Source organism: Oncorhynchus keta, chromosome 18 (assembly GCF_023373465.1).
Source record: "Oncorhynchus keta strain PuntledgeMale-10-30-2019 chromosome 18, Oket_V2, whole genome shotgun sequence".
In the NCBI taxonomy this organism is placed as follows: Eukaryota; Metazoa; Chordata; class Actinopteri; order Salmoniformes; family Salmonidae; genus Oncorhynchus; species Oncorhynchus keta.
In genome coordinates, this window is record NC_068438.1 from 19,350,427 (window position 1) to 19,494,605 (window position 144,179).

Below are 144,179 nucleotides of genomic sequence, written 5' to 3' on the forward strand. Positions count from 1 at the left end.
TTAGGGGGTTGCCAGCCAGTTTATATGGAAGGTTACAGGTTCTCTCCACTTAAAGCAGGGCCTATGGTTACACACTTGGCAACGTAAGGTTAGAGAGAGGAAAAAGGGAAACAAGAAACTTCTGGGGGAAATTGTGATCCACATCCATGTTTTGCTGTAAAGGGTGGGGCCTTGAGGAATTCGCTCTGCAATTCTCTCCTTTAAATCAAATTAAAGCAAATTACAGTGAGTTACTGTAACTAAATAATGAAAAGATATGAGTAAGGTTAAATTCATTATGTATTTAGTCTACCCTACTACTAAATGCTAAAAGTTAAGAAGAGTAACATCAGATCTATGAATAGGTATTTTAACACGTTTTTACAGTACAGGAATGATCTTGATATTTTACATATTTTTTAATTTTTGAAAAATATGACCGAATCTTATTCTGGCCCCTTTGGCCCCATTCTTCTTCACAAGTAGGCTAATTGATGGGCACGCCCGTAGACTATATAGGGCACGAATGCACGCAATAGAAGTGTCCATAATCCAATCCATTTAACGTTTAGCCTATATGAGATGGCCTTTGAAATAACTCATAAATCTAATATTCAATTCACTGCTGTATTGAATTAAGTATTATGGTAATTATTGCACCGCCTACAGACCAGCGGACAACATATAGTCCAAATGGAACTGCAAGTCAACTATTTGATTACATAATTTGTAACATTCAATTTGCTTCATTTGTAACAGTTAAGGCAATATTCTCAGTAGGCATACAATCATCCAGGTTCATTTGACGCTCTATTTTGTCTCTTAATTGCAACCTATCTAGATTACTTTATTATATTCAGTTAAGGTTATTCCACACTCATAAAGACATTTAAACGTGTTTAAATTAATATTGACGCACTTACTTGTTTCTGTAGGTAAGATTAACTTATTTCCTCGGTGGGACTCAAAATGGCAGTAGACTAGTTATAAGTATCGCCATTGATCATAAAGGGAAAAAAAATCAAAATATATATTTTTTAATCGATTATCGTGCGAGAATAGCTCTATAATCACCAACTAGGCCTACTCCCCCACAGGTCCGTTGATTAGCCTTTCATATGTAGAATGCGATACGACTGTAAAGTTGCTTCGTCCATTTCAAAACATTATACAGCGAATTAACCTACACGATTATTAAATACTTGTTACAATCATCCAAATAATAGCAGAATAGACTCCATCGGTAATGTTTAGAATAATGCACATTATCCTTGTCGAGGTGGCACTGTTGGTCGTATAATCGAATGCTTCCTTTTTCAAATGCGCCATTATTGTTGAAAATCGATCAGCTAGGCTACTTCTCACTGTAAATATGTCAAGCTTTATTATAATAAGCATTTAGTTCAGAGGAAAGCCTTGAAGAAGAAAAAAAACGTTTTGAAGACAGCCACACCTTAACTCTCTCAATCAAATCTGACAGTTCTAGTAATGGACGAAACGCATCTATTATAGCTCTAGTTTAAAATACACGTACAACTATTCAGCTTCCACACTTGTATCTATTAGGACGCGCTACATTGTAACTTAATCCGTAAAAACGAAGATACCGCCCCAGTTTCACTTCCCAGTTTCCTAGCGATTCCCCAAACAGCAAGTTGCTCTATCGCCGCGTCTCGGTTCTTTCTAGCCCAACTCCCTTCAAACCGGCTTCTCACTGCGATCAGCTGGCGGCGCAGTGACGCCAATAGAAACAGCTGGCCAATCAAACTCCAACGTCAAAGAACACTGACGACTCCCACCGCTTATGCACCCTGATTGACAGGTGCTCTCACAAATTATGAGGGGGATGACTATGGGCAAGGAGGCGTGAACAAGAAATGCCTACCAATAAGAGTGGCATAGAGGAGAGGCGTTTTACCAATAGTTAGGGTTGTGGGAAGTAGTTGAGTACTGTGAACTTTTCTAGTTAAAACAGGTTTCATTCAAAATCTAGAGCAGGACTCAGGACTGTGTGTGTTGCAAGGAGGTTACAGCATCTCTAGTAGTATACTATATAAGGTGGTTTCCTTTCCTCTTCTCTCATTTAGACATAATTGCACAGGAGAAGAGGAGAGGAGAGGAGAAAGGAGAGAGGAGGAGAGGAGGAGAAGAGAGAGGTGGAGAGGAGATGAGAATGGAGAGAGGAGGAGGAGAGGAGGAGGAGAAGAAGAAGGTGGAGAGGGGATGAGAAAGGAGAGAAGAGGAGGAAGAGAGAGGTGGAGAGGAGATGAGAAAGGAGAGAGGAGGAGAAGAGAGAGGTGGAGAGGAGATGAGAAAGGAGAGAGGAGGAGGAGTGAGGTGGAGAGGAGATGAGAAAGGAGAGAGGAGGAGGAGAGGAGGAGAAGAAAGAGGTGGAGAGGAGATGAGAAATGAGAGGGGAGGAGAAGAAAGAGGTGAATAGGAGATAAGAAAGGAGAGAGGAGGAGAAGAGAGAGGTGGAGAGGAGATGAGGAGGAGAGTGAGGTGGAGAGGAGAGAAGAGGATTGAGATGTTGTTCTGATATTGCATTATTACATTATTTAATTATTAGATTATTACATTGTAATAACACAAAACTGTGGTAATGTTCTCAAAGTGTCAAGGGAAGAATTATCTCTGTTGTCGACTCCACCCCTGAGTAATGACTGTGTGCGTCGCATATACTGTAGCACCCTATTCCCTACATAGTGCATTAGGCCTACTTTTGTGCACTCTACAGAGAACAGAGTTCCATTTGGGACATAGACTCTGTCTATATCACAGATGTTTCTCCAATATGAGTAAAATAGCTGCATCCTCTAAAGGGTGTCTGCTAAGTACATTTGCTGTATTATGTAACAAAGAAAGGCATTCCTTTGCCATAGCTGTCTTACGTCACCCTTAAATAGACATCCCTGTTTGTCATTGTATGTCTTCATACCTATATCATCTATGCGGAGGCCGATAAGTAATCAATATCTGTACTTCTACTCCTTATTGTGCTATTCCACTCAGGAAGAAAAACGGGAAAACGTCACCCCAATAAACCCAGGCACCCCAATTAACCCAGTCACCCCAATAAACCCAGTCACCCCAATTAACCCAGTCACCCCAATTAACCCAGTCACCCCAATAAAATCTCTTTGCATATACAGTGTTTTTCAACATACGCTCCTGAGGTTGTGAGAGTAGTACGAGGCAGTGGGGCTCCATTACCAAGCAGGCCATTGCCCATCTTGTAAAGGGAAACCTTAATTAATGGCTTGCTGAAATCACAGAAATTTCACTTTTGGATGAGAGCACTTGCTTCTCAAAGGGAAAAACAGTGGAATTCTACATTTCAAACTTTCCATTCCCTCAGCATTCACTTGTCAATTATAGCATGCAGCAACCCAAAAGTAAAAATTTAAAAACGGATTAAAAAATATCTGATTATTATATCGTAGAAATGTCCCTTTTTCAGAACCCTGTCTTTCAAAGATAATTCTTAAAATCCAAATAACACCACAGTTCTACATTGTAATGGGTTTAAACACTGTTTCCCGTGCTTCAATTAACCATAAACAATTAATGAACATGCACCCTTGGAACGGTCATTAAGACACTAACAGCTTACAGACGGTGGGCAATTAAGGTCACAGTTATGAAAACTTAGGACACTAAAGAGGCCGTTCTACTGACTCTGAAAAACACCAAAAGAAAGATGCCCAGGTTCCCTGCTCATCTGCGTGAACGTGCCTTAAGCATGCTGCAAGGAGGCATGAGGACTGCAGATGTGGCCAGGGCAATAAATTGTAATATCCGTACTGTCAGACGCCTAAGACAGTGTTGCTTAGGATCGGTACATCCGAAAATCACACCTGTGGGACAGATACAGGATGGCAACAACAACTACTTGAGTTACACCAGGAACGCACAATCCCTCCATCAGTGCTCAGACTGTCCGCAATAGGCTGAGAGAGGCTGGACTGAGGGTTGTAGGCCTGTTGTAAGGCAGGTCCTCACCAGACATCACCAGACAACAACGTCGCCTATGGGCACAAACCCACCATCGCTGGACTAGACAGGACTGGCAAAAAATTCTCTTCACTGATGAGTCTTGGTTTTCGTCTCACCACGGGTGATGGTCGGATTCGCCTTTATCGTTGAAGGAATGAGTGTTACACTGAGGCCTGTACTCTGGAGTGGGATCGATTTGGAGGTGGAGGGTCCGTCATGGTCTGGGGCGGTGTGTCACAGCATCATCGGACTGAGCTTGTTGTCATTGCAGGCAATCTCAATGCTGTGCGTTACAGGGAAGACATCCTCCTCCCTCATGTGGTACCCTTCCTGCAGGCTCATCCTGACATGACCCTCCAGCATGACAATGCCACCAGTCATACTGCTTGTTCTGTGCGGGATTTCATGCAAGACAGGAATGTCAGTGTTCTGCCATGGCCAGTGAAAAGCCCAGATCTCAATCCCATTGAGCACGTCTGGGACCTGTTGGATCGGAGGGTGAGGGCTAGGTCCTTTCCCCCCGGAAATGTCTGGGAACTTGCAGTTGCCTTGGTGGAAGAGTGAGGTAACATCTCACAGAGCAAGAACTGGAAAATCTGGTGCAGTACATGAGGAGGAGATGCACTGCAGTACTTATTGAAGCTGATGGCCACTGACTGTCACTTTTGATTTTGACCCCCCCTTTGTTCAGGGACACATTATTCCATTTCTGTTAGTCACATGTCTTTGGAACTTGTTCAGTTTATGTCTCAGTTGTTGATTCTTGTTATGTTCATACAAATATTTAAATGTTAAGTTTGCTGAAAATAAATGCAGTTGACAATGAGAGGACGTTTCTTTTTTTGCTGAGTTTACATAAAAAAATATAGAATATGGTTTGCTCATTACATCAGCTAGAAGGCAGATTTTGATACTAATCGTCTCTGGCTGATGATACATAATTGAAGATATCTAACATCTCCTCAAACCTTAGCATGCATGGGGAGAGGCAGAACGTGAGTGTATTTTCTACCTCGTGTATTTTTTATGAAGATTTCTCTGAGAGAGTGAGAGAGCAAAAGAGAGAGAGAGAGAATGTGTGTGTATACTTGTGCGAGTGTGAGCATGAGGCTTGAGGTTGTATATGTGTGTTTGTGTGCCTACATGCGTGTATACATCCATGTGTGTGCACGCCTGCTTGCATGTGTAAGAGTGTGTGTGTTTGTGTCTTGGGGGCTGGAATAAGGCAGTAGTTTAAACAGCCTTATATCACCCCTTTCAGGTTCGCTGCAGAGTTTCCTTGCAGTCAGATGATAGGCACTGGCCTGTCAACCCCTTTCTTGTTGCACATATCAAAAAGGCAGTAATATGAGAAGCAAGGCATCTGTCTCAGCACAGTGACACAGCTTTAATTCCTTAGCCTCAGTTAGGTGGATGGTTTGCAAAGCAGGACAGGAATGAGCTGTGTGTGTGTGTGTGTGTGTGTGTGTGTGTGTGTGTGTGTGTGTGTGTGTGTGTGTGTGTGTGTGTGTGTGTGTGTGTGTGTGTGTGTGTGTGTGTGTGTGTGTGTGTGTGTGTGTGTGTGTGTGTGTGTGTGTGTGTGTGTGTGTGTGTGCGTTTTATGTGTGTGTAAAGCAGGGCAGGAATGCGCCACAGGCACCATTCCTCCCAGCAGTGGTTGGTCCCTGTGGGGCTTAGACTAAAGAGTGATCTGGGGAGGGTGCTTCCTGACACACACACACACACACACACACACACACACACACACACACACACACACACACACACACACACACACACACACACACACACACACACACACACACACACACACACACACACACACACACACACACACACACACACACACAGAAACATCCAGTGAGCTGCCTGGGAAAGAGCCTGCTGTGGAATCTTCTCATTACAGGCTCTGGTCAAAAGAAGGGCATTATGTAGGGAATAGGGTGCCATTTTGGAAACAGACATGGTCAGAACAGGGTGTCCCATTTCCAAATCTCTCCGCATCTCACACTCCTACACTCATATTTTTGTGGTGCAGTGGATTGCACCAACTGCTACCCATAGAGAGCTGTAGTCTAGGAATAATATCCTGGCCTAGAAGCTCACATCTAACTTCAATAACTTATGATCTTCCAGATCGCCATTGAAATTCATGGGCCTTACATTAAATGCACTAATTGTAAGTCGCTCTGGATGAGAGCGTCTGCTAAATGGCTAAAATGTTTAGTTTTAAGATAGCTAGGTGAGACAACAACACATCACAGCCTTGTAGTTTAGGAATACCCTGGAAGCTAAACTAAGCTAAGTTAACCACTGGCTTGAATAACTTGGGATCCTGTGGATCAGCATTGAGATTCATGGACCTGGTTGATTTCTCTCTTCAGAGATGCTCCTCTCCTGTGTGTTGTTACTTCAGGCATGCTAACTATGTGCTGCGACACCGGCTCCATGATTGGAGACAGGAGGCACGAGGCAGGAACAACAGAGTTAGTTTAGAAACTGCAGGTGCTGAATAGAAGAAGACTGGAAGAAAACTGTGAGGATATTGTTAACTTCTTTGCCCTAAAACAATTATGCTATGTGAGTGTGATGATTGTTCCACACCATGTCTCCAAAACGCAGTAAATATGTTGCTTTGTTGGACCACAATGCTGTTTTGTGTAACTGGACATCTAATGAAGAAGTATGACTATGTATGTCCATCTTATTGACAAGTCATCTCTTTCTCTCCATCTCTGTCTCCCAGACACTGTTGCCTGCCCCGTCACCTTCCATTAGGATTCTAGTAGTGATTCCATTGAACTGCCTCCAACTTGGCTGAGTTTCTTCCTTATACAGTCATTGGCTGAGTCACCATACTGAATAAAGCATGACATGGTCCTGGTCTTCTCTTATGAGAGTTTTATATCATAGTCAGTGGGGGATTCCTGCTGTGTTATGCTGTATGACATGAATCATATTCAGTGGGATGGAAACGTTGCATTAGAGCTTCCTATGTGGCTGTATGTGTCCTTAATAAGCTCTCAAAGCTCAGCTCAGGAACATAGCAGCCTTTAACTCTGACTGCACCAGCTTAATATAGTACATCCAGGCTGTAGATACTGTACTTGGAGCTGCTACCTCTCTCTCTCTCTCTCTCTCTCTCTCTCTCTCTCTCTCTCTCTCTCTCTCTCTCTCTCTCTCTCTCTCTGTGTCTCTCTCTGTCTCTCTCTCTCTCTCTCTCTCTCTCTCTCTCTCTCTCTCTCTCTCTCTCTCTCTCTCTCTCTCTCTCTCAACATTTATCCCCTCGTTAAATATATTCCAGGAATCAATCAGCACCTCTGCTAGGCAAGCAACAGCTTATAGTTGTAGTACATCCAGGCTGTAGATACTGTACTTGGAGCTGCTACTCTCTCTCTCTCTCTCTCTCTCTCTCCTCTCTCTCTCTCTCTCTCTCTCTCTCTCTCTCTCTCTCTCTCTCTCTCTCTCTCTCTTCTCTGTCTCTCAACATTTATCCCCCTCGTTAAATATATTCCAGGAATCAATCAGCACCTCTGCTAGGCAAGCAACAGCTTATAGTTGTAGTACATCCAGGCTGTAGATACTGTACTTGGAGCTGCTACTTCTCTCTCTCACTCTCTCTCTCCATCTCTCTCTCTCTCTCTCTCTCTCTCTCTCTCTCTCTCTCTCTCTCTTTCTCTCTCTCTCTCTCTCTCTCTCTCTCTCTCTCTCTGCTAGGCTCTCTCTCTCTCTCTCTCTCTCTCTCTCTCTCTCTCTCTCTCTCTCTCTCTCTCTCTCCGTCTCTCTCTCTCTCTCTCTCTCTCTCTCCCCCTCTCTCTCTCTCTCTCTCTCTCTCTCTCTCTCTCCCTCTCTCTCTCTCTCTCAACATTTATCCCCCTCGTTAAATATATTCCAGGAATCAATCAGCACCTCTGCTAGGCAAGCAACAGCTTGGATCCCTTTCAACCACAGATACAATGTCTCATTCCTCTTTCCTCACCCCATGGAGTCCACACTGATCTAGGAAACAGAGCAATAGGAGGGAAAAGGAGGGCAACTTTCCTCTATGGATGAGTGAGAGCAAGGTCATGGGGTGGCAGAGATTAGAGGAAATAAGGTAATAGTGGTAGCATGTTATGATGAAGACATGATCCATCCATACACAGTATTAGAGAACAGCAGGGAGTGGTTGGTCTTGTTGGTTGGTCTTTTTATGGTGTACAGTAGAATGTGCATCTGCATTTACATGTACTATGTATCCTTAAATAGGACTATTACAGGCTCGTGTCTAGGTTATGTAGTTAACAGAGGACAATGACAGAGTCATACCAAGGTTATGTACTGTAGTTACCAGATGCCTATTATTGGGTCGTATCTAGCTTATGTAGTTACCAGAGAACTATTACAGCGTCGTACCAAGATTAACTGGTTACCAGATGACTATTACAGGGTTGTATGTAGGTTATGTATTTACCAGGTGACTATCACAGGGACGTATCTAGGTTACGTAGTTATCAGGTGACTATTACAGGGTTGTACCTAGGTAATGTAGTTATCAGGTGACAATTACAGGATTGTAGCTAGGTAATGTAGTTATCAGGTGACTATTACAGGGTTGTAGCTAGGTAATGTAGTTATCAGATGACTATTACAAGGTCATAGCTAGGTAATGTAGTTACCAGGTCCCTATTATAGGGTTGTATCTAGGTATTGTAGTTACCAGGTCCCTATTACAGGGGTCGTATCTAGGTAACGTAGTTACCAGGTACCTATTACAGGGTTGTATCTAGGTAATGTGGTTACCAGGTGACTATCACAAGGACGTATCTAGGTTACGTAGTTACCAGGTGACTATTACAGTGTCGGATCTAGGTTAAGTAGTTATCAGGTGACTATTACAGGGAATAGGTGGTAGGTACACTTCCAGGGCGTCAGAGGCTAGTCATGAGGGAGGCATTACTCTGAGTCACATTGCACAATTTGCTGAGGGCTCAGTGCTTTTCCGTCTTTTCTTTCTGGGCTTCCACAAGATTTACTGATTTGTTGATACAACATGACAATGAGAGTGAGTGCATCCCTCTTATCTCTCTCTCTCTAGATCTCTCTATTAGCACTTGTCTTCCATATCTCTCTCCATCTCACTATATTTCTCTTTCTGTAGCCCCTCCTCACTCTCTCTTTCTCTCTAGCCCCTATCTCACTCATTCTCTTTCTCTCGAAATAGGGCTTTTTTCTTGTCTTCCTCATCTGCGGACAGTGTTGTGACCCCACCCCTGTGGCCCAGTGGCCCTGACACAGTCTTAGTCAGTTAGTCAGCCAGTCCGTTAGTCAGTCAGAGTCAGCCAGCCAGTCAGCCAATTAGTTAGTGACAGTCGGTCAGCCAGTCAACAAGCCAGCCAGCCAGTCAGTCAGTCAGTCAGTCAGCCAGCCAGCTGTCCAGCCTTTCAGTCCATCAGTTAGATATTCAGTCACTCAGTCAGTCACTAAGTAATATAGGGGGGAGTGGTTCAATCATTTCGCTACTGTCCCTTTAATAAGAGCTGCCTCTGGAAAAAAAGTAACTGATTAGTGGTGCTGGCAGCCAACCACGCGGACCGCTGTGTGGAGACCAGAGCCAATGAGGAGCCCCGCTGGGCGGAGGTTACAAAATCAGCCTGAACCCAATGACTCAGCAGTCGGGTGCGTGCAAGATGACACTTAACAGAGATTTAAAGGGCCAGTGCACGGCATGTCGGCCGGTTGAAGGAAGCTGAAAAATGCACTTTCAAAATCAGGCCAGCTGTTCTGTTGCCTCCCTCCTCCCTCCCTCCTCCTCTCCCTGCCCACGCTACACTGTGTTCGTGGCCCGGGTTCAAAGTGCTATAACTAGGCAGCAGGGGTGTTTTAGGAAAGCAGTGAGGACAATGCTGTATTCTTCAGACGTTAGTGGTTCTCAGTAGGAGACCACGCCTGTGTTTCCCCCTAAGGGATGCATCGACTCAGCACTGCTTTACAGTTCACTGACTACGCATCGCCCGCATCAATTTTTTTTGTGCAGTACTTTTGATCAGGGCCCATAGAGCTCTAGTTCACTATTTAATTTAGGGAGTATGGTGCCATTTGGGATGTAACATTGTCACACAAGTTTGTTGAACTATTCCTCCTACCAACAACCCGTCTATGGAAAAGGACATAACTGCCATAACCGCCACAATGGCACTCCAATCCACTCAGGGATAATTGGCTAAAACAGTCCCATGCAGCACATACCATTCTCTGACTGAAACACAACCAGTAAACAACTTAAATTAAATTCCATGTTACTCCACTCCACTCCAGAGTCCCTGGCTGGGACATGTGACTGACTAGTCTTAACTTTGTGTCCTCTGACGATGCGTCCCAAATAGCGCCCTATTCCCTTTATAGTGCACTATCTAGTCAAAAGTAGTCCACAGTGTAGTGAAAAGGGTGACATGATGTTAACCATGACTGACTCTAAGATGACCTCTGACCTCTGACCTCTGACCTCTGATACGTTGTTTAAGTCACACAGACAGATGTATAAAATCCATAGCTTTGTCCTGGGCGCATAGGACATTGGGCATAGGGCTTTGTGAACATTGCTTGGATTGTTTTGCCAGCTACTTGCTATGAGGGGGAACTGCTAACATAATTATAACAGCACAAAGTAGATAGACTGTCCTGGGTCGCTCAAATGTGCATTCAACACTGGGTCTGCTCCAATCTCCCTCCCAATATGTCTCTCGCGCCAAACGGCTGACTTCCGCACGTGAGACTAGATCTGGTACAGATGGCGCTAAAGCAAAAAGCTAATTGTAATTAACTTGTAAATAAATAATCATAACAGTCATGGAAGCCTGGGACCTGATCAACCAGACATCTACATCTAGCAAGATTCGAAGGAAAGCGGGATACACTCGCTAGGACCTTCTCATTGAGGATCTGGTAGGACAAAAAAAGCATGATGGTGGCTTATTTTTTTCCCACATGTTGTTCATCAGGTTCTGCTGTAGGTGACAGGGCGACATGCTGTGTGAACTAAAACAGAGCATGATGAAATGAATGAACCAGCTACCGTAATTTTGAGCAAAAATAGTTTGATAGATATTTGGGTCAAATGAACCAGTTATCTACCTATGATAAGCAGCTAGCTAGCTATAGGTTGCTAGCTTATTAACTCCCATGCCAATTTCAAGTCTTTATGTCACGTCTACTCCCGCTCTCCCACTCTGGTGCTAGAGATCGCTGTTTTACTAACCACTGGTACTGGCAACCAATCATTACTCACACTTGGCAACCATCATTACGGACACCTGCACCCCATCATCATGCACACCTGGATTTCATCACCACCTTGATTACTTCCCCTTTATCTCACACTTCTGTACCCTCACTCATCAGGAAGTATTGGTTTTCATGTCCAGACGCTCCTCTTGTTTTGTATCGCTCCATGTTCGTTATTATTAAACTCAACAACTGCATTTGCTTCCTGACTCCTTGCGTCTCCATTACACTTTCAAAACTAATATCCGACTAACTCGGAATTATTAAGTTACTTCAAAATTAAAGTTAGCTAGCTATCCCCAGTTAGAGAATGTGTTTACGCCTATTGCATCTGCATGCTTCTTGTGTTCTCCCTGGAGCACTCATTCGTTCTTGAGCTGGCTGCTCATTCTAAATAGTATAATTGAATAGGTTGAAAACAGTTGCAGCATGTGCAGCAGTGGTCATTCAGGTTTTGACATGCAAAAGTGAAATAGGTGTATTTATTCAGTTGTTCAAATGCACAGATCGCTTTATATACTGTATCTTCAAAAAACAATACCCTTAGTTTGAAAACTTGCCACCCTATTTCTGTCATAATGCTTTGCTGACAACTCCAACAACCTTGCGCACCAGGTATTCAGCCAATCAGCAGCCACCACTGACAAACACGCACGCACGCACGCACGCACGCACGCACGCACACACACACACACACACACACACACACACACACACACACACACACACACACACACACACACACACACACACACACACACACACACTTGCATAGTACGGATTCCTCCCTCTGATCCCTCTCCCCAGCTGTACTGTTAGATGGTGTGAGGTGAAGTCAACAGTGTTCCATGGGATATACTGTACAAGTGGTGTCCAGGGCATTGTTCTGGTCAGGTCAGGACAGGGCTGCAACAGTCAGCACAGCACGCCACAGTGGCAAGGCACAGGGTATATATATACTGTAGCCAGCCCAACTGTACGGCGTGTGCTGCTGACGAGATCTCTTGGGTCGTGAATCATCGCTAAGACATGCCAGACAGCCTCTTAAACATAAACAACTTGGATTCTCAGGATTCTAAGAATACATAAAGAATTGTAAGAATATAAATACCAGTAGTACAGTATAATGAACTATAGTATAGCTGCAAAGCAATTGAACATTACTGCGGGGAAATTCCCCTCTAGATTCCAAAAATATTCTAGAATGTTCTTTAACTGATGTGACTCATGTTTTGACAATCATGTTTTTTTTTTTAGATACGCTACTTCCATGTACTGTTCCGTACGTGTGAAACGTGTCAGTGGATCTGGATAAATGACTGCACTCCTCATGCATGCACACACACATGCACGCACACACACACACACGCACACACACATGCACGCACGCACACACGCATGCACGCACGCACGCACGCACACACACACACACACACACACACACACACACACACACACACACACACACACACACACACACACACACACACACACACACACACACACACACACACACACACACACACACACACACACACACACATTACATACATATGCACACGCACACTCGCACACACACACACGCATGCACAATCATTTGGTCTTGCTTGACTTATCCTTGCCTGAAGGGTAAAGGAGAGCAAAGGGTGTTTTTCTGTCAACTAATCACACTGCTGCAAAACATGTCAGACAAGGATATTTTAGTGCTATGAGCAAATGAGCTCTAAAAAAATGTAGGCCGTCTTGTCTCACATTCATGCTTGGAGGGTTAGGGTGAATAACCATTTGCATTACTTGATGTAGCCCATTGTTTTAATGACATAACTATAAATATCCCTAATAGGTACCAGTACTGGATAAGGTAGGGTTCCAGTTCATTGAAATCTGTGGACCCTGTGCATTCTACATGAACTGTAGCCTACTAGCTTTGCTCTGTCACACAGTCCTCTGCTTTGAGGTTAACTGTTGACATAAGTTGTATTACAGTATAACTTGAACTTCGGTTCCTGCCACTTTAAGAGATCTCATCTTCACCACTTTTCCTGGAGGAGCCATCAGTCATTTCCGTATCAATCTTCAATCTATATTATCTGTGATCCCTCTTTCGTTCATTCGTTCTTTTTGCTCTCTTTCTGTCTGGTCGGTGGTTTTATAAGCGGCACATCAAAGGTATGATGATGTCAACTACACCTGTTCATATACATGTAGTGTAACTACAGAGGATAAGAGGATAAGCAGTCCATTTACTGTTGGAATGGAACTTCTATCTCGAGAGAAGACATTGAATGGAGTCAGTTCTATATTGGTAAAACAGTAACTTCAATTATTTATAGCTAGGGCATTCATCAATGCCTTCCTCTGCACTGCTGAGCCTGACACAGATTGAAGCTTTCTCTGTAGCCCACATTTGGACACCATTTGGAGCATTTAAAGACCCACTCCAGTAACACTGAAAATATTTCCTAGAGAAACTTTAACCACTTAAGCCTAATCTCCAGGAATCTAGGAATAAGTAAGAAACCATTGGACTCTTTTACCCTGCCGTGTCCCCAGTACAATGTCCGCCGGTCATAGATTTACTATTACCTTGTATTACCACATCTGCCCTACTTCACATTTCACCCCTCAACACTCTGCATAGAGACAGGGGACTCTGACCCTGTGCAGTGTGAATGCTACGCCTGCCAGTCAGAGAAAAGTTTTAGAGTATTTATCTGCGTTGCCACACAGAGGCAAGGCCAAGGCCAACTTACAGATATGATTAGCCTTGTACATGTAAAGGGTACACACTATCCTTGGACACTCTGATCTGATCCGTTCTCTCTCTCTCTCTCTCTCTCTCTCTCTCTCTCTCTCTCTCTCTCTCTCTCTCTCTCTCTCTCTCTGTCTCTGCATTTCAAAATACCCTTATTTGTCTGCTTGTGGCTTGAACCAACAAGCCATCAATCAACTGATTAAAATACACTATTTTGCAATGAAAGTCTATAGTAGCCTCAAAAGCACCCTCTAGGTTAGCAGCATTGTGTAGCCGGAGGACAAATATTTTCCATCCTCCTCTGGGTACATTGACTTAAATATAAAACATAGGTGGGTCTTGATTCTCACCCCCTTCCATAGCCTTACACAGTAATTATGACATCCGGAGTATGTCCTCCAACCTATCAGAGCTCTTGCAGTGTGAACTGACATGTTGTCATCTAATCAAAGGATCATAAAATGAATCTAGTACTGAAAACAGAAGCAACAGATAGCTAGCACTGCAGTGAATAAAGTGTGGTGAGTAGTTTACTCAAAGAGAGAGAGTGTCACAAACCTTGCTGAAGATGGTGCCTCTTCCTGTTAGGACGGTGCTCGGCGGTCGTCGTCGCCGGCCTATTAGCTGCCATCGATTCCCTTTCCGTTTGTTTTGGGTTATTGGGTAATTCGGTACACCTGTTTTGTATTCCCTATGGCTCTACAGACTGCAGAGGCTCTATTTACCCACGTCTTCCGGCACTATGGGGTTCCAGAGGATATCGTCTCCGATCAGGGTCCCCAGTTCACGTCTCGGGTTTGGAAGGCATTTATGGAGCGTCTGGGGATCTCGGTCAGCCTTACCTCTGGTTATCACCCCGAAAGTAATGGGCAGGTGGAGAGAGTAAACCAGGAAGTGGGCAGGTTTCTGAGGTCGTATTGCCAGGACCGGCCAGGAGAATGGGCGAGGTACGTCCCGTGGGCAGAGTTAGCCCAGAACTCTCTTCGGCATTCGTCCACGAATATGTCGCCATTCGAATGCGTACTGGGCTACCAGCCGGTCCTGGCTCCGTGGCATCAGAGTCAGACCGAGGCTCCTGCGGTGGAGGAGTGGGTACAGCGCTCTAGAGAGACCTGGCGGGCAGTCCAGGATTCTCTCAGGCAGGCCAGTGAACGGCAGAAGAGAGACGCTGACCGCCACCGCAGCGAGGCCCCGGTGTTCGCACCAGGGGACAGGGTCTGGCTCGACCCGAAACCTGCCCCTCCGCCTGCCCTGCCGGAAGCTGGGGCCGCAGTGTGTGGGGCCATTTAAAGTCCTGAGGAGGATAAACGAGGTGTGTTATAGATTGCAACTTCCCTCTTATTATCGTATTAACCCCTCGTTTCATGTGTCTCTCCTCAGGCCGGTGGTAGCTGGTCCCCTACAAGACAGTGAGGTACCGGAGGTCCCTCCACCCCCTCTGGACATCGAGGGGTCCCCGGCGTACACAGTACGAGCTATTCTGGACTCGAGACGCCGGGTGAGGGGCCTGCAGTACCTCGTGGACTGGGAGGGGTACGGTCCGGAGGAGAGGTGCTGGGTACCGGGGAGGGACATTTTAGATCCTTCCCTCTTGAGGGATTTCCATCGCCTCCACCTGGATCGCCCTGCGCCTCGTCCTCCGGGTCGTCCTCGAGGTCAGGGGGGGGTACTGTCACGAACCTTGCCGAAGATGGTGCCTCTTCCTGTTCGGGCGGTGCTCGGCGGTCGTCGTCGCCGGCCTATTAGCTGCCATCGATTCCCTTTCCGTTTGTTTTGGGTTATTGGGTAATTCGGTACACCTGTTTTGTATTAGGGTTTGTTTGTAGGGTATTTGAGGGCACTAGGCCCACTGGGTATTTGTGCGGCTTGTTTGTGTTACTCTGTGTTTGATGGTGTGAGTTATTCGTATATTTATTCTCCGGACTATTTTGTCCTGTTGTTTGGACTGGCAACTTATATACGCCCTGTGTGTTGGCGTGACTGTTTTGTTGCGCTGGGGAATAAATTTGAAAGAAAGACTGAACCCTGCTCTCTGCGCCTGATTCCACCCACCACTCCTAGTTGATCGTAACAGAGAGACAATAGTTGAACTGTTTTGAACAAACAGTGGAGCAAGAGAGAGCTAGCTACATTTATTTATATTTTCTTCTTACTAGTCTTAGTTAACCGTTCACTTACTTAGCTAATGCAGCTCATTTAGGCTACTCAAGAACTTGACTCAAACAGAGAGGAATGCAATTTATGTTAGCGAGCTGGCTAAGGCTATCTATCCAACACTGCAACTCTTCCAAGTCAAGGAAAACTTTCGTTTTTTAAAATGTATTGCCACGGGTGCCCGCCAATGTAAATGCTAAACTGCCCGCCGATGTAAATGCTAAACTGCTTGCTGTACACTGTACAGCGTGGTTGTACACATGGATTGGATTATGGGTTTATTAACACGTTAGTTCTAGTTTGTTGACTAGCTATAACTTGAATATGGTGACAACGATGTAGGCTGTGTAGCGGTATACGGTTATGGTACGATGGATTAGCTTGGAGAGGATTTTGCGGCTGGTCACAGACAGCTGTTTTGTTGTGCACTGAAGTCCACAAGCGAAGAGAAAAGGTGAGAGGAGGAGAGTGCTAGATAGAGTAGATGGGAAAATGAATTCTACAACAAGCAAAGTAATGATGCTGTATGCGGCTGCTATGAAAGTGAACTGTGATCAGGGGTGTATTCATTCCGCCGATTCTGTTGCAAAATTGTTTCTTAAACAGATGCAAACGGAACGAAAGAGGGAGGGACCTACCTGCATTTTCCCAGTAGGAACTCTCTGTTTGGACTAATGATTACACCCCAGATCAGCTAGACACAGGCAAAAGTGTGCAAGGCGGTATTGAATGTGTCACTGTGCACTTATAAACGTTATAAACTTTCATTTGTAGGTTGTAGCAACCTCATGATGGGTATAGGGCAAATTAGAGTGTCATGTAGCAGCCTAAACCTATCGATGTTACATTGAACTGGATGAATGGAACATGAATGGCAGTCATTCAATATGATGTAATAGAAATAAGGCCATTCCTCCCTAATCTTAAACTGCATTGACCGCCACTGATGTGGATGGAGCAACAGAATTGCAGGGTTGCTGAAAACGATGACATCCCACATTGGAGACTTTGGGAGTAGACGTGTCACTGACCTGAATAAGCCCTATCTATACTGACAGCTTACTCTCAGGCACTCAGAGTCGCACAATGTCAACTCAGCATTACTAGCGAGTCAGCCCTGTATTTCCAATCCATTAAGTTCACTGGTAAACTGTTCACCATTCAGTATAATCATTGATTTTATCCTCTTAAAAATCTGCCTACTATAGCAACCAGCGCGAATATTGATTTACCTTCATTTAAGTAAGCGAACAACCTTAAAGTAGATATATTTCCCACAACAATGATGTAGCCCGTCGTAGCTGCTTTCTAAATGCACCCATTAGCACAGCACTCCTCAAGCACAGGGCAGGCTGCTTTAGATTTTGAACACTGAGTCATGGTGACACTTTGTGACACCTCCGAGGCAGTCAAATCACTGAACCACCCTCCACCCTCCCTCCCTCCGTCCATCAGTCCCTGTGGGTTTTTTCCCCGTGCAGTACACTCTCTCTGATGGATCAATAACCACTTATATAACAGGCCTCGTGGTGCCGGTTTAGGCTGGAGATGGGATTCCAGCTGACTGGGAAATCTGATGCAGCTTTGGATGTGGATGATGACCCACATTCTCTCCTCTCTTCCTCCTCCTCTGCCCTCACCCATCCCCCCCTATGCCCTCCCCCAGCCACCACCACCCTCAACCCCCAGGCAAGCAGGGAGCTAGAGAGCGAGAGCGAGAGAGAAACAGAGATAAAGAGAGATATGCAGGCAGCTTCAAGCAGAGTGGTTCAGGGCAGTACTGTGACAAGCCACGTCATGAAGGCAGGCAGGGGATATATAGATTATTTTGTCAGTGGCTCATGGCATAACTGTTGGGACGTTCATGGAAAGAGCCCGGCCAGGGTGTCACCAGCCAGGCAGGGCCCTAGCTGCCACCTTGCCAAACACACACTTAGCATTAGTGGAAAGGGCATATGATAGGAAGCCACTGAGAAGCATTGAATCTATCCTTCTCTCAGGGTCTCTGAATTATGAATGGATATATAACTTTATTGAAAAATGAGTCAGCTATGTAGCTGTACAGTACTACTGAGATGTGAGATGACCTTGATTATGATGTCACCAAGCCAAGTAGCTAGTGTTTCTACTTTGTTGTGCCTTCAGTTTATACGCCTTTGTTTTGCCCCGCCCTGTGGAAAGGACATTTACAAAACATAAAGACAATTCTCTGTGTCCACTAACTCTCAGGGCTCAAAACTTGCCAATGCAGCCCAGACAAATGTCAGTTTCACAGCAGATAATAAAATGATTTTCTTGCATTACTGCTGTATTCCATAAACGTTTGTGTGTGTGGGGAATAAAGCACGGGACCATACTGTGTGTAGACCTTTTTGTCTTTTAGATAAACATAAACCAACCATCTACTCATAGTCAATACATGACGGTCACAGCATCAATGAGGGCTCAGGGTTTCCCCTGTACAGTGACAGTCCCCTGAGGTAAAGCCTATCTTGGGAGAATGCCACCTCGGCCCGTCGGACCTACATTTACTATAAACTGATTAGGACCAGCATGTGTCCTGTTAGTGAGCCACTAGTACTATTTTAGCAGCACCACCCCATTAAAGGCTTAAAGAAGCCTTCATGAACTCTTTATAAAGCCTATAGATGTTTCTGAAATCGTTCATAAAGCACTCTGCTCTTTCAGTGGCACCCCATTGAAATACATTGTGAAGAAAAGTCATCTTTAATCAAGGTCCTGCGGAAACTGAAGCATGAACCCAGCAGACTTTATAGACAACCCTTTTGTTTTTAAGAGTGTTGTTTTTAAGAGTGAGTCCACAGCCAAGATCATACCGAACATGGAACGTAACTAACCACCTCAGAGACCAGACAAGTACTCATTGGGTAATAATCATGACTCAACCTGAGAGGAACCCTGACTTGTGTTCAGAGGTGAGACGAATCCTGACTTGTGTCCTGTCCGGGTTCAGAGGTGAGAGGAGATAGGGAATAAAAGAGAGGGAATGGTTCTGTCATGACTACAACACAAAGCATATATATTTTGAAGGAGATATTTTGGTCAATACCTTTTCAAAGATGGAATGTTGCCAAGAGCCAAACCCCATCTTCAGACCATTTGCTTGCCTCTGATACAGACGGTGGGCATGGGCCTGTGTTGGATAGCGTTTATAGCATAGAGAGGAACTGTATATGACACAGTTCAACTGTGAGACTGTGGGGCTGGGCTTGTTGCTGCGTCAGTTAGCCGCCCACTAGCGTCTAGCATAGCGGAACTGTATGACTCATCAGCATCTTGTTTCCAACTGCTATAAATAAACAATCATTCATTCCTGGAACATACTGACGATAGGAACCCCTCATCCTATGTCTCACTGGGACCTCATTCCACTCTATGGATTTCTAGGTACACCGCAATGCCTTTCTAAAGCCAACAGGTGTGTTTGAAAAGTCCCTCTACTGCACCCTTGAATTTGTATGTTTTGTTTCATATGCCCTCTATGCTTCTCCTCAACGCTTTTCAGCCGCCGCACAGCTTGTCTGAAGGTCTATCTGGTCTCTTTATCAATCTCCCCCTGATGCCCACATCTGGCATCAACAGGCTGGAGGGAAGAAGCAGACAGGAGGGAGAGAAGGAATGAGAAAGAGGGGGAGAGAAGGAGAGGAGTATGGCACGCAGGAGGGGACTGGGAAGAGGGGGGAAATTGGATGTTGATGAGACAGAACGTATCCTAGGTTGGGGAGATAAGAGACACACACATACACACACATACACAGCGACTCACATACCTCCCCCTTGTGCACCCAATCCAGACTGTTCTGCCCTGCCCTGCCCTCTGCATTATTTTGGGGAAGATGAGCGGAAATGTGAAGGCCTGTGGAGGTTGCACAGGGACAAAGAAGAAAGGCAGATGTCTGTCTGGATTCAAGGCATATTTATATGTATCTTTCTCTCCTTCTTTCTCTCTCATCCTCTCTTCCTCTCCCATCTTCTCTCTATATTGCTCCCCCCGCCTTTTCATTTTCTCTGTGTCTGTCTATCTCCCCCTCTCTCTCTGCCCTCCCCTCCCCCCTCCAGCTTCCAACTGAGACTGAACACAGATCCAGGACAGCTCAGGACAGTTTAGGACAAGCAGGGAGACAAGGAGACAGGCGGGGAGGCAGGGAGACAGGGAGACAGGCGGGGAGGCAGGGAGACAAGGAGACAGGCGTGGAGGCAGGGCTGCAAGGTGCCAAGGGCACTGCACTATCCTCTGGAGGAGAATGAGGATCCCACTGATACAGTATGACAGCCTGACTTGGCAAAACTGTCTGGGGTTGGGTGCATTTGAGAGTGTGTGTGTGTGTGTGTGTGTGTGTGTGTGTGTGTGTGTGTGTGTGTGTGTGTGTGTGTGTGTGTGTGTGTGTGTGTGTGTGTGTGTGTGTGTGTGTGTGTGTGTGTGTGTGTGTGTGTGTGTGTGTGTGTGTGTGTGTGTGTGTGTGTGCAGTTTTGGTTTTACTATCTAGTCCTCAAAACGTGCCTGTCCCCACAAGGAAATTTATTTTATAGGTTAAGTTTAAGATTAGGGGTTAGGGTTTAGGATTAGGGGTTAGGGTTAAGGTTAGGGTTTGGTTAAGAGTTAGGGTTAGGGTTAGGGAAAATGGGATTTGTTTTGTCTGTGAGAGAGAAAGAGAGAGAGAGATTGTGCATATGAGGCGTGTTTATAAAATAATGTTTGTGTCTGTGTGTGGAGATCAATTGAGAAACTAGCAGATCATGTGCTGCTTTTCTCTTATGCAATACCGTGAAACGCCCAAACAAACAGGCCGACTAGAACAAGGCACAATCCGTACAACACAGACACTATCCTTCTGACGTCTTTGAGGCCAGGGCATGTGTGTTTGTGGGTGTGTGTGTGTGTGTGTGTGTGTGTGTGTGTGTGTGTGTGTGTGTGTGTGTGTGTGTGTGTGTGTGTGTGTGTGTGTGTGTGTGTGTGTGTGTGTGTGTGTGTGTGTGTGTGTGTGTGTGTGTGTGTGTGTGTGTGTGTGTGTGTTTGTGTGCTCGTGTGAGAAAGCGTGTGTGTGCATGCCTGCCTGCATGTGTCTTCTTGACACAGCCCAATTCGTCATAGCATTCCTGGGAAGAGGGTGTTTCCACCCAAACACACGTTTGGTCCCAACCCTGTGTTCCTAGGGGCCGACCCATGCACGTCTGAAGTCTCCACAATCAGCAGGCAAGTGCTCACAGATCACACTGCCTGGGTTACAGAATGCAAGGGAGTTCCACAATAAGAGAGACAGGGGGCGGGGGTGGAGTGAAAAAGAGAGATAAAGAGAGACAGAGAAAGAGAGGAAAAGGGAGAGGGAGAGAGAGAGAGAGGGGTGAGGGTAGTGTGTGTGTGTGTGTGTGAGAGAGAGAGAAAGAGAGAGAGACAGAGAAAAGAGAGGGAGAAAGAGGTAAAGGGAGAGGGAGAGAGCGGGTAGAGGGAGAGAGAAAAAGAGAGAGGGAGAAAGAGGGAGAGGGAGAGAGAGAGAGAGAGAGAGAGAAAATAACTATGTGGACACCTGCTAGTCGAACATCTCATTCCAAAATCATTAATATGGTGTTGGTCAACCCTTTACTGCTATAACAGCCTCCACTCTTCTGTGAAGGCTTTCCAATAGATGTTGGAACATTCCTGCCTTGAATTGCTTCCATTCAGCTACACAAGTTTTAGTGAGGTCGGGCACTGATGTTGGGTGATTAGGCTTGGCTTGCAGTCGGCATTCCAATTCATCCCAAAGTTGTTTGATGGGGTTGTGTCAGGGCTCTGTGCAGGACAGTCAAGTTCTTCCACACCGATATCGAAAAAACATTTCTGTATGTACCTCACTTTTTGCACGAGGGCATTGTCATGCTGAAGCAGGAAAGGGCCTTCCCCAAACTGTTGCCACAAAGTTGGAAGCACAGAATCGTCTAGAATGTCATTATATGCAATAGCGTTAAGATTTCTAAGTTTCTAACTAAGGGACCTAGACCGAACCATGAAATCCGCCATAGACCATTATTCTTCCTCCACCAAACCTTACAGTTGGCACTATGTATTCGGGCAGGTAGCGTTCTCCTGGCATCTGACAAACTGATATTTGAGGATGCCAAATATATAAAAACAAAGACTCATGTAGGCTACCCGCGCACGTTCATCGTCTCACAAATTAATTCCAGCAGCCAAACAGTGCTCTGTACACCATTTGATTAATGGAAAAAAACATGACATTAGGCAATTGTCATTATGCTTACACTTGACGCCTGAATTGATGTGTCTACTGCTGTCCGGGTGCAGTCTCAGCCAGCCCTCTCTGCCTTGGAAAAAAAAGTCAGTGTTCTCATTAAACCACGCAGCATTTTGGAGTGTATATAACAGCCATTTTCAAGTCCATTCGGGGCATTTTTCATGTGGCTGACATGCACTCATGATAAATAATGGTGTAAAAGCCTACAGTCTTCTTGACATTTTGTTTTAATTATTGTAAGAGTCTCATGTTTTACTAGTACTGCGTACCCCCACTATTTATTTTGCTGGGATGCCGGACCGGACCGGCTGACTTTCACCCCTGGCACTAAGAAACACCGTTATGTGCAAGCTGGGTACCTAGCTGTCACATAGCATTAGTTCTCTCCTGTCGTGTCTGGCTACCCTCCCTTAGCTTCAGGCACAGGCGTTAACACACAAGTCCTTAATCCTGAACCTTAGTTACACAGGAAACACATGATACTACAAGGACAACCACAGATCCACAGAGCCTACAAACAGGAATTCATGTAGTAGCTAGCATAGCATACTAGCTAGAATAACAACGCTTTTCCTTGCAGATATCCTCACACGACACCCAATATGCACCTTAGCCATAGGCCTTTAACCCTTTACACTTGTGAGAATTGGCCTATATGGATAGGGCTAAATTGAAAGGTTTCTTACAGAATAATTATGGAAAGCATATGCGTAACCATGGTAGCAATTGAAAGGGAACAGTTTGGAGATGATGTGGAAATGATTAGACTAAAGGTGAGGACAACAGTTCACCTGACACAAGACTGAATCCAAACATTACACTGTTGATTTTTAGGTGCATTTTACATTTACAGTGCTTTTCCATGCATTTGTTGATAACTTGGATACATTCAGCGACATGATAAGAATATTATTGGAACATTTGGGGTAGATTAACCATAAGACAAAAAAAATAACAAGTGTTTGAGTGAGAGGTCAAACTGGGGTCTCCAAGTGGTCACACACCTCTCCAATTGTGCACAATCCAAACATTAGACAGTATAATGTTTGGAGTGTGCACAATTCCTAAGTAATTTCAATGCACTTTTATGACCTAAATACGTTTTTTAAGCTCCCCTAGCTGTGCCGTTGAGGAACTAGAGCAGAACACTTGTAGCTATTTGTTTGGAACACAGCCCTGCATCCCCACCATCACACAATTACTGTTGTTGTTTGCACAATCCAAAAACGGTCCATTATAAATTGCAATCTGGGTCAGGTGGGCATAATTAGAACGCTTGTTCTATTGCCGACATGACGAGCTAAGTTATAAGATATGATCTTACAGTGTTAGACTTTCACAAGGCAATTCAGAGAAGCAGATTCGTAATTCAGGTGCGAATGGTATGAGTGTATTCAGATGTGTGGTCTGTGGAATATTTTCTTCCAAAAACAACAAATACAGGCTCATTCTGTTCAGGACAACCCAGGATATAACGCCATGTCTAACTGTACATCCAACATAGTGATCATAAACTTTGACGCTGTATATGACATGAGTTGTATGATATGGAAATGTGAAGTGCACATTTGTGTTCGGCTTGCTTGTATGACATCAAAGCAGTGTTTGTTATTAACGTCTCATTAACGTCGCACGGGGCAGTTCAGAAACGTCTGTCAGTCAAAACCCAGAGACTTTAAAAAAAAACATACAGTGCTGTGAAGCAGAGACACTGAGCTCTGACGTCATGTACAGTACATCATGTTATATCATCATGTACAGCCACTGCGTTCTAATTTAGGCACTTATCAGTGTCCAAATCTGCAATTTTCAACCCATATACGAGTGTGAAGGGCTACCACAAAGGATCTGATGTGCTAGCTAGCTATAGAGAATCGCAAAGCCTTTCCAAGCAGATATCACCACACCCATCATGAACCACACAGAACCAAGCCATTTACGATAGACCTACAGGGTTTGATGTACAAGCCAGCTAGCTAGCTAGCTATAGAGAACAGTGATGTATTTTCCTAGCAAATACCATCAAACCCAGTATGAACCATGGAGGCTATACATCCAGGATTTAATGTGCAAGCTGGCTATAAATAATAATAGTGAGCCCTTCTTTAAGTCTTCCCCACACCACACCCAATATGACTATGTCATATGTCTGCAGAGGAATGTGCTGAAGGCTAGTAGGCTACCAGAAATACATCACCATCACCAACTCACACATCACCATCACCAACTCACACATCACCATCTCACACATCACCATCTCACACATCACCATCACCAACTCACACATCACCATCACCATCTCACACATCACCATCACCAACTCACACATCACCATCACCAACTCACACATCACCATCACCACTGAGGGTGAGGAGAGGATGGGAGAGTGGGGGGTGAGGGGGGAGGAGATGATGGGGTGGGGGAAGGGTGGAAGGGTGAGGGTGGAGGAGAAGAGGAAGAGAGAAGAGGAGTAGGAGAGAGGAGTGAGGGTGGAGAAGAGGAAGAGAGAAGAGAGAAGAGGAGTAGGAGAGAGGAGGAGTGAGGGGTGAGGAGAAGAGGAAGAGAGAAGAGGAGTAGGAGAGAGGAGGAGTGAGGGGTGAGGGTGGAGGAGAAGAGGAAGAGAGAAGAGGAGTAGGAGAGAGGAGGAGTGAGGGGTGAGGGTGGAGGAGAAGAGGAAGAGAGAAGAGGAGTAGGAGAGAGGAGGAGTGAGGGGTGAGGGTGGAGGAGAAGAGGAAGAGAGAAGAGGAGTAGGAGAGAGGAGGAGTGAGGGAGAGGGGTGAGGGTGGAGGAGAAGAGGAAGAGAGAAGAGGAGTAGGAGAGAGGAGGAGTGAGGGATGAGGGTGGAGGAGAAGAGGAAGAGAGAAGAGGAGTAGGAGAGAGGAGGAGGATGAGGGTGAGGGGTAGGAGAGAGGAGGAGGGGGATGAGGGAGAAGAGAAGAGAGGAAGAGAGAAGAGGAGGGTGAGGGTGGAGGAGAGGAGAGGAGGAGTAGGAGAGAGGAGGAGGGATGAGGGTGGAGGAGAAGAGGAAGAGAGAAGAAGAGAGGAGGAGAGGGGAGAGGAGAGAGGAGGATTGAGGGATGGGGTGAGGGTGGAGGAGAAGAGGGATGAGGGTGGAGAGAAGAGGAAGAAGAGGAGTAGGAGAGAGGAGGAGTGAGGGAGGGGTGAGGGAGAAGGAGGAGGAGGAGAGGGATGAAGAGAGAAGAGGAGTAGGAGAGAGGAGGAGTGAGGGGTGAGGGTGGAGGAGAAGAGGAAGAGAGAAGAGGAGTAGGAGAGAGGAGGAGTGAGGGGTGAGGGTGGAGGAGAAGAGGAAGAGAGAAGAGGAGTAGGAGAGAGGAGGTGCAACAGGATTGAAAAGCTCCAGATGAGCAGATGTTTTTACTGATGATCTGACTTTTGTGAGATTTTTGTGTTTATTGATGTTTTTCAGAGAGCACTGCCAAAGCTGGCAGTCATAGACTCTTAGAAGTTTATGCAGCTGCACTTATTGGCATGTAAGGGCAACATATTGGATTAGAGAAGAGACTCGGAATCCAAGCTACTTCGGATAGGCCAAGCTGTTCTTCATCACTGCAAATGAGAACAGTAAGAGAGTGACCCAAAGTGATTGGTGTCAAATTCACTGGTCCATGTGAAATAGCACACATTATACACATTATTAATCTGACTTGAGCGTGGACATAGGCTGAATACTGGATATAACTACAAGTCCACAATGTCCCCTCTGCATACATATTGTATATTGGATTAATAATAAGTACAGTACAGTATAGGCACTCATGACTTTATTGATTTGATTTAATATACATAATTATGTGCATTTCTGTCACAAAATAAATGTATCACTTCCCTGATTAGATTTTCTTGTGACTGTGCAGATATCTTTTAAAACCAGGGCTATATCTGGCCTCAATGTGCTGTGCTCCAGTTTCCCAGCCAAATGCAGCAGAGATATAGCTGCGTCATTGTGTCTGTTAGGCAGTCTCTCAGAGAGACAGAAAGAGAGAGAGACAGAAAGACAGAGACACAGAGAGTGTGAGAGAGAGAGACAGAGAGTGAGAGACAGACAGAGAGAGAGAAATGTATACTGTATTAATGTTGCTGTTGTTTTCTGTTTGTTATTCAGACTCGGTTTTTGAATTATATCAGTTAGTCTTGAATTATTCCAATAATGTATTTTTTTGTTTTATTATTATATTTCATTGAGTGCATTATAAGATGTGTAAAAAGTGACTGGCAGCATTTTGTAACATTCCTTAAAATGGTATCATGTGAAAATCAAGATAGATTCATGTGAAGCTGTGGTGATCTATGTATCCATGAATCACAACATAGCTTATATTCAAAGCCTTATTAGTGGCTATCTAGCCTTTTTATGGGCTCCCGAGTGGCGCAGCGGTCTAAGGCACTGCATCTCAGTGCTAGAGGCGTCACTCCAGACCCTGGTTTAATTCCAAGCTGATTTGGAGTCCCATAGGGCGGCACACAATTGGCCCAGCATCGCCCAGTTAGGGTTTGGCTGGGGTAGGCCGTCAAATTAGCATTTGTTGTTAAGTGAATTTTCTAGTTAAATAAAGGTAAAAAAAACTATAGATATATTCTCCAGAGTATTTAGTTTTTCAAAACTTGTGGAATGTCACTTGCACCCAATAGCCAAAAGATGGCGCTCCTCACCTTAGTGAAATATTACAGTGTGTCAACACAGCACTAGCCTCCTCTTAGTCATCAAACAAATCCATTATAATATCCTCTGTATTCTACAGGTTCTCTCACTGATCTATGAATATATCTTGATCATATCAAGGGACACGGTCATTAGAAGCTATGAACGCTAATGCAATATCAATCAATGCAAATTCAATTGGACAGACACGGACATTGGGGCTGGAATTCAATAAGCAACGTGTAAAAGGCCAATTCAATGTTAACAACTTCATTGGGCCAAGAGACTGAGAGGCCTGGTGGTTATTGTTTCTGTCGCCCCTATGTCTGTCTGCTCTAGTTCACATTTCACTAAATGAAAATGAACAACAAAAGAATGAGCCTTCCAGGCAGGCTGCTTCGGCTCATTGTCATTTGTAGAACCAGAAAGACTGTTGTAACAAATAACAGTGGCTATGTTCCGTGCTGAAGTTGTCTGGGCCCTGGGATCATATGTAATAGCTGTATTTACATGGTAGTTACAGTGTCATTACAATGTAGGTGTAAATTGCTACATTAAAACCATAAGGCCTGTTTGCATACTGTGATGCAGAAGTTTTCAAAAGTGGAGCGATCGTAGACTACACCTATGGCCCTGGTACAATAAAGTAGGATTACAGACACAGCTTTAGTAATCCTGGAGTCGTGGCACCAAGGATGGGTAGTGTGTTTTGTAAAGGGTCAGGGCCTGGAGTTGTGGCACCAAGGATGGGTAGTGTGTTTTGTAAAGGGTCAGGGCCTGGAGTTGTGGCACCAAGGATGGGTAGTGTGTTTTGTAAAGGGTCAGGGCCTGGAGTTGTGGCACCAAGGATGGGTAGTGTGTTTTGTAAAGGGTCAGGGCCTGGAGTTGTGGCACCAAGGATGGGTAGTGTATTTTGTAAAGGGTCAGGGCCTGGAGTTGTGGCACCAAGGATGGGTAGTGTATTTTGTAAAGGGTCAGGGCCTGGAGTCGTGGCACCAGGAGGATGGGTCAGGGCCTGGAGTCGTGGCACCAAGGATGGGTAGTGTGTTTTGTAAAGTAGTGTGTTTTGTAAAGGGCCTGATGGCACCAAGGATGGGTAGTGTATTTTGTAAAGGGTCAGGGCCTGGAGTCGTGGCACCAAGGATGGGTAGTGTATTTTGTAAAGGGTCAGGGCCTGGAGTCGTGGCACCAAGGATGGGTAGTGTGTTTTGTAAAGGGTCAGGGCCTGATGCTAACTGTAGAGTTGCCTCTGTGGTCCAGCAGTAGCAGCTGTCTGTGTGGATGAGGATCTGTAGGGACACACCGTGGAGAGATATCTAATCAGATCACACGGTCACACACAGACACACACACGTATGCACACACAAATACACACCACAAACATACAGACAGACAGACAGATAGACAGACACACACACACACACACACACACACACACACACACACACACACACACACACACACACACACACACACACACACACACACACACACACACACACACACACACACACACACACACACACACACACACACACACACACACACACACACACACACACACACAGACAGTGGTATCGCTCTGGGCATAGAGCTGTTTTAGGAGACGTCTAAATGGAAAACTCTCCATGTGTTTGATGAATCCTCAGAGAAACAGAACTCTACTGTACATAGTCACAAAGTTCTAAGTATGACACATACAGTATTGTACATAAAGTTCCACATACAGTAACTGAAGACTGTTAAATTGATACAATGTTACACAACATTACTGTAATTATGTCTGGACAGAAGATAACATGTGACCAACATGAAATCCTTCCATGATACAGTCCCTCTTTTTCTTTTATCACATCGTTCCTTCACAATGATTCAGATCATTTAACACATTTAACACACGTTTAACATTGTTTAGAAAACTACAGGAAAATCATCATGTCACTAACAGCGCCAATTCAAAGTTGCAGATTGCAGCTACATTCAATGTACCCTAGACAGAGTTTGAATTACACCATGTGTGAAAAGCCACAAACCCAACTGGTTCCACCCAGTTCAGCAAAACATCACCATATCATTACACATAGTTTCCCCATGAATCTGATGGTCTCATCAGAGAAATACTGGCAGTCCAGTGTCCAGTGTCCAGACGGGCATTTTTGGACAGTCATTGGGCAGAGGCACACGCACACCCACACACACACAGGCTTTTCTGGTTACACGTAGTGTGTTTTGGAGTGTTCATCCTTAAATTCTGAGTGTGTTTGTGTGTGTGCCTGCCTGCCTGCCTGCCTGCCTGCCTGCCTGCCTGCCTGCCTGCCTGCCTGCGCGTGTGTGTGTCAATTAAACCATGTTCCGTCAATTACCCAGGTGACTGCTGCACACAGATTAATATTCAGCCGTTAAATGCAAAGCTTTCTTGTGCTGCAGATATAATCCTTTATCACCCATAATATACATCCCTTATCATCCATAATATAAATCCCTTATCATCCATAATATAAATCCCTTATCATCCATAATATCAATCCCTTATCATCCATAATATAAATCGCTTATCATCCATAATATAAATCCCTTATCATCCATAATATAAATCCCTTATCATCCATAATATACATCCCTTATCATCCATAATATCAATCCCTTATCATCCATAATATAAATCCCTTATCATCCATAATATACATCCCTTATCATCCATAATATACATCCCTTATCATCCATAATATAAATCCCTTATCATCCATAATATAAATCCCTTATCATCCATAATATACATCCCTTATCATCCATAATATAAATCCCTTATCATCCATAATATAAATCCCTTATCATCCATAATATAAATCCCTTATCATCCATAATATAAATCCCTTATCATCCATAATATAAATCCCTTATCATCCATAATATAAATCGCTTATCATCCATAATATAAATCCCTTATCATCCATAATATAAATCCCTTATCATCCATAATATAAATCCCTTATCCTCTTCAACCTATGGGGGCGCTATGTCATTTTTGGATGAAAAAACGTGCCAGTTTTAAGCGCAATATTTTGTCATGAAAAGATGCTCGACTATGCATATAATTGGCAGCTTTGGAAAGAAAACACTCTGACGTTTTCAAAACTGCAAAGCTATTATCTGTGAGTGCCACAGAACTCATGCTACAGGCGAAACCAAGATGAAACCTCAATCAGGAAATGAGCAGAATTTTTGAGGCTCTGTTTCCCATCGTCTCCTTATATGGCTGTGAATGTGTGATGAATGAACCTAAGCTCTCTGCCGTTCGTCCAAGATGTCTGCAGCATTGTGACGTATTTGTAGGCATATCATTGGAAGATTGGCCATAAGAGACTACATTTGCCAGGGGTCTGCCCGGTGTCCTTTGTCTAAATTGTTGCGTAATCTTCAGCTGCATGCATTTTGCCATGCGATTCAGAGGGGAAAGTACACTTCCACGAACCATATATCATCGAAGAGATATGTGAAAAACACCTTGAGGATTGGTTCTAAACAACGTTTGCCATGTTTCAGTCGATATTATGGAGTTAATTTGGAAAAAAGTTTGGCGTTTTGATAACTGAATTTTCAGGTTTTTTTGGTAGCCAAACATGACGCACCAAACGGACCGATTTCTCCTGCACAAAAAATCTTTCATGAAAAACTGAACATTTGCTATCTAACTGAGAGTCTCCTCATTGAAAACATCCGAAGTTCTTCAAAGGTAAATTATTTATTTGAATGTTTTTGCTGGTTTTTATGAAAATGTTGTCTGCTGATGCTAACGCTAAATGCTACGCTAGCTACGCTAGTTATCAGTACTGTTACACAAATGCTAGTTTTGCTATGCTTGAGAAGCATATTTTTGAAAATCTGAGATGACAGTGTTGTTAACAAAAGGTTAAACTTGAGAGCTAGCATATTCATTTCATTTAATTTGCGATTTTTATGAATAGTTAACGTTGCGTTATGGTAATGAGCTTGAGGCTGTATTCACGATCCCGGATCCGGGATGGCTAGTATCAAGAGGTTATCACCCATAATATAAATCCCTTATCATCCATAATATAAATCCCTTATCATCCATAATATAAATCCCTTATCATCCATAATATCAATCCCTTATCATCCATAATATAAATCCCTTATGATCCATAATATCCAATATCATCACCTCAGCTCATCGTGTATAAGACCTCTGCCAGTTGTAGATAGTGTGTATATTATGTGAGCATGCAGGCATTCTCCTACAGCTACTGACACTACGATGTCTGAAGACTTTGCCCTGGCTGCTACCCCCCAGGCCCCTCCGTCTGGCAGCCTGCTTAGCCCTCTCCTCTGCCGCAATGAAGTCCGTGGTGGCTCTAAAGAACTCCAGCAGGGCCCGGTGGCTCCAGCTAGTCCCAGGTGTCCCTCCAAAGGTCCCTCCCCCAGAGAAAGCACTCCCTTCCTGGGTGTTAAAGCCACAGTGTCCCCCCCTGGTGGTCAGCAGCAGGAAGAAGTGGGGGTTGCTCTCGAAGAGTTCCAGGGGTAGGGTAGACTGGGGGTCTCCTCTGATAGGGTCATCCTGAGCACAGACACTCAGAACGGGGATGGCGACTTCGTCTACGTCCCGGAGGGGTTCATTGCGTTCCCAGTAGGCCTCCCAGGCTCCACCACTGCTGCTGCTGGTGCCCCCTGCTAGGGCCGGGGCTCCTTTAGGGCCTGGCTGCTGGCAGAACAACACCTCCTCCAGGCCACGCATGGAACAGCTGGAGAAAAGGGCATCGGTGTGCACTGTCTCACCCAGCACTGTCCTGTACCTAGATATACCCAGACAAGGACACACACACACGCACGCACGCACGCACGCACGCACGCACGCACGCACGCACGCACGCACGCACGCACACACACACACACACACACACACACACACACACACACACACACACACACACACACACACACACACACACACACACAAAACAAAGTACAATCAGTAAATCAATCTAGAAGAGCTGCATGGCTCTATAACATCCTTGTTCGCATTGATTATGAAACCACAAGTTGGGTCCCGATTGCCCTGCTAGATCAATAGCAGCGGTTGCCATGGTAACGGTATTGTATTTTAATCAAATCCTGTAATATCAGGGTATGTGACATTATTCCCTTTCTTCTCCTCTTCTCAATCAGGTTTCGCTCTTTCTCTCTCCACCCTCTGCTCTCCCTCCATCCCTCCCTACCCTCTCCCTACCCTGTTTGTCCCTCCCTCCCTCCCTCCCCTCCCTCCCTCCCTCCCTCCCTCCCTCCCTCCCTCCCTCCCTCCCTCCCTCCCTCCCTCCCTCCCTCCCTCCTCCCTCCCTCCCTCCCTCCCTCTCCCTCTCCCTTCATCTCTCTCTCTTCTCCCTCCCTCCCTTCTTGCTCCATCCCTCTCCCCCTCTCCATCCCCCCTCTCTCCATTCCCTCCCTCCATCTCCCCTCCATTCCTCTCCTCCCTCCCTCTCCATCTCTCTCCGTTCCTCTCCATCCCTCTCCTCTCCCTCTCCATCCCTCTCCTCCCCTCTCCATTCCTCTCCATCCCTCTCCTCTCCCTCTCCATCCCTCTCCTCCCCTCTCCTCTCCCCTCCATTCCTCTCCTCCACTCTCCATCCCTCTCCATCCCTCTCGCCATCCCTCTCCATCCCTCTCCTCTCCCTCTCCATTCCTCTCCTCCCCTCCACTCTCCATCCCTCTCCTCTCCCTCTCCATTCCTCTCCTCTCCCTCTCCATCCCTCTCCTCTCCCTCGCCATTCCTCTCCTCTCCTTCTCCATCCCTCTCCTCTCCATCCCTCTCCTCTCCCTCTCCATCCCTCTCCATCCCTCTCCTCTTCTTCTCCCCTCCCTCTCCTCTCCCTCTCCATCCCTTTCCTCTCCCTCTCCTCTCCCTCTCCTCTACCCTCCATTCCTCTCCTCCACTCTCCATTCCTCTCCTCTCCCTCTCCATCCCTCTCCTCTTCTTCTCCTCTCTCTCTCCTCCCCTCTCCTCCCCTCTCCATCCCTCTCCTCTCCATCCCTCTCCTCTCCCACTCCATCTCTCCCCTCTCCCTCTCCATCCCCCTCCATTCCTCTCCCCCCTCCCTTTCCTCCTCCTCCCTCTCCTCTCCCTCTCCATCCCTCTCCTCTCCCTCTCCATTCCTCTCCTCCCCTCTCCTCTCCCTCTCTTCTCCCTCTCCATCCCTCTCCTCTTCTTCTCCCCTCTCTCTCCTCTCCCTCTCCATCCCTTTCCTCTCCCTTTCCTCTCCCTCTCCTCTCCCTCTCCTCTCCCTCCCCCATTCCTCTCCTCCCCTCTCCATCCCTCTCCTCTCCCTCTCCATCCCTCTTCTCTCCCTCTCCATTCCTCTCCTCTCCCTCTCCATTCCTCTCCATCCCTCTCCTCTCCCTCCATCCCTCTCATCCCCTCTCCATCCCTCTCCTCTCCCTGCCATCCCTCTCCTCTCCCTCTCCATCCCCCTCCATTCCTCTCCTCCCCTCTCCATCCCTCTCCTCTCCCTCTCCATCCCTCTCCTCTCCCTCTCCATTCCTCTCCTCCCCTCTCCTCTCCCTCTCCATTCCTCTCCTCCCTCTCCCATCCCCCTCTCCATTCCCTCTCCTCTCCTTCCTCCTCTCCCTCTCCATCCCTCTCTCCTCTCCCTCTCCATCCCTCCTTCTCTCCCTCCCGTCCCTCTCCTCTTCTCTCCTCTCTCTCCCCTCCCTCTCCCTCTCCATCACTTTCCTCCTCCCCTCCTCTCCCTCTCCATCCCTCTCTCCCTCTCTCCATTCCTCCTCCTCCCCTCTCCACTTTCCCTCTCCATCCCTCTCCTCTCCTCCCATCCTCCTCTCTCCATCCCTCTCCTCTCCCCTCTCCTCTCCCTCCATCCCTCCTCCCTCTCCATTCCTCTTCCTTCTCCCCTCTCTCTCCTCTCCCTCTCCATCCTTTCCTCCTCCTCCTCTCCTCTCCCTCTCCCTCTACCCTCCATTCCTCTCCTCCACTCTCCTCTCCCTCTCCATCCCTCTTCTCTGCCTCTCTATTCCTCTCCTCCCCTCTCCTCCCCTCTCCATCCCTCTCCTCTCCATCCCTCTCCTCTCCCTCTCCATCCCTCTCCTCTCCCTCTCTCCATCCCCTCCATTCCCTCTCCCTCCCCTCTCCATCCCTCTCCTCTCCCTCTCCATCCCCCTCCATTCCTCTCCATCCCTCTCCATCCCTCTCCATCCCTCTCCTCTCCCCTCCATCCCCTCTCCTCTCCCTCCATCCCTCTCCCTCTCCCCTCTCCATCCCTCTCTCCCCTCTCCCTCTCCATCCTCCCCTCCATTCCCCTCTCCTCCTCTCTATCCCTCTCCTCTCCCTCTCCATCCCTCTCCATCCCTCTCCTCTCCCTCTCCATCCCTCTCCTCTCCCTCTCCATCCCTCTCCTTTCCCTCTCCTCTCCCTCTCCTCTCCCTCTCTCTCCCTCTCCATCTCTCTCCATCCATCTCCTCCCCCTCTCCATACCTCTCCATTCCTCTCCATCCCTCTCCTCTCCCTCCATCCCTCTCCTCCCCTCTCCATCCCTCTCCTCCCCTCTCCATCCCTCTCCTCTCCCTCTCCATCCCTCCATCCCTCACCTGTTGAGGCATATCTTCTGGTAAGTCACCAGAGCCCAGTGTAGGGGCCAGATGGGTCCTTTCTCAAACCAGCTCTGGCAGCGGAACACTGGCGAGAGGCAGGCGGCGGCCGTCACGTAGCTGGATGAACCACACTCTCCCAGATAGGAGAGGAGGAGGCCGGACCCCGTGCTCTCGCTCACCGCGTACAGCCGGCTCACGGGCTGCCTGTAGCGCATGTAGCGCACGGCCTCGCGTAGGTCCCCTGGGTCGCCAAACTGCTGCAGCTTGACGGTGCTGAGGGGGGTGGCGTTGTGGCTGCGCCGGTTAAACACCACAGGGAGGTAGCCGTGGGACAACGCCACCTCACAGAGCTGAAGGACAGGAAACAGAACATCATGTAATTCATGACAATGTAGACCTTTATTGAATTGAAGTGACATAGCGGTGAGGTCCAATCAATCATTGGTTCACCTCACTACAGGATGAACTGTGACATCATCAAATGGGGACACAGTGGTCAGTGTGAGCTCACATAGTGTTTGGTCAATGTAAAAGCACTATTTAAATCCATGAATCCATTAATGCATGACTGACTATGAACTGTGAGGTCAGAATATGATAGGTCTTTGGAAAAGCCCTACATAAATCTAATCCAACATTGAATGTTTCAACTGACCATGAACTGTATCAACACCAACACAGGCTGCATCTGAAATGGCCTCCTATTCCCTATCGAAAGTAATGCACTTTATAGGGAATATGGTGCCATTTCCAACACACCCACAGAGTATGAATGAACAGCTTCACAGAGCTATAAGAAGACAATGATTAGAGAGACTAGCGAGACCAAGAGGAGGTGTAACAGATCACTGCACATTTACAGAGCTGAGAAACCTGCAAGAGCACTTAAACCTGGATATCATCCTTTCACTCTTCTTAAACCTGGATATCATCCTTTCTCTCTTCTTAAACCTGGATATCATCCTTTCTCTCTTCTTAAACCTGGATATCATCCTTTCTCTCTTCTTAAACCTGGATATCATCCTTTCTCTCTTCTTAATCCTGGATATCATCCTTTCTCTCTTCTTAAACCTGGATATCATCCTTTCTCTCTTCTTAAACCTGGATATCATCCTTTCTTCTTAAACCTGTAATCATCTCTTAAAGGGAATATGGTGCCATTTCTTCTTAAACCTGGATATCATCCTTTCTCTCTTCTTAAACCTGGATATCATCCTTTCTCTCTTCTTAAACCTGGATATCATCCTTTCTCTTCTTAAACCTGGATATCATCCTTTCTCTCTTCTTAAACCTGGATATCATCCTTTCTCTCTTAAACCTGGATATCATCATTTCTCTTCTTAAACCTGGATATCATCCTTTCTCTCTTCTTAAACCTGATATCATCCTTTCTCTCTTCTTAAACCTGGATATCATCCTTTCTCTCTTCTTAAACCTGGATATCATCCTTTCTCTCTTCTTAAACCTGGATATCATCCTTTCTCTCTTCTTAAACCTGGATATCATCCTTTCTCTCTTCTTAAACCTGGATATCATCCTTTCTCTCTTCTTAAACCTGGATATCATCCTTTCTCTCTTCTTAAACCTGGATATCATCCTTTCTCTCTTCTTAAACCTGGATATCATCCTTTCTCTCTTCTTAAACCTGGATATCATCCTTTCTCTCTTCTTAAACCTGGATATCATCCTTTCTCTCTTCTTAAACCTGGATATCATCCTTTCTCTCTTCTTAAACCTGGATATCATCCTTTCTCTCTTCTTAAACCTGGATATCATCATTTTCTCTTCTTAAACCTGGATATCATCCTTTCTCTCTTCTTAAACCTGGATATCATCCTTTCTCTCTTCTTAAACCTGGATATCATCCTTTCTCTTCTTAAACCTGGATATCATCCTTTCTCTCTTCTTAAACCTGGATATCATCCTTTCTTCTTCTTAAACCTGGATATCATCCTTTCTCTCTTCTTAAACCTGGATATCATCCTTTTCTCTTCTTAAACCTGGATATCATCCTTTCTCTCTTCTTAAACCTGGATATCATCCTTTCTCTCTTCTTAAACCTGGATATCATCCTTTCTCTCTTCTTAAACCTGGATATCATCCTTTCTCTCTTCTTAAACCTGGATATCATCCTTTCTCTCTTCTTAAACCTGGATATCATCCTTTCTCTCTTCTTAAACCTGGATATCATCCTTTCTCTCTTCCTGGATATCATCCTTTCTCTTCTTAAACCTGGATATCATCCTTTCTCTCTTCTTAAACCTTGATATCATCCTTTCTCTCTTCTTAAACCTGGATATCATCCTTCTCTCTTCTTAAACCTGGATATCATCCTTTCTCTCTTCTTAAACCTGGATATCATCCTTTCTCTCTTCTTAAACCTGGATATCATCCTTTCTCTCTTCTTAAACCTGGATATCATCCTTTCTCTCTTCTTAAACCTGGATATCATCCTTTCTCTCTTCTTAAACCTGGATATCATCCTTTCTCTCTTCTTAAACCTGGATATCATCCTTTCTCTCTTCTTAAACCTGGATATCATAAACCTGGATATCATCCTCTCTCTTCTTAAACCTGGATATCACCCTTTCTCTCTTCTTAAACCTGGATATCATCCTTTCTCTCTTCTTAAACCTGGATATCATCCTTTCTCTCTTCTTAAACCTGGATATCATCCTTTCTCTCTTCTTAAACCTGGATATCACCCTTTCTCTCTTCTTAAACCTGGATATCATCCATTCTCTGCTTTTCTTTCTTTCTCTCTCTCAACTTCTCTCTGCCTCCCTCTCTCTGTCTCTCTCAACTTCCCTCCCTCCCTCCCTCCCTCCCTCCCTCCCTCCCTCCCCTCCCTCCCTCCCTCCCTCCCTCCCTCCCTCCCTCCCTCCCTCCTCCCTCCCTCCCTCCCTCCCTCCCCTCCTCTCAACTTCTCTCCTCCCTCTCTCTCTCTCTCTCTCTCTCTCTCTCTCTCTCTCTCTCTCTCTCTCTCTCTCTCTCTCTCTGTCTCTCTCTCTCTCTCTCTCAACTTCTCTCCCTCTCTCTCTCTCTCTGTTTCTATCTCAACTTCTCTCCCTCTCTCTGTTTCTATCTCTCAATTCAATTCAATTCAATTCAAGGGCTTTATTGGCATGGGAAACATGTGTTAACATTGCCAAAGCAAGTGAGGTAGATAATATATAAAGTGAATATATAAAGTGAAATAATCTCCCTCTCTCTCTCTCAACTTCTCTCCCTCTCTCTGTTTCTATCTCAACTTCTCACCCTCTCTCTGTTTCTATCTCTCTCTCTCTCAATTCAATTCAATTCCATTCAAAGGGCTTTATTGGCATGGGAAACATATGTTAACATTGCCAAAGCAAGTGAAGTAGATAATATACAAAAGTGAAATAAACAATAAAAATGAACAGTAAATATTACACTCACAGAAGTTCTCTCTCTCTCTCTCTCTCTCTCTCTCTCTCTCTCTCTCTCAACCTCTCTCCTTTCTCTCAACCTCTCTCTTTCTATCTCTCTCTCAACCTCTCTCCTTTCTCTCAACCTCTCTCCCACTCTCTATTTCTATCTCTCTCTCTGTTTCTCTCGCTCTCTCAACCTTTCTCCCTCCGTGTTTCTATCCCTCTCTCTGTTTTTCTCTCTCTCTATTTCTATCTCTCTCGCTGTCTCTCTCTGTCTCTCTCTTTCTCAACCTCTCTCCCTCTCTCCTATCTCTCTCTCTCTCTCTCTCAAACTCTCTCCCTCTGAATCAATTCATCCTACTACTATAGTGGATCACAGCAGTATTAATGTGGCTACACTATTTCATTGAAGTACAGCTGTTTTCCAACATAAGGATGATGAGGTATAAAGCAGGTTAACTTTGCTTCAGTCCTCCATTTGTTTTCCCTCTCGACGATGCTGCCAGTGTCGAGCGAATGAGGAATTCTTGTCACAGAGACTCGAGAAACCCGGAAGCATGCACACGCCCACACACACACAAATTCATGCCTGTACAGTTGCAGACACACACCTACACACCTACAGTACATCCTGCCACACACACATGAGTCTGCAACACATAACACATTTACACACTGCCACATTCTTCAGATTAATTATGTCAAACTCTCACAAACTCCCGCAAATATTCAAAGTCCAACATTCAGCCTGAAAACAGCTCTGTGAACAAGACCAAAGGGATTTGTTTCTGACTCGACCAACCGCAGAAATGACATCATCACTATCATAACACAACTGTTAAATGCAGAGGCAAAGTCATCATACTGGAAGGGTATCACAGTCAAGTCATCATACTGGAGGGGTATCACAGTCAAGTCATCATACTGGAGGGGTATCACAGTCAAGTCATCATACTGGAAGTGTATCACAGTCAAGTCATCATACTGGAGGGGTATCACAGTCAAGTCATCATACTGGAGGGGTATCACAGTCAAGTCATCATACTGGAGGGGTATCACAGTCAAGTTCATCATACTGGAGGGATATCACAGTCAAGTCATCATACTGGCAGGCATCAAAGTCAAGTCATCATACTGGAGGGGTATCACAGTCAAGTCATCATACTGGAGGGGTATCACAGTCAAGTCATCATACTGGAGGGGTATCACAGTCAAGTCATCATACTGAAGGGGTATCAGAGTCAAGTCATCATACTGGAGGGGTATCACAGTCAAGTCATCATACTGGAGGTATCACAGTCAAGTCATCATACTGGAGGGTATCACAGTCAAGTCATCATACTGGAAGGGTATCACAGTCAAGTCATCATACTGGAGGGTATCACAGTCAAGTCATCATACTGGAGGGTATCACAGTCAAGTCATCATACTGGAGGGGTATCACAGTCAAGTCATCATACTGGAGGGGTATCACAGTCAAGTCATACATAGTCAAGTCATCATACTGGGGGCATCACAGTCAAGTCATCATACTGGAGGGGTATCACAGTCAAGTCATCATAATGGAGGGGTATCACAGTCAGGTCATCATACTGGAGGGGGTATCACAGTCACATCATACTGGAGGGTATCACAGTCAAGTCATCATACTGGAAGGGTATCACAGTCAAGTCATCATACTGGAGGGGTATCACAGTCAAGTCATCATACTGGAGGGGTATCACAGTCAAGTCATCATACTGGAGGGGTATCACAGTCAAGTTCATCATACTGGAGGGATATCACAGTCAAGTCATCATACTGGCAGGCATCACAGTCAAGTCATCATACTGGAGGGGTATCACAGTCAAGTCATCATACTGGAGGGGTATCACAGTCAAGTCATCATACTGGAGGGGTATCACAGTCAAGTCATCATACTGGAGGGTATCACAGTCAAGTCATCATACTGAGGGGTATCACAGTCAAGTCATCATACTGGAGGGGTATCACAGTCAAGTCATCATACTGGAGGGGTATCACAGTCAAGTCATCATACTGGAGGGGTATCACAGTCAAGTCATCATACTGGAGGGTATCACAGTCACTGGAGGGTATCATCATACTGGAGGGTATCACAGTCAAGTCATCATACTGGAAGGGTATCACAGTCAAGTCATCATACTGGAGGGGTATCACAGTCAAGTCATCATACTGGAGGGGTATCACAGTCAAGTCATCATACTGGAGGGGTATCACAGTACTGGAGGGGTATTCATCATACTGGAGGGATATCACAGTCAAGTCATCATACTGGCAGGCATCACAGTCAAGTCATCATACTAGAGGGGCATCACAGTCAAGTCATCATACTGGAGGGGTATCACAGTCAAGTCATCATACTGGAGGGGTATCACAGTCAAGTCATCATACTGGAGGGGTATCACAGTCAAGTCATCATACTGGAAGGGTATCACAGTCAAGTCATCATACTGGAGGGGTATCACAGTCAAGTCATCATACTGGAAGGGTATCACAGTCAAGTCATCATACTGGAGGGGTATCACAGTCAAGTCATCATACTGGAGGGGTATCACAGTCAAGTCATCATACTGGAGGGGTATCACAGTCAAGTTCATCATACTGGAGGGATATCACAGTCAAGTTCATCATACTGGAGGGGTATCACAGTCAAGTCATCATACTGGTCAAGGTATCACAGTCAAGTCATCATACTGGAGGGGTATCACAGTCAAGTCATCATACTGGAGGGGTATCACAGTCAAGTCATCATACTGGAGGGGTATCACAGTCAAGTCATCATACTGGAGGGGTATCACAGTCAAGTCATCATACTGGAGGGGTATCATACTGGAGGTCAAGTCATCATACTGGAGGGTATCACAGTCAAGTCATCATACTGGAGGGTATCACAGTCAAGTCATCATACTGGAGGGGTATCACAGTCAAGTCATCATACTGGAGGGGTATCACAGTCACATCATACTGGAGGGTATCACAGTCAAGTCATCATACTGGAGGGTATCACAGTCAAGTCATCATACTGGAAGGGTATCACAGTCAAGTCATCATACTGGAGGGGTATCACAGTCAAGTCATCATACTGGAGGGGTATCACAGTCAAGTCATCATACTGGAGGGGTATCACAGTCAAGTTCATCATACTGGAGGGATATCACAGTCAAGTCATCATACTGGCAGGCATCAAAGTCAAGTCATCATACTGGAGGGGTATCACAGTCAAGTCATCATACTGGAGGGGTATCACAGTCAAGTCATCATACTGGAGGGGTATCACAGTCAAGTCATCATACTGGAGGGGTATCACAGTCAAGTCATCATACTGAAGGGGTATCAGAGTCAAGTCATCATACTGGAGGGGTATCACAGTCAAGTCATCATACTGGAGGGGTATCACAGTCAGGTCATCATACTGGAGGGGGTATCACAGTCAGGTCATCATACTGGAGGGTATCACAGTCAAGTCATCATACTGGAGGGTATCACAGTCAAGTCATCATACTGGAAGGGTATCACAGTCAAGTCATCATACTGGAGGGGTATCACAGTCAAGTCATCATACTGGAGGGGTATCACAGTCAAGTCATCATACTGGAGGGGTATCACAGTCAAGTTCATCATACTGGAGGGATATCACAGTCAAGTCATCATACTGGCAGGCATCACAGTCAAGTCATCATACTAGAGGGGCATCACAGTCAAGTCATCATACTGGAGGGGTATCACAGTCAAGTCATCATACTGGAGTCAAGTCATCATACTGGGGTATCACAGTCAAGTCATCATACTGGAGGGGTATCACAGTCAAGTCATCATACTGGAGGGTATCACAGTCAAGTCATCATACTGGAGGGGTATCACAGTCAAGTCATCATACTGTATCACAGTCAAGGGTATCACAGTCAAGTCATCATACTGGAGGGGTATCACAGTCAAGTCATCATACTGGAGGGGTATCACAGTCAAGTCATCATACTGGAGGGGTATCACAGTCAAGTCATCATACTGGAGGGATATCACAGTCAAGTCATCATACTGGCAGGCATCAAAGTCAAGTCATCATACTGGAGGGGTATCACAGTCAAGTCATCATACTGGAGGGGTATCACAGTCAAGTCATCATACTGGAGGGGTATCACAGTCAAGTCATCATACTGGAGGGGTATCACAGTCAAGTCATCATACTGAAGGGGTATCACAGTCAAGTCATCATACTGGAGGGGTATCACAGTCAAGTCATCATACTGGAGGGGTATCATAGTCAAGTCATCATACTGGAGGGGTATCACAGTCAAGTCATCATACTGGAGGGGTATCACAGTCAGGTCATCATACTGGAGGGGGTATCACAGTCACATCATACTGGAGGGTATCACAGTCAAGTCATCATACTGGAGGGTATCACAGTCAAGTCATCATACTGGAGGGGTATCACAGTCAAGTCATCATACTGGAGGGGTATCACAGTCAAGTCATCATACTGGAGGGGTATCACAGTCAAGTTCATCATACTGGAGGGATATCACAGTCAAGTCATCATACTGGCAGGCATCACAGTCAAGTCATCATACTAGAGGCGTATCACAGTCAAGTCATCATACTGGAGGGGTATCACAGTCAAGTCATCATACTGGAGAGGTATCACAGTCAAGTCATCATACTGGAGGGGTATCATAGTCAAGTCATCATACTGGAGGGGTATCACAGTCAAGTTCATCATACTGGAGGGGTATCACAGTCAGGTCATCATACTGGAGGGGGTATCACCAGTCACATCATACTGGAGGGTATCACAGTCAAGTTCATCATACTGGAGGGATATCACAGTCAAGTCATCATACTGGCAGGCATCACAGTCAAGTCATCATACTAGAGGCGTATCACAGTCAAGTCATCATACTGGAGGGGTATCACAGTCAAGTCATCATACTGGAGAGGTATCACAGTCAAGTCATCATACTTGAGGGGTATCACAGTCAAGTCATCATACTGGAGGGGTATCACAGTCAAGTCATCATACTGGAGGGGTATCACAGTCAGGTCATCATACTGGAGGTGGTATCACAGTCACATCATACTGGAGGGGTATCACAGTCAAGTCATCATACTGGAGGGTATCACAGTCATCAAGGTATCACAGTCAAGTCATCATACTGGAGGGTATCACAGTCAAGTCATCATACTGGAGGGGTATCACAGTCAAGTCATCATACTGGAGGGGTATCACAGTCAAGTTCATCATACTGGAGGGATGGAGGGTCAAGTCATCATACTGGCAGGCAGTCAAAGTCATCATACTGGAGGGTATCACAGTCAAGTCATCATACTGGAGGGGTATCACAGTCAAGTCATCATACTGGAGGGGTATCACAGTCAAGTCATCATACTGGAGGGTATCACAGTCAAGTCATCATACTGGAGGGGTATCACAGTCAAGTCATCATACTGGAGGGGTATCACAGTCAAGTCATCATACTGGAGGGTATCACAGTCAAGTCATCATACTGGAGGGGTATCACAGTCATCATACTGGAGGGTATCACAGTCAAGTCATCATACTGGAGGGTATCACAGTCAAGTCATCATACTGGAAGGGTATCACAGTCAAGTCATCATACTGGAGGGGTATCACAGTCAAGTCATCATACTGGAGGGGTATCACAGTCAAGTCATCATACTGGAGGGGTATCACAGTCAAGTTCATCATACTGGAGGGATATCACAGTCAAGTCATCATACTGGCAGGCATCACAGTCAAGTCATCATACTAGAGGGGCATCACAGTCAAGTCATCATACTGGAGGGGTATCACAGTCAAGTCATCATACTGGAGGGGTATCACAGTCAAGTCATCATACTGGAGGGGTATCACAGTCAAGTCATCATACTGGGGGGTATCACAGTCAAGTCATCATACTGGAGGGTATCACAGTCAAGTCATCATACTGGAGGGGTATCACAGTCAAGTCATCATACTGGAGGGGTATCACAGTCAAGTCATCATACTGGAGGGGTATCACAGTCAAGTCATCATACTGGCAGGCATCACAGTCAAGTCATCATACTGGAGGGGGGTATCACAGTCAAGTCATCATACTGGAGGGGTATCACAGTCAAGTCATCATACTGGAGGGTATCACAGTCAAGTATCACAGTCAGTCATCATACTGGATGGTATCACAGTCAAGTCATCATACTGGAGGGTATCACAGTCAAGTCATCATACTGGAGGGGTATCACAGTCAAGTCATCATACTGGAGGGTATCACAGTCAAGTCATCATACTGGAGGGGTATCACAGTCAAGTCATCATACTGGAGGGATATCACAGTCAAGTCATCATACTGGAGGGGTATCACAGTCAAGTCATCATACTGGAGGGTATCACAGTCAAGTCATCATACTGGAGGTATCACAGGTATCACAGTCAAGTCATCATACAGGTCATCACTGGAGGTATCACAGTCAAGTCATCATACTGGAGGGGTATCACAGTCAAGTCATCATACTGGAGGGTATCACAGTCAAGTCATCATACTGGAGGGGTATCACAGTCAAGTCATCATACTGAAGGGGTATCACAGTCAAGTAATCATACTGGAGGGGTATCACAGTCAAGTCATCATACTGGAGGGATATCACAGTCAAGTCATCATACTGGAGGGATATCACAATCAAGTCATCATACTGGAGGGGTATCACAGTCACATCATACTGGAGGGGTATCACAGTCACATCATACTGGAGGGTTTCACAGTCACATCATACTGGAGGGGTATCACAGTCACATCATACTGGAGGGTTTCACAGTCAGGTCATCATACTGGAGGGGGTATCACAGTCACATCATACTGGAGGGGGTATCACAGTCACAGCATAATGGAGGGTATCACAGTCAAGTCATTATACTGGAGGGGTATCAAAGTCAAGTCATCATACTGGAGGGGTATCACAGTCAAGTCATCATACTGGAGGGGTATCACAGTCAAGTCATCATACTGGAGGGTATCACAGTCAAGTCATCATACTGGAGGGGTATCACAGTCAAGTCATCATACTGGAGGGGTATCACAGTCAAGTCATCATACTGGAGGGGTATCACAGTCAAGTCATCATACTGGAGGGGTATCACAGTCAAGTCATCATACTGGAGGGGTATCACAGTCAAGTCATCATACTGGAGGGGTATCACAGTCAAGTCATCATACTGGAGGGGTATCACAGTCAAGTCATCATACTGGCAGGTATCACAGTCAAGTCATCATACTGGAGGGGTATCACAGTCAAGTCATCATACTGGAGGGTATCACAGTCTAGTCATCATACTGGAGGGGTATCACAGTCAAGTCATCATACTGGAGGGGTTTCACAGTCAAGTCATCATACTGGAGGGGTATCAGTCAGTCATCATACTGGAGGGTATCACAGTCAAGTCATCATACTGGAGGGGTATCACAGTCAAGTCATCATACTGGAGGGGTATCACAGTCAGTCATACTGGAGGGTTCGTCATCACTGGAGGTATCACAGTCAAGTCATCATACTGGAGGGGTATCACAGTCAGGTCATCATACTGGAGGGTATCACAGTCAAGTCATCACACTGGAAGGGTATCATAGTCAAGTCATCATGCTGGAGGGGTATCACAGTCAAGTCATCATACTGGAGGGGTATCACAGTCAAGTCATCATGCTGGAGGGGTATCACAGTCAAGTCATCATTACTGGAGGGTATCACAGTCACATCATACTGGAGGGGTATCGGAGTCAAGTTATCATACTGGAGGGGTATCACAGTCAAGTCATCATACTGGAGGGGTATCACAGTCAAGTCATCATGCTGGAGGGGGATCACAGTCAAGTCATCATACTGGAGGGGTATCACAGTCAAGTCATCATACTGGAAGGGTATCACAGTCAAGTTCATCATACTATAGCAGTATCACAGTCAATTCATCATACTGGAGGTGTATCGCAGTCAGGTCATCATACTGGAGGGGTATCATAGTCAAGTCATCATGCTGGAGAGGTATCACAGTCAAGTCATCATACTGGAGGGGTATCACAGTCAAGTTCATCATACTGGAGGGTATCACAGTCACATCATACTGGAGGGGTATCACAGTCACATCATACTGGAGGGGTATCACAGTCACATCATACTGGAGGGGTGTCACAGTCAAGTTCATCATACTGTAGCGGTATCACAGTCAATTCATCATACTGGAGGTGTATCGCAGTCAGGTCATCATGCTGGAGGGGTATCACAGTCAAGTCATCATACTGGAGGGGTATCATAGTCAAGTCATCATGCTGGAGAGGTATCACAGTCAAGTCATCATACTGGAGGGGTATCACAGTCAAGTCATCATACTGGAGGGGTATCACAGTCAAGTTCATCATACTGGAGGGTATCACAGTCACATCATACTGGAGGGGTATCACAGTCACATCATACTGGAGGGGTATCACAGTCACATCATACTGGAGGGGTATCACAGTCACATCATACTGGAGGGGTATCACTGTCAAGTTCATCATCAGCATTCCTATTTTGATGAAATGCTTATAGCAACTTACTCATCAGTGCAACAATGCGTGAGCTAATACAGAACTAGGGCTTCTGCCATGTTGAAAGACTGGGTTCATTTTGAACAACGCACAGAATGTGTGTTTTATGAACCAGGCATTTGTCTAGCTCCGAATTACCATAGTTTAGTCTTACTCACTGGCTTGACTAATTAATAAATGTGTAGTAAACAGTATGGTGTCCTGTGTCTGGACACCAGGCTGTAAAATCCACACTCAGACGTGAGCTCACCTTTGGCTCTACGTCTGACCTTAAAGAGAGCATACAGGAGTCATGGGACCCGTTTCACTCCACAATGTTGTTCGCTCCCTTCTCTCGGTCCCTTCCTAATCTCCTTCACAGATTTGACAGGACTGGATAGGCGGAAGCAATAGGGTGAAAACTATTTGAAGCTCAATGCTTATACAAACCCAGGAGTGTCACATCTGCATTGGGGAGTTCATGGGAGTGGAAAACTGTATTGGAATTAAATGAAGCCCTAGTCAGAAGGAACTCTGAAAGATCTCAGACTAGCTGGGCCGTTTGGGAGGGAGAGGGCTTTAAAACCTATAACTGTCCTGTAACAAATCAACCACGCACAACTTACATACTTTTCATACTGTATAGCCAGGCCAGCAAGACTATGGAGGTGTCCCAAATGACACCATATTCCCTATATAGTGCACTACATATGGAATAGGGTGCCATTTGGGACACATGTTGTAACATCATCCTTTCGTCCACATCTCTATTCTCCCTGTCACTTATTATCCTCTCTCTGCCTCTTCTTATCCTCTCTCTCTCTTCCTCTCCCTGTCTGTTCTTATCCTCTCTCTCCCTTCCTCTCCCTGTCTGTTCTTATCCTCTCTCTCTCTCTCTCTCTCTCTCTCTCTCTCTCTCTCTCTCCTCTCTCTCTCTCTCTCTTTCTCTCCCCTCTCTTCCTCCCTCTCTCCTCTCCTCTCTCTCTATCTCTCTCTCTCCTCTACCTGTCTCTTCTTATCCTCTCTCTCTCTCTCTCCTCTCTCCTTGTCTCTCTCTTATCCTCCCCTCTCTCTCTGTCGCTTCCTCTCCCTGTCTCTTCTTATCCTCTCTCTCTCTTCCTCTCCCTGTCTCTTCTTATCCTCCCTCTCTCTCTCCCGCTCTCCTCTCCCTGTCTCTTCTTATCCTCTCTCTCTCTCTCCCTCTTCCTCTCACTGTCTCTCCTCTTATCCTCCCTCTCTCTCTCTCTTCCTCTCCCTGTCTCTTCTTATCCTCTCTCTCTCTCTTCCTCTCCCCGTCTCTTCTTATCCTCCCTCTCTCTCCCGCTCTCCCCTCCCTGTCTCTTCATATCCCCTCTCTCTCTCTTCCTCTACCTGTCTCTTCTTATCCTCTCTCCTCCCGCTCTCCTCTCTCTCTCTCTCTCTCTCTCTCTTCTCCCTGTCTCTTCTCTCCTCTCTCTCTCTCTTCCTCTCCCTCTCTCTCTTCTCTCTCCCTCCCTCTCCTCTTCTCTCTTATCCCTCTCTCTCTCTCTCTCCTCCTCTCCCTGTCTCTCTCCTCTCTATCTCTTCTCTCCTGTCTCTCTCTTCCTCTCCCTGTCTCTTCTTATCCCCTCTCTCTTCCTCTCCTGTCTCTTCTTATCCTCCCTCTCTCTCCCGCTCTCCTCTCCCTGTCTCTTCTTATCCCTCTCTCTCTCTCTCTCTCTTCTCTCTCTCCTCTCTCTCTCTCTCTCTCTCTCTCTCTCTCTCTCTCTCTCTCTCTTCTCTCTCTCTCTCTCTCTTCCTCTCCCTGTCTCTTCTTATCCTCTCTCTCTCTCTTCCTCTCACTGTCTCTTCTTATTCTCTCTCTCTTCCTCTCCCTGTCTCTTCTTATCCTCTCTCTCTCTTCCTCTCCCTGTCTCTTCTTATCCCCCCTCTCTCTCCCGCTCTCCTCTCCCTGTCTCTTCTTATCCTCTCTCTCTCTCTTCCTCTCCCTGTCTCTTCTTATCCTCTCTCTCCCTGTCTCTTCTTATCCTCCCTCTGTCTCCCGCTCTCCTCTCTCTATCTCTTCTTAACCTCCCTCTGTCTCCCGCTCGCCTCTCCCTGTCTCTACTTATCCCTCTCTCTCTCTTCCTCTCCCTGTCTCTTCTTATCCTCTCTCTCTCTCTTCCTCTCACTGTCTCTTCTTATCCTCTCTCTCTCTCTTCCTCTCCCTGTCTCTTCTTATCCTCTCTCTCTCTCTTCCTCTCACTGTCTCTTCTTATCCTCTCTCTCTCTCTCTCTTCCTCTCCCTGTCTCTTCTTATCCTCTCTCCCTCTTCCTGTCTCTTCTTATCCTCCCTCTCTCTCCCGCTCTCCTGTCACTGTCTCTTCTTATATTCTCTCTCTCTCTCCTGCTCTCCTCTCCCTGTCTCTTCTTATTCTCTCTCTCTCTCTCTCTTCCTCTCACTCCATCTCTTCATATCCTGCCTCTGTCTCCCGCTCGCCTCTCCCTGTCTCTTCTTATCCCCTCTCTCTCTCTTCCTCTCCCTGTCTCTTCTTATCCTCCCTCTCTCCCGCTCTCCTCTCCCTGTCTCTTCTTATCCTGCCTCTCTCTCTCCTCTCCTCTCTCTCTCTCTTCCTCTCCCTGTCTCTTCTTATCCTCTCTCTCTCTCTCTCTTCTCTCTCCCTCTCTCTCTCCTCTCCCTGTCTCTTCTTATCCTCTCTCTCTCTTCCTCTCCATGTCTCTTCTTATCCTCTCTCTCTCTCTTCCTCTCCCTGTCTCTTCTTATCCTCCTCTCTCTCTCTTCCTCTCCCTGTCTCTTCTTATCCATCCCTCTCTCTCCCTCTCCTCTCCCTGTCTCTTCTTATCCTCTCTCTCTCTCTCCTCTCCCAGTCTCTTCTCTCCTCCTCCCTGTCTCTTCTTATCCCTCTCTCTTCCTCTCCCTGTCTCTCTTATCCTCCCTCTCTCTCTCTTCCTCTCCCTGTCTCTTCTTATCCTCTCTCTCTCTCTCTCTCCCTGTCTCTTCTCTTATCCTCTCTCTCTTCCTCTCTCTGTCTCTCTTATCCTCTCTCTCTCTCTTCCTCTCCCTGTCTCTTCTTATCCTCCCTCTCTCTCTCTCTTCCTCTCACTGTCTCTTCTTATCCTCTCTCTCTTCCTCTCCCTGTCTCTTCTTATCCTCCCTCTCTCTCCCCTCTCCCTGTCTCTTCTTACCTCCCTCTCTCTCCCGCTCTCCCTCTCCCTGTCTCTTCTTATCCTCTCTCTCTCTCTCTCTTCCTCTCTCTCCTCTCTCATCCTCTCTCTCCCTCCTCCTGTCTCTTCTTATCCCCTCTCTCTCTCTTCCTCTCCCTGTCTCTTCTTATCCTCCCTCCTCCCACTCTCCCTCTCCCTGTCTCTTCTTATCCTCTCTCTCTCTCTTCCTCTCTCCTGTCTCTCTTATCTCTCTCTCCTCTTCCTGTCTCTTCTTATTCTCTCTCTCTCTCTCTCCCTGTCTCTTCTTATCTCTCTCTCTCTCTTCCTCTCCTGTCTCTTCTTATCTCTCCCTGTCTCTTCCTCTCCCTGTCTCTTCTTATCCTCTCTCCTTCCTTCCTGTCTCTTCTTATCCTCCCTCTCTCTCCCGCTCTCCTCTCCCTGTCTCTTCTTATTCTCTATCTAATATCTTCCTCTCCCTATATCTCTTATCTTATCCATGTCTCTTTTATCTCCCTCTGTCTCCCGCCTCTCCCTGTCTCTTCTTATCCCCCTCTGTCTCCCCTCCGCCTCCCTGTCTCTTCTTATCCTCTCTCTCTTCCTCTCCCTGTCTCTTCTTATCCTCTCTCTTCTTCCCTCTCTCCTGTCTCTTCTTATCCTCCTCTGTCTCCCGCCTCGCCTCTGTCCTCTTCTCTGTCCCCTGTCTCTCTTGTCTTCCTCTCTGTCTCTCTATCCTCTCCTGTCTCTCCTCTCACTTATCCTCTCTCTCTCCTTCCTCTCCCTGTCTCTTCTTATCCTCTCTCTCTCTCTTCCTCTCACTGTCTCTTCTTATCCTCTCTCTCTCTCTTCCTCTCCCTGTCTCTTCTTATCCTCTCCTCCCTCTTCCTGTCTCTTCTTATCCTCCCTCTCTCTCCTCTCCTGTCACTGTCTCTTCTTACATTCTCTCTCTCTCCTGCTCTCCTCTCCCTGTCTCTTCTTATTCTCTCTCTCTCTCTTCTCTTCCTCTCACTCCATCTCTTCTTAACCTCCCTCTGTCTCCCGCTCGCCTCTCCCTGTCTCTACTTATCCCCTCTCTCTCTCTCTTCCTCTCCCTGTCTCTTCTTATCCTCCCTCTCTCTCCCACTCTCCCCTCCCTGTCTCTTCTTATCCTCTCTCTCTCTCTTCCTCTCACTGTCTCTTCTTATCCCCTCTCTCTCTTCCTCTCCCTGTCTCTTCTTATCCCTCTCTCTCTCTCTTCCTCTCCCTGTCTCTTCTTATCCTCTCTCTCTCTTCCTCTCCCTGTCTCTTCTTATCCTCTCTCTCTCTTCCTCTCCCTGTCTCTTCTTATCCCCTCTCTCCCTCTTCCTCTCCCTGTCTCTTCTTATCCTCTCTCTCTCCTCTCCCTCTCTTCCTCTCCCTGTCTCTTCTTATCCTCTCTGTCTCTCTTCCTCTCCTGTCTCCTCCCTTCTTATCCTCCCTCTCTCTTATCCCTCTCTCCTTCCTCTCCTATCTCTTCTTATCCTCCCTCTCTCTCCGCTTCCTCTCCCTGTCTCTCTTATCCTCTCCCTCTTTCTCTCTCTTATCCTCTCTCTCTCTCTCTCTCTCTCTCACTCTCTCCTCTCTCTCTCTCTCTCCTGCTCCAACTCCCTGTCTCTTCTTATCCTCTCTCTCTCTCTTCCTCTCACTGCCTCTTCTTATCCCTCTCCTCTCTCCTCTCCCTGTCTCTTCTTATCCTCCTCTCTTCCTCTCCCTGTCTCTTCCTATCCTGTCTCTTCTTCCCGCTCCTCTCTCTCTCTCTTATCCTCTCTCTCTCTCTCTTCCTCTCCCTGTCTCTTCTTATCCTCTCTCTCCATGTCTCTTCTCCTCCCTCTCTCCCCGCTCTCCTCTCTCTGTCTCTTCACCTCCCTCTGTCTCCCCTCGCCCTCCCTGTCTCTTCTTATCCCCTCTCTCTCTCTTCCTCTCCCTGTCTCTTCTTATCCTCTCTCTCTCTCTTCCTCTCCTGTCTCTTCTTATCCCTCTCTCTCTCTCTTCCTCTCCCTGTCTCTTCTTATCCTCCCTCTCTCTCTCTCTTCCTCCCTGTCTCTTCTTATCCTCTCTCTCTCTCTTCCTCTCCCTGTCTCTTCTTATCCTCTCTCCCTCTTCCTGTCTCTTCTTATCCCTCCCTCTCTCCCCCTCTCCTGTCACTGTCTCTTCTTACATTCTCTCTCTCTCTCCTGCTCTCCTCTCCCTGTCTCTTCTTATTCCTCTCTCTCTCTCTTCCTCTCTCACTCCATCTCTTCATATCCTGCCTCTGTCTCCCCCGCCTCTCCCTGTCTCTTCTTATCCCCTCTCTCTCTCTTCCTCTCCCTGTCTCTTCTTATCCTCCCTCTCCCACTCTCCTCTCCCTGTCTCTTCTTATCCTCTCTCTCTCTCTCTTCCTCTCTCTCTCATCTCTTCTCTCTCTCTCTCCCGCTCTCCTCTCACTGTCTCTTCTTATCCTCTCTCTCTTCCTCTCCCTGTCTCTTATCCCCTCTCTCTTCCTCTCCTGTCTCTTCTTATCCTCCCTCTCTCTCCCGCTCTCCTCTCCTGTCTCTTCTTCTCTCTCTCTCTCTCTCTTCCCTCCTGTCTCTTCTTATCCTCTCTCTCCATGTCTCTTCTTATCCTCCCTCTGTCTCCCGCTCTCCTCTCTCTGTCTCTTCTTAACCTCCCTCTGTCTCCCGCTCGCCTCTCCCTGTCTCTTCTTATCCCCTCTCTCTCTCTTCCTCTCCCTGTCTCTTCTTATCCTCTCTCTCTCTCTTCCTCTCACTGTCTCTTCTTATCCTCTCTCTCTCTCTCTTCCTCTCCCTGTCTCTTCTTATCCTCTCTCTCTTCCTCTCCCTGTCTCTTCTTATCCTCTCTCTCTCTCTCTTCCTCTCCCTGTCTCTTCTTATCCTCTCTCCCTCTTCCTGTCTCTTCTTATCCTCCCTCTCTCTCCCGCTCTCCTGTCACTGTCTCTTCTTATATTCTCTCTCTCTCTCCTGCTCTCCTCTCCCTGTCTCTTCTTATTCTCTCTCTCTCTCTCTCTCTCTTCCTCTCACTCCATCTCTTCATATCCTGCCTCTGTCTCCCGCTCGCCTCTCCCTGTCTCTTCTTATCCCCTCTCTCTCTCTTCCTCTCCCTGTCTCTTCTTATCCTCCCTCTCTCTCCCGCTCTCCTCTCCCTGTCTCTTCTTATCCTCTCTCTCTCTCTCTCTCTCTCTCTCTCTCTCTCTCTCTCTCTCTCTCTCTCCCGCTCTCCTCTCCCTGTCTCTTCTTATCCCCTCTCTCTCTCTTCCTCTCCATGTCTCTTCTCATCCTCTCTCTCTCTCGTCCTCCCCCTGGCTCTTCTTATCCTCTCTCTCTCTCTTCCTCTCCCTGTCTCTTCTTATCATCCCTCTCTCTCCCGCTCTCCTCTCCCTGTCTCTTCTTATCCTCTCTCTCTCTCTCTCCTCTCCCTGTCTCTTCTTATCCTCTCTCTCCCTGTCTCTTCTTATCCTCCCTCTGTCTCCCGCTCTCCTCTTTCTGTCTCTTCTTAACCTCCCTCTGTCTCCCGCTCGCCTCTCCCTGTCTCTTCTTATCCCCTCTCTCTCTCTTCCTCTCCCTGTCTCTTCTTATCCTCCCTCTCTCTCCCGCTCTCCTCTCCCTGTCTCTTCTTATCCTCTCTCTCTCTTCCTCTCACTGTCTCTTCTTATCCTCTCTCTCTCTCTCTTCCTCTCCCTGTCTCTTCTTATCCTCCCTCTCTCTCCCGCTCTCCTCTCCCTGTCTCTTCTTATCCTCTCTCACTCTTCCTCTCCCTGTCTCTTCTTATCCTCTCTCTCTCTCTTCCTCTCACTGTCTCTTCTTATCCCCTCTCTCTCTTCCTCTCCCTGTCTCTTCTTATCCTCTCTCACTCTTCCTCTCCCTGTCTCTTCTTATCCTCTCTCTCCCACTCTCCTCTCCCTGTCTCTTCTTATCCTCCCTCTCTCTCCCGCTCTCCTCTCCCTGTCTCTTCTTATCCCCTCTCTCTCTCTTCCTCTCCATGTCTCTTCTCATCCTCTCTCTCTCTCGTCCTCCCCCTGGCTCTTCTTATCCTCTCTCTCTCTCAACTTCTCTCTCTCTCTCTCTGTCGCTCTCTCTCTCTTCCTCTCCCTGTCTCTTCTTATCCTCTCTCTCTCTCAACTTCTCTCCCTCTCAACTTCTCACCCTCTCTCTCGCTCTCTCTCTCCTGCTCTCAACTCACTGTCTCTTCTTAACCTCTCTCTCTCTCGCTGACCCATTAAGACAAAATAAAAAAATATTCAAACAGAATTGGCCCTTTACTCACTCTCTCTTTCTTCCTTTCATCCGATCACCCTCTCTCACTCTGATGCTCTCTGGGTCTCTCAGGAAAAAGGAAAGTCACATCTGACATAAGTCGCTTTCAGTTAAATCTTTCTTCCCATATCCTAATCTATCTCCCACCTATCCCACGCTCTCTTTCTTTCCCCATCTCCCTAGGCTACAGACATAAAAATCATTCACTTTAACTTTTATTTTGAATTCCTTTTCTTCTTGGCCATGTTCTGTTATAATCTCCACCCGGCACAGCCAGAAGAGGACTGGCCACCCCTCATAGCCTGGTTCCTCTCTCGGTTTCTTCCTAGGTTCTGGCCTTTCGAGGGAGTTTTTCCTAGCCACCGTGCTTCTACACCTGCATTGCTTGCTGTTTGGGGTTTTAGGCTGGGATATCAGCTGATTTAAGAAGGGCTTTGTAAATACATTTGATTTGATTTTATTCAGTTCTCCATCTCCCAGAAAATAGTAAAGTCACATTTGACACATCTGACAGAATTGATCTTTCTCCAAATCTCCCTCTCGCATCTCTCATTCTCCCTATTTCTCCCTCTCCCCCTTCCATCTCTTCCTCTCTCATCTCCCTAGGCTACAATCATTCACTTAAACCTTAAACCTAATTCCCTTTTTTCTGATGATTGCTGACAGGCTGTTTATAGTAAATCAGCGCCTATGAATGCTCCCATTGTTGACAGACTAGGCTAGTAGGGGGTGCTGGCGGTCAAGGTATTGACTTATTGTTGACAGACTAGGCTAGTAGAGGGTGCTGGGAGTCAAGGTAGTGACTTATTGTTGACAGACTAGGCTAGTTGGGGGTACTGGCAGTCAAGGTAGTGACTTATTGTTGACAGACTAGGCTAGTAGGGGGTGCTGGCAGTCAAGGTAGTGACTTATTGTTGACAGACTAGGCTAGTAGGGGGTGCTGGCAGTCAAGGTAGCGACTTATTGTTGACAGACTAGGATAGTAGGGGGTGCTGGCAGTCAAGGTAGTGACTTATTGTTGACAGACTAGGCTAGTAGGGGTGCTGGCAGTCAAGGTAGTGACTTATTGTTGACAGACTAGGCTAGTAGGGGTGCTGGAGTCAAGGTAGTGACTTATTGTTGACAGACTAGGCTAGTAGGGGTGCTGGGAGTCAAGGTAGGGACTTATTGTTGACAGACTAGGATAGTAGGGGTGCTGGCAGTCAAGGTAGTGACTTATTGTTGACAGACTAGGCTAGTAGGGGTGCTGGCAGTCAAGGTAGTGACTTATTGTTGACAGACTAGGCTAGGTAGGGGGTGCTGGCAGTCAAGGTAGTGACTTATTGTTGACAGACTAGGCTAGTAGGGGTGCTGGGAGTCAAGGTAGTGACTTATTGTTGACAGACTAGGCTAGTAGGGGTGCTGGCAGTCAAGGTAGTGACTTATTGTTGACAGACTAGTGACTTATTGGCTAGTAGGGGGTGCTGGCAGTCAAGGTAGTGACTTATTGTTGACAGACTAGGCTAGTAGGGGTGCTGGCAGTCAAGGTAGCGACTTATTGTTGACAGACTAGGATAGTAGGGGGTGCTGGCAGTCAAGGTAGTGACTTATTGTTGACAGACTAGGCTAGTAGGGGGTGCTGGGAGTCAAGGTAGTGACTTATTGTTGACAGACTAGGCTAGTAGGGGGTGCTGGCAGTCATGGTAGTGACTTATTGTTGACAGACTAGGTTAGTAGGGGTGCTGGGAGTCAAGGTAGTGACTTATTGTTGACAGACTAGGATAGTAGGGGGTGCTGGCAGTCATGGTAGGGACTTATTGTTGACAGACTAGGTTAGTAGAGGGTGCTGGGAGTCAAGGTAGGGACTTATTGTTGACAGACTAGGCTAGTAGGGGGTGCTGGCAGTCAAGGTAGTGACTTATTGTTGACAGACTGGGCTAGTAGAGGGTGCTGGGAGTCAAGGTAGTGACTTATTGTTGACAGACTAGGATAGTAGGGGTGCTGGCTAGTAGGGGTGTAGTGACTTATTGTTGACAGACTAGGCTAGTAGGGGTGCTGGCAGTCAAGGTAGTGACTTATTGTTGACAGACTAGGCTAGTAGGGGGTGCTGGCAGTCAAGGTAGTGACTTATTGTTGACAGACTAGGCTAGTAGGGGGTGCTGGAGTCAAGGTAGTGACTTATTGTTGACAGACTAGGCTAGTAGGGGGTGCTGGCAGTCAAGGTAGTGACTTATTGTTGACAGACTAGGCTAGTAGGGGTGACAGCTAGGCAGTGCTGGCAGTCAAGGTAGTGACTTATTGTTGACAGACTAGGCTAGTAGGGGGTGCTGGCAGTCAAGGTAGTGACTTATTGTTGACAGACTAGGCTAGTAGGGGTGCTGGCAGTCAAGGTAGTGACTTATTGTTGACAGACTAGGCTAGTAGAGGGTGCTGGGAGTCAAGGTAGGGACTTATTGTTGACAGACTAGGCTAGTAGGGGTGCTGGCAGTCAAGGTAGTGACTTATTGTTGACTAGACTAGGATAGTAGGGGGTGCTGGCAGTCAAGGTAGTGACTTATTGTTGACAGACTAGGCTAGTAGGGGTGCTGGCAGTCAAGGTAGGGACTTATTGTTGACAGACTAGGCTAGTAGAGGGTGCTGGCAGTCAAGGTAGTGACTTATTGTTGACAGACTAGACTAGTAGGGGTGCTGGGAGTCAAGGTAGTGACTTATTGTTGACAGACTAGATAGTAGGGGGTGCTGGCAGTCAAGGTAGCGACTTATTGTTGACAGACTAGGATAGTAGGGGGTGCTGGCAGTCAAGGTAGGGACTTATTGTTGACAGACTAGGCTAGTAGGGGTGCTGGCAGTCAAGGTAGTGACTTATTGTTGACAGACTAGGCTAGTAGGGGTGCTGGGAGTCAAGGTAGTGACTTATTGTTGACAGACAAGATAGTAGGGGGTGCTGGCAGTCAAGGTAGTGACTTATTGTTGACAGACTAGGATAGTAGGGGGTGCTGGCAGTCAAGGTAGTGACTTATTGTTGACAGACTAGGCTAGTAGGGGTGCTGGCAGTCAAGGTAGTGACTTATAGTTGACAGACTGGGCTAGTAGGGGGTGCTGGCAGTCAAGGTAGTGACTTATTGTTGACAGACTAGGCTAGTAGGGGGTGCTGGGAGTCAAGGTAGTGACTTATTGTTGACAGACTAGGTTAGTAGTAGGGTGCTGCTGGAGTCAAGGTAGGGACTTATTGTTGACAGACTAGGCTAGTAGAGGGTGCTGGCAGTCAAGGTAGGGACTTATTGTTGACAGACTAGGCTAGTAGGGGGTGCTGGCAGTCAAGGTAGTGACTTATTGTTGACAGACTAGGCTAGTAGGGGGTGCTGGCAGTCAAGGTAGTGACTTATTGTTGACAGACTAGGCTAGTAGGGGTGCTGGCAGTCAAGGTAGTGACTTATTGTTGACAGACTAGGCTAGTAGGGGTGCTGGCAGTCAAGGTAGTGACTTATTGTTGACAGACTATTGTTGGACTAGTAGGGGTGCTGGGAGTCAAGGTAGTGACTTATTGTTGACAGACTAGGCTAGTAGGGGGGTGCTGGCAGTCAAGGTAGTGACTTATTGTTGACAGACTAGGCTAGTAGGGGTGCTGGCAGTCAAGGTAGTGACTTATTGTTGACAGACTAGGCTAGTAGGGGTGCTGGCAGTCAAGGTAGTGACTTATTGTTGACAGACTAGGCTAGTAGGGGGTGCTGGCAGTCAAGGTAGGGACTTATTGTTGACAGACTAGGCTAGTAGGGGGTGCTGGCAGTCAAGGTAGTGACTTATTGTTGACAGACTAGGCTAGTAGGGGTGCTGGCAGTCAAGGTGCTGTTGACAGACTAGGATAGTAGGGGGTGCTGGCAGTCAAGGTAGTGACTTATTGTTGACAGACTAGGCTAGTAGGGGTGCTGGGAGTCAAGGTAGTGACTTATTGTTGACAGACTAGGCTAGTAGGGGTGCTGGCAGTCAATGGTAGTAGTGACTTATTGTTGACAGACTAGGCTAGTAGGGGGTGCTGGCAGTCAAGGTAGTGACTTATTGTTGACAGACTAGGCTAGTAGGGGTGCTGGCAGTCAAGGTAGTGACTTATTGTTGACAGACTAGGCTAGTAGGGGGTGCTGGCAGTCAAGGTAGTGACTTATTGTTGACAGACTAGGCTAGTAGGGGGTGCTGGCAGTCAAGGTAGTGACTTATTGTTGACAGACTAGGCTAGTAGGGGGTGCTGGGAGTCACGGTATTGACTTATTGTTGACAGACTAGGCTAGTAGGGGGTGCTGGGAGTCACGGTATTGACTTATTGTTGACAGACTAGGCTAGTAGGGGGTGCTGGGAGTCACGGTATTGACTTATTGTTGACAGACTAGGCTAGTAGGGGGTGCTGGGAGTCACGGTATTGACTTATTGTTGACAGACTAGGCTAGTAGGGGGTGCTGGCAGTCAAGGTAGTGACTTATTGTTGACAGACTAGGCTAGTAGGGGGTGCTGGCAGTCAAGGTAGGGACTTATTGTTGACAGACTAGGCTAGTAGGGGTGCTGGCAGTCAAGGTAGTGACTTATTGTTGACAGACTAGGCTAGTAGGGGTGCTGGAGTCAAGGTAGTGACTTATTGTTGACAGACTAGGCTAGTAGAGGGTGCTGGGAGTCAAGGTAGTGACTTATTGTTGACAGACTAGGCTAGTAGGGGTGCTGGCAGTCAAGGTAGTGACTTATTGTTGACAGACTAGGTTAGTAGGGGGTGCTGGGAGTCAAGGTAGTGACTTATTGTTGACAGACTAGGCTAGTAGGGGGTGCTGGCAGTCAAGGTAGTGACTTATTGTTGACAGACTAGGCTAGTAGGGGGTGCTGGGAGTCAAGGTAGTGACTTATTGTTGACAGACTAGGTTAGTAGGGGGTGCTGGGAGTCAAGGTAGGGACTTATTGTTGACAGACTAGGCTAGTAGGGGGTGCTGGCAGTCAAGGTAGTGACTTATTGTTGACAGACTAGGCTAGTAGGGGGTGCTGGCAGTCAAGGTAGTGAATTATTGTTGACAGACTAGGATAGTAGGGGGTGCTGGGAGTCAAGGTAGTGACTTATTGTTGACAGACTAGGTTAGTAGAGGGTGCTGGCAGTCAAGGTAGTGACTTATTGTTGACAGACTAGATAGTAGGGGATGCTGGCAGTCAAGGTAGCGACTTATTGTTGACAGACTAGGATAGTAGGGGGTGCTGGCAGTCAAGGTAGTGACTTATTGTTGACAGACTAGGCTAGTAGGGGGTGCTGGCAGTCATGGTAGGGTCTTATTGTTGACAGATACTAGGAGGGGGTGCTGGCAGTCAAGGTAGTGACTTATTGTTGACAGACTAGGCTAGTAGGGGTGCTGGCAGTCAAGGTAGGGACTTATTGTTGACAGACTAGGCTAGTAGGGGTGCTGGCAGTCATGGTAGGGTCTTATTGTTGACATACTAGGATAGTAGGGGGTGCTGGCAGTCAAGGTAGTGACTTATTGTTGACAGACTAGGATAGTAGGGGTGCTGGCAGTCAAGGTAGTGACTTATTGTTGACAGACTAGGCTAGTAGGGGGTGCTGGCAGTCATGGTAGGGTCTTATTGTTGACAGACTAGGCTAGTAGGGGGTGCTGGCAGTCAAGGTAGGGACTTATTGTTGACAGACTAGGCTAGTAGGGGTGCTGGCAGTCAAGGTAGTGACTTATTGTTGACAGACTAGGCTAGTCAAGAGTCAAGGTGACTTATTGTTGACAGACTAGGCTAGTAGGGGGTGCTGGCAGTCAAGGTAGTGACTTATTGTTGACAGACTAGGCTAGTAGGGGGTGCTGGCAGTCAAGGTAGTGACTTATTGTTGACAGACTAGGCTAGTAGGGGTGCTGGCAGTCAAGGTAGTGACTTATTGTTGACAGAGACTAGGCTAGTAGGGGTGCTGGCAGTCAAGGTAGGGACTTATTGTTGACAGACTAGGCTAGTAGGGGGTGCTGGGAGTCAAGGTAGTGACTTATTGTTGACAGACTAGGCTAGTAGGGGTGCTGGCAGTCAAGGTAGTGACTTATTGTTGACAGACTAGGCTAGTAGGGGTGCTGGCAGTCAAGGTAGGACTTATTGTTGACAGACTAGGCTAGTAGAGGGTGCTGGCAGTCAAGGTAGTGACTTATTGTTGACAGACTAGGCTAGTAGGGGGTGCTGGGAGTCAAGGTAGTGACTTATTGTTGACAGACTAGATTGCTGGCAGTCAAGGTAGTGACTTATTTGTTGACAGACTAGGACTTAGTAGGGGTGCTGGCAGTCAAGGTAGGACTTATTGTTGACAGACTAGGCTAGTAGGGGTGCTGGCAGTCAAGGTAGTGACTTATTGTTGACAGACTAGGCTAGTAGGGGGTGCTGGGAGTCAAGGTAGTGACTTATTGTTGACAGACTAGGATAGTAGGGGTGCTGGCAGTCAAGGTAGGACTTATTGTTGACAGACTAGGCTAGTAGGGGGGTGCTGGCAGTCAAGGTAGTGACTTATTGTTGACAGACTAGGCTAGTAGGGGGTGCTGGCAGTCAAGGTAGTGACTTATTGTTGACAGACTAGGCTAGTAGGGGTGCTGGCAGTCAAGGTAGTGACTTATTGTTGACAGACTAGGCTAGTAGGGGTGCTGGCAGTCAAGGTAGTGACTTATTGTTGACAGACTAGGCTAGTAGGGGGTGCTGGGAGTCAAGGTAGTGACTTATTGTTGACAGACTAGGCTAGTAGGGGTGCTGGCAGTCAAGGTAGTGACTTATTGTTGACTAGGCTAGTAGGGGGTGCTGGCAGTCAAGGTAGTGACTTATTGTTGACAGACTAGGCTAGTAGGGGTGCTGGCAGTCAAGGTAGTGACTTATTGTTGACAGACTAGGCTAGTAGGGGGTGCTGGCAGTCAAGGTAGTGACTTATTGTTGACAGACTAGGCTAGTAGGGGGTGCTGGCAGTCAAGGTAGTGACTTATTGTTGACAGACTAGGCTAGTAGGGGTGCTGGCAGTCAAGGTAGGACTTATTGTTGACAGACTAGGATAGTAGGGGGTGCTGGCAGTCAAGGTAGTGACTTATTGTTGACAGACTAGGCTAGTAGGGGGTGCTGGCAGTCAAGGTAGTGACTTATTGTTGACAGACTAGGCTAGTAGTCAAGGTAGTGACTTATTGTTGACAGACTAGGCTAGTAGGGGGTGCTGGGAGTCAAGGTAGTGACTTATTGTTGACAGACTAGGCTAGTAGGGGTGCTGGCAGTCAAGGTAGTGACTTATTGTTGACAGACTAGGCTAGTAGGGGTGCTGGCAGTCAAGGTAGTGACTTATTGTTGACAGACTAGGCTAGTAGGGGTGCTGGCAGTCAAGGTAGTGACTTATTGTTGACAGACTAGGCTAGTAGGGGGTGCTGGCAGTCAAGGTAGTGACTTATTGTTGACAGACTAGGCTAGTAGGGGTGCTGGCAGTCAAGGTAGTGACTTATTGTTGACAGACTAGGCTAGTCAAGGTAGGACTTATTGTTGACAGACTAGGGAGTCAAGGTAGTGACTTATTGTTGACAGACTAGGCTAGTTGGGGGTGCTGGCAGTCAAGGTAGTGACTTATTGTTGACAGACTAGGCTAGTAGGGGGTGCTGGCAGTCAAGGTAGTGACTTATTGTTGACAGACTAGGCTAGTAGGGGGTGCTGGCAGTCAAGGTAGTGACTTATTGTTGACAGACTAGGCTAGTAGGGGGTGCTGGCAGTCAAGGTAGTGACTTATTGTTGACAGACTAGGCTAGTAGGGGTGCTGGCAGTCAAGGTAGTGACTTATTGTTGACAGACTAGGCTAGTAGGGGTGCTGGGAGTCAAGGTAGTGACTTATTGTTGACAGACTAGGCTAGTAGGGGTGCTGGCAGTCAAGGTAGTGACTTATTGTTGACAGACTAGGCTAGTAGGGGGTGCTGGCAGTCAAGGTAGTGACTTATTGTTGACAGACTAGGCTAGTAGGGGTGCTGGCAGTCAAGGTAGTGACTTATTGTTGACAGACTAGGCTAGTAGGGGTGCTGGCAGTCAAGGTAGTGACTTATTGTTGACAGACTAGGCTAGTAGGGGGGTGCTGGCAGTCAAGGTAGTGACTTATTGTTGACAGACTAGGCTAGTAGGGGTGCTGGGACTTAGTCAAGGGGGTGCTGGGTAGGTGACTTATTGTTGACAGACTAGGCTAGTAGGGGTGCTGGCAGTCAAGGTAGTGACTTATTGTTGACAGACTAGGCTAGTAGGGGTGCTGGCAGTCAAGGTAGTGACTTATTGTTGACAGACTAGGCTAGTAGGGGGTGCTGGCAGTCAAGGTAGTGACTTATTGTTGACAGACTAGGCTAGTAGGGGTGCTGGGAGTCAAGGTAGTGACTTATTGTTGACAGACTAGGACTAGGTAGTAGGGGTGCTGGCAGTCAAGGTAGTGACTTATTGTTGACAGACTAGGCTAGTAGGGGTGCTGGCAGTCAAGGTAGTGACTTATTGTTGACAGACTAGGCTAGTAGGGGGTGCTGGGAGTCAAGGTAGTGACTTATTGTTGACAGACTAGGCTAGTAGGGGTGCTGGCAGTCAAGGTAGTGACTTATTGTTGACAGACTAGGCTAGTAGGGGGTGCTGGCAGTCAAGCTAGTAGGGGTGCTGGGCAGTCAACTTGACTTATTGTTGACAGACTAGGCTAGTAGGGGGTGCTGGCAGTCAAGGTAGTGACTTATTGTTGACAGACTAGGCTAGTAGGGGTGCTGGCAGTCAAGTAGTAGGGACTTATTGTTGACAGACTAGGCTAGTAGTAGAGGGTGCTGGCAGTCAAGGTAGTGACTTATTGTTGACAGACTAGGATAGTAGGGGGTGCTGGCAGTCAAGGTAGTGACTTATTGTTGACAGACTAGGATAGTAGGGGGTGCTGGCAGTCAAGGTAGTGACTTATTGTTGACAGACTAGGCTAGTAGGGGGTGCTGGGAGTCAAGGTAGGGACTTATTGTTGACAGACTAGGCTAGTAGGGGGTGCTGGCAGTCAAGGTAGTGACTTATTGTTGACAGACTAGGCTAGTAGGGGGTGCTGGCAGTCAAGGTAGTGACTTATTGTTGACAGACTAGGATAGTAGGGGGTGCTGGGAGTCAAGGTAGTGACTTATTGTTGACAGACTAGGTTAGTAGAGGGTGCTGGCAGTCAAGGTAGTGACTTATTGTTGACAGACTAGGCTAGTAGGGGGTGCTGGGAGTCAAGGTAGTGACTTATTGTTGACAGACTAGGCTAGTAGGGGTGCTGGCAGTCAAGGTAGTGACTTATTGTTGACAGACTAGGCTAGTAGGGGTGCTGGCAGTCAAGGTAGTGACTTATTGTTGACAGACTAGGTTAGTAGGGTGCTGGCAGTCAAGGTAGTGGTAGTTGACAGACTTATAGTGTTGACAGTCACTAGGACTTATTGTTGTAGTAGGGGGTGCTGGCAGTCAAGGTAGGACTTATTGTTGACAGACTAGGCTAGTAGGGGGTGCTGGCAGTCAAGGTAGTGACTTATTTATGACTTGTAGACTAGGCTGTAGGGGTGCTGGCAGTCATGGTAGTGACTTATTGTTGACAGACTAGGCTAGTAGGGGGTGCTGGCAGTCAAGGTAGTGACTTATTGTTGACAGACTAGGCTAGTAGGGGTGGGAGTCTAGGACTTAGTCAAGGTAGTAGGGGACTTATTGTTGACAGACTAGGCTAGTAGGGGTGCTGGCAGTCAAGGTAGTGACTTATTGTTGACAGACTAGGTTAGTAGAGGGTGCTGGCAGTCAAGGTAGTGACTTATTGTTGACAGACTAGGCTAGTAGGGGGTGCTGGCAGTCAAGGTAGTGACTTATTGTTGACAGACTAGGCTAGTAGGGGGTGCTGGCAGTCAAGGTAGTGACTTATTGTTGACAGACTAGGCTAGTAGGGGGTGCTGGCAGTCAAGGTAGGGACTTATTGTTGACAGACTAGGATAGTAGGGGGTGCTGGCAGTCAAGGTAGGGACTTATTGTTGACAGACTAGGATAGTAGGGGGTGCTGGCAGTCAAGGTAGGGACTTATTGTTGACAGACTAGGCTAGTAGGGGGTGCTGGCAGTCAAGGTAGTGACTTATTGTTGACAGACTAGGCTAGTAGGGGGTGCTGGCAGTCACGGTAGTGACTTATTGTTGACAGACAGGCTAGTAGGGGGTAGGCAGTCTTGACTTATTGTTGACAGACTAGGCTAGTAGGGGTGCTGGCAGTCAAGGTAGTGACTTATTGTTGACAGACTAGGCTAGTAGGGGGTGCTGGCAGTCAAGGTAGTGACTTATTGTTGACAGACTAGGCTAGTAGGGGGTGCTAGTAGGGGTGCTGGCAGTCAAGGTAGTGACTTATTGTTGACAGACTAGGCTAGTAGGGGGTGCTGGCAGTCAAGGTAGTGACTTATTGTTGACAGACTAGGCTAGTAGGGGGTGCTGGGAGTCAAGGTATTGACTTATTGTTGACAGACTAGGCTAGTAGGGGGTGCTGGGAGTCACGGTATTGACTTATTGTTGACAGACTAGGCTAGTAGGGGGTGCTGGGAGTCACGGTATTGACTTATTGTTGACAGACTAGGCTAGTAGGGGGTGCTGGCAGTCAAGGTAGTGACTTATTGTTGACAGACTAGGCTAGTAGGGGGTGCTGGCAGTCAAGGTAGTGACTTATTGTTGACAGACTAGGCTAGTAGGGGGTGCTGGCAGTCATAGTAGTGACTTATTGTTGACAGACTAGGCTAGTAGGGGTGCTAGTTGACTTATTGTTGACAGACTAGGCTAGTAGGGGTGCTGGGAGTCAAGGTAGTGACTTATTGTTGACAGACTAGGCTAGTAGGGGTGCTGGCAGTCAAGGTAGTGACTTATTGTTGACAGACTAGGCTAGTAGGGGGTGCTGGCAGTCAAGGTAGTGACTTATTGTTGACAGACTAGGCTAGTAGGGGTGCTGGCAGTCAAGGTAGTGACTTATTGTTGACAGACTAGGCTAGTAGGGGTGCTGGGAGTCAAGGTAGTGACTTATTGTTGACAGACTAGGCTAGTAGGGGGTGCTGGGAGTCAAGGTAGTGACTTATTGTTGACAGACTAGGCTAGTAGGGGTGCTGGCAGTCAAGGTAGTGACTTATTGTTGACAGACTAGGCTAGTAGGGGGTGCTGGCAGTCAAGGTAGTGACTTATTGTTGACAGACTAGGACTAGTAGGGGGTGCTGGCAGTCAAGGTAGTGACTTATTGTTGACAGACTAGGTGCTAGGAGTGCTGGGAGTCAAGGTAGACAGACTAGGTTAGTAGGGGTGCTGGGACTTATTGTTGACAGACTAGGATAGTAGGGGTGCTGGCAGTCAAGGTAGTGACTTATTGTTGACAGACTAGGATAGTAGGGGGTGCTGGCAGTCAAGGTAGTGACTTATTGTTGACAGACTAGGCTAGTAGGGGTGCTGGCAGTCATGGTAGGGTCTTATTGTTGACATACTAGGCTAGTAGGGGTGCTGGCAGTCAAGGTAGTGACTTATTGTTGACAGACTAGGCTAGTAGGGGTGCTGGCAGTCATGGTAGGGTCTTATTGTTGACATACTAGGCTAGTAGGGGGTGCTGGCAGTCAAGGTAGTGACTTATTGTTGACAGACTAGGATAGTAGGGGTGCTGGCAGTCAAGGTAGTGACTTATTGTTGACAGACTAGGCTAGTAGGGGTGCTGGCAGTCATGGTAGGGTCTTATTGTTGACATACTAGGGCTAGTAGGGGTGCTGGCAGTCAAGGTAGGGACTTATTGTTGACAGACTAGGCTAGTAGAGGGGTGCTGGCAGTCAAGGTAGTGACTTATTGTTGACAGACTAGGCTAGTAGGGGGTGGGGTGCTGGGAGTCAAGGCTAGTGACTTATTGTGACAGACTAGGGTAGTAGGGGGTGCTGGCAGTCAAGGTTGATTGTTGACAGACTAGGCTAGTAGGGGTGCTGGCAGTCAAGGTAGTGACTTATTGTTGACAGACTAGGCTAGTAGGGGTGCTGGCAGTCAAGGTAGTGACTTATTGTTGACAGACTAGGCTAGTAGGGGGTGCTGGCAGTCAAGGTAGGACTTATTGTTGACAGACTAGGCTAGTAGGGGGTGCTGCGAGTCAAGGTAGTGACTTATTGTTGACAGACTAGGCTAGTAGGGGTGCTGGCAGTCAAGGTAGGGACTTATTGTTGACAGACTAGGCTAGTAGGGGTGCTGGCAGTCAAGGTAGGGACTTATTGTTGACAGACTAGGCTAGTAGGGGGTGCTGGCAGTCAAGGTAGTGACTTATTGTTGACAGACTAGACTAGTAGGGGTGCTGGGAGTCAAGGTAGTGACTTATTGTTGACAGACTAGGATAGTAGGGGGTGCTGGCAGTCAAGGTAGCTGACTTATTGTTGACAGACTAGGATAGTAGGGGTGCTGGCAGTCAAGGTAGGGACTTATTGTTGACAGACTAGGCTAGTAGAGGGTGCTGGCAGTCAAGGTAGTGACTTATTGTTGACAGACTAGGCTAGTAGGGGGTGCTGGGAGTCAAGGTAGTGACTTATTGTTGACAGACTAGATAGTAGGGGTGCTGGCAGTCAAGGTAGTGACTTATTGTTGACAGACTAGGATAGTAGGGGGTGCTGGCAGTCAAGGTAGTGACTTATTGTTGACAGACTAGGCTAGTAGGGGTGCTGGCAGTCAAGGTAGTGACTTATTGTTGACAGACTAGGCTAGTAGGGGTGCTGGCAGTCAAGGTAGTGACTTATTGTTGACAGACTAGGATAGTAGGGGGTGCTGGCAGTCAAGGTAGTGACTTATTGTTGACAGACTAGGCTAGTAGGGGGTGCTGGCAGTCAAGGTAGTGACTTATTGTTGACAGACTAGGCTAGTAGGGGTGCTGGGAGTCAAGGTAGGACTTATTGTTGACAGACTAGGCTAGTAGGGGGTGCTGGCAGTCAAGGTAGTGACTTATTGTTGACAGACTAGGCTAGTAGGGGGTGCTGGCAGTCAAGGTAGTGACTTATTGTTGACAGACTAGGCTAGTAGGGGTGCTGGGAGTCAAGGTAGTGACTTATTGTTGACAGACTAGGCTAGTAGGGGTGCTGGCAGTCAAGGTAGTGACTTATTGTTGACAGACTAGGCTAGTAGGGGTGCTGGGTAGTCAACTAGGTAGTGACTTATTGTTGACAGACTAGGCTAGTAGGGGGTGACAGACTAGGCTAGTAGGGGGTGACAGCTGGCAGTCAAGCAGTAGGTGACTTATTGTTGACAGACTAGGCTAGTAGGGGTGCTGGCAGTCAAGGTAGTGACTTATTGTTGACAGACTAGGCTAGTAGGGGTGCTGGCAGTCAAGGTAGTGACTTATTGTTGACAGACTAGGCTAGTAGGGGGTGCTGGGAGTCAAGGTAGTGACTTATTGTTGACAGACTAGGATAGTAGGGGTGCTGGCAGTCAAGGTAGTGACTTATTGTTGACAGACTAGGCTAGTAGGGGTGCTGGCAGTCAAGGTAGGGACTTATTGTTGACAGACTAGGCTAGTAGGGGTGCTGGCAGTCAAGGTAGTGACTTATTGTTGACAGACTAGGCTAGTAGGGGTGCTGGCAGTCAAGGTAGTGACTTATTGTTGACAGACTAGGCTAGTAGGGGTGCTGGCAGTCAAGGTAGTGACTTATTGTTGACAGACTAGGCTAGTAGGGGGTGCTGGCAGTCAAGGTAGTGACTTATTGTTGACAGACTAGGCTAGTAGGGGGTGCTGGCAGTCAAGGTAGTGACTTATTGTTGACAGACTAGGCTAGTAGGGGTGCTGGCAGTCAAGGTAGTGACTTATTGTTGACAGACTAGGCTAGTAGGGGTGCTGGCAGTCAAGGTAGTGACTTATTGTTGACAGACTAGGACTAGTAGGGGTGCTGGCAGTCAAGGTAGGGACTTATTGTTGACAGACTAGGCTAGTAGGGGGTGCTGGGAGTCAAGGTAGTGACTTATTGTTGACAGACTAGGCTAGTAGGGGGTGCTGGCAGTCAAGGTAGTGACTTATTGTTGACAGACTAGGCTAGTAGGGGTGCTGGCAGTCAAGGTAGTGACTTATTGTTGACAGACTAGGCTAGTAGGGGGTGCTGGCAGTCAAGGTAGTGACTTATTGTTGACAGACTAGGCTAGTAGGGGTGCTGGCAGTCAAGGTAGTGACTTATTGTTGACAGACTAGGCTAGTAGGGGGTGCTGGCAGTCATTGGTAGTGACTTATTGTTGACAGACTAGGCTAGTAGGGGTGCTGGCAGTCAAGGTAGTGACTTATTGTTGACAGACTAGGCTAGTAGGGGGTGCTGGGAGTCAAGGTAGTGACTTATTGTTGACAGACTAGGCTAGTAGGGGTGCTGGGAGTCAAGGTATTGACTTATTGTTGACAGACTAGGCTAGTAGGGGGTGCTGGCAGTCATTGACTTATTGTTGACTTATTGCTGACAGTCAAGGTAGTGACTTATTGTTGACAGACTAGGCTAGTAGGGGGTGCTGGCAGTCAAGGTAGTGACTTATTGTTGACAGACTAGGCTAGTAGGGGTGCTGGGAGTCACGGTAGTGACTTATTGTTGACAGACTAGGCTAGTAGGGGTGCTGGCAGTCAAGGTAGTGACTTATTGTTGACAGACTAGGCTAGTAGGGGGTGCTGGCAGTCAAGGTAGTGACTTATTGTTGACAGACTAGGCTAGTAGGGGGTGCTGGGAGACAGACACGGTGACTTATTGTTGACAGACAGACTAGGCTGGCAGTAGGGGGTGCTGGGAGTCTGGCAGGTAGTGACTTATTGTTGACAGACTAGGCTAGTAGGGGGTGCTGGGAGTCAAGGTATTGACTTATTGTTGACAGACTAGGCTAGTAGGGGGTGCTGGGAGTCAAGGTAGTGACTTATTGTTGACAGACTAGGCTAGTAGGGGGTGCTGGCAGTCAAGGTATTGACTTATTGTTGACAGACTAGGCTAGTAGGGGTGCTGGGAGTCATGGTATTGACTTATTGTTGACAGACTAGGCTAGTAGGGGGTGCTGGGAGTCAAGGTAGTGACTTATTGTTGACAGACTAGGCTAGTAGGGGTGCTGGCAGTATGGTAGTGACTTATTGTTGACAGACTAGGCTAGTAGGGGTGCTGGCAGTCAAGGTAGTGACTTATTGTTGACAGACTAGGCTAGTAGGGGTGCTGGCAGTCAAGGTAGTGACTTATTGTTGACAGACTAGGCTAGTAGGGGTGCTGGCAGTCAAGGTAGTGACTTATTGTTGACAGACTAGGCTAGTAGGCTAGGGTGCTGGCAGTCAAGGTAGTGACTTATTGTTGACAGACTAGGCTAGTAGGGGGTGCTGGCAGTCAAGGTAGTGACTTATTGTTGACAGACTAGGGGTGCTAGTAGGGGGTGCTGGGAGTCAAGGTAGTGACTTATTGTTGACAGACTAGGCTAGTAGGGGTGCTGGCAGTCAAGGTAGTGACTTATTGTTGACAGACTAGGCTAGTAGGGGTGCTGGCAGTCAAGGTAGTGACTTATTGTTGACAGACTAGGCTAGGTAGTGACTTATTGTTGACAGACTAGGCTAGTAGGGGTGCTGGCAGTCAAGGTAGTGACTTATTGTTGACAGACTAGGCTAGTAGGGGTGCTGGGCAGTCAAGGTAGTGACTTATTGTTGACAGACTAGGCTAGTAGGGGTGCTGGCAGTCAAGGTAGTGACTTATTGTTGACAGACTAGGATAGTAGGGGTGCTGGCAGTCAAGGTAGTGACTTATTGTTGACAGACTAGGCTAGTAGGGGTGCTGGCAGTCAAGGTAGTGACTTATTGTTGACAGACTAGGCTAGTTGCTTGAGTCAAGGTAGACTTATTGTTGACAGACTAGATAGGGGGTGCTGGCAGTCAAGGTAGTGACTTATTGTTGACAGACTATAGTGTGCTGACAGACTAGGACTAGTAGGGGGTGCTGGCAGTCAAGGTAGTGACTTATTGTTGACAGACTAGGCTAGTGACAGACTAGATAGTAGGTGTGCTGGCAGTCAAGGTAGGGGTGTGACTTATTGTTGACAGACTAGGCTAGTAGGGGTGCTGGCAGTCAAGGTAGGGACTTATTGTTGACAGACTAGGCTAGTAGGGGGTGCTGGCAGTCAAGGTAGTGACTTATTGTTGACAGACTAGGCTAGTAGGGGTGCTGGCAGTCAAGGTAGTGACTTATTGTTGACAGACTAGGCTAGTAGGGGGTGCTGGCAGTCAAGGTAGTGACTTATTGTTGACAGACTAGGCTAGTAGGGGTGCTGGGAGTCAAGGTAGTGACTTATTGTTGACAGACTAGGCTAGTAGGGGTGCTAGTAGTAGTGACTTATTGTTGACAGACTAGGCTAGTAGGGGTGCTGGCAGTCAAGGTAGGACTTATTGTTGACAGACTAGGCTAGTAGGGGTGCTGGCAGTCAAGGTAGTGACTTATTGTTGACAGACTAGGCTAGTAGGGGTGCTGGCAGTCAAGGTAGTGACTTATTGTTGACAGACTAGGCTAGTAGGGGGTGCTGGCAGTCAAGGTAGTGACTTATTGTTGACAGACTAGGCTAGTAGGGGTGCTGGGAGTCAAGGTAGTGACTTATTGTTGACAGACTAGGCTAGTAGGGGTGCTGGCAGTCAAGGTATTGACTTATTGTTGACAGACTAGGCTAGTAGGGGTGCTGGCAGTCAAGGTAGTGACTTATTGTTGACAGTAGGCTAGTAGGGGGGGGTAGTCAAGAGTCAAGGTGACTTATTGTTGACAGACTAGGCTAGTAGGGGGTGCTGGCAGTCAAGGTAGGGACTTATTGTTGACAGACTAGGATAGTAGGGGTGCTGGGAGTCAAGGTAGTGACTTATTGTTGACAGACTAGGCTAGTAGGGGGTGCTGGCAGTCAAGGTTGACTTATTGTTGACAGACTAGGCTAGTAGGGGTGCTGGCAGTCAAGGTAGTGACTTATTGTTGACAGACTAGGCTAGTAGGGGGTGCTGGGAGTCAAGGTAGTGACTTATTGTTGACAGACTAGGCTAGTAGGGGGTGCTGGCAGTCAAGGTAGTGACTTATTGTTGACAGACTAGGCTAGTAGTAGGGTGACAGACTAGGCTAGTAGAGGGTGCTGGGCAGTCAAGGTAGTGACTTATTGTTGACAGACTAGGCTAGTAGGGGGTGCTGGGAGTCAAGGTAGTGACTTATTGTTGACAGACTAGGCTAGTAGGGGTGCTGGGAGTCAAGGTAGTGACTTATTGTTGACAGACTAGGCTAGTAGGGGGTGCTGGGAGTCAAGGTATTGACTTATTGTTGACAGACTAGGCTAGTAGGGGTGCTGGCAGTCAAGGTAGTGACTTATTGTTGACAGACTAGGCTAGTAGGGGGTGCTGGCAGTCAAGGTAGTGACTTATTGTTGACAGACTAGGCTAGTAGGGGGTGCTGGCAGTCAAGGTAGTGACTTATTGTTGACAGACTAGGCTAGTAGGGGGTCTGGCTGGAGTCAAGGTAGTGACTTATTGTTGACAGACTAGGCTAGTAGGGGGTGCTAGTCAAGGTAGTGACTTATTGTTGACAGACTAGGCTAGTAAGGGTGCTAGTCAAGGAGTGACTTATTGTTGACAGACTAGGCTAGTAGGGGTGCTGGCAGTCAAGGTAGTGACTTATTGTTGACAGACTAGGCTAGTAGGGGGTGCTGGCAGTCAAGGTAGTGACTTATTGTTGACAGACTAGGCTAGTAGGGGTGCTGGCAGTCAAGGTAGTGACTTATTGTTGACAGACTAGGCTAGTAGGGGGTGCTGGGAGTCAAGGTAGTGACTTATTGTTGACAGACTAGGCTAGTAGGGGGTGCTGGGAGTCAAGGTAGTGACTTATTGTTGACAGACTAGGCTAGTAGGGGGTGCTGGGAGTCAAGGTAGTGACTTATTGTTGACAGACTAGGCTAGTAGGAGGGTGCTGGCAGTCAAGGTAGTGACTTATTGTTGACAGACTAGGTGCTAGTAGGGTGACTTATTGTTGACAGACTAGGCTAGTAGAGGGTGTAGCAGTCAAGGTAGTGACTTATTGTTGACAGACTAGGCTAGTAGGGGTGCTGGCAGTCAAGGTAGTGACTTATTGTTGACAGACTAGGCTAGTAGGGGGTGCTGGCAGTCAAGGTAGTGACTTATTGTTGACAGACTAGGCTAGTAGGGGTGCTGGCAGTCAAGGTATTGACTTATTGTTGACAGACTAGAGGGTGCAGTAGTATTGACTTATTGTTGACAGACTAGGCTAGTAGGGGGTGCTGGGAGTCAAGGTATTGACTTATTGTTGACAGACTAGGCTAGTAGGGGGTGCTGGCAGTCAAGGTATTGACTTATTGTTGACAGACTAGGCTAGTAGGGGGCTGGGCAGTCTGGCAGTCAAGGGGACTTATTGTTGACAGACTAGGCTAGTAGAGGGTGCTGGCAGTCAAGGTAGTGACTTATTGTTGACAGACTAGGCTAGTAGGGGTGCTGGGAGTCAAGGTAGTGACTTATTGTTGACAGACTAGGATAGTAGGGGGTGCTGGCAGTCAAGGTAGGGACTTATTGTTGACAGACTAGGATAGTAGGGGGTGCTGGCAGTCAAGGTAGTGACTTATTGTTGACAGACTAGGCTAGTAGGGGGTGCTGGCAGTCAAGGTAGTGACTTATTGTTGACAGACTAGGCTAGTAGGGGGTGCTGGCAGTCAAGGTAGTGACTTATTGTTGACAGACTAGGCTAGTAGGGGGTGCTGGGAGTCAAGGTAGTGACTTATTGTTGACAGACTTGGGGGTGCTGGCAGTCAAGGTAGGGACTTATTGTTGACAGACTAGGCTAGTAGGGGTGCTGGGAGTCAAGGTAGTGACTTATTGTTGACAGACTAGGCTAGTAGGGGGTGCTGGCAGTCAAGGTAGTGACTTATTGTTGACAGACTGGGCTAGTAGGGGGTGCTGGCAGTCAAGGTAGTGAATTATTGTTGACAGACTAGGATAGTAGGGGGTGCTGGGAGTCAAGGTAGTGACTTATTGTTGACAGACTAGGTTAGTAGAGGGTGCTGGCAGTCAAGGTAGTGACTTATTGTTGACAGACTAGGCTAGTAGGGGGTGCTGGGAGTCAAGGTAGTGACTTATTGTTGACAGACTAGGCTAGTAGGGGGTGCTGGCAGTCAAGGTAGTGACTTATTGTTGACAGACTAGGCTAGTAGGGGGTGCTGGCAGTCAAGGTAGGGACTTATTGTTGACAGACTAGGCTATTGCTGAGTCAAGGTAGTGACTTATTGTTGACAGACTAGGCTAGTAGGGGGTGCTGGCAGTCAAGGTAGTGACTTATTGTTGACAGACTAGGCTAGTAGGGGGTGCTGGAGTCAAGGTAGTGACTTATTGTTGACAGACTAGGATAGTAGGGGGTGCTGGCAGTCAAGGTAGGACTTATTGTTGACAGACTAGGATAATAGGGGTGCTGGCAGTCAAGGTAGTGACTTATTGTTGACAGACTAGGCTAGTAGGGGTGCTGGCAGTCAAGGTAGGGACTTATTGTTGACAGACTAGGCTAGTAGGGGGTGCTGGCAGTCAAGGTAGTGACTTATTGTTGACAGACTAGGCTAGTAGGGGGTGCTGGCAGTCAAGGTAGTGACTTATTGTTGACAGACTAGGCTAGTAGGGGGTGCTGGCAGTCAAGGTAGTGACTTATTGTTGACAGACTAGGTAGTATTGTTGACAGACTAGGCTAGTAGGGGGTGACAGTCAGGTAGTGACTTATTGTTGACAGACTAGGCTAGTAGGGGGTGCTGGGAGTCACGGTAGTGACTTATTGTTGACAGACTAGGCTAGTAGGGGGTGCTGGGAGTCACGGTATTGACTTATTGTTGACAGACTAGGCTAGTAGGGGGTGCTGGGAGCCACGGTATTGACTTATTGTTGACAGACTAGGCTAGTAGGGGGTGCTGGGAGTCACGGTATTGACTTATTGTTGACAGACTAGGCTAGTAGGGGGTGCTGGCAGTCAAGGTAGTGACTTATTGTTGACAGACTAGGCTAGTAGGGGGTGCTGGCAGTCAAGGTAGTGACTTATTGTTGACAGACTAGGCTAGTAGGGGGTGCTGGCAGTCAAGGTAGTGACTTATTGTTGACAGACTAGGCTAGTAGGGGGTGCTGGGAGTCACGGTAGTGACTTATTGTTGACAGACTAGGCTAGTAGGGGGTGCTGGGAGTCTAGTGCATTGTGACAGACTAGGCTAGTAGGGGTGCTGGGAGTCAAGGTAGTGACTTATTGTTGACAGACTAGGCTAGTAGGGGGTGCTGGGAGTCAAGGTAGTGACTTATTGTTGACAGACTAGGCTAGTAGGGGGTGCTGGGAGTCAAGGTAGTGACTTATTGTTGACAGACTAGGCTAGTAGGGGGTGCTGGGAGTCAAGGTAGTGACTTATTGTTGACAGACTAGGCTAGTAGGGGGTGCTGGCAGTCAAGGTAGTGACTTATTGTTGACAGACTAGGCTAGTAGGGGTGCTGGCAGTCAAGGTAGGACTTATTGTTGACAGACTAGGCTAGTAGGGGTGCTGGCAGTCAAGGTGACTTATTGTTGACAGACTAGGCTAGTAGGGGGTGCTGGCAGTCAAGGTAGTGACTTATTGTTGACAGACTAGGCTAGTAGGGGGTGCTGGCAGTCAAGGTAGTGACTTATTGTTGACAGACTAGGCTAGTAGGGGTGCTGGCAGTCAAGGTAGTGACTTATTGTTGACAGACTAGGCTAGTAGGGGGTGCTGGCAGTCAAGGTAGTGACTTATTGTTGACAGACTAGGCTAGTAGGGGTGCTGGCAGTCAAGGTAGTGACTTATTGTTGACAGACTAGGCTAGTAGGGGGTGCTGGCAGTCAAGGTAGTGACTTATTGTTGACAGACTAGGCTAGTAGGGGTGCTGGGAGTCAAGGTAGTGACTATTGTTGACAGACTAGGCTAGTAGGGGTGCTGGCAGTCAAGGTAGTGACTTATTGTTGACAGACTAGTAGGGGGTGCTGGGAGTCAAGGTATTGACTTAGGGGGTGCTGGGAGTCAAGGTAGTGACTTATTGTTGACAGACTAGGCTAGTAGGGGGTGCTGGCAGTCAAGGTAGTGACTTATTGTTGACAGACTAGGCTAGTAGGGGGTGCTGGCAGTCAAGGTAGTGACTTATTGTTGACAGACTAGGCTAGTAGGGGGTGCTGGCAGTCAAGGTAGTGACTTATTGTTGACAGACTAGGATAGTAGGGGGTGCTGGCAGTCAAGGTAGTGACTTATTGTTGACAGACTAGGCTAGTAGGGGGTGCTGGCAGTCAAGGTAGTGACTTATTGTTGACAGACTAGGCTAGTAGGGGGTGCTGGCAGTCAAGGACTTATTGTTGACAGACTATTGTTGACAGACTGACAGACTAGGCTAGTAGGGGTGCTGGAGTCAAGGTAGTGACTTATTGTTGACAGACTAGGCTAGTAGGGGGTGCTGGCAGTCAAGGTAGTGACTTATTGTTGACAGACTAGGCTAGTAGGGGGTGCTGGGAGTCAAGGTAGTGACTTATTGTTGACAGACTAGGCTAGTAGGGGGTGCTGGCAGTCAAGGTAGTGACTTATTGTTGACAGACTAGGCTAGTAGGGGTGCTGGCAGTCAAGGTAGTGACTTATTGTTGACAGACTAGGCTAGTAGGGGTGCTGGCAGTCAAGGTAGTGACTTATTGTTGACAGACTAGGCTAGTAGGGGGTGCTGGGAGTCACTTATTGTTGACAGTATTGACTTATTGTTGACAGACTAGGCTAGTAGGGGGTGCTGGCAGTCAAGGTAGTGACTTATTGTTGACAGACTAGGCGAGTAGGGGGTGCTGGGAGTCACGGTAGTGACTTATTGTTGACAGACTAGGCTAGTAGGGGGTGCTGGCAGTCAAGGTAGTGACTTATTGTTGACAGACTAGGCTAGTAGAGGGTGCTGGCAGTCAAGGTAGTGACTTATTGTTGACAGACTAGGCTAGTAGGGGGTGCTGGGAGTCAAGTAAGTGACTTATTGTTGACAGACTAGGCTAGTAGGGGGTGCTGGCAGTCAAGGTAGTGACTTATTGTTGACAGACTAGGCTAGTAGGGGGTGCTGGCAGTCAAGGCTAGGTATTGTTGACAGACTAGGCTATTGCTGACAGACTATTGTTGACAGACTAGGCTAGTAGGGGTGCTGGCAGTCAAGGTAGTGACTTATTGTTGACAGACTAGGATAGTAGGGGGTGCTGGCAGTCAAGGTAGTGACTTATTGTTGACAGACTAGGCTAGTAGGGGTGCTGGCAGTCAAGGTAGTGACTTATTGTTGACAGACTAGGCTAGTAGGGGGTGCTGGCAGTCAAGGTAGTGACTTATTGTTGACAGACTAGGCTAGTAGGGGGTGCTGGCAGTCAAGGTAGTGCTTATTGTTGACAGACTAGGCTAGTAGGGGGTGCTGGGAGTCAAGGTAGTGACTTATTGTTGACAGACTAGGCTAGTAGGGGGTGCTGGCAGTCTTGGTAGGGACTTATTGTGACAGACTAGGTTAGTAGGGGGTGCTAGTCAAGGTGACTTATTGTTGACAGACTAGGCTAGTAGGGGGTGCTGGCAGTCAAGGTAGTGACTTATTGTTGACAGACTAGGCTAGTAGGGGGTGCTGGCAGTCAAGGTAGTGACTTATTGTTGACAGACTAGGCTAGTAGGGGGTGCTAGTAAGGGGGGTGCTGGCAGTCAGGTAGTGACTTATTGTTGACAGACTAGGCTAGTAGGGGTGCTGGCAGTCAAGGTAGTGACTTATTGTTGACAGACTAGGCTAGTGCTGGCAGGGTAGTGACTTATTGTTGACAGACTAGGCTAGTAGGGGTGCTGGCAGTCAAGGTAGTGGTATTGTTGACTTATTGACTTATTGTTGACAGACTAGGCTAGTAGGGGTGCTGGCAGTCAAGGTAGTGACTTATTGTTGACAGACTAGGCTAGTAGGGGGTGCTGGCAGTCAAGGTAGTGACTTATTGTTGACAGACTAGGCTAGTAGGGGGTGCTGGCAGTCAAGGTAGTGACTTATTGTTGACAGACTAGGCTAGTAGGGGTGCTGGCAGTCAAGGTAGGACTTATTGTTGACAGACTTAGTAGGGGGTGCTGGAGTCAGACTATTGTTGACAGACTAGGCTAGTAGGGGGTGCTGGCAGTCAAGGTAGCGACTTATTGTTGACAGACTAGGATAGTAGGGGGTGCTGGCAGTCATGGTAGGGACTTATTGTTGACAGACTAGGCTAGTAGGGGGTGCTGGCAGTCAAGGTAGTGACTTATTGTTGACAGACTAGGCTAGTAGGGGGTGCTGGCAGTCAAGGTAGTGACTTATTGTTGACAGACTAGGCTAGTAGGGGGTGCTGGCAGTCAAGGTAGTGACTTATTGTTGACAGACTAGGCTAGTAGGGGGTGCTGGCAGTCAAGGTAGTGACTTATTGTTGACAGACTAGGCTAGTAGGGGGTGCTGGCAGTCAAGGTAGTGACTTATTGTTGACTAGGCTAGACTAGGACTTATTGTTGACAGACTAGGCTAGTAGGGGGTGCTGGGACTTAGTCACTAGGCTAGTAGGGGTGCTGTAGTCAAGGTGACTTATTGTTGACAGACTAGGCTAGTAGGGGGTGCTGGGAGTCAAGGTATTGACTTATTGTTGACAGACTAGGCTAGTAGGCTGGCAGTAGGGGGTGACTGTTGACAGACTAGGCTAGTAGGGGGTAGTGACTTATTGTTGACAGACTAGGCTAGTAGGGGGTGCTGGCAGTCAAGGTAGTGACTTATTGTTGACAGACTAGGCTAGTAGGGGGTGCTAGTCAAGGTAGTGCTGTTGACAGTCAGTAGGGGTGCTGGGCAGTCAAGGTAGTGACTTATTGTTGACAGACTAGGCTAGTAGGGGTGCTGGCAGTCAAGGTAGTGACTTATTGTTGACAGACTAGGCTAGTAGGGGGTGCTGGCAGTCAAGGTAGTGACTTATTGTTGACAGACTAGGCTAGTAGGGGGGTGCTCAAGGGGATTGACTTATTGTTGACAGACTAGGCTAGTAGGGGTGCTGGCAGTCAAGGTAGTGGTAGACTGACTTATTGTTGACAGACAGAGGGGGTGCTGGGAGTCAAGGTAGTGACTTATTGTTGACAGTAGGCTAGTAGGGGGTGCTGGGAGTCAAGGTAGTGACTTATTGTTGACAGACTAGGCTAGTAGGGGGTGCTGGCAGTCAAGGTAGTGACTTATTGTTGACAGACTAGGCTAGTAGGGGGTGCTGGCAGTCAAGGTAGTGACTTATTGTTGACAGACTAGGCTAGTAGGGGGTGCTGGGAGTCAAGGTATTGACTTATTGTTGACAGACTAGGCTAGTAGGGTGCTGGGAGTCAAGGTAGGACTTATTGTTGACAGACTAGGATAGTAGGGGTGCTGGCAGTCAAGGTATTGACTTATTGTTGACAGACTAGGATAGTAGGGGTGCTGGCAGTCAAGGTAGTGACTTATTGTTGACAGACTAGGCTAGTAGGGGTGCTGGCAGTCATGGTATTGTCTTATTGTTGACAGACTAGGCAGTCAAGGTAGGGACTTATTGCTGACAGACTAGGCTAGTAGGGGGTTGGAGTCATGGTAGGGTCTTATTGTTGACAGACTAGGCTGGCAGTAGGACTTATTGTTGACAGACTAGGATAGTAGGGGATGCTGGCAGTCAAGGTAGTGACTTATTGTTGACAGACTAGGCTAGTAGGGGTAGGGTCTTATTGTTGACATACAGACTAGTAGGGGGTGCTGGGAGTCAAGGTAGTGACTTATTGTTGACAGACTAGGCTAGTAGAGGGTGCTGGCAGTCAAGGTAGTGACTTATTGTTGACAGACTAGGCTAGTAGGGGGTGCTGGGAGTCAAGGTAGTGACTTATTGTTGACAGACTAGGCTAGTAGGGGGTGCTGGCAGTCAAGGTAGTGACTTATTGTTGACAGACTAGGCTAGTAGGGGGTGCTGGCAGTCAAGGTAGTGACTTATTGTTGACAGACTAGGCTAGTAGGGGGTGCTGGCAGTCAAGGTAGTGACTTATTGTTGACAGACTAGGCTAGTAGGGGGTGCTGGCAGTCAAGGTAGGGACTTATTGTTGACAGACTAGGATAGTAGGGGGTGCTGACTAGGCTAGTAGGAGCCACGGTAGTGACTTATTGTTGACAGACTAGGCTAGTAGGGGTGCTGGGAGTCAAGGTATTGACTTATTGTTGACAGACTAGGCTAGTAGGGGTGCTGGCAGTCAAGGTATTGACTTATTGTTGACAGACTAGGCTAGTAGGGGTGCTGGCAGTCAAGGTAGTGACTTATTGTTGACAGACTAGGCTAGTAGGGGTGCTGGGAGTCAAGTAAGTGACTTATTGTTGACAGACTAGGCTAGTAGGGGTGCTGGCAGTCAAGGTATTGACTTATTGTTGACAGACTAGGCTAGTAGGGGGTGCTGGCAGTCAAGGTAGTGACTTATTGTTGACAGACTAGGCTAGTAGGGGGTGCTGGCAGTCAAGGTAGTGACTTATTGTTGACAGACTAGGCTAGTAGGGGGTGCTGGGAGTCACGGTAGTGACTTATTGTTGACAGACAAGCTAGTACTATTGTTGACAGACTAGTAGGGGGTGCTGGGAGCCACGGCTAGTAGGGGTGCTGACTGACTTATTGTTGACAGACTAGGCTAGTAGGGGTGCTGGGAGCCACGGTAGTGACTTATTGTTGACAGACTAGGCTAGTAGGGGGTGCTGGGAGTCACGGTAGTGACTTATTGTTGACAGACTAGGCTAGTAGGGGGTGCTGGGAGCCACGGTATTGACTTATTGTTGACAGACTAGGCTAGTAGGGGGTGCTGGGAGCCACGGTATTGACTTATTGTTGCTCTCAAAAGTAACAGAGTACATAAATCAGGCTTGGAACAATGCAAGCCAGATTGTCCGGTTGTACATTCAATTGGGCTACTTTATAGTGGATTAGGCAGGTGCTTTTGATCTGGTTTGGGTAGAAAGTGACAAAAGAATGTGTCAACATTGTCTGGACTGCAGGGTACAGTGACTCATTATAAGGCTAATGGGCATTGGAGTGTAGTCTTGTCCCAGATCTGTTTGTGCTGTCTTGCTGATTTGTATTTATTTAGTAGGGGGTGATAATGTATGAGTTGGCAAGACAGCACAAAATGATCCAGGACTATGCTATTGGGAGTGCAGCTGCAGTGATATGATCCCTTCACTCATAGCCTGCCAAGGCAGAGCAAGGCCTTCTTAAAGCTTTTCTCAATTACAACAATCACTGTTCTGAAGCCCTGGTTTTATCGCATGGCACTGTGCTCTTGTTGTTCACTTTCTTGCTCTCCTCCTCAGCTTGCCAAGACTGACTTGAATCAAGGTTCCCCCCATGCTCAATGGGAATACGCATTGGCACTGGTCATTTCTCATATCTTGTTCAAACTCCTTTTTTTACACCATTGCAGTGATGAATTAGACATAATTTCACTGTTATGTAATTTCACCATTACAAAAATCTTCATAGATTGAACCCTCCCCTCAATGAATTTCATTCATCCATCCATTCATTCAGATTATATGGTAGCATTGTACTTGTTACAGTATAATACAGTCGATTTGACTGTATTGTACTGTATGTCATTATACAGTACTTGCTTTGAATCCATATTATTACAGTAGGTGTAATGTTATATGAAATACTGCATTTTACTTGCCACCAAGCTGCCTGTAAACTGCTGTCAAATTCACAGGTGCCCCTTTACAGTCTAGAGTTGATGTAAAACGTATGAGACTGTCCACAACAGTCCCTAATAGACATCCATAGAACGGTAAGCTGTGTTCTATGTAACAGTTATGATGTCAGAGTAAAGGTAGAAAGGAGCAAGACAACTAGCATAATGTATCCTTCATTAATACCATAAGACAAATAGGGCCCAGGTGGGCACTGGGCACATTGTGGCTGAGGGTGTTTTCACTTGATGAACAAGAACCAAGCCTGGTTATGATCAAATATTGCATTACATTTCATCATTCATTCATTAAATCATTAGACTACCTTCAGAACATTTCTAGTGATTTTCCCAAAAGAGTTGGGTATGATGAGGAGGATTGGGCTCGTGGAATTACTCGAGGTTCTCCTCCGTTTCTGGTACGACGCACCGGCCAACGACACTGCCCAGTCCAGCGCCACCAGACCGTCGTCGCTCAACTGCAGGTAGTCCCGCACGAAATACGCCGGGCTCTCGTACGGCCAGCACGCGCCGTAAACTGTCTGAAGAAACGCACTCGCCCGCCAAGTCCATCCAGTGCACGCTATGAAATTGCTGAAAGTCCTGCAGTGTTTGAAGAGATAGTTGGCCAGCGCCGAGGGTTTGCATATCAGCGCAACATCGGGGACTTTATTCTCACCTGCCCTGTCGGATGTCTGGGCATTAGCACCGTCCACCGGGACCCCCCGGTTTGAGACGCACCTCTCTGAGACCATCTCCTTCGTCTGCCGCCGTGAAATTCCGAGCCCCTGGAGGAGTGCGTCTGGCTCGCCCTGGGTACCAAAATATTTCGAAGCTGACCAAATGACGGCCACCAGAATCCCAATACACAAAGCAACGAGCCATTCCATCATTTGGACTGTGGGGTGAATTCCACGGATGTTCAGTTAGTTATAACCTACAGTTATGTTTAATTAAAGCCAGCCAAAACTAATGTCAAAGCGCAAAGAATAATCCGTGCCATTTTCGTTTGGTTGAAATCCTCTTCTCACAAAGCACAACGTGCGCGTAACCATATAGGCTACTTGCTTTCTTTGGGATAAACCAGAATGCGCACAACAGGGTCTCCACTTTCTTTCCTACAGTAACATTTCAACTGTGACATCTCCAGCCTTATATGGTTAATTACGTTTTCAGTTCAGAAGCAATCCTTATTGAAAACAGATGATTGAAGCAGAAGTTTCGATGGCTGATCGTAACTGTATACTGGAGAACACCCACCGTCGCCTCTACTGTGTTTCAAAACAAAGCACTCCACTTCAGAAGGGCTACCTTCCTCTAGGTCTATTCCTGGGTAAATGAAGCGAAGTGTTTTCTCCTTCACCACATGAAAGGCATGGACACCACCTCTCCAAGTCGTTCCAAATCTGGATACATGGCGTTCTCGGGGGGCGCCTTTGAATTGTCAGTAATATAATGCAGAGCTGCGAACGCCTCAGGTGTCAGACTGTCACAGGCGTAAACATCTCCTATACAATTCTGTTATGGATGTACAGTTACATTTTCTCTTTCAATGTTGTCTTTATTTGTGAAATACTATGGCTATATTTGTATTTGTACCCAGGGTAGTTGAGACTATAGAATCAATTGTTCTTCCATCAAAGATTATATAGATTCTACATTACAGAACATCTTGAATCCAAGCAACACCAGTAATGTATTTCACAAAGGTAATATAGATAGGATAGCTATAGCAACTACAATGTCTATACCACTAAAAGCCTGCCGGCAGAGGATTGAAAGCATAATGAATGTATAAGAAGAGACTGCAGTGCATTAGGGCCATATTGTGACAATTACAATGTATACATTTCATTAAGTGGATGTAAGCTCCACATGTACTAAATGGCCCTCAAATAAAACTCTTACAGAGGCAGTCCAAACATAATGTTGCCCATCCACTGATGCATTAACAATCTAGAAAGTGCAGACAGAACAGGAGGCAGAAGATATACAGCTGGATTTATGGTAAATTACTGAGCGTTGTCCAAGAACAGAATGGGAAGACAGGGCAGTGGACGAGTTCAGTAATAATTGTATCAACTGAATGTTTTTTCCTAATGTTTTCTCCATGGGGATTGGATGACCTTCAATTGGAATTTTACTCAGAACATTTCCAGGTAGCTTGTCGCTGACTCCCTTGATTGGTGATATATGGGGCTAAGTGCTATACCTCATATTAGATGGATACATAACATGTTCATATTATGTCTGCGTCCGAAATGGCACACTATTCATTATAGTGCACTACATCTGAACAGGGGCCATATTGCTCTGATCAAAAGTAGTGGACTATAGGGAATAGGGCACCATTTGGGAAGCAATCTATATTAGGTTGTGCTCCTAAACTGCTGCTTTTAGGAGTGATGGTGATGTTGTTGTTTTGGACCCATCTGAAAATTATGGCAGACTGACAGAGAGCTGTAGCCTGTCAGGGAGGACTGATGGTGAGGACTAGACTGACAGAGAGCTGTAGCCTGTCAGGGAGGACTGATGGTGAGGACCAGACTGACAGAGAGCTGTAGCCTGTCAGGGAGGACTGATGGTGAGGACCAGACTGACAGAGAGCTGTAGCCTGTCAGGGAGGACTGATGGTGAGGACCTGTGGTGGATGAGTCAGTGTAATGAACTATTCAGATGGCAATAGACAAGACAGCAGAACATTGTGTTTGTCACCTTGTTTCACACACACACACACACACACACACACACACACACACACACACACACACACACACACACACACACACACACACACACACACACACACACACACACACACACACACACACACACACACACACACACACACACACACACACACACACACACACACACACACACACACAAACTGAAGTGTACCACTTGAACAAAGGAACTGGTATTGATACTGGAACTGATATTAACCAACCTCCAGTCTGTTGTTGGTGCATGTGGTTCAACCGTTTATCTTTGAACCTATGATGAGACGATTTAATTTAGTGAGATACAAGAAGCCAACAGCTAATGATATTCATGAGGCTGAACCAAAGAAGAGAAATAAGAAATTAACAGAACAGAACTTTGGCCTCACTCATCTTTTTAATAGCCATGAAAATATATTATATTCTAAGTCTGTGGAGCGAGGGATGCTCATTCAAAAGAAAGGGAAGATTGTGAAAGGGAGGAAGAGACCAAAATGAGTGAGACGGAGGATAGTTGATCTAGAGAGAGAGAGATTTGATGTAGCGTAAGAATAGAGGGTATTTAAGCCTGGAGGTCATCGTGATATACAGTTCAACACACCTGCTTCTCAGGACACGTTATGGCCCATCACACACACATCACACACACACTCCCTCTAGGAACGTCACAGGATATCGAAAAACAAGCACACACCCTTTATTGTTTTGTTTAGGGATGACAAATTGTTCCGCATGACCCAAGGTTTCGGAAACACGCGCAGTCACCCACGTCACACACACACGCACACGCACACGCACACGCACACACACACACACACACACAAACTGAAGTGTACCACTTGAACAAAGGAACTGGTGGGGAATGGTCCTTGACAGGGGCTGTGGTCCTTGAGAGGTCTGGGAACATAAGCACAGACCAAAGGATATCGATAAGAGAAACGGTGCCATAGAGAACATGACCCGATTCACTCTGACTGACATAGGAAGAGCCCTGGTGGGCAGAATCTAGCAGGGAGCGTTGATTGTTCAGCAGAGGTCATACTCATTTATATACAGTGTGTTTAAACTGGGAATGAGAAATCAAACGCTATTAATAGATTTATGATATATTTATGATGAAGTATTTAGTGCTTGATGATGGTGCACTAAAAGACAGATTTCTACAGCTGATCTCTATAGTCTACTCTACATGATCAACTGATATTGATCTTTTAATTGGTTTAATTGGAAAAAGATGAATCTCCAGCCACAGATACAGTATGACGTCACCAAGGAGAGGGTGAGCTGGATAAAGAGGGAGAGAGGTGGAGTGAGGAGAGAAACAACTGTGGGAGGCCTCCCTCATGTCTCTGTCGTAGTCATAGTTTATGTGTAGAGAACCAATTGTGGGGCTTTGGTTAAACAAATGTCCCCCACTCTCTAAATCTCATTGCCTCCCTGATTGGGATGGAAACCAGCTGTAGTGTGGAAGACTGAAATTATAGTACTGTCAGAGGCTGTCCAACAGGACTGTGTGTTGTGCCGTCCTTGTGTGTTCTCCCTCCTGCATCTGGGAACTATCATCTCAACACTGCCTGCCCTTGTGTACGCTTCCCACCCCTCAGCCCTCCCATCCTCTCATTTACATTACATTTAAGTCATTTAGCAGACGCTCTTATCCAGAGCGACTTACAAATTGGTGGATACACCTTAAGACATCCAGTGGAACAGCCACTTTACAATAGTGCATCTAAATCTTTTAGGGGGGTGAGAAGGATTACTTACCCTATCCTAGGTATTCCTTGAAGAGGTGGGGTTTCAGGTGTCTCCGGAAGGTGGTGATTGACTCCGCTGTCCTGGCGTCGTGAGGGAGTTTGTTCCACCATTGGGGGGCCAGAGCAGCCACCCTCTCCTCATCCCTCCCACCCTCTCCTCATTCCTGCCACCCTCTCCTCATCCCTCCCACCCTCTCCTAATTCCTGCCACCCTCTCCTCATCCCTCCCACTCTCCCCTCAGCCCTCCCACGCTCCGCTCAGCCCTCTCACCCTCCCCTCATCTTTCCCACCCTCTCCTCATCCCTCCCACCCTCCCCTCATCCCATTCTCCCCTCATCCCATTTTACCCTTATCCCTCCCACCCTCCCCTCAGCCTCAACTGTTATTCTCTAATGCATGTATTCGCAAACTGGGGTACGCGCAATGCCGTCGGGGGTACGCCAAATAAAAATGTGATTCCCATTTTTTTTCATTGATTTTTTATTCCCATTTTCAAACAGTCCATTTATATTTTCCAACGGGGCTATACATTTGGGTGAGGTTTTTCTCTCTCCTGAGTAGCATCGTTTCACGGCCAAAAACAAAATGAAACCATCTAGTGTTCAGTCAAATAACAACACAATGTCAAATACAGGTAACCTAGTCAAATAATTAACATTAGATCACATTAACCGTTACTCTCTCGTGGGAAACCTTCACTCTTTCGCAGACATTTAGAAAAGAAACATGACAATTTGAAAAATAAGCCACGGGAGTTTTTTGAGCGAGAATAAAGACGACTTTTGAGTAGTAAGACATGTATAACCTCAACCGATACCATTAATAAGAAGGGGCTAGAAGCATCTTATATGGTGAGCTACCGAGTGGCTAGGACAGGCAAGCCCCGTCCTATTGTGGAGGACTTCAGTCTTCCTGCTGCTGCGGATATACCTGGGACAATGCTGGGGGAAATGCCAACATAAACTATACAGACAATGCCTCCATCAAACAACACTGTTTCACAATGCATCAGTGACATGGCAGGAGATGTTTTGAAACAATAACTGCTTTGCATACAAGCCAGTGAATTCTATGCGTTACAGCTGGATGAGTCAACAGACGTGGCGGGCCTGGAACAGCTGGGCCTGGTCACACGTGGCGGGCCTGGTACAGCTCCTGGTATATGTCTGTTACAGCTGGATGAGTCAACAGAGTGGCACAGCTCCAGTTACAGCTGGATGAGTCAACAGACGTGGCAGGCCTGGGCTGGTATAGGTCTGTTACAGCTGGATGAGTCAACAGACGTGGCGGGCCTGGCACAGCTCCTGGTATATGTCCGTTACAGCTGGATGAGTCAACAGACGTGGCGGGCCTGGCACAGCTCCTGGTATATGTCCGTTACGGTTATGGGGGGTCAATTAAGGAAGACATCCTCTTCTGCAAACCACTGGAAACCAGGACATTGGAGGATGTTTTTAAAGTACTGGACAGCTTTGGTATCTGTACTGATGGCGCAAAAGCCATGACAGGGAGACATAGTGGAGTGGTAATGCGCGTGCAAGCAGTGGCTCCTGACACGACTTGGGTACACTGCAGCATCCACCGAGAGGCTCTTGCTGTCAAGGGAATGCCTGACAGCTTGAAATACGTTTTGGACACTACAGTGAAAATGGTTAACTTTGTTAAAGCAAGGCCCATGAACTCTCATGTATTTTCTGTATTACGTAATGATATGGGCAGTGACCATGTAACACTTTTACAACATACAGAAGTGTGCTGGTTATCAAGGGGGCAAAGTATTGACACATTTGTTTTTAAATTGAGAGACGAGCTTAAAGTTTTCTTTACTGACGACAATTTTCACTTGTCTGACCGCTTGCATGATGACGAGTTTCTAACACGACTGGCCTATCTGGATGATGTTTTTTCTCGCCTGGATGATCTGAATCTAGGTTTACAGGGACTCTTCGTAACAATATTCAATGTCTGTCTGCATTAACAAGGGCAACACACAGGTCTTTCCATCATTGTATTTATGAGAAAATGAACTCAAGCTTACGGACAATGTCAAATGTGATATAGTGAAGCACCTGAGTGAGCTGGGTGTGCAATTACGCATGTACTTTCCCGAAACGGACGACACAAACAACTAGATTCGTTATCCCTTTCATGCCCTGCCTCCAGTCCACTTACCGATATTTGAATGAGAGCCTCATCGAAATTGCGAACAAGCGGTTCTGTGAAAATGTAATTGAATCAGAAGCCACTGCCCGATCCCTGGATAAGTCTACACTCAGAGTTTCTTGCCTTGGCAAATCACGCTGTTAAGACACTGATGGCCTTTGCAACCACGTACCTATGTGAGAGTGGATTCTCGGCCCTCAGTAGTATGAAAACTAAATACATGCACAGACTGTGTGTGGAAAATTAATTAAGACTGAGACTCTCTCCAATACAACCCAACATTGCAGAGTTATGTGCATGCTTTCAAGCATACTCTTCTCATTAACCTGTGGTGAGTTTTTCACAATTTTTGATGAACAAATAAGGCTTTATATATAAGATGGCTAAATAAAGAGCTAAATTATTGATTATTATTATGTATATATGTGCGGACTCCGGCCGCAAAACCGGACTCTAAAGGGGAGCGTCCGGGTGGGCCTTCTTTACGTGGAGGGGACCCTCGCCGCCGACCCCGGACTGGGGACCCTCACAGCCTTCCAGTATCTCCTCCCATGTTCATTTCTCCAGATAGCGCTGCTCCTCTGTAACGGCCTTTGGTGGAAGAAGGTGAAGACCAGGGTGCAGCGTGGTACGTGTTAATATTATTTATTCTGACTGAACACTGAATACAAAATAGTTCTGACAGGTGCAACAAACACTAAACAGGAAATAACCACCCACAACTAACAGTGGGAAAACAGGCTACCTAAGTATGGTTCTCAATCAGAGACACAACTGGCCAAACACAGAAATCCAAAACATAGAAAATGAACATAGAATGCCCACCCTAGTCACACCCTGGCCTAACCAAAATAGAGAATAAAAACCTCTCACAGTTAGGATCGCAACTTTTTTTAAGAATGTGAAATGTCAGAATAATAGTAGAGAGAATGATTTATTTCAGCTTTTATTTCCTTCATCACATTCCCAGTGGGTCAGAAGTTTACATACACTCAATTAGTATTTGGTAGCATTGCCTTTAAATTGTTTAACTTGCATCAAACGTTTTGCAGAGCCTTCCACAAGCTTCCCACAATAAGTTGGGTGAATTTTGGCCCATTCCTCCTGACAGAGCTGGTGTAACTGAGTCAGGGTTGTAGTCCTCCTTGCTCGCACACACTTTTTCAGTTCTGCCCACAAATATTCTATAGGATTGAGGTCAGGGCTTTGTGATGGCCACTCCAAAACCTTGACTTTGTTGTCCTGAAGCCATCTTGCCACAACTTTGGAAGTATGCTCAGGGTCATTGTCCATTTGGAAGACCCATTTGCAACCAAGCTTTAACTTTCTGACTGATGTCTTGAGATGTTGCTTCAATATACCACAATTTTCCTCCCTCATGATGCTATCTATTTTGTAAAGCGCACCAGTCCCTCCTGCAGCAAAGCACCCCTGAAACATGATGCTGCCACCCCTGTGCTTCACGGTTGGGATGGTGTTCTTTGGCTTGCAAGCCTCCCCCTTTTTCCTCCAAACATAACAATGGTCATTCTGGCCAAACAGTTCTATTTTTGTTTCATCAGACCAGAGGCCATTTCTCCAAAAAGTACGATCTTTGTCCCCATGTGTAGTTACAACCCATAGTCTGGCTTTTTTTATGGCGGTTTTGGAGCAGTGGCTTCTTCCTTGCCGAGCGATATGTCGATATAGGACTAGTTCTACTGTGGATATAGATACTTTTGTACCTGTTTCCTCCAGTATCTTCACAAGGTCCTTTGCTGTTGTTCTGGGATTGATTTGCACTTTTCGCACCAAAGTACGTTCATCTCTAGGAGACACTAGAGATGCTTGATATCATGGGGTATCCTTCCTGAGCGGTATGACGGCTACGTGGTCCATGGTGTTTATACTTGCATAGTATTGTTTGCACAGATGAACGTTGTACCTTCAGGCGTTTGGAAATTGCTCCCAAGGATGAACCAGACTTGTGAAGGTCTACCATTTTATTTCTGAGGTCTTGGCTGATTTCTTTTGATTTCCCCATGATATCAAGCAAAGAGGCACCGAGTTTGAAGGTAGGCCTTGAAATACATCCACAGGTACACCTCCAATTGATTCAAATAATGTCAATTAGCCTATCAGAACCTTCTAAAGTCATGACATAATTTTCGGGAATTTTCCAAGCTGTTTAAAGGCACAGTCAACTTAGTGTAGAGTATGTAAACACACTGGACACACTGGAATTGTGATACAGTGAATTATAAGTAAAATAATCTGTCTGTAAACAATTTTAGGAAAATATGCTTGTGTCATGTTCACAGTAGATGTCCTAACCAACTTGTCAAAACTATAGTTTGTCAACAAGAAATTTGTGGAGTGGTTGAAAAACGAGTTTTAATGACTCCAACCTGTATGTAAACCTGTATGTAAAAGTGTATGTAAACTTCCGACTTCAACTGTATATCAGACAATCTCTCGCAACTCCTTCCAGACTGTGTACTGTACCACAGCACTTTAATAAGGAGTTATTTGCTCCACTGACTGACAGCCTCGATAGCAATGTCCGTGATGGCCCTGACCTCAGCTGAAATGCTAAAGTACAGTACTATTGATTGACACATTATTCAGTTATTCATTACAGGCAGGTTGAGGATAAGCTGTACAGTCAGTCAGTCAGCGAGTGTTTATAAAAGAGACAAATATTTTCTAATACTCATTTAGAGACATACAAAAGGACAACAGCAGGGATGCTGTGCCGTTATTTTTCAGCTAAATGCTTGTGCTTCTAGTTCCGACAATGCAGTAGTAACCAATGAGTAATCTAACCTAACAATTCCACAACTACTACCGTATACACACAAGTGTAAAGGGATGAAGAATATGTACATAAAGATATATGAATGAGTGATGGTACAGAACGGCATAGGCAAGATGCAGTAGATGGTATCGGGTACAGTATATACATATGAGATGAGTAATGCAGGGAATGTAAACATTATATTAAGTGGCATTGTTTAAAGTGGCTAGTGATACATGTATTACATAAAGATGGCAAGATGCAGTAGATGGTATAGAGTACAGTATATACATATGAGATGAGTAATGTAGGGTATGTAAACATTATATTAAGTGGCATTGTTTAAAGTGGCTAGTGATATATTTTTTACATCAATTTCCATTATTAAAGTGTCTGGAGTTGAGTCAGTATGTTGGCAGCAGCCACTCAATGTTAGTGGTGGCTGTTTAACAGTCTGATGGTCTTGAGATAGAAGCTATTTTTCAGTCTCTCGGTCCCTGCTTTGATGAACCTGTACTGACCTCGCCTTCTGGATGATAGTGGGGTGAACAGGCAGTGGCTCGGGTGGTTGTTGTCCTTGATAATCTTTATGGCCTTCCTGTGACATCGGGGTGTCCTGGAGGGCAGGTAGTTTGCCCCCGGTGATGCCTTGTGCAGACCTCACTACCCTCTGGAGAGCCTTACGGTTGTGGGCGGCGCAGTTGCCATACCAGGCAGTGATACAGCCCGACAGGATGCTCTCGATTGTGCATCTGTAAAGGTTTGTGAGTGACAAGTCAAATTTCTTCAGCCTCCTGAGGATGAAGAGGCGCTGCTGTGCCTTCTTCACAACGCTATCTGTGTGGGTGGACCAATTCAGTTTTTCCGTGATGTTTACGCCAAGGAACTTAAAACTTACTACCCTCTCCACTACTGTCCCGTCGATGTGGATAAGGGGGTGCTCCCTCTACTGTTTCCTGAAGTCCACGATCATCTCCTTTGTTTTGTTGACGTTGAGTGTGAGGTTATTTTCCTGACACCACACTCCGAGGGCCCTCACCTCCTCCCTGTAGGCCGTCGTCCACAAACTTGATGATTCAGTTGGAGGCGTGCATGGCCATGCAGTCGTGGGCGAACAGGGAGTACAGGAGAGAGCTCAGAACACACCCTTGTGGAGCCCCAGCGTTGAGGATCAGCGGGGTGGAGATGTTGTTACCTACTCTCACCACCTGGGGGAGGCCCGTCAGGAAGTCCAGTACCCAGCTGCATAGGGCGGGGTCGAGACCCAGGGTCTCGAGCTTGATGACGAGTTTGGAGGGTACTATGATGTTAAATGCTGAGCTGTAGTTGATGAACAGCATTCTCACGTAGGTATTCCTCTTGTCCAGATGGGTTAGGGCAGTGTGCAGTGTGGTTGCGATTGCGTCGTCTGTGGACCTATTGGGGCGGTAAGCAAATTGGAGTGGGTCTTGGGTGTCAGGTAGGGTGGAGGTGATATGGTCCTTGACTTGTCTCTCAAAGCACTTCATGATGACGGAAGTGAGTGCTATGGGGAGGTAGTCGTTTAGCTCAGTTACCTTAGCTTTCTTGGGAACAGGAACAATGGTGGACCTCTTGAAGCATGAGGGGACAGCAGACTGGGATAGGGATTGATTGAATATGTCCGTAAACACACCAGCCAGCTGGTCTGCGCATGCTCTGAGGACGCGCCTGGGGATAACGTCTGGGCCTGCAGCCTTGTGAGGGTTAACACGTTTTAATGTTTCACTCACGTCGCTGCGGTTAAGGAGAGTCCGCAGGTTTTGGTAGCGGGCCATGTCAGTGGCACTGTATTGTCCTCAAAGTGAGCAAAGAAGTTATTTAGTCTGTCTGGGAGCAAGACATCCTGGTCCGCAACGGGGATGTTTTTTTTTTTGTAATCCGTGATTGACTGTAGACCCTGCCACATACCTCTCGTGTCTGAGCCTGTTGAATTGCTATTCTACTTTGTCTCTATACTGACGCTTAGCTTGTTTGATTGCCTTGCGGAGGCAACAGCTACACTGTTTGTATTCGGTCATGTTTCAGGTCACCTTGCCCTGGTGCAGTGGTTCACGCTTGAGAGACGAGAGAGGTAAGAAGATAATGATAGAGAGGTGGAGGGAGAAGAGAGACGAGAGAGGTAAGAAGATAATGATAGAGAGGGGGAGGGAGTTAGAGAAAGAAGAGAACGAGAGTGACAGAGTTAAAGAGTCAGGAAAAAAGAGAGGGAGAGTAATGAAGATGCTGTTGGACCTCCCGCCCTGCTCCTAGGTGATCTGAATAGAGATTAATGAAGTGTGTTAGAAGTAGATTCAATCTTCAACCAGGGAGAGGGTAGATCTTAACTGTTCAAACAGTATCTCTTGAGAGAGAGACCCCTATGGATATACTACCACAGGGGGTGTATTCTTTAGGATCTCTGGAGTGTCATAACACTGTTATATAAATGACATAACTGATCATGACTGGTAAAGACAAAACAAACCATTACATTGTCATGATGGATGTAATGTGATCAAGGGTAATGTCAGAAATCTTGACGAGAGTAACAGTTTCTGATACGTTTTATTTTGGTCCATTAATTCATCGATATCAGTGCTCTGTGACAGCTTATATCCACCATGATGCACATCAGCCTATGGATAATATCAGTGTAGGCAGCCATAACAATGTTGGCTTAATCATGGACGACTGTTGTCAGAGGAGCATTTACAGCACCAAATCCATACAGACACATGAAGCTAGGCAACCTGCTTTGTTAACACACGCACATGCACACGCACACGCACACCCTCTTTGTGTACGTTCTTCTCGGTTGACCACTCACTTACAGACAATGTAGCTAAGCGGGTCACCATTGAGGGGATAATGTTCTGAGAATGTGTGTGTGTTCTGGCACTGTCGGGGTGCTTAGTGTGTGTGTTGAATGTAGGGTAAACAGAACACAACCTTGTGGCCCTACACTCCTCAGAGAGAGGCCTGACTATCTGCAAGGCCACAGGGATCAAACTATGATGCTGTGTGGTGACAGAGATGGAGCAACCCTGGCAAAAGAGAGAGGGAGAGAGAGAGAGAGAGAGAGAGAGAGAGAGAGAGAGAGAGAGAGAGAGAGAGAGAGGAGTGTGCATGTTTGTGTGTGGTGGGGCGAAGGAAAGGGGGGTTGGGGTGGGGGCTGGAAGCTAGAACTAGAATCAGAGGGGAAAGACTAGCCAGTCAGATCATGAATCTGTGGGAAATGAGCATGAAACAGCAGTGAAGTACTGTTCAGCAAAATACATTTGGTCTATGTAAAGTGACTTGAGTTGAGAACCTGTTGTTGTTGTTGGTTCTGGATATTCTATTTATATGATACTTTTCTATGATGACCTCTGGGAAGCAGGTCTCTCAGTGCTGAGGACCCAAGGGAAGGGTTGCCATGGGAGATGGAAGGTTCCAGAACTGGCAATGCTCAAAAATCAATGTTCCCACGATGCACTTTGTTTCTCATGCACCCAGCTTCTGTTAAAGCTCTCTCTCTCCCCAACAGAGAGACACACATACACTTTAGACTATACATGCAGTGCATTCGGAAAGTATTCCGACCCCTTGACTTTTTCCACATTTTGTTACGTTGCAGCCTTATTCTAAAATGGATTAGATAACACATTTACATAAGTATTCAGACCCTTTACTCAGTACTTTGCTGAAGCCCCTTGGCAGCAATGACATCCTAGAGTATTTATGGGTATGACGCTACAAGCTTGGAACAACTGTATTTGGGGAGTTTCTCCCATTCTTCTCTGCAGATCCTCTCAAGCTCTGTCAGGTTAGATGGGGAGCGTCGCTACTGTCGTGGCAGAATCAGAATTCTTTAGGTAACATTTACAAATAAGATGTTTTATTAATTTTCATAAGCATGCTTATGTGGGAAAATGTTACTTGGGCCCAGAGAGTGGAGAGGTCGGGTAAGTCTTATCTGTGAATGTGTCTGTAACTATTCCTAAACCATGTTAAGGGATGGTGTGATTAATGGGGAACCAGCTAGGTGGCTCCACAATGTCTGTGTGCCAGTCAAGTCTCTCTGTAAGCTTGTCCAGGAGGGGGTGTACAGTGGGGCAAAAAAGTATTTAGTCAGCCACCAATTGTGCAAGTTCTCCCACTTAAAAAGATGAGAGAGGCCTCTGATTTTCATCATAGGTACACTTAAACTATGACAGACAAAATGAAAAAAAAAAAACAGAAAATAAAAAATTTTATGAATTTATTTGCAAATTATGGTGGAAAATAAGTATTTGGTCAATAACAAAAGTTTATCTCAATACTTTGTTATATACCCTTTGTTGGCAATGACAGAGGTCAAACATTATCTATAAGTCTTCACAGTGTTTTCACACACTGTTGCTGGTATTTTGGCCCATTCTTTCATGCAGATCTCCTCTAGAGCAGTGATGTTTTAGGGCTGTTGCTGGGCAACACAGACTTTCAACTCCCTCCAAAGATTTTCTATGGGGTTGTGATCTGGAGACTGGCTAGGCCACTCCAGGAACTTGAAATGCTTCTTACGAAGCCACTCCTTCGTTGCCCGGGCGGTGTGTTTGGGATCATTGTCATGCTGAAAGACCCAGCCACGTTTCATCTTCAATGCTCTTGCTGATGGAAGGAGGTTTTCACTCAAAATCTCACGATACATGGCCCCATTCATTCTTTCCTTTACACGGATCAGTCGTCCTGGTCCCTTTGCAGAAAAACAGCCCCAAAGCATGATGTTTCCACCCCCATGCTTCACAGTAGGTATGGTGTTTTTTGGATGCAACTCAGCATTCTTTGTCCTCCAAACACGACGAGTTGAGTTTTTACCAAAAAGTTATATTTTGGTTTCATCTGACCATATGACATTCTCTCAATCTTCTTCTGGATCCTCCAAATGCTCTCTAGCAAACTTCAGACGGGTCTGGACATGTACTGGCTTAAGCAGGGGGACACGTCTGGCACTGCAGCGTAGTGTGTTACTGATGGTAGGCTTTGTTACTTTGGTCCCAGCTCTCTGCAGGTCATTCACTCGGTCCCCCCGTGTGATTCTGGGATTTTTGCTCACCGTTCTTGTGATCATTTTGACCCCACGGGGTGAGATTTTGCGTGGAGCCCCAGATCGAGGGAGATTATCAGTGGTCTTGTATGTCTTCCATTTCCTAATAATTGCTCCCACAGTTGATTTCTTCAAACCAATCTGCTTACCTATTGCAGATTCAGTCTTCCCAGCCTGATGCAGGTCTACAATTTTGTTTCTGGTGTCCTTTGACAGCTCTTTGGTCTTGGCTATAGTGGAGTTTGGAGTGTGACTGTTTGAGGTTGTGGACAGGTGTCTTTTATACTGATAACAGCTGATGTACGAAGGGCTATATAAATCGATTTGATTTGATTTGATAACAAGTTCAAAAAGGTGCCATTAATACAGGTAACAAGTGGAGGAAAGAGGAACCTCTTAAAGAAGAAGTTACAGGTCTGTGAGAGCCAGAAATCTTGCTTGTTTGTAGGTGACCAAATACTTATTTTCCACCATAATTTGCAAATAAATTCATAAAAAATCCTACAATGTGATTTTCTGGATTTTTCCCCCTTATTTTGTCTGTCATAGTTGACGTGTACCTATGATGAAAATTACAGGCCTCTCTCATATTTTTAAGTGGGAGAACTTGCACAATTGGTGGCTGACTAAATACTTTTTTGCCCCACTGTATTTGATATATGCCATTGGATGAGGTAATGTTTTTGATTCCAAGTGGTACCAAGAACGAGTTAAGAGCTTTGTTTAGGAGACCAAACTGAACGATAATTTATAGCCAATGCTGTCTGGCTATGGGATACTCCTCTCTGAAGTAAAGTCTTTCTTTGTATAATGTTCTACGATCTGTTATTCGTCAGGTGAGTTTTGATGGGTGTGTCTTGGCTATAAATGATACTAAGGACTGTTTTGTAAGCACTCTCAGAGAATTTATTTATCGACACTGAATTGATCTGAGAGTCACAGGGCTATGGTGAAGCTCATTTAATTAAAAATTGACTTTATGATAACTCTGACTTGTGTGTAGTTTGCTCCCTCATGATTTGGTAATACAGGAAATTTCCACGACACTACACTGGTATTTTCAGGTCTCTCCAGAGATGTTCGATTGGGTTCAATTCCAGGCTCTGGCTGGGCCACTCAAGGAAATTCAGAGACTTGTCCCAAAGCCACTCCTGCGTTGTCTTGGCTGTGTGCTTAGGGCCATTGTCCTGTTGGAAGGTGAACCTTCGCCCCCAGGTTCTGAGCGCTCTAGAGCAGGTTTTCATCAAGGATCCCTCTGTACTTGGCTCCGTTCATCTTTCCCTTGATCCTGCCAAGTCTTCCAGTCCCTGCCACTGAATAACATCCCCACAGCATGATTCTGCCACCACCATGCTTCACCGTGCGGATTGTGCCAGGTTTCCTCCAGGACAAAAAGTTCAATATTGGTTTCATCAGACTAGAGAATCTTGTTTCTCATTGTCTAAATCCCTTAGGTGCCTTTTGGTAAACTCCCAACGGCCTGTCGTGCCTTTTACTGAGGAGTGGCCTCTGTCTGGCCACTCTACCATAAAGGCCAGATTGGTGGAGTGCTGCAGAGATGGTTGTTCCTCTGGAAGGTTCTCCCATCTCCACAGAGGAACTCGGGAGCTCTGTCAGAGTGACCATCGGGTTCTTGCTCACCTCCCTAATCAAGGCCCTTCTCCCCCGATTGCTCAGTTTGGTCGGGCAGACAGCTCTAGGAAGAGTCTTGGTGGTTCCAAACTTCTTCCATTTAAGAATGATGAAAGCCACTGTGTTCTTGGGGACCTTAAATTATGTAGACATTTTTTGGTACCCTTCACCAGATCTGTGCCTCGACACAATCCTGTCTCAGAGCTCTACAGACAATTCCATCGACCTCATGGCTTGGTTTTTGCTCTGACATGCACTGTCAACTGTGGGACCTTATATAGAAAGGTGTGTGCCTTTCCAAATCATGTCCAATCAATTGAATTTACTACAAGTGGACTCCAGTCAAGTTGTAGAAATATCTCAAGGATGATCAATGGAAACAGGTGCACCTGAGCTCAATTTTGAGTCTCACAGCAAAGGATCTGAATAATTATGTAAATAAGGTATTTCTGTTTTTTTAAACAGTCAAGGGGTCTGAATACTTTCCCAAATGCGCTGTATGTAGGATATTAATTTGACCTATATTGTCACAGCAAAACAATTTGTCAATAAGATTTGAACATTTAGTCCATAATGTTGCCTAATCAGTGGTTTGGCTATTAGTTGGCCAACAGTAGACTTGTAGAATCTATGACAAGGTGCATTGAAGCTGTTCTGGCTCGTGGTGGACCAATGACCAATAAAGACACTTTATGTTGGTGTTTCCTTTATTTTGACAGTTACCTGTACATACAGTATGTACACTGCAGAGAGACAGATAGCACATAAAAAAGTCAACGTGAAAGGCCCGATAGCGTTTTTTTCAGGCACACTGGCTGTCGACAAGGTTGTGGTTGGGTCTTTGGGGTGGGGCAGGTCTTTGTGTAGTGAGTAATTGCCTAGCGTCAGTGTGAAACAGCGTATTAACAAGCAGGTAAGAGAGATGAGTAATGGCAGGAATGAACCACACACACACACTCTGACACACACAAACTCTTACTCACTCTCTCTCTCAGAAACATACACACAAACTAAAAATACGCTGTTGTACATGTGTGCAAAATAAAACATTTCAATAATATTTTACCTACCAATCAAGCATAGAGGAACTCACAGTTGGAATGTGTTAGTTGGAGATGTGGACTAGTCTGTTGATTAGAGATGTTCTTCAGTTCTTCTGAGAATGAAAAGAGTTAGAGATTTTTTGGATCCCAGGGTCCTGCGTACTGCACTCCACTCAAACACCCTTTTCCCGTTCTCTTAAATGTACACTATCATCAATAGATTGGAGTGAAAATACTTTAAGATGGAGATTTTGTTTTAGAAAACAACTACTTTGTTTTATAGATAGCTGGAGTACATTTCACAGTACCAATAGATTTCTTCAAGCATGCTGAAAACCTCAAATGCACCCCAAAACAAAGTGATCTGAGCGAACAATTGAGCACAGACATCATTTCAACATCTATTTTTAATTTACATTTGGTTGAGTTGTCAACTAATGTGAATTCAACATGAAATCAACAAAACATGTCACCATGTCATTGAATTTTGGTTAAAAGTTGGGTGAAAAAATATGAAATTCCCTTATATTGATGACTTTTTGCAAATCCAATCAGTTTCCACATTGATCTGACATCATCATGATGTTTTTGTTGAAATTACCTGGAAACAACGTTGATTTAACCAGTTTTTGCCCAGTGGGTTTGGTAACAACCTTGAATTATTAACCAGATCTGTTGTTCACGAGACCCACAAAATCAATAGATTTTAGTAAAAAAGAAAACAAGATTCTTCAAATAAAGACAGAGATGGCCCTACAGAAAGAAGCCTCTCTCTGCTTCTTTCTGTTTGGCCTTCTCTGCATGTACAGTGCCTTCGGAAAGTATTCAGACCCCTTGACTTTTACAGCCTTTAATAATAAAATTGATAAAAATTGATACCCCACAATGACAAAGCTAAAACAGGTTTTTAGAAATGTTTGCATATGTGCTTTAGCACACTCTGCTAACCCTGATGTCCTTGCCGTGTCTGAATCCTGGCTCAGGAAGGCCACCAAAAATTCAGAGATTTCCATACCCAACTATAACATCTTCCGTCAAGATAGAACTGCCAAAGGGGGCGGAGTCGCAGTCTACTGCAGAGATAGCCTGCAAAGTAATGTCATACTTTCCAGGTCCATACCCAAACAGTTTGAACTACTAATTTTGAAAATTACTCTCTCCAGAAACAAGTCTCTCACTGTTGCCGCCTGCTACCGACCCCGTCAGCTCCCAGCTGTGCCCTGGACACCATTTGTGAATTGATCGCCCCCATCTAGCTTCAGAGTTTGTTCTGTTAGGTGACCTAAACTGGGATATGCTTAACACCCCGGCAGTCCTACAATCTAAGCTAGATGCCCTCAATCTCACTCAAATCATCAAGGAACCCACCAGGTACAACCCTAACTCTGTAAACAAGGGCACCCTCATAGACGTCATCCTGACCAACTGGCCCTCCAAATATACCTCCGCTGTCTTCAACCAGGATCTCAGCGATCACTGCCTCATCGCCTGTATCCGCCACGGAGCCGCAGTCAAACGACCACCCCTCATCACTGTCAAACGCTCCCTAAAACACTTCTGTGAGCAGGCCTTTCTAATCGACCTGGCCCGGGTATCCTGGAAGGACATTGACCTCATCCCGTCAGTTGAGGATGCATGGTCATTCTTTAAAAGTAACTTCCTCACCATTTTAGATAAGCATGCTCCGTTCAAAAAATGCAGAACCAAGAACAGATACAGCCCTTGGTTCACTCCAGACCTGACTGCCCTCGACCAGCACAAAAACATCCTGTGGCGGACTGCAATAGCATCGAATAGCCCCGTGATATGCAACTGTTCAGGGAAGTCAGGAACCAATACACGCAGTCAGTCAGGAAAGCTAAGGCCAGCTTCTTCAGGCAGAAGTTTGCATCCTGTAGCTCCAACTCCAAAACGTTCTGGGACACTGTGAAGTCCATGGAGAACAAGAGCACCTCCTCCCAGCTGCCCACTGCACTGAGGCTAGGAAACACGGTCTCCACCGATAAATCCATGATTATCGAAAACTTCAATAAGCACTTCTCAACGGCTGGCCATGCCTTCCGCCTGGCTACTCCAACCTCGGCCAACAGCTCCGCCCCCCGTAGTTCCTCACCCAAGCCTCTCCAGGTTCTCCTTTACCCAAATCCAGATAGCAGATGTTCTGAAAGAGCTGCAAAACCTGGACCCGTACAAATCAGCTGGGCTTGACAATCTGGACCCGCTATTTCTGAAACTATCTGCCGCCATTGTCGCAACCCCTATTACCAGCATGTTCAACCTCTCTTTCATATCGTCTGAGATCCCCAAGGATTGAAAGCTGCCGCAGTCATCCCCCTCTTCAAAGGGGGAGACACCCTGGACCCAAACTGCTATAGACCTATATCCATCCTGCCCTGCCTATCTAAGGTCTTCGAAAGCCAAGTCAACAAACAGGTCACTGACCATCTCGAATCCCACCGTACCTTCTCCGCTGTGCAATCTGGTTTCCGAGCCGGTCACGGGTGCACCTCAGCCACACTCAAGGTACTAAACGATATCATAACCGCCATCGATAAAAGACAGTACTGTGCAGCCGTCTTCATCGACCTCGCCAAGGCTTTCGACTCTGTCAATCACCATATTCTTATCGGCAGACTCAACAGCCTCGGTTTTCGGATGACTGCCTTGCCTGGTTCACCAATTACTTTGCAGACAGAGTTCAGTGTGTCAAATCGGAGGGCATGCTGTCCGGTCCTCTGGCAGTCTCTATGGGGGTGCCACAGGGTTCAATTCTCGGGCCGACTCTTTTCTCTGTATATATCAATGATGTTGCTCTTGCTGCGGGCGATTCCCTGATCCACCTCTACGCAGACGACACCATTCTATATACTTTCGGCCCGTCATTGGACACTGTGCTATCAAACCTCCAAACGAGCTTCAATGCCATACAGCACTCCTTCCGTGGCCTCCAACTGCTCTTAAACGCGAGTAAAACCAAATGCATGCTTTTCAACCAATCGCTGCCTGCACCCGCATGCCCGACTAGCATCACCACCCTGGATGGTTCCGACCTTGAATATGTGGACATCTATAAGTACCTAGGTGTCTGGCTAGACTGCAAACTCTCCTTCCAGACTCACATCAAACATCTCCAATCAAAAATCAAATCAAGAGTCGGCTTTCTATTCCGCAACAAAGCCTCCTTCACTCACGCTGCCAAGCTTACCCTAGTAAAACTGACTATCCTACCGATCCTCGACTTCGGCGATGTCATCTACAAAATGGCTTCCAACACTCTACTCAGCAAACTGGATGCAGTCTATCACAGTGCCATCCGTTTTGTCACTAAAGCACCTTATACCACCCACCACTGCGACTTGTATGCTCTAGTCGGCTGGCCCTCACTACATATCCGTCGCCAGACCCACTGGCTCCAGGTCATCTACAAGTCCATGCTAGGTAAAGCTCCGCCTTATCTCAGTTCACTGGTCACGATGGCAACACCCATCCGTAGCACGCGCTCCAGCAGGTGTATCTCACTGATCATCCCTAAAGCCAACACCTCATTTGGCCGCCTTTCGTTCCAGTACTCTGCTGCCTGTGACTGGAACGAATTGCAAAAATCGCTGAAGTTGGAGACTTTTATCTCCCTCACCAACTTCAAACATCAGCTATCCGAGCGGCTAACCGATCGCTGCAGCTGTACATAGTCTATAGGTAAATAGCTCACCCATTTTCACCTACCTCATTCCCATACTGTTTTTATACTGTTTTTATTTATTTACTTTCCTGCTCTTTTGCACACCAATATCTCTACCTGTACATGACCATCTGATCATTTATCACTCCAGTGTTAATCTGCAAAATTGTATTATTCGCCTACCTCCTCATGCCTTTTGCACACATTGTATATAGACTGCCCATTTTTCTACTGTGTTATTGACTTGCTAATTGTTTACTCCATGTGTAACTCTGTGTTGTCTGTTCACACTGCTATGCTTTATCTTGGCCAGGTCGCAGTTGCAAATGAGAACTTGTTCTCAACTAGCCTACCTGGTTAAATAAAGGTGAACATTTTTTTTATTAAATATAAAATACAGAAATACCTTATTTACATATTATTCAGACCCTTTGCTATGAGACTCGAAATTGAGCTCAGGTGCATCCTGAGGATCAAGGATGATCCTATTGATCATCCTTGAAAATGTTTCTACAACTTGATTGGATTCCAACTGTGGTAAATTAATTTGATTGGACATGATTTGTCAATATACACACCTGTCTATATAAGGGCACACAGATGACAATGCATGTCAGAGCAAAAACCAAGCCATGAGGTCGAAGGAGTTGTTCGTAGAGCTCCTAGACAAGATTGCGTCGAGGTACAGATCTGGTGAAGGGTACCCAAAAAATTCTGCAGTATTGAAGGTTCCCAGCCTCCCAACTGGCACAGTGGTTTAACTTCTTGCTTCGAGCCAACCCGGATCCGGGATCATGACTACAGCCTCAAGCCCATTACCATAACGCAACGTTAACTATTCATGAAAATCGCAAATGAAATTAAATCAATATGCTAGCTCTCATGCTTAGCCTTTTGTTAACAACACTGTCATCTCAGATTTTCAAAAATATGCTTCTCTACCATAGCAAACTAGCATTTAGCATTTAGCGTTAGCATTAGCAGGCCACATTTTCACAAAAACCAGCAAAAACATTCAATAAATCATTTACCTTTGAAGAACTTCGGATGTTTTCAATGAGGAGACTCTCAGTTAGATAGCAAATGTTCAGTTTTTCCTGAAAGATTTTTTGTGCAGGAGAAATCGGTCCATTTGGTGCGTCACGTTTGGATACCAAAAAAAAACGAATATTCAGATATCCAAACGCCAAACTTTTTTCCAAATTAACTCCATAATATCGACTGAAACATGGCAAACGTTGTTTAGAACCAATCCTCAAGGTGTTTTTTCACATATCTCTTCAATGATGTATCGTTCCTGGAAGTATGAGTCTCCTTCTGTAACGCAAGGTACAATGGTTGCCACTGGGAATTACGCACCGATTTAGACAAAGGGCACCGGATGGCCCCCTGGCAAATGTAGTCTCTTATGGCCAATCTTCCAATGATATGCCTACAAATACGCCACAATGCTGCAGACATCTTGGATGAACGGCAGAGCGCATAAGCTCATTCACAGCATATTCACAGCCATATAAGGAGATGTTAGTAAACACAGCGTCAAAAATCCTGTTCATTTCCTGTTTGAAGTTTCATCTTGGTTTCGCCTGTAGCATTAGTTCTGGGGCACTCACAGATAATATCTTTGCAGTTTTGGAAACGTCAGAGTTTTGTCTTTCCAAGGCTGTCAATTCCATGCATAGTCGAGCATCTTTTCGTGACAAAATATTGCGCTTAAAACGGGCACGTCTTTTTATCCAATAATGACATAGCGCCCCCATAGGTTGAAGAGGTTAAGGCACTTGAGGCATCAATATAGAACCAGATTTGATCCCAGGTTGTGTCGCAGCCGACCGCAACCGGGAGACCCATGAGGTAACGTACAATTGGCCCAGCGTCGTCCGGGTTAGGGGAGGGTTTGGCCACGCCGGGATGTCCTTGTTCCTTGTTCCATCGTTCTAGCGACTCTTGGTCACCTCCCTGATCAAAGCCCTTCTCCCTCTCCCGATTGCTCAGTTTAGCTGGGCTGCCGGCTCTAGGAAGAGTCTTGGCGGTTCCAAACTTCTTCCATTTAAGAATGATGAAGGCTACTGTGTTCTTGGGGTCCTTCAAAGTTTATAATATGTTTTTTATTTTAAAAAATACATGTTTACCTCCTTTTTCTCCCCAATCTTGTGATATCCAATTGGTAGTTACAGTCTTGTCCCATCGCTGCAACTCCCGTACATACTTGTGTGAGTACTGGTGACCGAAGTCAGCATGCACGCTGACTTCGGTCACCAGTTGTATGGTGTTTCCTCCAACACATTTGTGCGGATGGCTTCCGGGTTAAGCAAGCAGTGTGTCAAGGAGCAGTGTGGCTTGGCAGGGTTGTTGTGTTTTGGAGAACGCATGGTTCTCGACCCCATGCTGTCATTGAAACATGATTTGTGCCACGCTCAAAACAACTGTTAACTCGGAACGGCGAAAACTTGACTTCAGTGAGTTCAAGACAACTGGGAAATCGGGAATAAATGAGCTCCGACTGGGAAAATAAGTTTTGAACGGTCATCCAACTCGGAATTATAAATCCGGCCTCTTTCTAGAGCTACGACCTGAAGATCAATGATGTCATCATGATTCAACCTTGTTTTTCTTCCGAGTTCCCAGTTGTTTTTAAAGCACCATCAATCCAGAGAATGCCAGACTTTGATGACAAAATTTGCCCACGAAGGACCGCCGCACAATCTTCTTGTTCAAATGAGCGCAGCACAACAAGGTGAGTCCAAAAATGTATTGTATGCTGCTGCATACATGATGTAATATGCCAGGGAGAAATGTATACTGTAGCTAAGAAAGTAATACTAAGTGTAAGTTGTTTAGTAAGATGTTCGTAGCCCATGTGCCTCACCCTAATAATATGGTCTATTTATCCCTCTTAATTTCGCCTAAAGTTCTGATTTGGTGTTGCACATGTAGCCTGTAACTTGTTTAAGAGAAATGTAATAATCAAATATTGTAAGAGCTTTCATTGTCTGCTTATACAGTATGCCCCCTATATTTATACTACAGTTCTGACTTGGTGTACTTGGTGTTCACTGTAAGATGGCCCATGTTCTGAATTCTGTCACTGTACATTTCAAAAGTGTTAAACAAATAGGTATATTGACTACGTCCATCCTAGCTCGTTCATTAAAGTCTTAATCTAAATTTCGGATTGCCTCTTATCCGCTTGTTGTCCCCTTATGACATAGTTTGTACATCTCAATTGTCAGCAGAAACCACATTTGTTTAAGCAAGTCAGCCATGTCAGCTATGTTTTTTTAAAGGCAGTAAATGAGTCTGAATGAACTGGTTCGCTGCCAGACAAGGCTCCGCTGATAGCCAGGTGTAGCAGTGGTAAGATGTTGGGACTGCTGTTGGGACAGCTTTATGTAGGCTCCAACAGTTTGTGGTAACCGTTTGTCACCGTTATAGTGAAATTAATGCATTGTTTAGTGTAGTGTTGTGTAGTGGCTTTGCTGGCATGCATCCCACTTTTAATTTTTTTTGCCCCAACAAGATTTACATGCTAAAATCGCCACTGGATTTGAGTATTACCCATATCATTGGAATTACCTACTTCTCATATGTCCCACTACAAAATATGTTGTGTTCTGACCTCTTAGAGATCATCTAGGTTCTCTGTTTCTTCCATGGAGGCTGGGTCAGTGACAGAACCTATGATCCTTACGTGCTGATACTGACGTGTTGTAAGAAGCGTCAGGCAGTCATGCTATGTATATAGAGGGTATACACAAAACCTGTTACAACATGATAGACACTCTCTAGCATGTACTCTATGCTAGTTCAGTGGCTTATTTCTGAGTGCAAACTACACTATGTGAACCTTGCATCTAGAGCTGTCATTGTTCCTGTCTTGCTTTCGCCAGCCAGGGGATAGACAAATCTATCCCTAAGAGCTTTAGCGAGTTCTCAAAATAAAGTGGATCACAACAGTGAATGACAGGAAGTATGAGAAAAAAGGCATCCTTGTTGCTCTTAACAGTCTCTCCTCTGGAAAGAATAGACCTGCACAAGCCCATTCTACAGACACACAACGCCATAGATAACATCATTATAACAACATTATAAAGAACAATAAAAGACCATGGCCACCATTTTTTAGAGCAAAAATAATTGAACATTGATATTTCCCCAGAAACTTATTTTTTCAGTAAATAATGAGGTTTCCTCAGGAACTTTATTTCATTGAACCTGTTTAACCTGGTTTGAACTGGATGGAGAGAATGAGCCTCGGAACCTTGAGGCTAAAGAGGAAAGACATAGCTTCTCTCTCCTAAATGCACTTTTCTGTTTAAGCACTCTCATTCTATCCGCCACTATGCCATGCTTCACTAGAGAAATCCCAGTGGTAGACTATTTTATATTTGAACCCTATCCCAAACCTTAACCCTTAACTTAACCATTCGGAATGAATGCCTAAACATAAGCATCGACTCAAATCAGATCAAGCATTAACCGTGGATAGCAGACCCCGCATAGCGGCTCCAACGCAGTTCCACCACCAAAACACCCGCTATGCAGATGTCAGCTAAAGCAGACCTGATTGAATAGAGCCCTTCAAGTTTGAACCCTATCCAAGTCCTTAGCTTCAAATTGTGATGTCTGGAGAAACAGAACGATGCTGAGCAGGAGGAGTTAACCCAGGGTGTCAAAAACATTTGATCTCAGTGAGTATAACCTAGATGAATAAAGGTTCTTGAAAATGGGAAAGGAATCATGTATCCTGTCTAAAGCATTTTCATTTTCATACAAGGTTTTACAGAACATCCAAGGTCTGAATAGGGACTGTCTGACGGTGGTTACACACGGTGTGTGTGACGCACTGGTGGTTCGTGCTGCTTCTTACCTTAGTGATCACCACTTCCTGGGACATCACAAACAGACACGCATGCACACGCACACACACAGATTCTGCGCTCTAGGAAATACTGCTACAGTATGAGGGTGCACCATATGACTCCCAGTTGAACCTGGTACATAAATAAACAGAACTATATGCATTCAGACAGCTGCTCTCATTCGGGGGTTTGTTTAACTTAACAATAAAGGGTGGACTCCATGGAAAGATGTAGACACAACACACATCATCCGGTGTAGTTTCATCCGGTCTCAATTTAAGTCCACACAGACAGTTCCTATAAGTCCCAAGACCAGACAGGACAACAACAACAGTGTTCCTGCACAGAGGTGACTGAACTTCTCCAATGGGCACAGGGCTTCCAGTCGGATACCAAATCTATCCATCTCTCTGGCTTTCTGCCACCACTCTGCTCTCCTGTCATCGTAAAGACTGACTACCGAGAAGGTCTATAAATAAAGGTCTGTAGAAGAGCCTCCCAGGTGTGTGTATGTGTGTTGTATGTTCTGCTGTCACTCCTGAAGCAGTGGGAACACAGCAACCCTGACAATGTGACTCCAACACCATTTACATACTGGTTTATACTTTATGGTTTTCAAATTCATACACAGACATGCACACATAAAGACCGACACACACACAAACCTGCACACACGCACAATAAGCCAATAGTTATCCTTAATCATTTCACAGTCACACACCTCCACATGTGAACAACGCTGCTGCCCACCATGGTACACCATCAGCACAACACCTCTGCCGATCCATCTGCCTTTGTCTACCTTTAAATGCCAGCAGCCTGCCACCCACCACCAACCCCTGCTGTGTCAGACTCCATTTCACTGGTATATATGTTGGCATGGGAATATGAGGCTCATCAAGATCAGGTTATCTGGTTCACAATGTTCCTAGCTACGTAAACAACTGAGACTGAGCCCCAGCTACTGAATATATACTGAGAAATCAGAGGCAAGGACCAGAAATTCAGATTTTTCAGAATGCACCAAATTGATGATGTTATGGTTTGTTTTTTTAATTGCAACATTGTAGGAAAGAACATTGGGGATAATGAGAATGACATGAGCCAGCCAACCAGCCAGGCAATGGCGTCAGCAGGAATAATGGTGATGATGAGACCAGAAAGCATCTCTGGTTGTTTTGTTCCTGTTAGTCGATTTTTCAGGACCTCTGTGACTATGATGATGTGGAGAGGATTCAATATGTGATTGGAACCATAGAAATAGTAATTAGAATACTAATTTAACAGGTAAGTAATTTCATAGGAACATTCAAGATTATCAGCAGAGGCCATTGTGACATCGAGCACAGAGCACCCTGAACGCTAGCAGACACACACCGGGTAATGGAATTGGAATTGAGCTACTCTCAATGTTCATATGACTCACCCAAGGGCAAGAACTGGCAGTGTGGAGGGAAGGAAGGCGAGGGCTGGAGAAAGGGAGAGAAAGTGAGACAGTGAAAAAAGGAGAGTGATTAAGAGAAATAGAGACAGAAAGGGAGAGATGAAGAGATAGAAGTAAACAGATATAGGAGAAAAGGACAGAAAAAGAAAGAAATACAGCCTTATTTGGACTAGCGAATCCTCGGTTGAGGTCAGGATAGTGAGGCCAAAAATGTCCCATGTATCCTCTCTTGTTTATAAACAGTGAGAACAGTCAGGATATTTGACGAATGTTATGAATAATGACAAGGTCTAGGCCACATTTTATTACTCTGCTTTCTTCAAATATACTGGCTTCCAGGGTTCAAATATTATTTGAAATAATTTCAAATACTTAAGCTTGGCTTAATTTAGCTTGCCTGGAGCAATGGATCCAATAGAGTGGTCACAAAAGTGAAAAAGCCACCCCTTTGCCACTCCAGGCAGGCGAAAGCAAATAAAAATAGTATTTGATCTCAGGTCTGTTGGTCCCGACACTAAAGTCCTAATAAATAGTACAAAGACTGCATGTCACTTGATCCACACACTACCATTAATGAATGATTTAAAAACACTGTGTTGTCCAGGAAACAGACACTCTTTGGGTCTTGTTTTTGTGGTCAAAGAGCCAGCTGTATTCTTGGAGTCTAGCAGCAGCCTAACCTGGCATGAAATTAAGATAAACTGGACGCTGAAATAAGATGGATAACATTTGCCAAACTAACGGGAAAGGGAATAGTGTCACTAATCATTTTTCTAATTCATTTGTGTACACATAGCATACAGGGGGAAAGCATTGATTCACACAAGACAAATCCCAGTTTAATGACAAAAATAGAGCTTTTTTTCATTAGGTTTCTATCTGCCAGTGAACACACAAGGAAAAGGTGATGGTCAGGGAAAATAAATTGAAAAAGGAAAACAGAATGACCTTAATTAAATGACGTGTTTTGGTGATGAACTCCAGAGTTAGCACAAATAAAATGGAAAATGAAAGGAAGAAGAGACTGTCATCACAGAGGTAGACCTGTTCTGTTCTAATCATATTCACTCTGAATTCCCTCTTTTACAGAGGCTATATATCCAGTTTAATCCATCACCCAATGCCACGCGAACGGTTCTAAATGGCCTGATGTTCTCTCTAATGTCTTGGAGAGATGGCTGGCTGGCTGGCAAGCTCAACTTTCCAAAAATAGCTCATTAATTCAGCCCTCTAGCCTCTGAGGGAATAAGTAAAACAGTATCAAGAGGCTGTGTGTGTGAGACAGAGAGAGAAAGAGAGGGGGGGGTTAGAGAGAGAGATGGGGAAGATATCAAAGATACAGAATAGACAAGGATAGAAATCATATAATGATTACATGACTCATCGTCATTCATGCTGCAGCAAATCAATGTTTGGTAAATGAGGCTTTATTGATTTGTTGAGAGCTGAAGTGAAGTCCAGACAGAGATCATCCTTACATTGATAGCCACAAAACCTGTCATCTATTGATTGCCAGAGAATATGTCCCAACTGGCCCACCATAACATATCACACACACCCTGTTGACACCACAGCTGAAAAGAACTCACTTGATACATGATGATTGTGGAACATCTACATAACCATCACATGATAATTGACCTCATATTCATAGACCTTTGTTCCCTGTTCACTGCTGGGAACAACACTAGAAGTTTTTACACAGGTCACTGCTGTTTTGCATGTGGAAAATGACACCCAGAGTGGTGTAAGAACTACTTAGGCAGGTGATAATATTCAGAGCATGGCGTCAAACCACACTCCCAGAGGATAATAGGTGTGTTGGCGATGGGCGCCAGATGAAAACATTCTGGTTGTCATAGTTCCAGACACACTGCTGACATTAAATCATATTAATTGGCCAACATACTGAATCAACGACCCAATTAACCGTACTTCCTTTTCGGGCATACATGAGTGCACACATGTAAATAATATTAACACTCTCACACACACACCCTATCCTTTCCCACTTCAGTAAGCAGCCATGTAGCGTGACATCTCTCTCACTGCAGCCAGCATAAAAGCCTATCCAAGGTTCTGGCTGCGTCCAAAATGTCAGCCTATTCCCTTTATTGCTAGGGAATAGGGTAGCGAGACATTTCAGATTTGACCTCTGTTTCACTCAAACATAGAACAAGATATTAGACACGACTATGATATCATAGATATCTATTAAGATACCTTAATAGAACATTTCTCAAGTAAAAGTGAGTCACCCTGGCATGGCTCCACCTGTCACCAGAGGGCGGCAGAGGCCGTCCTAGAGACATTGACGACACTCAGGTGTGTCCTATTTAATCATTATGATTTCCCTGTTAAAAGAGCTGTGTTTTCTGTTGTCCTTTGTGAAGCTTGAATTATGTGCTGTGTGCGTTTGTCTCCTGCGTGAGTTTTTGAGACTGAGTGTTTGTTGTTTTCCCAGTGTTACTGTAATCCATATGTTACCATTCCTCAGTAAAGTATTATGTTTATCCTCAACCGCTGATTCCTCGTCTGGTCTCTTCTCTCTTTCTCTTGTCACAACAAGCTTCAGCTCACAACATGGACCCAGCAGAGATCACCCAGATCAAGAATGTTGTAACACATCAAGGAGCACTGCTGGGGCAGCAGCAAAAACAACTCTTCCAGATATCAGAGCCCAGAAGAGCGTGACAGGCGCATGCACGAAGGCTGCCGCCTCTACTGCGTAGGTCTCGGTCATATCCGTGCTACATGCCCAGAGCTGACAGGAAATGCCAGGGCTCGCCAGGACAAGGGGAGACCTTGACAAGCTGTGCAGTTACCTCCAGGATACACAGTCACTGTCTGTCACTAAATGCAACCCTCCACTGGGACAACCGTCAGCACCAGATTCAAACCTTCATGGACTCCGGGGTCGCAGAGAACTTCATTGATCAAGACATCGCCAGAGAATTACAAATCCCCTGAGGGAAATGTCCCATCAATCTGCAGATTCAAGACCTCGATGGATGCCCCATTTGGTCCGGCCAGGTGGAATATCAGAACAAGCCTATTCCACTACAGGTTGGGGTGAATCACTCAGACTCTTAGTTTTCTTTTGATCACGGCTCCCGAGAACCCCCTAATCCTAGGGTACCCTTGGCTAGCACTACATAACCCACTACTCTCCTGGTCCACGGGACACCTTCTAGACTGGGGTAAGAACTGCCAGACTAGATGTCTAAGACCCCCACCTAGAGTCTCGAAGCATCCCCCTGCATCCATCCATGGAAGACCAAGACTTCTCCACTCTTCATCCCGAATACTTCGACCTCCGGGAGGCCGTCAGTAAGAGTCAAGCCACCACCCTCCCAACTTATGGTCCATACGACTGCATCATATAACTCCTACCCGGCTCCTTAATTGAGGAAAATAAGAACAATCCGAAATTTATTTTTGATACTGTCGCAAAGCTAACTAAAAAGCAGTATTCCCCAAGAGACGATGGGTTTCACTTCCGCAGTAATAAATTCATGAACTTCTTTGAGGAAAAGATCATGATCGTTAGAAAGCAAATTACGGACTCCTCTTTAAATCTGCGTATTCTTCCAAAGCTCAGTTGTCCTGAGTCTGCACAACTCTGCCAGGACCTAGGATCAAGAGAGACACTCAAGTGTTTTAGTACTATATCTCTTGACACAATGATGAAAATAATCATGGCCTCTAAAACTTCAAGCTGCATATTGGACCCTATTCCAACTAAACTACTGAAAAAGCTGCTTCCTGTGCTTGGCCCTCCTATGTTGAACATAATAAAAAGCTCTCTATCCACCGGATGTGTACCAAACTCACTACAAGTGGCAGTAATAAAGCCTAAAGGTTCCCCTTGGGTTGTGCCGTGGCGGAGATCTTTGTGGGCTATACTAAATTCAAATGTATTTATTTATATAGCCCTTCGTACATCAGCTGATATCTCAAAGTGCTGTACAGAAACCCAGCCTAAAACCCCAAACAGCAAGCAATGCAGGTGTAGAAGCACGGGGGCTAGGAAAAACTCCCTAGAAAGGCCAAAACCTAGGAAGAAACCTAGAGAGGAACCAGGCTATGTGGGGTGGCCAGTCCTCTTCTGGCTGTGCCGGGTGGAGATTATAACAGAACATGGCCAAGATGTTCAAATGTTCATAAATGACCAGCATGGTCGAATAATAACAAGGCAGAACAGTTGAAACTGGAGCAGCAGCACAGTCAGGTGGACTGGGGACAGCAAGGAGTCATCATGTCAGGTCGTCCTGGGGCACGGTCCTTGGGCTCAGGTCCTCCGAGAGCGAGAGAAAGAAAGAGAGAATTAGAGAGAGCATATGTGGGGTGGCCAGTCCTCTTCTGGCTGCGCCGGGTGGAGATTATAACAGAACATTGCCAAGATGTTCAAATGTTCATAAATGACCAGCATGGTCAAATAATAGTAAGGCAGAACAGTTGAAACTGGAGCAGCAGCATGGCCAGGTGGACTGGGGACAGCAATGAGTCATCATGTCAGGTAGTCCTGGGGCATGGTCCTAGGGCTCAGGTCAGTTGAAACTGGAGCAGCAGCATGGCCAGGTGGACTGGGGACAGCGAGGAGCCATCATGTCAGCTAGTCCTGGGGCATGGTCCTAGGGCTCAGGTCCTCCGAGAGAGAGAGAAAGAAAGAAGGAGAGAATTAGAGAACGCACACTTAGATTCACACAGGACACCGAATAGGACAGGAGAAGTACTCCAGATATAACAAACTGACCCTAGCCCCCCGACACAAACTACTGCAGCATAAATACTGGAGGCTGAGACAGGAGGGTTCAGGAGACACTGTGGCCCCATCCGAGGACACCCCCGGACAGGGCCAAACAGGAAGGATATAACCCCACCCACTTTGCCAAAGCACAGCCCCCACACCACTAGAGGGATATCCTCAACCACCAACTTACCATCCTGAGACAAGGCTGAGTATAGCCCACAAAGATCTCCGCCACGGCACAACCCAAGGGGGGCGCCAACCCAGACAGGATGACCACAACAGTGAATCAACCCACTCAGGTGACGCACCCCCTGCAGGGACGGCATGAGAGAGCCCCAGTAAGCCAGTGACTCAGCCCCTGTAATAGGGTTAGAGGCAGAGAATCCCAGTGGAAATCCCAGTGGAAAGAGGGCTTTACTCGGCTTTGTCTCAGGATGGTAAGTTGGTGGTTTAAGATATCTCTCTAGTGGTGTGGGGGCTGTACTTTGGAAAACTGGGTGGGGTTATATCCTGCCTGTTTGGCCCTGTCCGGGGGTATCATCGGATGGGGCCACAGTGTCTCCTGACCCCTCCTGTCTCAGCCTCCAGTATTTATGATGCAGTAGTTTGTGTCGGGGGGCTAGGGTCAGTCTGTTATATCTGGAGTACTTCTCCTGTCTTATCCGGTGTCCTGTGTGAATTTAAGTATGGTCTCTCTAATTCTTTCTTTCTCTCTGAGGACCTGAGCCCTAGGACCATGCCTCAGGACTACCTGGCATGATGACTCCTTGCAGTCCCCAGTCCACCTGGCCGTGCTGCTGCTCCAGTTTCAACTGTTCTGCCTGCGGCTATGGAACCCTGACCTGTTCACCGGATGTGCTACCTGTCTCAGACCTGCTGTTTTCAACTCTTTAGAGACAGCAGGAGCGGTAGAGCTACTCTTAATGATCGGCTATGAAAAGACAACTGACATTTACTACTAAGGTGCTGACTTGCTGTACCCTCGACCACTACTGTGATTATTATTATTTGACCATGCTGGTCATTTATGAACATTTGAACATCTTGGCCATGTTCTGTTATAATCTCCACCCGGCACAGCCAGGAGAGGACTGGCCACCCCTCATAGCCTGGTTACTCTCTCGGTTTCTTCCTCGGTTTTGGCCTTTCTAGGGAGTTTTTCCGAGCCACCGTGCTTCTACACCTGCATTGCTTGCTGTTTGGGATTTTAGGCTGGGTTTCTGTACAGCACTTTGAGATGTCAGTTGATGTAAGAAGGGCTATATAAATACATTTGATTGGATGTCCACCGCCTTGGAGCTGACCCAGGGGGCACAATTCTTCACCAAACTGGAACTCCGCAACGCTTACAATCTGGTGAGAATCAGGGAGGGAGATGAATGGAAAACTGCCTTTAACACCCCTAGTGTATTTAGTCATGCCATTCGGATTATCGAACTCACTGGCAGTCTTCCAAGCATTGGTCAATGACACTCTTAGGGATATGTTGAATCGGTTCATATTTATTTATCTCAATGGCATCCTGATATTCTCCAAGACCCTTCTGGAACACATCCTGCACGACCGCCAAGTCCTGAGATGCCTCCTGCAAAGTGAACTCTACGTCAAGATTGAAAACTGAGTTCCATGTATCCCAAGTCTCTTTCCTGGGCCACGTTATCTCTACTGCCGGCATCCAAATGGACCCTGTTAAGGTTAGGGTGGTCACTGACTGGACCCGTCCCGTTACACTCAAACAAGTCCAACGGTTCCTCGGGTTTACCAACTTTTACAGGCATTTTATACGGATCTTTTGTGAGGTGGCAGTACCTCTCAAGGCCCTAACCTGCAAGTCCCAGGCCTGTTTTGGCTGGACTCCTGAGGCAGGGCATTCATGGAGCTCAAGGGACATTTCAGCTCCGGACCCATTCTCATTCATCCTGATCCTACTCGTCCATCGTGGTAGAGGTGGGAACGCCTCGGACACTGGCGCAGTGGAACGAGGGGGTCAAGAGAATGCACAAGTGCCTTTCTTTCCAAGCGATTTTCGCCAGCGGTTTGCAACTACGATGCAGGCAATCGGGAGCTCTTGGCAGTCAAGTGGGCCCTTAAGGGGTGGAGACACTGGTTAGAGGGGGCACTTCATCCTTTCATTATCTGGACGGACCATAAGAACTTGGTCTCCATTCAAGAAGCCAGGAGGTTGAACGTTCACCAGGCTAGGTGTGTTCTGTTTTTTTCAACAGGTTCTACTTCACTCTAGCCAATCACCCGGGATACAATAATCAGATAGCAGATGCCCTGTCCCGACCAACACGATGTCTCTAACGAGGAGAGGGACTCCGAGCCCATCATCCCCAGCTCCCGCATTGTGGCCCTCGTGTTATGGAGTATAGAGACCACGGTATGACAAGCCCAGACCCGAAAACCTGACCCCGGCAGGGGTCCTACTAACAGACTTTAGGTTCCGCGATCAGCCCGTTCTCGACTGCTACAATCGGGACACTCCTCTAAATTAACTGGGCATCCGGGGGTTAATCGGACATTGGAGTTCCTGAGGAGGAAATCTTGGTGGCCCAACATGATTGAGGATGTGAAATCCTTTGTTGCGGCTTGTTCCACCTGTGTCCAGGTGGAACAGGGTTACCTACCTACATCCCAAGGGCTTACCATTATCTTGGAGGTCGTTGATCGGTTCTCCAAGGCAGCCCATTTAATTGCCTTACCCAAGTTGCCCTCAGTCGAAGGAGACCGCTGATCTCATGATTACCCATGTCTTTTGACTACACAGACTTTGCCAGGACATTGTCTCGGATCGTGGCCCACAGTTTGTCACACGGTATTGGAATCCCTTCTGCTCCCTGTTGGGGGCGTCGGTGAGTCTCTACTCGGGGTTCCACCCACAGTCGAATGGGCAAACGGAGCAGGCCAACCATGAGCTGGAGAAGTGCCTATGCTGTTTCGTCTCCACCCAGGCCAGCAACCTGGTCACCTATCGTCTCCAGCTTCCCAGGTTTTTTGTCCATCCTTCTGTCTCCTGTCTCACGTTGGCAAGGACCAGTCCCTTCTCTCCCCCACACCTGCCCCTCCGCCCCCTCGACTTGTCGATGGTTGCCCAGCCTGCACTGTCCAGTGTCTGTTCGTCGGGTCTGCTTCGGCTCGTCGGGTCCAAAGCCCCCTGCAGTACCTGGAGGGCTACGGCCCCGAGGAGTGTGTGTGGATGCCAGCCCGGGACATGGTCACCCTGCCCCCCTTGGCTGGAGCCGCTCCTACTGTCATGGTTCCACCTGTCACCAGAGGGCGGCAGAGACCGTCCTAGAGACATTGACGACACTTAGGTGTGTCCTATATACTCATTATGATTTCCCTGTTAAAAGAGGTGTGTTTTCTGTTGTCCTTTCCTGAAGCTTGTTACTGAGAAATAGGTACACGAAGTATCACAGTAAAGTATTATGTTTATTCTTACCCGCTGATTCCTCGTCTGGTCTCTTCTCAGCACCTGGGTCCAACCTCATCATGTCATACACCCATTAAAATACTACTTGAGTAAAAGTCTAAAAGTTTGTTTTTAAATATAAATAAGTATCAAAAGTAAAAGTATAAATAATTTCAAATTCCATATATTAAGCAAACCAGATTGCTACCCAGGGGCACATTCCAATACTCAAACACTCCATCATTTACAAACAAAGCATTTGTGTTTTGTGAGTCAGCCAGATCAGAGGCAATAGGGAAGACCAGGGATGTTCTCTTGATACGTGAGTGAATTTGACAATTTTCCTGTCCTGCTAAGCATTCAAAATGTAATGAGAACTTTTGGGTTTCGGGGAAAATTTGTTGTAATAAGTACATTTTCTTCAAGAATGTAGTGAAGTTAAAATTGTCAAAAATATAAATAGTAAAGTACATAACTTCAAACTACTTAAGTAGTACCTTAAAGTATTTTTACTAAAGTACTTTACACCACTGATCATTGTCCTAAACATAATTGTGTAATACTCTCTCCAACTCTTCTTGTTAGATCTACAACCACAGCACATGGATGAGTGAATGAGCACTGAAAAGATGCCTGTAGCAAAAGTGACTAAATGGACTGTAACTGATTGTGGCGTCTAGCAAATGGACTACTGTAAAAGGCCTATTAGCCAGAGGCAATGGCCCAGACATCCTGACTATGTTCAGAGAAATACACCATAAGTGCATCTGCATTAGCAAGATAAATAGGTAGTCTACGGAGGTTCTCTTCTTATGCTGACTGTGAGTGCAAACTAAGCATGAGGCTTAGAGATAGGCCATTGCATTTCATTTCATCCAGGGCTCTAAAGGGGATGACATTTTTTTACAAGAAAGGATGAGATTGGACGACCTGGGACTTCCCAGGGTTTCGTAGTTGGTACAGACAGTTTCACATTTGTTCCCAAAATTGGGTCCCAGCTTTTAGGGATTGCTGAGGCCAGGGAGGGAATGGGGAGGGACAGAAGCCCGAGGCAAGCAGCAGGGTAAATATGTTTTTACTATCTAGCTGACTCCACTGGCACACTCAGTCCCATACTGTGGTTCTTGGGTTCTGGAATGGCTGGCTGGCAGTGTCGGATTCTGAACTGAGGAACTATCTATTCTCTCTCACCACTTCACATATAAATACCTAAAAAGAAATGCATTAAGTTTATTCACTCACACTCAGCTCAGCACTAGGTATCCTATGGAAATTGAATAATAAAGAAGGAGAAAGAGGAGGGTTGGGCTGAGGGTGTACCTGTGTTTTTTAGTTCTGGGTACCCCTGCAAATTAAATGGGCTGGGCATTGCATTACATATACTGTAGAAGATTTATACTTACAGGATCTTGGTGGAGAGGTGTGCCTTGTCAGCTTGCAAATAACTACTGCACGTTACGGGTTGGTATACTGCAGATGCTGTCGTCATACAGTTTAAGGCGATGGATAGTGGTAGGAAAAGTACCCAACTGTCCTACTTGAGTAAAAGTAGATACCTTAATAGAAAATGACTCAAGTAAAAGTGAAAGTCACCCAGTAAAATATCACTTTTATCACGTTTTAAATATACTTAAGTATCAAAAGTAAATGTAATTGCTAAAATATACTTAAGTGTCAAAAGTATTTTGACATTCCTTAAATTCAAATTCCTTAAATTAAGCAAACCAGAAGGCACGAGTGTTTTGTTTTTTAAATGTATGGATAGCCAGGGGCACACTCCAACACTCAGACATAATTTACAAACAAAGCATTTGTGTAAACCTTAAGAACATTTCCAATAACTTTATTGAGGAATAGCAACGTTGCTTCACTTTCTTCTTAAGTCTATAGTTAAGGAAAAATGGCAGGCCCCAGATACACAAAACCTTATTACGAAGACATTTTTTCTTAACTGACATTTTTTTCCTTAACTATAGATTTCAGAAGAAAGTTAAGCAAAGTTTCTATTCTTCAAAAAGGTTATTGGAAATGTTCTTGCGCTTTTTCTTATGTTTCTCCTTATGCAAAAAGTTAAGAAGAAATTTGATTCTTGAAAATAAAGAAAATAAAGTAAATGTTCTTAATTCTAAGATTGCTAAACCGTTTTAATAAACTCAGGGCAGAAAAAATCTGGGGCTGGATTCACAAAACCTTCTTAAGAAGAAATTTCTTCTTAACTGCCATTTTTTCCTGCACTATAGACTTAAGAAGAAAGTTAAGCAAAGTTGCCATTCCTCAGTAAAGTTATAGAAAATGTTCTTAAGGTTTTTCCTAAGTTTCTTCCTAAGAAAAAAGTTAAGAAGAAATGGGATTCTTGAAAATAATGGCTTTAGGATTTCTTCTAGAAATGTACTTAACTTTAGGACAGCTAAACCCTTGTCTTGAGATGAATGGATACTTTTGTAAACATGAATGTTTTCTTGCACCACAGACACCACAGGCTACCGGATATTTAACTACAGCAAGATAACAAATTAAATGTGCATTATCTGGCTAGCTAGTAATCAACAATATATTACAACATTCTAGAAATGTTAAATGGCTAGCGTTATCTCATCAATTTGCAAAGAAGAACTTGGCTAACTTAGCTAATGTTAACGTCGTTAGCTATGTAGTTGGCTATAATGTCGGGACGCGTTGGCTAGCTAAGGTAGCTATCTAACTTACCGGTTGCACAGTCCCTCTACCAACATCTCTCCAACACCTTGTCCTCCAGCTGGTCCACATTAATGGTCTGTCAGCTCCATTCTTCTTAGCAGCCGGCTTGATATCGAACCATATCGAACCACTTCTCACTGTCCTTTGCCATAACCCCGACGGCAGAGACAGACTCGGCCCAGACTCGGCCCTCCTCTCTTTTTTGTCTGCAGTGACCCCGCAGTTATCAAGTCACCCAACAGCAACCTTTTACTGGCTGCTATTTCCTCCACTATCACTTCAAGCTCTTGTTTGCTGAAGTTTTTATGGCGCTTTCCTTGGTTATCTATCCTCTTTGGGAAAGGCGTGCCACTAGCGGCACACCGCGACAACATCCGGTGAAATTGTAGAGCGCGAAATTCAAAATACAAAATTCGTAATGTTAAACATTAATATAAATACAAGTGTCTTACATAGTTTAAAAGCTTAACTTCTTGTTAATCCAGCCGCTTTGTCAGATTTCAAAAAGTCTTTACGGCGAAAGCACACCATGTGATAATCTAAGGACAGCGCCCCGCATACAAACATTTTCCAACCAAGTAGAGGCATCACGAAAGTCAGAAATAGCAATAAAATAAATCCAAAGGGTCCCAGCTACATCACAAATGGTCCTTTTGTTCGATAAAGTCCTTCTTTATATCCCAAAAAAGTCAGTTTAGTTGGCACACTTGACACAGTAATCCACCGGTTTCCCTCGTTTAAAATGCATTCAAATGAATCCCGTAAGTTACCAATAAACTTTGTCCAAACAAGTCAAACAACGTTTCTAATCAATCCTCAGGTACCCTAATATGTAAATAAACAATAAAATTTAAGACGGATAATAGCATGTTCATTACCGGAGATAAATAACGAAGTGCGCACCCTCACCGATGCGCACCACAACACTACAGCCAAAATGGGAGCCACTTACAAAAACTACAAATTCAAGCTAATTTTTCAAAAAACAAGCCTGAAACTCTAAAGACTTTTGACATCTGCTGGAAGCCCTAGGAACTGCAATCTGGGAGGTATTCCTTTTATATTCCCATAGACTTTCCTTTTATATTCCCATTGTTTCAAGTACAGCTTTTTCCATCTGCAGAACATTGCAAAGATCAGACATTTTCTCTCCAAAGTTGATGCAGAAAAAGTCATCCATACTTTTGTTACTTCTAGGTTAGACTACTGCAATTCTCTACTTTCCGGCTACCCGGATAAAGCACTAAATAAACTTCAATTAGTGTTAAATACAGCTGCTAGAATCCTGATTAGAACCAAAAAATCTGATCATATTACTCCAGTGCTAGACTCCCTACACTAACTTCCTGTTAAGGCAAGGGCTGATTTGAAGGTTTTATTGCTAACCTACAAAGCATTACATGGGCTTGCTCCTACCTATCTTTCCGATTTGGTCCTGCCGTACATGCCTACACGTACGCTACGGTCACAAGACGCAGGCCTCCTAATCGTCCCTAGAATTTCTAAGCAAACAGCTGGAGGCAGGGCTTTCTCCTATAGAGCTCCATTTTTATGGAATGGTCTGCCTACCCATGTGAGAGATTCAGACTCGGTCTCAACCTTTAAGTCTTTATTGAAGACTCATCTCTTCAGTAGGTCCTATGATTGAGTGTAGTCTGGCCCAGGAGTGTGAAGGTGAACAGAAAGGCACTGGAGCAACGAACCACCCTTGCGGTCTCTGCCTAGCCAGTTCCCCTCTCTGCACTGGGATTCTCTGCCTCTAACCCTATTACAGGGGCCGAGTCACTGGCTTACTGGTGCTCTTCCATGCCGTCCCTATGAGGGGTGCATCACTTGAGTGGGTTGAGTCACTAACGTGGTCTTCCTGTCTGGGTTGGCGCCCCGCCCTTGGGTTGTGCCATGGCGGAGATCTTTGTGGACTATACTCGGCCTTGTCTCAGGATGGTAAGTTGGTGGTTGAAGATATTCCTCTAGGGGTGTGGGGGCTGTTCTTTGGCAAAGTGGGTGGAGTTATATCCTGTTTGGCCCTGTCCGGGGGTATCATCGGATGGGGCCACAGTGTCTCCTGACCCCTCCTGTCTCAGCCTCTAGTATTTATGATGCAGTAGTTTATGTGTCGGGGGCTAGGGTCAATCTGTTATATTTGGAGTATTTCTCAAGTGTCCTGTGTGAATTTAAGTATACTCTCTCTAATTCTCTCTTTCTTTCTTTCTCTCTCTCGGGGGACCAGAGCCCTAGGACCATGCCTCAGGACTACCTGGAATGATGATTCCTTGCTGTCCCCAGTTCACCTGGCCGTGCTGCTACTCCAGTTTCAACGGTCCCCACTAGCAACACAGAGCTTACGTTGTTAGTTTAGTTATACTGTATGACTCCTCGGTTGCCAGTCAAGCAGTTTATCCTTGTTAAATGTAGTTATTTATCAAAGGGACACAGATGAGAAGGGAAGTGTGTAAAAGCTTACTGTATTTACAGTACAGGGATCCATTTCAGGGTACGGTGGGATGGGGGTGGCTGGTGTACAGGAATCACACAGGCACGCTATGGCCCCTAAATGTCGAGTGGGTATAATATGTACCCTTAATAGAAATTATTTTGGGATACCCTCAGAATGAAACACTCTGGTTTTCAAAAAGGAAACTAGCAGAAATATAGACTCTTTACTCCACTCTCCATAGATCCATAGTGAACACAAACCTTGTTCTTTTATCTCTCTCTTTTATCTCTTTTAGACATATTTCAAAGAGAATGTGTTTAAGACATATTTTATCTCTCTGTTAATGGGCTTGTTTGTCACTTGCTGTGTAAGCAAGTGTCTCATCATGTCTCTTCAACAGGTTTATAATCAGACTGAACAGTGACTGAGCTGTGCTATCTGCTGAGACAGATGGACAAATAGAGAGAGAAAGAGGGAGAGAGAAAACAGTATAGAGAGACAGACTGGGCGAGATAGTGAGACAGACAAACTTTAAAAGATCACGAGAGAAAAAAAAGAGAGAAAACGAGAAAAACCAGAAGCCCCAGCCAGAATTGGCACATTAGTGGTGAGTGCAGTCTAATTCCAGGTGAAGGGGTGTTTGCTGAGGTGAATGAGGGCGAAGTGCGAGCGGCAGGGAGCACTTTGCAGTGGCTAGCACCATCATCTCAGGCTGTGGCAGGGCTTTTAAGGGCCTCAATGAGCACTGTTAGGGCTGGAGTAACTTCATTAGAGGCCCCTGGAGTGTCGTTAGGGTCGGAGTAACTTCATTAGTGTCCCCTGGAGAGTCGTTAGGGCCGGAGTAACTTCATTAGTGCCCCCTACCTCTGGTGGGGGGAGAGGGTGAGGTAAAATAAACATTTCACTGCACCTATCCAGTATATATTACAATAAGACATATATATATGTGTACAGTACCCGTCAAAAGTTTGGACACACCTACTCATTCAAGGGTTTTTCTTTATTTTTACTATTTTCTAACTTGTAGAATAATAGTGAAGACATCAAAACTATGAAATAACACATGGAATCATGTAGTAACCAAAAAAGCTTCTTCAAAGTAGCCACCCTTTGCCTTGATGACAGCTTTGCACACTCTTGGCATTTTCTCAACCAGCTTACTGTGGAATGCCTTTCCAACAGTCTTGAAGGACTTCCCACATATGCTGAGCAATTGTTGGGTGCTTTTCCTTCACTCCGTGGTCCAACTCAACCCAAACCATCTCAATTGGGTTGAGCTCTGGTGATTGTGGAGGCCAGGTCATCTGATGCAGCACTCCATCACTCTCCTTCTTGGTCAAATAGCCCATACACAGTGGGAACCACACATGCGGATATCATCACCTACTGTTTGGAACCAAAAATCTAAAATTTGGACTAAATGTGAAGCATTTATTTTGGCTGCAATCTGAGGTGCAGTTAATTCTAATTAACTTATCCTCTTCAGCATTTTTAACTCTGGGTCTTCCTTTTCTGTGGCGGTCCTTGTGAGAGCCAGTTTCATCATTGCGCTTGATGGTGTTTGCGACTGCACTTGAAGAAAAATTTCAAAGTTCTTGACATTTTCGGGATTGACTGACCTTCATGTCTTAAAGTAATGATGGACTGTCATTTCTCTTTGCTTATTTGAGCTGTTCTTGCCATAATTTGGACTTGGTATTTTACCAAATATGTCTATCTTCTGTATATCACCCCTACCTTGTCACAACACAACTGATTGGCTCAAACACATTAAGAAGGAAATAAATTCCACAGATGTACTTTTAATAAAGCACACCTTTTAAATTGAAATACATTCCAGGTGTCTTTCTCATGAAGCTGGTTGAGAGAATGCCAAGTGTGTGCAAAGCTGTCATCAAGGCAAAAGGTGGCTAGAATCTCAAATATAAAATATATTTTGATTTGTTTAACACTTTTTTGGTTACTACATGATTCCATATGTGTTATTTCATAGTTTAAGTCTTCAATATTATTCTACAATGTGGAAAAAAGAAAAAAAAACCTGGAATTAGTATGTGTGTCCAAACTTTTGACTGGTACTGTATATCTTTTTTAAACCACGGGTTAACTGCAGAGCAGACCAGTGGCAGGTGGGGAGTGGGGGAGAGGGCAGAGATAAAGGAATTGGGGGGAAGAGAGGGGGGAGGTAAAACCACCCTATTTACATCAGAGAAGAGCAAACACTTCACAGAGATGGCCATTAGCCACTGCCCTGCTCTGGTGGTTATATAGGAACATAGAGTAGAGCAGACCTTCACTTGACTACTGCCTTTCTGAATTACACCTGGATGGATGCATTACCCATTCCATTTGGGGCATGTGTGTGTGTGTGTGTGTGTGTGTGTGTGTGTGTGTGTGTGTGTGTGTGTGTGTGTGTGTGTGTGTGTGTGTGTGTGTGTGTGTGTGTGTGTGTGTGTGTGTGTGTGTGTGTGTGTGTGTGTGTGTGTGTGTGTGTGTGTGTGTGTGTGTGTGTGTGTGTTCGTGTGACAGACACATACTGTGGCCTCATTGTCGGCATAGTAAAGGATCGGCGCTAGACAGACACATTAAACTGTTGACTCTTCAGCTCCAAACAGTCAACATGGATGTAAAGGATGTCTCCATTGATCTACAGACAGAGGGCTGAAGTGGAGTCAATCAGAGAAACTAGAGGCCATGTATTCTGATGGAGTCAATCAGATAAACTAGAGGTCATGTATTCTGATGGTCCATCAGATAAACTAGAGGTCATGTATTCTGATGGAGTCAATCAGATAAACTAGAGGCCATGTATTCTGATGGAGTCCGTCAGAGAAACTAGAGGCCATGTATTCTGATGGAGTCAATCAGATAAACTAGAGGTCATGTATTCTGATGGAGTCAATCAGATAAACTAGAGGTCATGTATTCTGATGGTCCATCAGATAAACTAGAGGTCATGTATTCTGATGGTTCATCAGAGAAACTAGAGGCCATGTATTCTGATGGAGTCAATCAGATAAACTAGAGGTCATGTATTCTGATGGAGTCAATCAGATAAACTAGAGGTCATGTATTCTGATGGAGTCAATCAGATAAACTAGAGGTCATGCATTCTGATGGTTCATCAGAGAAACTAGAGGCCATGTATTCTGATGGAGTCAATCAGATAAACTAGAGGTCATGTATTCTGATGGTCCATCAGATAAACTAGAGGTCATGTATTCTGATGGTTCATCAGAGAAACTAGAGGCCATGTATTCTGATGGAGTCAATCAGATAAACTAGAGGTCATGTATTCTGATGGAGTCAATCAGATAAACTAGAGGTCATGTATTCTGATGGAGTCAATCAGATAAACTAGAGGTCATGTATTCTGATGGTCCATTCTGATGGTTCATCAGAGTCAATCAGATAAACTAGAGGTCATGTATTCTGATGGAGTCAATCAGATAAACTAGAGGTCATGTATTCTGATGGAGTCAATCAGATAAACTAGAGGTCATGTATTCTGATGGAGTCAATCAGATAAACTAGAGGTCATGCATTCTGATGGTCCATCAGATAAACTAGAGGTCATGCATTCTGATGGTCCATCAGAGAAACTAGAGGCCATGTATTCTGATGGAGTCAATCAGATAAACTAGAGGCCATGTATTCTGATGGAGTCAATCAGATAAACTAGAGGTCATGTATTCTGATGGAGTCAATCAGATAAACTAGAGGTCATGTATTCTGATGGAGTCCGTCAGAGAAAATAGAGGCCATGTATTCTGATGGAGTCAATCAGATAAACTAGAGGCCATGTATTCTGATGGAGTCAATCAGATAAACTAGAGGTCATGTATTCTGATGGTCCATCAGATAAACTAGAGGCCATGTATTCTGATGGAGTCAATCAGATAAACTAGAGGTCATGTATTCTGATGGTCCATCAGAGAAACTAGAGGCCATGTATTCTGATGGAGTCCGTCAGATAAACTAGAGGCCATGTATTCTGATGGAGTCCGTCAGAGAAACTAGAGGCCATGTATTCTGATGGAGTCAATCAGATAAACTAGAGGCCATGTATTCTGATGGAGTCAATCAGATAAACTAGAGGTCATGTATTCTGATGGTTCATCAGAGAAACTAGAGGCCATGTATTCTGATGGAGTCAATCAGATAAACTAGAGGCCATGTATTCTGATGGAGTCCGTCAGATAAACTAGAGGCCATGTATTCTGATGGAGTCCGTCAGATAAACTAGAGGTCATGTATTCTGATGGTTCATCAGAGAAACTAGAGGCCATGTATTCTGATGGAGTCAATCAGATAAACTAGAGGCCATGTATTCTGATGGAGTCAATCAGATAAACTAGAGGCCATGTATTCTGATGGAGTCAATCAGATAAACTAGAGGTCATGTATTCTGATGGAGTCAATCAGATAAACTAGAGGCCATGTATTCTGATGGAGTCAATCAGATAAACTAGAGGTCATGTATTCTGATGGTCCATCAGAGAAACTAGAGGCCATGTATTCTGATGGAGTCCGTCAGATAAACTAGAGGCCATGTATTCTGATGGAGTCCGTCAGATAAACTAGAGGTCATGTATTCTGATGGAGTCCGTCAGAGAAACTAGAGGCCATGTATTCTGATGGTCCATCAGAGATAATTTATTTTCCACGGGCAGCAATTGGTTTTGTAAGAAGAATTTACAGATGGCAGACAGATTTAATCTGATTTAAGAGGGTCTTTTGATTGCCAGGAAAAGTAATTATCTGGAGGTAAAAACATGTACATAAAGAGTACTCTACTTTGTATGGCAGTGTTACGATGCGATACTAAAATCCTGCAGTGATTGCTTTGGTAAAAATACAATATCTAACAAATGGCAGACAGGAAGCCTTCATACCAGAGCTTACCATTTCTCATCTAATAGATAATCAGAATGGACAGAAAAACAAAAAAACAAGGAAATACTTCAGAGGTAAACACATAAGCATACAGTAGGCCTACGTACTCTATTTGTACTGCATCACTACTGACCGTACACTTCACTGAAAGCCATCTGGTCACAGATTCAAGCCCACAAAAAAAGCTTGCAACAACAAGCTTATCCAGCAAGAGAGGAGAGTTCTTGTACAGAATATAATAACTTTATTCATCCCTGGGGGGATATTAGTAGTTTATACAAGTCATAGTAAAACCAAGGCTCTAATACCATTTGATCACATAGTACTCAATACCAGGGACATTTCCTAAACACATTTTGCAACATGTTTTGTTTGAGCTCTTGTGTAGATGTTTTTGTGTCTCAGAGGAGATGTGAAGTCTCTAATGTGGCTGATTATGATGCCAGACGTGTGAAGCGTTAGACCGCTAATGTGTCATAGCCGATAACGAGGATGCAGTCCAGACACCAGGTGCCCTTGTCTGTGTCCCAACTGGCTCCCTATTGACTATATGGTGTACTACCATAGGCCCTGGTCAAAAGTAGTGCACAACATAGTGCATAGGGTTCCATTTGAGTCGCATTCCGTGTCTCTGACAGCCAAATATAAAATCAACCAACCCCACTGCCCAATCTTGACTCAATAACAATACACTGATACACTAATCTAGCCTGGTCACAGATCTGTGAACTCCTATGGTCACCATCATGTACAAAACAGATCTGGGACCAGGCTAAAATTAACCTGGAATGAACTCTGCATAATATGCTGTGTTCTTACTGCCAATAAAAGAGAGAGAAACAGGCCTTTTTCATTTAATAATTATAAATGTATATTCTAATTAAGATTCATTTTAGGAAACTCACTTTCAGGATACTAAAGAGAAGCTAATTGCATAGTACAGAGCCAGGTAATATGGCAATCAAATCCTAGGTGCCTCCTATGAACGTTTGAACATCTTGGCCATGTACAGTTATAATCTCAATCCGGCACAGCCAGAAGAGGACTGGCCACCCCTCAGAGCCTGGTTCCTCTCTAGGTTCCTGCATTTCTAGGGAGTTTTTCCTAGCCACTCTGCTTCTACATCTACATTGCTTACTGTTTTAGAGTTTTAGACAGGATGTCTGTATAGCACATTTTGACATCAGCTGATGTAAAAAGGGCTTTATAAATACATTTGATTTATTGATTATGAATAATGAAAACTGGCATACAAAATTAATGATTGGGAACATTTGGGCTCCCGAGTGGCGCAGCGGTCTAAGACACTGCAATCTCAGTGCAAGAGGTGACCCTACAGTCCCTGGTCTGAATCCAGGCTGAATCACATCCGGCCATGATTGGGAGTCCCAGAGGGCGGCGCACAATTGGCCTTGCATCGTCCGGATTTGGCCAGGGTAGGCCATCATTGTAAATAAGAATTTGTTCTTAACTGATTTGCCTAGTTAAATAAAGATAAAAGAATAATTCACAATCATAAGCATCAGTAAAAAAACACCCAGGGTTGTATACACTAGCACCACCTGGTGGGAGAAATAACAGGGGTTTTGTTGATACTTCACATGCAAGACCTTATTCTGTGCTTTCCTACCTCTAACATAATAGAGAAGCTAGTTTGCTTAGTCTTCACATTTTGCTGACTTAAAATTAAAATTACATTTTTTTTTAAAGATCAAATTTAAAGGATAATTTTTGAACATTTTCCAAATACATAAAGGGAATACTAAAATAACACATCCTAGATCTGAATGAATGAAATATTCTTATTAAATACTTTTTTCTTTACATAGTTGAATATGCTGACAACAAAATCACAACAATTATCAATGGAAATCAAATTTATCAACCCATGGAGGTCTGGATTTGGAGTCACACTCAAAATTAAAGTGGAAAACCACACTACAGGCTGATCCAACTTTGATCCTTAAAACAAGACGAGGCTCAGTAGTGTGTATGACCTCCCTACAACGCCTGGGAATGCTGCTGATGAGGTGGCGGATGGTCTCCTGAGGGATCTCCTCCCAGACCTGGACTAAAGCATCCGCCAACTCCTGGACAGTCTGTGGTGCAACATGGCGTTGGTGGATGGAGCGAGACATGATGTGCCAGATGTGCTCAACTGGATTCAGGTCCGGGGAACGGGCGGGCCAGTCCATAGCATCAATGCCTTCCTCTTGCAGGAACTGCTGACACACTCCAGCCACATGAGGACTAGCATTGTCTTGCATTAGGAGGAACCCAGGGCCAGCATATGTTCTCACAGTCAGTCAGGCTACCTCTGGCGAGCACATGGAGGGCTGTGCGGCCCCCCAAAGAAATGCCACCCCACACCATGACTGACCTACCACCAAACCGGTCATGCTGGAGGATGTTGCAGGCAGCAGAATGTTCTCCACGGCGTCTCCAGACTCTGTCACGTCTGTCACATGTGCTCAGTGTGAACCTGCTTTCATCTGTGAAGAGCACAGGGCGCAAGTGGCGAATTTGCCAATCTTGGTGTTCTCTGGCAAATGCCAAACATCCTGCACGGTGTTGGGCTGTAAGCACAACCCCCACCTGTGGACGTCGGGCCCTCATGGAGTCTGTTTCTGACCGTTTGAGCAGACACATGCACATTTGTGGCCTGCTGGAGGTCATTTTGCAGGGATCTGGCAGTGCTTCTCCTGCTCCTCCTTGCACAAAGGCGGAGGTAGCGGTCCCGCTGCTGGGTTGTTGCCCTCCTACAGCCTCCTCCACGTAACCTGATGTACTGGCCTGTCTCCTGGTAACGCCTCCATGCTCTGGACACTACGCTGACAGACACAACAAACCTTCTTGCCACAGCTCCCATTGATGTTCCATCCTGGATGAGCTGCATTACCTGAGCCACTTGTGTGGATTGTAGACTCTGTCTCATGCTACCACTAGAGTGAAAGCACCGCCAGCATTCATAAGTGACCAAAACATCAGCCAGGAAGCATAGGAACTGAGAAGTGGTCTGTGGTCACCACCTGCAGAACCACTCCTTTATTGGGGGTGTCTTGCTAATTGCCTATAATTTCCACCTGTTGTCTATGCCATTTGCATGTGAAATTTATTGTCAATCAGTGTTGCTTCCTAAGTGGACAGTTTGATTTCACAGAAGTGTGATTGACTTGGAGTTACATTGTGTTGTTTAAGTGTTCCCTTTATTTTTTGAGCAGTGTATACACTGTACCTCACATGTGGCTCATAATAAGACTAAACAATTAACCTACTAAAATGTTTCTCACTCCATAAAGATACACGAAACAAAAATATAAATGCAACACAAAGTGTTGGTCCCATGTTTCATGAGCTGAAATAAAATATCCCAGAAATGAACCATAAAACCCCTTTCTATAGAGTAATTTAGAGTTCACAAGTTACCACAGAGATCCTACATAGAGTGCAGTCATTTTTCCACATTTTGTTATGTTACAGCCTTATTCTAAAATGGATTAAATATTTTTTCCCCCTCATCAATCTACACACAATTACCCATAATGACAAAGCAAAAATAGGTATTTAGAAATGTATGCAAATGTATATATAAAAAAACCTGAAATATCACATTTACATAAATATTCAGACCCTTTACTCAGTAAATTGTTCAAGCACCTTTAGTAGCGACTACAGCCTCAAGTCTTCTTGGGTATGACGCTACAAGCTTGGCACACCTGTATTGGGAATTTCTCCCATTCTTCTCTGCAGATCCTCTCAAGCTCTGTCAGGTTGGATGGGGAGCATCGCTGCACAGCTCTTTTCAGGTCTCTCCAGAGATGTTTGATCGGGTTCAAGTCCGGGCTCTGGTTGGGCCACAAGGAAATTCAGAGACTTGTCCCGAAGCCACTTCTGCATTGTCTTGGCTCTGTGTTTATGGTCGTTGTCCTGTTGGAAGGTGAACCTTTGCCCCAGTCTGATGTCCTGTGCACTCTGGATCAGGTTTTCATCAAGGATCCCTCTGTACTTTGCTCCATTCATCTTTCCCTTGATCCCGGTCTCCCAGTCTCTGCCACTGAAAAACATCCCCACAGCATGCTGCCACCACCATGCTTCACTGTAGGGATGGTGCCAGGTTTCCTCCAGACGTGACGCTTGGCATTTAGGCCAAAGAGTTCAATCTTGGTTTCATCAGACCAGAGAATCTTGTTTCTCATGGTCTGAGTGTCCGTTAGGTGCCAGGTACCTTTTGACAAACTTCAAGCGGGCTGTCTTGTGCCTTTAAATTGAAGAGTGACTTCCGTCTGGCCACTCTACTATAAAGGCCTGATTGGTGGATTGCTGCAGAGATGGTTGTCCTGGAAGGTTCTCCCATCTCCACAGAGATGGAGCTCTGTCAGAGTGTCCATTGGGTTCTTGGTCACCTCCCTGACCAAGGCCCTTCTCCCCTGATTGCTCAGTTTGGCCGGACAACCAGCTCTAGGAAGAGTCTTTGCTGGTTCCAAACTTCTTGCATTTAAGAATGACGGAGGCCTCTGTTCTTGGGGACCTTCAATGCTGCAGACATGTTTTGGTACCCTTCCCCAGATCTGTGCCTCAACACAATCCTGTCTCAGAGCTCTAAGGACAATTCCTTTGACCTTAAGGTTTGGTTTTTGCTCTGACATGCACTGTCAACTGTGTGACCTTATATAGACAGGTGTGTGCCTTTCCAAATCATTTCCAATCAATTGAATTTACCACAATCAAGTTGTGGAAACATCTCAAGGACGATCAATGGAAACAGGATGCACCTAAGCTTAATTTCAAGTCTCATAGCAAAGGGTCTGAATACTTATGTAAATAAGGTATTATTATTGTTTTTATAAATTTGCAAACATTTATAAAAACTGTTTTCACTTTGTTATTATGGGGTATTGTGTGCATATTGATGAATACTTTCCAAATGCGTGTAACATATGCATAGATAGCTTCAGAGTCCTCTTTAGGGGACAACTTTCAGATAGAATAACACTATGGTATTCATGTCTGGTATCTACTGTATCACACAGTCAATGGTCAGTCCTCTGGATACTGTAACAGACAGATACAATTTGGACCCTCTGAGGGGGGAAGGGCTAACTAATCCTTTGGCATTGTCCTTTGTGTTTCCTTTATGTTCCTGGAACCTTTGCCATGCAACTCCAGGTGTCAGAGAGCACATCAATTAGGGTCGAGCCTACAAGGTGCTCTATATATAAAAAATAACATTGCATGTAGGTTTTGTATTCATAACTATATTTTCTTTTCACAATATAAAATGTAATTTTCTCAGTTTGATATTTTTCACACTTTAGGAAGTTTTTATTTTAAATAGATAAATTGTGAACGTTAGCAAACAGATAATCTCTCGTGGACAGACCACGTAAGCATCTGACTAAATTAGGCTGTGTGGACATTAGTGATTGTAGGTGCCAGACCAGGAGTTCTTTCTCTCCATGACCTGATATGATACACTTCACATATACTTCACATACACACACTGAGTATACCAAACAATGCCACCTCGCTTTGTGCACGGTGGCATTGTCATGCTGAAACAGGAAAGGGTCTTCCCCAAACTGTTGCTACAAAGTTGGAAGCACAGAATCGTCTAAAATGTCATTGTATTCTGCAGCATTAAGATTTCCCTTCACTGGACCGAAGTGGCCTAGCCCAAACCATAAAAGTCCCAGACCATTATTCCTCCTCCACCAAACTTTACAGTTGGCACTATGCATTTTCAACCGGTCAGGATGCTATTGATGGTGCAGCTGTAGAAACTTTTGAGGATCTCAGGACCCATGCCAAATATTTTCAGTCTCCTGAGGGGGAATAGGCTTTGTCGTGCCCTCTTCACGACTGTCTTGGTGTGTTTGGACCATTTTAGTTTGTTGTTGATGTGGACACCAAGGAACTTGAAGCTCTCAACCTGCTCCACCACAGCCCCGTCGATGAGAATGGGGGCGTGCTCGGTGCTCCTTTTCTTGTAGTCCACAATCATCTCCTTCGTCTTGGTTACGTTGAGGGATAGGTTGTTATTCTGGCACCACCCGGACAGGTCTCTGACCTCCTCCCTATAGGCTGTCTTGTCGTTGTCGGTGATCAGGCCTACCACTTTGTGTTCTTGGGCACAGGGACTATGGTGGTCTGCTTGCATCATGTTGGTATTACAGACTCAATCAGGGACATGTTGAAAATGTCAGTGAAGGCACCTGCCAGTAGGTCAGCACATGCCCGGAGCACACGTTCTGCTAAAGCGGCAGCTCTACCCTTTAGCTCAGTGCAAATGTTGCCTGTAATCCATGGCTTCTGGTTGGGGTATGTACGTAGTCACTGTGGGGACGACATCCTCGATGCACTTATTGATAAAGCCAGTGACTGATGTGTTGTACTCCTCAATGCCATCAGAAGAATCCCGGAACATGTTCCAGTCTGTGATAGCAAAACAGTCCTGTACTTTAGCATCAGCTTCATCTGACCACTTTTTTTTATAGACCGAGTCACTGGTGTTTCCTGCTTAAATTTTTGCTTGTAAGCAGGAATCAGGAGGATAGAGTTGTGGTCGGATTTACCAAATGGAGGGCGAGGGAGAGCTTTGTACGCGTTTCTGTGTGAGGAGTACAGGTGATCTAGAATTTTTTCCCTCTGGTTGCATATTTAACATGTTGATGGAAATTTGGTAGAACTGATTTTAGTTTCCCTGCATTAAAGTCTCCGGCCACTAGGAGCGCCACCTCTGGGTGAGTGGTTTCCTGTTTGCTTATTTCCTTATACAGCTCACAGTCTTAGTGCCAGCATCTGTCTGTGGTGGTAAATAAACAGCCACGAAAAGTATAGCTGAAAACTCTCTAGGCAAGTAGTGTGGCATGCAATTTATCACAGTATACTCTACTTCAGGTGAGCAAAATCTAGAGACTTCCTTAGATTTCGTGCACCAGCTGTTGTTTACAAATATGCACAGACCCCTCGTCTTGGAGTGTGCTGTTCTATATTGCCGGTGCTGCGTATATCCCGCTAGATGAATATCCATGTCGTCATTCAGCCACGATACCGTGAAACATAGGATAATACAGTTTTGATGTCCCATTGGTAGGGTATTTGTGATCGTACCTCGTCTAGTTTATTGTCCAATGATTGCAGGTTGGCGAATAGTATTGACAGTAACGGCAGCTTTCCCACTCGCCTTTTTTGGGTCCTGACCAGGCATCCGGCTCTTTGTCCTCTGTATCCGTGTCGCTTCTTCTTGAAAAAAACGGGGATGTTGGCCCTGTCGGGTGTTTGATGAATGTCCTGTGAGTCTTGCTTGTTGAAGAAAGAATCTTCATCTAATCTGAGGTGAGTGATCGCTATCCTGATATCCAGCTCTCTTTTGTCTTAAGATACGGTTGCAGAAACATTATGTACAAAATAAGTTACAAATAACATGAACAAAAACACATAATAGCACAATTGGTTGGGCGACCGTAAAACTGCTGCCATTTCTTCCGGCGCCATTTTGTTAACTATTAACTTCACAGTACAGAATAAGTTTTGGAAGGAAAAATATGTTCCTACATTAGTTTTCAATACCTCCCACAATGACTCTCCTCATGTCAAGTTAATTTAACTCTTGAAAGTAAAAGTATTGCTCAAAGTCAATTTCTTGCTCAAAGCCATTAGCGGGCCTGTTATTGTACAGCCCAGTTTTGAATTTGGCACGAAAAGCCAGGGTTATAAATTTGCTTGTTCTTAAACTGACCCTGCCTCCCGCTGAGTATGACTCGCTACTAGCTAGTGTAGGTGCCGGTAGAACTGCTGAACTGGCGGGATTAGCTGCTTGCTAAAGCATTGCCACCAGGAGCGGATTTCCCCTCACTCCTCTTCTCCTCCACTGGCAGTTTTCTGGGTCATTTAGGTTTCGAATCACCATCTTTCTCTGGATTTGTGGACATGAAAAAAAAGTAATCAAACTCGATTGCTTTCTCTCATCCATTTTTTATTTGGCTTTCCCACGTTTCAAATTCAGTAGTGAGACGACTAGCCTAGCTACATTCTGTGATTTACATAGGGACCTTCACTAGCAGACCACCACTCCTAAGACAAGACCTGTGCCAAGATCAGTTACTTTCCACACCGGCCCTCCCCATAACCTCTATGTCTACAAATAAAAGATCAGATCTGTGATCAGTGTTGCAGGATAGGATGATTACACAGACGGACCCCCGCGCTTTTACGTGATGGTTTTTCTGTGGGGCGGGGGAAATAATGAGGGGGTACAATTGATTTAGCTGATTGCTTTTATTAGAATGTTTACAGTGCAAACAGTGAAACAATTAATACATCTTACCGCGAGAGGTACTGCATCCGGGCAAATAGGTGCCAGAACAAACTAAGTCAAATCTGAGAGGTGCTGGATCCTGTTCCCGCAGGATCCAGCACTGGATATTTTCTAGGTCTAAGCAAAACATAGCAAGTGTCGCTGTCATCATTCATGCTGCTTCAAATTCAGTAGCCATACCTGCGAGATGAGGTGCGTGTTTGGTCTCAATTAAATAGAGTAGGCTGTATAGCCTATGAATGGGCGGAGAAGCACGGGGCAGTTATCTTTCCAAGGAAATGTATTTCCTAATTAGAATAGCCTAAAAATAAATGTTGATCACCCATATTTCTCCATCTGAAAATCTTCCCACTCTTTTAAGGTAACGTAAACTCGTACATCGCCTTGGTCCGTACAATTGTCCTTTATGTCAATACCATTGTAAAGCACAATTTCTCCCCTTTCCACCAGAATCAATTACATGACCTAAACGCTGCCCGTTTCTGCATAACTCAAGCAGGCAATGAGCCCCGTCGGGTCTTTTTAAAAATGGCGGGTGGGGAAGCGAAACTAATGCGTGATAGTGAGAAGGAGAGCTCTTGTGTGGGAAAATTGCTTTTTTTCACTCGATCCGTCCAACTTATCACCTTATCGCCTCTAAAATGTAAATAAAACATTATAAAGAGTTTACATAATGTGTCATTACATACCTATTTGAAGGTTTGTGTCGAATTTGAATCAGGTTTTTAGGGCGGTACTAAAGTGATCTTAGAAGTAAACAGCGGCTTTGAGAATGATAGAAAAAAAATGACCAGGTGTCCCCCCTTACCCCAGTCACTGTCCATTTCTTGTTTTTAAAGGATGATAGAGGTGCTACACCTGGTGGAGAGAGATTGTAAGACCGAAATAGTTGCTTTATGTATGCATGCTGTAAATTACGACATGACACGTCAAGATGTAACGGAGGGTCCGTTTTTTCAACTTTTCTCCAATACTATAGAGCCATTACCATGTCGATCAACGCATGAATAGAAACCTGGTTCACACCCCCGATTTTGACTTCAACACAGTCGCTACAGTCCCATTAGTTCTTTGTCGCCTCGTTTGTATGTTGCGGTTGCGCACTTTTGTACGGAATGGGGTGAGTTTACGTTAAACTATTAAATATACTGAACAAAAATATAAACCCATGTAAAGTGTTCATCCCATGTTTCATAAGCGGAAATAAAACATCCCAGAAATTGTCCAAACACACAAAAACCGTATTTCTTTCAAATGTTGTGCACAAATGTGTTTACATCCCTGTTAGTGAGCGTTTCTCCTTTGCCAAGATAATCCATACACCTCACAGGTGTGGCATATCAAGAAGCTGATTAAGTACACAGGTGGATAAAAGGTCACTGATATATTAGGCTATCTGTATTACTAGGCTATAAGGGCCATGTGAGAATTTCTGGTAATTTAACCTATTTCAAGTTATGTTTGTGCATTTTATATTACCTATAGGGCACAACATTGTTGGGATTATGGTTGGCAATGGGTTGCGTCACATTCACCTAAAATAACATGTCAGGACTGTGGTTGGGTTTGGGACCAGTTCTTGCGGTAGCGGGTGGGAGTCGGACAGAAAGCTAGTGGGTGCGGTATGAAAAACTGCGGGCGGAAGGGGTAAGCCCATTCCCTCTGATAAAACTCTCAAAAGCTAGCCAAGTTCATTTACTTCTGTTGAAACCGGACAAAAAAAGGCTACAAAACATTTCCATAAAATCAACCGCTGTCAGATAGTACAAATAGCCACCTCATAATGCAAGTTTCTGCTCGGCTTGCTTTTACAACTCCGTGAAAGAGGGCAACACATACACACTGAACTATGCTGGTCAAATCAATCTTTATACAGCACATTTCAGACATAGAATGCAACAATTTGCTTTACAGGAAAAAAACTGAAAATAAAGCTGAAATATTTACTACAAAAACAAGGGAAAAAAAAGGATAACAAATGGAACTACTAATGACAAACTGGTCAAATCAAATCAAGCTTTATGCAACAATGTGCTTTACAGGAAAAATATGCAAATAAACAAGCATAAGATAAAAAAACAAAAGGACAAACTGAACAAGAAAAAAAATCCAGCCTTCCAGAAGCTTGGCCTCCATAGTAAGTCTGTCAGGCTGTGTGGTGTCCATATGGTCCAAAATCCAGCCGACAAAGCACACTGTTGCATCACATTGCAATGAGAAAACTGGGGGGGGGGACAAAAATGCAATCCCCCCCAGTGAAAGTTGCACCCCTGAATGAAATAAGTTGTGTTGTCCATACCATCATTGTAATGTCATGCTTGAATAACATAGGACTAGAATAAGATGCAGATGGCTATCATTTCTCTTCACGAAGATTGAATGGCAATGGGTCTGAATAAATAACTGGTATACAGTACCACCATTAAGAAGGAAAGAAATTCCACAAATATACTTTTAACAAGGCACTCCTGTTATCTGAAATGCATTCCAGGTGACTACCTCAGACAGAACGTGTCTCCTTCCTGAGCGGTATGATGGCTGCGTGGTCCCATGGTGTTTATACTTGCTTACTATTGTTTGTACAGATGAATGTGGTACCTTCAGGCATTTGGAAATTGCTCCCAAGGATGAATTTTTTTCTGAGGTCTTGGCTGATTTCTTTTGATTTTCCCATGTCAAGCAAAGAAGCACTGAATTTGAAGGTAGGCCATGAAATACATCCACAGGTACATCTCCAATTGACTCAAATTATGTAAATTAGCCTATCAGGAGCTTCTAATGCCATGACATTATTTCCTGGAATTTTTCAAGCTGTTTAAAAGGCAGTCAACTTTGTATGTGAACTTCTGACTCGAGGTCGACTGATTATGATTTTAACGCCAATACTGATTATTGGAGGACCAAAATAAGCCGATACCGATTAAATCGGACCATTTTTTAAATTAATTTGTAATAATGACAATTACAACAATACTGAATGAACACTTATTTTAACACATCAATAAAAATCAATTTAGCCTCAAATAATGAAACATGTTCAATTTGGTTTAAATAATGCAAAAACAAAGTGTTGGAGAACATTTAAGCTCCTTGCTCAGAACATGAGAACATATGAAAGCTGGTGGTTCCTTTTAACATGAGTCTTCAATATTCCCAGGTAAGAAGTTTTAGGTTGTAGTTATAGTATTTATAGGACTATTTCTCTCTATACCATTTGTATTCCATATACCTTTGACTATTGGATGTTCTTATAGGCACTTTAGTATTGCCAGTGTAACAGTATAGCTTCCGTCCCTCTCCTCGCCCCTAACTGAGCTCGATGCAGTGTTACCCATGCAGAGCAAGGGGAACAACTAGTCCTAGCACCCCGCTAACTAGCTAGCCATTTCACGTCGGTTACACCAGCCTAATCTTGGGAGTTGATAGACTTGAAGTCATAAATAGCTCAATGCTTGAAGCACAGCAAAGAGCTGCTGGCAAAACGCACGAAAGTGCTGTTTGAATGAATGCTTACGAGCCTGCTGCTGCCTACCACCGCTCAGTCAGACTGCTCTATCAAATATCAAAGCATAACATAACACACAGAAATACGAGCCTTTGGTCATTAATATGGTCGAATCCGGAAACTATCATTTCGAAAACAAAACGTTTATTATTATCGCATATACCCTGACTGTGTGCAATAAACGCAAGACAAGTGACACGATATCACCTGGTTAATATTGCCTGCTAACCTGGATTTCTTTTAGTTAACTAAATATGCAGGTTTAAAAATATGTACTTATGTGTATTGACTTTAAGAAAGGCATTGAGGTTTATGGTTAGGTACACGTTGGAGCAACGACAGTCCTTTTTCCGCAAATGCACACCGCATCGATTATATGCAACGCAGGACACGCTAGATAAACTAGTAATATCATCAACCATGTGTAGTTAACTAGTGATTATGATTGATTGATTGATTGTTTTTTTATAAGATAAGTTTAATGCTAGCTAGCAACTTACCTTGGCTTCTTACTGCTTTCGCGTAACAGGTAGGCTCCTCGTGGGAGTGCAATGAGAGGCAGGTGGTTAATGCGTTGGACTAGTTAACCATAAGGTTGCAAGATTGAATCCCCGAGCTGACAAGGTAAAAATGTAATTCTGCTCCTAAACAAGGCAGTTAACCCACCGTTCCAAGGCCGTCATTGAAAATAAAAACGTGTTATTAACTTACTTGCCTAGTTAAATAAAAAGGTGTAAAAAAATATTTTAAAAATTGGCCATTCCGATTAATCGGTGGACCCCTACTTCTGACCCACTGGAATTGTGATACTGTGAATTACAAGTGAAATAATCTGTCTGTAAAAAAATTGCTGGAAAATTACTTGTGTCATGCACACAGTAGATGTCCTAACAGACTTGCCAAAACTATAGTTTGTCCACAAGAAATTTGTGGAGTGGTTGAAAAAAAATGAGTTTTAACAACTCCTACCTAAGTGTACGTAAACTTCCGACTTAAACTGTATAATTTAACAGTTCCATTTTACATCATACTGAAATAATGTATTCTAATTTACCGGTTTCTCAGTTATTTACCCGGGGAAAAGGGAGTGGGTTTGGGCAGGAAATCTCAGTAGATCTCGGTAACCCGGTTCAGCGTGCACTGCGCCCGCCCCGCCACAGGAGTCGCTAGTGCGCGATGGGACAAGGATATCCCGGCCGACCAAACCCTCCCCTAACCCGGCCGACGCTGGGCCAATTGTGCACCGCCCCATGGGTCTCCTGGTCACGGCCAGCTGCGACAGAGCCTGGACTCGAACCCAGAATGGGAGGCCCCTCCCCGCTATTCAACCCTATTGTAAACCCATATAATCATGACGGAAGTCATGCAGATGTCAGGCTATCCACTGTTGGACTGTCCAACCTTTGACTCTCCCATTTTGGATTCTCAGACCTGACAAACTTCAATTTGGGACTCTCCAACTTGAATTGGGAGTCTCGGATTTAGAACCATCCAATTTGGCTTTCTTACTGCCATCAACCATCACCTCTTGCAACCTATTCCTCCTCCATTCACAGCTCTCCTCATAGGGGCACATCCTACACTTCCAAGCCTCTTCTATATCCTCAATATCCACTCCATGGGGCTCCCTCTCTCCCCTCCAGAAGGCCAGGTAGTCCCTGAGCTCAGCCCTTAGCTGGGTCTCCTCAAACTCTACCTCCCTGTTTCCTATGAGGACTCCGGAGCTCTGATGTCTGTATTCCAGGCATAGCTTGTCAATGGGCTGGAGGTTAGAGAAATGTAGCACAACCAACAGGTGGTCCACAAGCTCTCCGAAGGTGACTGCCAGGAGGCCCAATTTCTGGGCATACCTCTGGAGCTCTGACCCAAAGGCCTGGTGGGGCCGGAGCTTGAGGAAGTGGAGGAGCTGATCCCTCTTCACAGAACCCTGAACCATGGAGTCAAACAGCAGCTTATACACACCCACCTGACAGAGAGATCAGAGAGAGAAAGTGATCAGAGAGAGCAATCAGAGAAGAGTCAGAGACCAGAGGGACAGATAAATGAGAGAGACCAGAAAGAGAGAGAAAGGTCAGAGAGAGCGACACCAAAGAGGTCAGCGACATAGTGTGTGGTGTGGTAGTGTAGCATAGGGCCTTTTGGGGGCCCTAAGCTACACTAAAGAAAACTCATTTCAACTAATTATGAATAAAGTCCAGGTAGCAGATAATGGTCCCATATATATATATATATATATATATATATATATATATATATATATAGTTGAGTAAACAAAAAAAGGTTGTGGAACCAGTTACTTAATAATATTTAGTTGAAACAACTTGATTTTTGTTTACAGTGTAGATGGTTGGGGGCCTGTCATGCCAAATAGTGTCCCCCTGCCAAAAAGAGTCCCCCCACACACAATGGGATTCAATGAGTTCTAGCTTCTGTTGCAAGGGCTGTTGCTTGAACTTGCGAAATTCTGACCCGATTACGTAATGAACCAAAGCGTCCATTGCTATACTGGTTGCTTGGCTCTATTTTACCTCGTAGAGGTCGCGAATGAAGGAGGACGCGGGTAGTTCTAGTTCACCTCATAAGCGCTCACTCAGTCCACGCAAAATGAATACCTCAGAATTGCTCTCCAAGGACGGTATTTTTGACGGTGACACCTGCTGACTACCTTCTGCTTCAGAGGACTGAAAAGAGAACACACTTTGTTAATTGGAAGAAAAATTGTAACCCGTTTTCAGATTGACGTTGCTAGCTACTGTCCTAATTTACCTCAGCCTGCCGAGTCACCCACCTCCCTCAGAGAGACACAGCTGCATGTGAGCTCTCACATAATTCAACATTTTTTACAAAATGATAGATTTGGAGTTAGATAAACTTGAATTTTTCAGCAGGGACATATGCAGGATGCTACCCTCCACAGAATGGCAATTACCTCTACCAAGGTTCCCTTTTTCCAAGCTATACAGGGGGTGTTCTAGCAAACAAACAGCAGAGGCCTGAGGACACCATCCAACCTGGAACAGAGTTTATGGGGACTGAATGCCAGACACAACTTCAATTAGTACTGAGGTGTGAAGTAAAAGGTGTTGTCTTTGGGACCAACAAGTGGCAGGAGTCTTTGAAGCCCCCTCCTGCTGTTCAAAGACCATTCACTGAGTTTTCTGCACTTTAACACTAGAAGCTTATTACCTAAAATGGATCAATTGAAAGTGTGGGTTCACAGCTCCAATCCAGATGTGTTGGTCATTACTGAGATGTGGTCAAGGAAGAGTGTTTTGAATACCGATGTTATAACCAGAAAGGTTAACCTTTTTCAAGCAAGACAGATCTTCCTAAGGTGGGGGAGTGGCAATCTTTACCAAAGATCACCTTCAGTGTTCGGTTGAATCCACAAAGTCTGTCCCCAAACAATTTGATTTGCTGGTTTTAAGCATTAAACTTTCAAATAGCTTATTGTTGACTGTTGCTAGGTGCTAATGTCCTCCATCAGCACCGGCCTGTACCTTAGGACTTGGTCAGGTGGTTTAAGCATGTCCCAGTTTAGGGCTGCTAAACTGGGACATGCTTAAACCACCTCACCAAGTCCTAAAGCAATGGTACTCCCTAAATCTTTGTGACTCCAAAACCCCAGAAAATGCTACTCTCTTCAATGTTATCCTCACAAATAATCCTGATCGGTCATTACAGAAAACACCAAAATGATACCTTAGTGATCACTGTTTTACAGCCTGTGTTCGTAATGGCTGCTCAGTGAAACGACCTGTCCTGATTTGCCACAAAGGCTTGCTAAAAAACTTTAATGAGCAAGCCTTCATGAACTGGCCTCTTTAAAATTGTATAAAATCAGCTTGATACCCTCTGTCGAAGATGCTTGGACCTTCTCTTTTCATATTTTCAGTGGTATTGTTAACAAACATGCCCCCATAAAGACATCTAGAATTAAAAACAAGTTCAGCCCTTGGTTCAACCATGATCTTGCAGAGTTACTCCACCTCAAGAATTGCATTTGGCGAAAGGCTCGGCACACGCATTCGCAGGCTGACTGGCTCTTATTCAAGCAAATGAGAAGTATGTGCACTCAGGCTATCTGGAAGGCCAAAGTTAGTTACTTTAAGGAGCAGTTCTCCCTCTCTGGGTCTAACCCCAAGATGTTCTAGAAAATGGTTAAAGACCTGTAGAATAAACCCTCCTCCTCACAGCTACCCATGTCCCTTAATGTTGATGAGGTGGTTGTCACTGACAAGAAGCACATGGCTGACCTCTTTAATCACCACTTCATTAAGTCAGGATTCATATTTGACTCAGCCATGCTTCCTTGCTCATCCAACATTTCCTAATCTCCCTCTTTTCCCCCTGCCCCGCTACAAAGTTTCTCCCTACAGGCAGTCACTGAGTTCGAGGTGCTAAAGGAGCTCCTTAAACCTGACCCCAAAAAAACATCTGGGTCAGATGTTTAGACCCTTCTTTAAGGTTGCTGCCCCTGTCATCACCAAGCCTGTCTCACCTTTCTGGTGAGGTTCCAATTGCTTGGAAGGCAGCCAATTTGTTCTTTATTTAAAGGGTGAGATCAAGCTGGTCCGAACTGTTATAGGCCTATTTCTATTTTGCCCTGTTTATCAAGTGTTGGAAAAACTTGTCAATAATCAACTGACCGGCTTTCTTGATATCTATAGTATTCTCTCGGGTATGTAATGTGGTTTCTTCTCAGGTTATGGACGCATCACTGCAACCTTATAGGTCCTCAATGATGTCACCATTGCCCTTGATTCTAAGCAATGTTGTACTGCTATTTATATTCACTTGGCCAAAGCTTTTGATACAGTAGACCATTGCATTCTTGTGGGTATTGACTAAGTATTGGTGTCTGAGGGGTCTTTGGCCTGGATTGCTAACTACATCTCTCAAAGAGTGCATGAATTCAGAAAATCGGCTGTCTCAGCCACTGCCTATCACCAAGAGAAATACCCCAAGGCTCGATCCTAGGCCCCACAATCTTCTCAATTTACATCAACATAGCTCAGGTAGTAGGAAGCTCTCTCATCCATTTATATGCAGATAGTCTTATACTCAGCTGGCCCCTCCATCGGATTGTGTGTTAAATGCTCTATAACAAACCTTTCTTAGTGTCCAACAAGCTTGCTCTACCCTTAACCTTGTGCTGAACACCTAACAAAAACCAAGTCATGTGGTTTGGTAAGAGGAATGCCCCTCTCCCCACAGGTGTGATTACTACCTCTGAGGGTTTAGAGCTTGAGGTAGTCACCTCATACAAGTACTTGGGAGTATGGCTTGACGGTACACTGTCCTTCTCTCAGCAAATATCAAAGCTGCAGGCTAAAGTTAAATCTAGACTTGGTTTCCTCTATCATAATCGCTCCCCTTTCACCCCAGCTGCCAAACTAACCCTGTTTCAGATTACCATCCATCCCATGCTAGATTACAGAGACTTCATTTATGGGTCGGCAGTTAAGGGTGCTCTCGAGCAACTAGATGTTCTTTACCATTTGGCCATCAGATTTGCCACCAATGCTCCTTATAGGACACATCACTGCACTCTATACTACTCTGTAAATTGGTAATCTGTGTATAGTCACAATACCCACTTGTTGATGCTTATTTATAAAACCCTCTTAGGCCTCACTCACCCCTATCTGAGATATCTACAGCAGCCTTCATCCTCCACAACACCCATTCTGCCAGTCACATTCTGTTAAAGGTCCCCAAAGCTCACACATCCCTGTGTCGCTCCTCTTTTCAGTTCACTGCAGCAAGTGACTGGAACGAGCTGTAACAAAATCTCAAACTGGACAGTTGTATCTCCATCTCTTCATTCAAAGACTCAATCATGGACACTCTTACTGACAGTTGTGGCTGCTTTGCTTCTACCTTCTTGCCCAATAATGTTTGTACCATGTTTTGTGCTACTACCATGTGTTGCTACCATATTGTTGTCATGTTGTGTTGTCATGTTTTTCTTGCTATGTTGTCTTTGGTCTCTATGTAGTTGTGTTGTCTCTTGTCATATATATATATATATAAATATTTATAATTGTTTGATTTTTAATCCCAGCCCCCGTCCTTGCAGGAGGTCTTTTGGTAGGCCATCATTGTAAATAACAATTTGTCCTTAACTGACTTGCCTAGTTAAATAAAAGGTTAAATAAATAAGTCAGCTAGCCAGCTACAATAGCGGGCTAGCTAACCAGTTATATTTAGCTAGCTATTATAGTACCCGTTATTGTAGCTTTCTGTCCAGTTTGAGTATGTAGCTTGCACTTCAATGG

The 144,179-nt window shown here is 45.6% G+C and overlaps 3 protein-coding genes across 13 annotated transcripts in view; all 3 read right to left on the reverse strand.

The window, feature by feature from the left end:
• LOC127908676 (uncharacterized) overlaps positions 1-1,676 on the reverse strand; it is a 23,437-nt gene extending 21,761 nt beyond the window's left edge. For 6 of the 11 annotated variants that reach the window (XR_008067974.1, XR_008067973.1, XR_008067972.1 and 3 more), the window contains exon 1: positions 1-1,675. This exon is cut by the window's left edge and continues 58 nt beyond it. The gene's annotated coding sequence lies outside the window, so the exon portion shown is untranslated. The other 5 variants (XR_008067968.1, XR_008067967.1, XR_008067966.1 and 2 more) reach the window with 1 other exon arrangement.
• A 26,472-nt stretch (positions 1,677-28,148) lies between these two features.
• LOC118396859 (protein ABHD15-like) lies at positions 28,149-82,315 on the reverse strand. The gene is made up of 3 exons (XM_052467567.1): positions 81,063-82,315; positions 34,673-35,025; positions 28,149-31,872 (listed from the first exon to the last, which is right to left on the reverse strand). Exons 1-3 carry the CDS (start codon positions 81,627-81,629, stop codon positions 31,251-31,253), a joined length of 1,542 nt encoding a protein of 513 aa, XP_052323527.1. The 5' UTR covers positions 81,630-82,315; the 3' UTR covers positions 28,149-31,250.
• Positions 82,316-136,241: 53,926 nt separating this feature from the next.
• LOC118372746 (exonuclease V-like) overlaps positions 136,242-144,179 on the reverse strand; it is an 11,046-nt gene continuing 3,108 nt past the window's right edge. Inside the window, exon 6 of the mRNA XM_035758732.2 lies at positions 136,242-139,864. Coding sequence (XP_035614625.1) covers positions 139,340-139,864 — 525 coding nt within the window. The 3' untranslated portion in view covers positions 136,242-139,339. The remainder of the gene's footprint in view (positions 139,865-144,179) is intronic.

Coding starts and splice junctions, on each gene's coding strand:
- LOC118396859 (XM_052467567.1), bottom strand. CDS start 81,629: ATGATGGAATGGCTCGTTGCTTTGTGTATTGGGATTCTGGTGGCCGTC. Junction 35,026..81,062: donor TCACTAGAAATGTTCTGAAG/GTAGTCTAATGA, acceptor CCTGTCCTTCAG/CTCTGTGAGGTGGCGTTGTC. Junction 31,873..34,672: donor CAGAAGATATGCCTCAACAG/GTGAGGGATGGA, acceptor GGGTATATCTAG/GTACAGGACAGTGCTGGGTG.